The 144179-nt window shown below is 40.0% G+C and overlaps 2 protein-coding genes across 3 annotated transcripts; both read left to right on the forward strand.

The window, feature by feature from the left end:
- Window positions 1-12070: 12070 nt before the first annotated feature.
- On the forward strand, window positions 12071-53765 carry CD96 (CD96 molecule). 2 transcript variants are annotated; one of them, XM_060767131.2, is made up of 12 exons: window positions 12071-12447; window positions 16806-17216; window positions 21456-21565; window positions 25401-25626; window positions 32303-32349; window positions 35079-35169; window positions 36684-36866; window positions 37573-37647; window positions 45269-45358; window positions 45607-45696; window positions 50776-50899; window positions 52679-53765. In XM_060767131.2, exons 1-12 carry the CDS (start codon window positions 12375-12377, stop codon window positions 52776-52778), a joined length of 1620 nt encoding a protein of 539 aa, XP_060623114.2. In that variant the 5' UTR covers window positions 12071-12374; the 3' UTR covers window positions 52779-53765. The 2 variants fall into 2 exon arrangements, with proteins under 2 accessions (XP_060623114.2, XP_067322748.1); XM_067466647.1 differs by having other exon boundaries at window positions 12072-12447; window positions 25404-25626.
- An 18129-nt stretch (window positions 53766-71894) lies between these two features.
- PLCXD2 (phosphatidylinositol specific phospholipase C X domain containing 2) lies at window positions 71895-116740 on the forward strand. The gene is made up of 4 exons (XM_060770645.2): window positions 71895-72434; window positions 100960-101420; window positions 105443-105684; window positions 108389-116740. Exons 1-4 carry the CDS (start codon window positions 72347-72349, stop codon window positions 108537-108539), a joined length of 942 nt encoding a protein of 313 aa, XP_060626628.2. The 5' UTR covers window positions 71895-72346; the 3' UTR covers window positions 108540-116740.
- The last annotated feature ends 27439 nt before the right edge of the window (window positions 116741-144179 follow it).

Below are 144179 nucleotides of genomic sequence, written 5' to 3' on the forward strand. Positions count from 1 at the left end.
AAATCATGTGATAGGCAAGTTGATGATGCAGAGCTCTGGGCAACATATTTGTCCCACTGTTCCATGATTTGCCCTGCTGCCCTATGGATTCCCCCACTGTCCCCTGCATCAAAGACCTCCATGTGATAAGGTCCTTAGTTACATCCCATTGGATTACTGTAATGTGTTCTACACAGGGCTGCCTTTGAAAAGTGTTCAGAAACTTCATCTGGTCGAAAAGGAGCCACAGTGGTACAATGTGTTAAATCCTTGTGCCAGCTGAACTGCTGACCTGAAGGCAGTGGTTCAAATCTGTAAGCTCCAGTTTCCCATGCGGGGACATGAGAGAAGCCTCCCAAAGGATGGTAACACATCTGGGCATCCCCGGGCAATGTCTCTGCAAACAGCCAATTCTCTCATACCAGAAGCAACTTGCAGTTTCTCAAGTTGCTTCTGACATGATAAAAAATATGGTCAAAAGAGCTCCAGCCAGACTGTTAATCAGGGATGACTACAAGGAATGCACAACCCCTTGTTGAAACAGCTACATTGGCTGTCAGTCTGTTTCTGGGCACAATTCGAAGTGATGTATAGGGTTTTATAGCTCATAATCATAGAATCATAGAATCATTCAGTTGGAAGAGACCTTGTGGGCCATCCAATCTAACTCCCTGCCAAGAAGCAGGAAAATCACATTCAAAGCACCCCCGACAGATGGATATCCTGCCTCTGTGTAAAAGCCTCCAAAGAAGGAGCCTCCACCACACTCTGGGGCAGAGAGTTCCACTGCTGAACAGCTCTCCCAGTCAGGAACCTCCTTTCCTGTAGCCTGAAGGCATTGTTTCGTGTCCTAGTCTCCAGGGCAGCAGAAAACAAGCTTGCTTCGTCCTCCCTATGACTTCCCCTGACATATTTATACATGGCCATTATGTCTCCTCTCAGCACTTGAATTGTGCCCAGAAAAAGAGTGATAGTCATGGATGGATATGATTAAGAAAGAAGAAAGGTCAAAGAATTGGCTGTTATTACTGTCATCCTAAAGTAATGTAATATATTTAGATTATGGACAGAAATGTGACTACGAGGATGAAGGCATTGCTTTCCAATTGGAATCCTGTCTCCCACCATGAAATTTTCCTCCAGTCTCCACATTCAAGGTAACTTAAAACTTCAGTAAAGCATTTAGAAATACATTTGTTGCCTTCAATGAAAGTGGGAAGACAAAGCTACCAAGGGAATGTAAATGCAGCCAATAAAAGGGTTCTAAGAGTGAATAGATCCCACTCTCCCTCCTCTCTCTGTAAGGTAAAGACATTTCAGGAGTTAAGAAAAAAATTCTTTTTGGGGGCCAGAACTCTTATTGCAAGGCAATGGTTTCATCCCCCCCCCCCTCCATAGCTACATCCCTGATTATGAAATAAGTAGCTATCAAATATTAATATTACAGAAAGCCAAAATAGGGCAAAGTCAGAATATCTGGTATTTTAACATCAAGGACCTCTTTAGGGGTGGAGGATGGGAGTTAGTTTATTATTTCATGACATTCCTGCTTCAAAGCCTCCCTGCCTCTCTCCCTCCTTTGGGGCACTGTACCTTCCCTTTAAGCCATGTTTAGAGGACATCCGTCTGCAAGGGAATCATTTCTTGCCTCTAGCAGGAAGAGCTCTCTCGCCAAGTTCTCAGAAAAAGGTTCTCTTTGTGAATAATTGAAAGTCTCCCCAGAGTTCAAGATTTCCTTTTTACTGTGGGACCGCCTGCACTCCTGTGTTCTTCTGAGATACAGTTTAACTGTAATTGTGAAAGAAGAACTGGTTTGCAACGGGGAGGGGGGGGGCTACCCCCTGAGCAGAAGGCATAATGGAATGCTGGACTGGTGTGTCTTGCCTAGAAAGAAAGTAATTTTTTATCATTCAGCAGACTTCTTGGAAAGTAAATGCATCAATAGAAGATAATTGGAAGAGCCCCCTTGCCATTATTCCAAATGTGGGCAAAGTTAATGTGTACCAGGAGATTTGTTTTCCTTATTGATATGTTTGAGACTCCAGACAAGATTTGACCGCCACCTACTGGCAATTCAGTATAGTTGACTGGAGATGCTGTGAATTCCAAAGATGTGATCAATTTAAGTACATATGTGTGCAAATGTATATAATATAACAGAATCCTCCCCAGTATCTGATTATATTACATTTTCCTCTGTGCTTAAAGCGATGTATTAAGTTGGGAGTGGGGGAGGGGGGGCGGACAGACTATAAAATGAACTTTACTGTTCACAAATAAGTGATGTCTCTGAGAGGACTAATGTGAAAACAAACATTATCCTATATTTTAATAAAGATAAATCCTTGAAAGGTTTTTATGTGCTCATTTCAAGCATAGATAGATAATGATAAGCACAGATGGATAACAGCAAGAGAAACATGTGGGATTTGGAATCCGAATACTAATTTTGTTGTTGCTGTTTATTTATTCATTCAGTCGCTCCTGACTCTTCGTGACCTCATGAACCAGCCCACTCCGGAGCTCCCTGTCGGCCATCACCACCCACAGCTCCTTCAAGGTCAAGGGAGCCCCCGGTGGTGCAGTGAGTTAAAGCACTGCGCTGCTGAGCTTGTTGACCGAAATGCCGCAGGTTCGAATCCAGGGAGCGGCGTGAGCTCTTGCTATCAGCCCCAGCTTCTGTTAACCTAGCAGTTCAAAAACATGCAAATGTGAGTAGATCAATAGGTAATGCTCTGGCAGGAAGGTAACGGCGCTCCATGCAGTCATATCGGTCACATGACCACGGAGGCGTCTACGGATAACACTGGCTCTTCGGCTTAGAAATGGAGATGAGCACCACACCCCAGAGTCGGACACGACTGGACTTCATGTCAGGGGGAAACCAAACCTCAAGGTCAAGCCGCCAGCCCCTTCAGAGTCAAGTCATTCACTTCAAAGATACCATCCATCCATCTTGCCCTTGGTCGGCCCCTCTTCCTTTTTCCTTCCATTTTCCCCAGCATCATTGTCTTCTCCAAGCTTTCCTGTCTTCTCATTATTTGGCCAAAGTGCTTTATCTTTGCCTCTAATATCCTTCCCTCCAGTGAGCAGCCAGGCTTTATTTCCTGGAGTATGGACTGGTTTCATCTTCTTGCGGTCCAAGGCACTCTCAGTATTTTCCTCCAGCACCACAGGTCAAAAGCATCTTATCTTCCTTAGCTCAGCCTTCCTTCTGGTCCAGCTCTCACATCCATAGGTTACTATGGGCTATACCATTGTTTTAACTATGCGGATCTTCATTGCCAGTGTGATGTCTCTAGAATACTAATTTATGTCTGGTGAAATCTTAAGCCTACTAAAATGATGGTGCTACGTACATAGATTGAATCAAGTACTACTTTTTATCAATTTATAGCCTATGTATTGTTTCATTCATGCATTTCTTTGACATTATATTTTCTGTTTTGAAAAGTTATTGGTGCAATCAACCAGAATAGTGTTATTTCTTCTTGCAATGGTTATATCCAAACAGCCAAGGTCTAAATGTGTCCATTTCACAGCAGCCAAGAAAATTCAGTTGCATGTGGAAGGTCACTCTTGGTTCAATGAATTTGAGAAAATGGACTTCTTCTGCCCACAAACTATAGCAACATTTAGTTCCCTATCAGAACATGGAAACTTTTTTCTGACTTTTTAAAAAATCAAAAGATTGCCTAGGACAGTTCTGAACAGGCAGCATGTGTATATATATATATATATATATATATATATATATATATCACTCAGAAAGGAGTTACACTAAAACGTCCCAGAATATCCCAGGCTGGATGACATGTGTATTTTAAATTGGTTTGCCAAGTTAATTCCAGGGCCAGAGCTCCTGTTGCTTTAACATTTAGCAGAGCCTTGATCAGGAAGATTTAACACAGCGTTCACTTAGGAAAGGTGGCGGTAGGACCAGAGAAGCATCCTGCTCTGTTTCTGAAACTGGATGCACAAAAATGACATCATTTCCTGGAGCATTTTTTTCATCTCCAAAACATCATGGGGGATGCTGGCTGTTGTGTGTCCGGCTACAGGAAAACAGCTGGGTTCATCACTTCCACTGATCCTTTCCTTCCAGTAGCCTGTAAGAGCCATGATAGAGTATCTACATCAAAAGGTGGAGTTTAGAAGGCATGTCTTCCTGATTGATAATAGACTAAATATTTAGACAACCAGAGCCCTGACCTTTATTCAGTCTAAAAGACAGCTCAAAACACATGCACACAATGCAAAGATACACCACAGCGTCTCTAAAGGCATTATATCTTACATGAGAGATAACCCTACCCTTTGAGAATATTGCAAGGAACCATTTGGGGATATAGAGACTTTGTTGTTGTGTGCCTTGAAGGCATTTCTGAGTTATGATGATCCTAAAGAAAATTATTGGACTGAAATTGTCTGACTCGCTCAACATCACAAAGTAAGTTTTCATTGCTTGCAGGGAATCAAACCCTGGTCTTCAGAGTCACAGTCTATCACTCATAGATACTATCTACTAGTAGGGCCACTACTGGCAAGCAAAGCATATTCTGCATTGGAGGGGAAAACATATTACTTGACCCCACCCTGCTATTTTATTTCAGCCCAACTGTAAGCAATGTCTAAACTTCTGCTTCTAAGCTTGAGCAGAATAAATTAAGTTACACAGCTGAGTAGGAATCTCTTTTCTCATTGTTCCTGACTTATGTGATCCTGGACGTATGACAGGTATATGCAAACATGGTCTACTGAAAGCCAACATAGAAGAAAAATGGTTGTTAGCATACTTCTCTGAGGATAGGACCTCCTGACCTAGGAACTGCAGAGTGACCCTCCAGTGTACATGGCATATATCATGTTGTGCTTGTGCTGTCGAGTCCAATTGTGATGAATAGTTATAGGATCAATAAAAGTGCCGCTGTGCAATTTTTCTAGTGTCACAAAGGTAGTAATATGTGCTGACCTCTTGTTCTTTTTTCTTCTTCTTCTTTCAGTTAAACAGAGAGGAAAGGAGAAGGAAAGAGAGGAACAAGTTGAAAACAAAACAGCAGCCCTATAAAATTATGTCCAAATGGACAGGCGGAAAAGATGTTGTTGGAATTATTCACATCACAGCGTTTTTTCTTCTAGGCTTTCCTCCATTTCTTTCTGTTTAATCAGGCTTTGAAAACTCTTATTTTTTGGATGGCAGTTTCCAGACTCCACCCAGCCAGCATACCCACTGCCATATTGTCTGGGGATTTTGTTCCCTACCCCCCACCCCACCAGAAATAATGTCTCAAACTGTGTTTATTTTATGCTCATGGATTCAAATTCAGATTGAAAGACAGAATGAAGCAAAACATAGCAAAATATTTTTTTCATATTATTATTTTACTGACACAAAAGCACAGTATGTCACAGCAAACAAGATATATATGCTGGATTTCGTATCACAAAATCACAAATCGAACACTTCCCAAGCATCTAGGACTGTGTGATGTATTTTCAAATGAGGTGGCCTTTTGCAGTTGACAGATCATGATTTTGTCAATGTTTATTGTTTCCAAATGATGGCTGAAATCTTTTGGCATGGCACCCAGTGTGCTGATTACCACTGGGACCACCTGTACTGGTTTATGCCAGATCCTTTGCAGTTGTTGTTGTTGTTGTTGTTGTTATTATTATTATTACTATTCTTATTCACAATTATTATTAATTGACATTTGTATCATTGTAGAATGATACAAATGTCAATTACAATTCCACAACATTAAAAAGAACAAACAGATTATGATATTCCACTTACAATTTGACACGTTCTATTTCCTTAACCTTAGTGGTAATATGGACGACGAAACTGGATCACGATTTTAGTCATGAGATGCATTGGGTTGTTATTGTTGTGTCAATATTGTGTATTATGCTTTTATGGTTTTAAATTGTATATTGTTGACTGTTGTACCTTTGTTGTAAACCGCGTTGAGTCGCCTGTTAGGCTGAGAAACTGCGGTATACAAGTAAAGTAAATAAAATAAAATAAATAAATTAGTAATACCACCCTTATCTCCAACTTGTGTCCAACAGTTTTTTTTTCAAGCTGTGGTTTGATCTAGTAGACAACTTACCAAAGAAAAGATGAATTAAATGGAGGCCACAGACCACATCTGGCCCTTTGGGTCCCTGAACATCCACAAGTTTCCATCCTGCAAAGTCCTGAACCTTTTTTTTTTTAAAAAAAAAAAATATATACAAATTTTCAGAGGGTTGTTCACTTGAAAGTCAAGCAATTCAACCCTAAACTAGTAGCAAATGTGGTAGTGTACTTCCTCCACCCTTGCAAACCTGTAAAAGCAAGGGGAAAAGTGGAGGTGAATATCTGTTGCTGCCCACCCCATCTTAAAGGTGATCTTAGTGGCACTGTTTGCATTAGATCCAGGATAACAGGAATGTTCAGTTCCCTTTGTCCAAGGCATGAACAGTAAGAAAGAAAAGAGTTCAGATGGGGGAGGCATATTTATGAGGATGTGAACAAATCCCACAAAGAGATTATTTTCAGAATCTGGAGAGCTGCCCCTGAGTATGTTAAGTGTCTTTGGTCAACATCATGACATATTTTATGCAGGTGACCACCTCATAAAGATGGTTCATTAAAATGATCTCTTTACTTATCTTTGATGCTGAAACCTCAAGGGTTTTTGTGTTGCAGGTGCTCAATTTTATTCCAGAGTTTAAAAGAGCTATCCACAGTGCTGAACTATATATCCCAATAGTTTCACTGCATGTGTCATTAAACAAATTGCTGTCTTAAATTCATCATTCTGCCCAAAATTGAACATGTTTTCCCTTCATAGCCTATAAGACAAGGTAAAGGTTTCTCCTGACATTAAGTCTAGTCATGTCCCACTCTGGGGGGCGCTGCTCATCTCCATTTCTAAGCCAAAGAGCTGGCATTGTCCATAGACACCTCCAAGGTCATGGGGCCAGCATGACTGCATGGAATGCCATTACCTTCCCAGTTTATTTTATTTATCATGTCAGGCGCAACCAGACATTTGTATTACATTTTTAACAAAACAAACAAACAGACAAAACACAAAGTTTGCAAGCTTGGTTGTTGATTAAATGTCCTTTGACCAGTATCTGACCACTTGGAGTGCCTCTGGTGTTGCCGCAAGGAGGTCCTCCATTATGCATGTAGCAGGGCTCAGGTTGCATTGCAGCAGGTGATCAGTGGTTTGCTCTTCTCCACACTCGCATGTCATGGATTCCACTTTGTAGCCCCATTTCTTAAGATTGGCTCTGCATCTCGTGGTGCCAGAGTGCAGTCTGTTCAGCGCCTTCCAAGTCGCCCAGTTTTTTTTTTTTGTGCCCAGGGGGGAGACTCTCATTTGGTATCAGCCATTGATTGAGGTTCTGGGTTTGAGCCTGCCACTTTTGGACTCTCGCTTGCTGGGGTGTTCCAGTGAGTGTCTCTGTAGATCTTAGAAAACTATTTCTTGATTTAAGTCGTTGACATGCTGGCTGATATCCAAACAGGGGATGAGCTGGAGATGTCACTGCCTTGGTCCTTTCACTATTGGTTGCTACTTCCCAGCAGATGTCAGGCGGTGCAATACCGGCTAGACAGTGTAGTTTCTCCAATGGTGTAGGGCTCACCTTCACCTTCCCAGTGAAGTGGTACCTATTGATCTACTCATATTTTCATGTTTCCAAACTGCTGGGTTGGCCCTGCTCTTGATCCCACACCTCCTTCACAGGTGTGACTGATGAGGACGAGAGGCAGGGCCTTCTCAGTGGTGACCCCTCATCTATAATAATAATAAAACTTTATTTATATCCCACTCTATCTTCCTAGAGGGACTCAGGGCAAATTCCAACCATAAAAGGCAAACATTCAATGCCCGAATACAACAACAATTCAATCATAGTAATGAAATTTAGTAACCTAACATATAAACACAAATTATGACTTAACAACTAAAATGAAATTAAAAACAAACACAGCCTGTTATATCAGATATAAGACAAAACATCGAACATCGAACAGAAGCAACAATTTCCCAATTCCTTGGGGGAAAATAGTCTATAGTCTCAGGACTTCATGTCTGCCATGGCAACCATGGGGCTGTCCCAACAGGTATCTGGCCCCACCCACAGTGCTGGACGCACATTGGACTTGGTTTTCTGCCAGGGATGGGAGGAAGGTGGCGGTGTTGAGGAGTTGTCCATCTCTCCGTTGCCATGGACCGACCACCACCTGGTCAGCTTTAGACTCACTGCACCCCCTAACCTCTGCAGAGGTGGAGGACCCCTTTAGTTGGTCCGCCCCAGGAGGCTTATGGATCCGGATGGATTCCTGACAGCTCTTGGGGAATTTCCCGCCACCTCGGTTGGTGATCCTGTTGATGCACTGGTCGCTCTCTGGAATGGGGAGATGGCTAGGGCAATAGACACGATCGCTCCAGAATGTCCCCTCTCAAGTAGCCGAGCTAAACCAGCTCCTTGGTTTACTGAGGAGCTGGCAGCGTTGAAGCGAAAGAAGAGGGAACTAGAGAGCCTGTGGCGTTCGGATCCGAGCGAGCCAAATCGAACACGGTTTGTGTCCTTTTTAAGGGCATATGCTGCGGCAATAAAAGCCGCAAAGAAGACTTTCTTTGCGGCCACTATTGCATCTGCAAAGAACCGTCCGGCTGAACTGTTCTGAGTTGTCAGAGTCCTTTTAAAACCCACCATGCAGGATGGGTGCCCTGATGACTCGGCAGCTCGCTGTGAAGCCTTTGCTCAGTTCTTTGCAGACAAAGTCGCTTTGATCCGCTCTGGTCTGGATACCATATTAACGGCAGTCTCTGAGGATGTAACACGAGCATCTGCTTGTCCGGTTTTGATGGATTCATTTCAATTGGTGCAACCCGAGGATGTGGACAAGGTGCTTGGAGGAATGAGAGCTACCACATGCAACCTAGACCCCTGCCCATCCTGGCTTCTGAAGGAGGCCAGAGGGGGATTGGCGGAGTGGGTGAAGGTGGTGGTTAATGCCTCCCTTCGGGAAGGCAAAATTCCAGCCAGCTTAAAGCAAGCTATAATAAAACTGCTGTTGAAAAAACCATCACTGGACCCCACTCAATTCGTCAACTATCAGCCTGTTTCCAATCTCCCCTTTTTGGGCAAAGTCCTGGAACGTGTGGTGGCCTCACAACTCCAGGCATTCTTGGTAGACACGGATTATCTGGATCCGGCACAGTCTGGCTTTAGGCCGGGGCATGGTACCGAGACAGCCTTGGTCGCCTTAGTGGATGATCTGCACCGGGAGCTCGACAGGGGGAGTGTGTCCCTGTTGGTGCTGCTGGACCTCTCAGCGGCCTTCAATACCGTCAACCACGGTATCCTTCTGGGACGCCTCGCGGGAATGGGTCTTGGAGGTACTGTTTTACAGTGGCTCCGCTCATTCCTTGAGGGTCGGTCTCAGAAGGTGTTACTGGGAGACTCCTGTTCAACCCCACAACCTTTGTCTTGTGGGGTTCCTCAGGGTTCAATATTGTCTCCCATGTTATATTAACATCTACATGAAGCCGCTGGGGGAGATCATCTGGAGTTTCGGAGTGCGATGTCATCTGTACGCGGATGATGTCTTACTCTGTCACTCCTTTCCACCTGCTACTAAGGAGGCTGTCGAGGTCCTGAACCGGTGCTTGGCCGCTGTGGCTGTCTGGATGAGGGCGAACAAATTGAAATTGAATCCAGACAAGACAGGGGTACTCCTGGTTAGTCGTAAGGCGGAACAGGGTATAGGGTTACAGCCTGTGTTGGATGGGGTCGCACTCCCCCTGAAGACGCAGGTTCGCAGTTTGGGTGTGATCCTGGACTCATCGCTGAGCCTGGAACCCCAGGTTTCGGTGGTGACCAGGGAAGCATTCGCACAGTTAAAACTCGTGCGCCAACTGCGCCCGTACCTTGGGAAGTCTGACTTGGCCACGGTAGTCCACGCTCTGGTTACATCCCATTTAGACTACTGCAACGCTCTCTACGTGGGATTGCCTTTGAAGACGGCTCGGAAGCTCAAATTAATCCAACGTTCGGCAGCCATGATACTAACAGGAGCGGAGCGCAGGGAACATACAACTCCTCTGCTGCACCAGCTCCACTGGCTGCCGATTTGCTACCGGGCTCAATTCAAAGTGCTGGCGTTGGCCTTTAAAACCCTAAACGGTTCTGGCCCAACCTACCTATCCGAACGTATCTCGGCCTATCAGCCCACCAGGACCCTAAGATCTTCTGGGGAGGCCCTGCTCTCGATCCCGCCTGCTTCACAGGTGCGGCTGGTGGGGACGAGAGACAGGGCCTTTTCTGTGGTGGCCCCTCAGCTATGGAACGCCCTTCCCATGGAGGTAAGATCAGCCCCCTCGCTGATGGTGTTCCGAAGAAGATTAAAAACCTGGATGTTCGAACAGGCATTTGGTTAATCGGTGCAATGAATGTGATGATTACAGGAATGGTAATATGGACGACGAAACTGGATCACGATTTTAGTCATGAGATGCATTGGGTTGTTATTGTTGTGTCAATATTGTGTATTATGCTTTTATGGTTTTAAATTGTATATTGTTGACTGTTGTACCTTTGTTGTAAACCGCGTTGAGTCGCCTGTTAGGCTGAGAAACTGCGGTATACAAGTAAAGTAAATAAATAAATAAATAAATATGGAACGCCCTCCCCAATGAAATTAGATCAGTGTCCTCCCTCTTGGCCTTCAGAAAAAAACCAAAAACATGGCTGTAGAACCAACCATTTGGGATGTAAGCAGAACAAGAAACAAACATGCATTATGTGCAATTGTTATTTGATACTGGAATGGCCTGAACCATGCTTTTGGATCATGTGATTTTAATGTTTATATAAATATGATTTTAATCCCTTGTTTTAATGTTTTAGTGTAGTTACATTTTATGATTTAATTTATAGTTTTATGTTACTGTTATTTTATGTTAGGTTTTTATGTTTTGTAAGGCATTGAATTTTGCCATGAATATGTTGGAAACTTTGAGTCTTCCCAGGGGTGAGAAAAACAGTTTATAAATTAAGAAAGTAAATTAATAAATAAATATTGAATAGAAACTGGTACCCATAAACACCTCTTACAGCAAAGGTGGGGAAAATGTGGCCCCTAACTCCTCAAATTCCTATGTTCCCCCAAGTTCCCATGACCCTCAACAGCCTTCATGTTTTTAGGGACAATGAGGACAAGACTTCTGACATGATTGCCTTCACTACCTCTTGTGCTAGTGGTTTCTCTAGGTAAACTATGCAGTATTAATGCTAGTATCCTTTTCGTGAATGTGGTGTGGGGAATAGCTGATGATGTGAGGAAATGTCTTTAAAATCATCAAGTGGGCTCGTGGCTCAAAAAAACAACATTTCAATTTGGTTCCCAACTGTTCAGTCTCTGAGCCACAGCATTGTGTCCCTAGTGTTACATGCAGCTGTCTGAATCTGAAAGTAGAAAAAGGGGAAGGGGAACAAATTTGCTGTAATGCTGTCTTCACTCGTGCTTATTTTGCTAATTAATGTATGTTTTCCCAGAAAGAGTGTTCTATCATCACTTGTCATGTAGTGCTGTAAAAAGCTTAATTTAGTGATAGAAATTTAGTGATAGAGGCTTAATTTAGTGATAGAGGCTGAGCGAAGGAAGATCGATGCTTTTGAGCTGTGGTGTTGGAGGAAAGTGCTGAGAGTCCCTTGGACTGCGAGAAGATCCAACCAGTCCATCCTCCAGGAAATAAAGCCCGGCTGCTCATTGGAGGGAAAGATACTAGAGACAAAGTTGAAGTACTTTGGCCACATCATGAGGAGACAGGAAAGCCTAGAGAAGACAATTATGCTGGGGAAAGTGGAAGGCAAAAGGAAGAGGGGCCGACCAAGGGCAAGATGGATGGATGGCATCCTTGAAGTGACTGGACTGACCTTGAGGGAGCTGGGGGTGGTAACGGCCGACAGGGAGCTCTGGCGTAGGCTGGTCCATGAGGTCACGAAGAGTCGGAGACGACTGAACGAATGAACAACAACAGTGATAGAAATGGAGGCAAGATGTATCTGCAATTTTTTCCCCATTAGGAAGTCATTTTCTTGTTGTATGCAGTACTTCCTTCATACCTCCGGGCTAAGACAACTTGCCTATGGTTTGGTTTTTTAAAATCGTCTTCAGACAGTGGTTTCCTGTAAATATACATTTCCTTTCAGCCATACGAAAAAGAAAGTATAAAAAGTTACCGCTCACTGTGCAAAGAATAGAATTCATTTGTTGCAGAGGACGGAGTATTTGGAGCTAAACTGAAGAAGAAAAAATGCACCTCTAATGTGTAGTTTTTATGGTCATCACCTAAATCCTTTCTTAGCAGCTCCACCTGAAGATGAAGATGAGATGGCCATTTCGGGCATGTTATTTCTTCCTAAACCACTTCATATTAATGCATGTCATCAGTGGTAAGTATTTTCTTCTGACAAGGATGTAGCGTTTGTCTTGTTAAATTTGTTGTATGCCTGAGTTGAATGTTAAGCCTGAATAAGTATTGCCATGATTGATTTTTTCAGCCTTTGAATAACAGAGTTGTATATTTGAGAGTTTCCTCTAGCCATTACTGGCAGGGCCATTCCCAACCTTTTTGTTGTCAAGCACGATAGGACAAAAGCAGATCCACACATATCCATATTCTACAAATGGAAATCATTGGAGATGGCACATGCATTGTATGCCACCACTTTTGATAGGACATCACCTCATCTAGTAGCTTTACTTGAGGGCTAGCTTGTTTCAGAGAAGGGCTGATAGCTTGGAATGTATTGTGTTGCTTTCTAGGAGATCGGATTCTCCAAAAAGCTTCTCCTGCTGCCCTCTTCATGCCATTAAATGGGTATATATTTGCTTATTGCATTCCTGCATGGGAGCCCCCGGTGGCGCACTGGGTTAGGTTGTGCTGACAGGACTGCTGACCGAAAGGTCAGAAGTTCAAATCTGGTGAGCTCCCATCTATCAGCTCCAGCTTCTCATGCAAAGACATGGGAAACATCTCTCACAGGATGGTAAAACATCTTGGTGTCCCAGATGGCCAATTCTCTCACACCAAAAGCAACTTGCAGTTTCTTAAGTTGCTCATGACATGAAAAAAAAAATCCTGTATGTACTTTCAAAAGTCTTATCCTTGCTAAATGAGTGTGCAAATGAGTTTGTGCATTTTTTAAAAGGCTTTTAGCCACTTTAGCCACGGGCTTTGTTTTTTTAATTCTTATACAAAATACAGTGATCTGTGCAAAAAGTAGAGTCATTTTTTTCATGTTTGGGCAAAAAAACCCATCATGTTTCCATGAGCAAAAAAACCCCCCCAACGTTTTGGCAAATACATATATGTGTATCAAATCTGTAAAAAAAATGGCAATCAATCATTTTCTTAACAAAGTGTGTTTAGACATCTTTTCTAGTAGAGGATGGAAAATGTAAAAGTCTCATGTACCAGCAATCATTTACATCCTGCTTGAGCTGACTGCCTCAGTCTGTCTAATGGTGGGGTTCTTCCTAATACAGAAAATATTGAACTACATGGGTCTCTGGTCTAATCTAGGTAGCACTTCCTGTGTTCCTTAGTAATGAAGAAAACAGGTTTGTTTCCAAAGGTAGGTTTCTAAGAGCCAATAATACATATGTATTATTAATAACAAAATGTACAGGTATAACTTAGTTAACAATGTACATGTGTCCTGGGACATTAGTTCATTAACAGAACATTGGTACCAGAGGAAGAAATAACACAGAAAGAATAGGAATAGTCCACCCCAAAAGTGCATTTCAATATTTTTCAGCAAATATTTTATTTAAAGCCTAAATCAGGCACATGTAAAATGAAACAACCAAGCCACATAAGACTTGCAGAAGCAAGTAAATAATAATAATAATAATAATAATAATAATAATAATAATAATAATAATAATAGCGGATCACAAGTACACATACATGGCAAACATTCAATGCTGTTTGTATAGACAGGACACAGACAGACAGCACAGAAGGAGGTGTTGTTTCGATGCCATGGACGGTTGGGCTCGAGTCCACAAGGGGTGCTGGCCATCAGGACTTCCTCATTCCTGCATTTTCTGATCTTCTTTTTCTTTATGGCATTGTAAAACCCTCTCTCGCTTTTAGCTGTACTTAATTTCTCTAATTACAGCTAAAGCTCTTTTTGAACTGCTTAGGTAAGCAGTGAGCAGGGCTGACAGTCGGCCGCTCATGCCGACTCGGGGATTTGAACTTGCAACCTTTCGGTTGATAGATCTTACAGTTGCTGATGATTTTTACCAGCTGTGCTAAACCTCCTGAGACGACCTAAAAATGCAATCAGGAATTATTTTATTTTATTTTATTTTTCCAGTCTCTACTTTTCTTCTGATTTTCATTGTGGTGGACAGACCTACACAGACCTGCTTTTAGATAGTGTCACAGAGTTATATACTGTCCTCTTTTCTGGGTCTGTTCATACTTGCCTTGAATGTTATAGGAAGGCATACACACAGCTATAATAGAATCATCTAGCATAGAATCCCATTCTTTCTCATCTCAAGCTTTATTGAATTGTTCAGTGCTGACCTACTGATGCAACACAGCTCCAAAATGTTTGTATTTATTCTCTATCCTCCCAGCGCTAATGTGGCTTTAAAAAAAAACCCAAATGAAATGGAGTGGGAAAAGGAGGAACTAGGTAGATGTAAGAAGCCTTTGTGAAAAGGAAAGTCTTTCTCAAATAACTGTACTATGCCTTTATACTTGAAAAGAAAACTGCCAAAAGACTTGCTATTTTGCAAATGTAGACTTTGCCCTTGTGCGTACATAATACAGCTGCTGACAAAAAGCACGTGACTTGTCAAGCTTTGATAATGAATCGTCTTGGTCTTTTGCTGCATTCTTGCATTTCAATGAGGCTAGTGCAGGAGAACATTCTGGTGGGAAGCACCCAATGTCAATGTAAGCAAAATGGTTGTAATGTTAGAGTAGTTCGATCCGTCAATTCTCCCCTAAATACATGTGTGCTGATGCAGTAAATCTTACGAGAGGACTTGACCCAACCAGATAAAGCCAGCTGCTGGGCCTCGATGTAGGAGAATAAGCCTAAGTACAGACCAAACAGATAAACTTTAGTCAGACATGCCTAACAACTTTGGCCTGATGACAGACCACTCCCGACAGCTTGAAAGATACAGACACTCAAGAGTTGCAACACATCTTGAAATAAAAGGGCTATTAATAATAGTTAAGTATTAAAATATTTATTCCCAGTTCTCTGTTGCTGTTGCACTTTGATCTTCATGCATGCTTTTAAGAATAGTTTTCAGGAAGAATTTCCTGTGCAGGGTTTCATCAGACGTGGAGCAGCTTCCTGAATGCAAGATGCTCAACTAAGTGTCTCTCTTTCTTCAGATCCCTGGACTGTTTAGAATGTTCTTTCTTCCTTAATAGAGAAATATGTACTTTGGCTCCTAATTTTAAATTTTCTATAAGGGTCTACTCACTTTTTTGAGACAGTAATAAATTTGTGGATCTAAATCCTCACATTCATGAATTAGTGAATTAATTCATGAATTAGTAATTTTTCACCTCAGCCACCATTTATCCACAAAAATGTTAGCAAATGTTAGCAAATGTCTTTATGGCGTGAAGGGGCAACTTTGCATTTTTAGTCCTGTCTGGGTTCAAAGTATGCCTATTTATGTCACATTTGCCAAGAGGTTCACTCAAAATGGACAGAGACCAAGCAAGGGAAGGTAGAATGCTAACAATAAGATAAAATGGCCCTAATGTTTCATTAATTTAATATTGCTAAAGCACTTCTGAATAATAATTAAATAGGGCTGAATAGAAATGGGTGAAAGGCTGTTTCAGAAACACTACCTGAGTTTAGGGACCCCATCACAATAATGTTTTTCAGTGTCCTAGGATGCTTTCAGGATGCTGGGAGGATGGAGCCGGACGGAGCCCATCACATGATGCAGGGCTACTTCCAATGGGGCTCCATCCTCCCATCATCCTGAAAGCATCCTAGAATACTGCCCAGAGAATACAGGAGGCTTCCTGTGTTCTCATTGATGAGAATGGGGACAGCGCAGAGATAAGTCGGATGGCAGCCTTTCCCCCCATGAAATGGGGAAAACACCAATGTGGGTGATGTAGACTTACCCCCCTTTTCCAGCCCTTTTTTCTGCCCTCAAAATCTGTTCCAGGGAGAAGGTAGGTTTCCAAGGAATACAATTAGCTGTAGTGAAGAATGGTGGGGAAGAAAGTTCTGTTGAACCAGCAGATATTTGCTTTTTTGATATTGGATTAAGCCCCATTTCACGGGTGAAAATCCAGACAAGCATGGCTGAGCATCATTACAGTGTAGTCCAGTGTAGGTAAAGATGTTAATGAGGAAGAACACACAAGTCAGAAGAGGCTGCCATAGTCTGAGCCTATTGGGAAGGGCAAGACCATGCCAGTTCTTCTCTCTGAGTTAAATGAAAGGAACCTACACTTGCTTTTGCACTTTTAACTCTATTCATGTTAATTGAAATAAGCTGAGGACAAAGCGAGAAGTGAGAGGAAGAGAGATAAAGTGAAACATTTTAAATTAGCTGAAAAAATGGAACAACAGAGGATGAATTAAGACTGTCCCTGCCAAATCAAAGCAGTTGGAGGGTATACTATATCTCAAATTCCTATTTATCTTTTACAATATAAATGATCAAGATAAAAAAGTAGAGCAACCATTAGAATATGTATGAATAATAACATATGTTGTGTTTTTTTGTTGGCATGTAGCTCAGTCTGAAATTATTATTAAGAATGAGGAATATGTCTATGCCTTGCCTGGTGATGATGTGACTCTAACATGCAGCATCCTGAAAGGAAAAGGAATCCATGTTACGCAAACACAGTGGTCAAAGATTGATGCTGCTTCTCAAAGAAGTATTGGTGTACATCATCCTCGCTATGGGACTGTATACAATGAAAGAGGTTACAACTATTCCCTAAACTTCATAAAGGCCTTCCAATCTTGTCAGACAGACTTCAGCCACAGTTTTTCTTCAGAAAATCATATGGAATGCGATCAGTGGATTCTGCAGATGAGGAATGTGAGTCTTGAACGGTTTGGCTTGTATGAGTGTAGCTTTGCTACATATCCAGCAGGAACAACCAGCTCAGAAATCAATCTTGTTGTTATGAAGAGCGGTAAGTAACAGTGCATCCCTTATTAGCAGTACGCTTACTTTCTCAGGATTGCTGCAGAGATGAACACATATTTATTTATTGTGTGCTACTAGGTGACTGGCTTCCTGTTGCAATTGAGGTTTTTTAAATGCTAAATGATGTGCTTCAGTTCATATATTGTAAGAATTGAAAAATGTTTCCTATACTCTGCAGGAATAACTGGGATAGTAAGTAGAGCAGGACTGGGCAACTGTGTGGTTTCAAAGCTAATTTTCATCCCTCAGCCTTCTAACAGCTTGCAACAGCACATCCAGATAGACTGGAATCAATGTCTTCATATTTGCTGAATTACACATCACAAAAGTTTGGAAGGTGATTCTGATAGGGAGGAAATATATACCATCAGATTTGTATATAGCTTTGGGTGATATGGTACAGGTTGGTGGCAAAAACACTTCTCCCCATTATCCTGGTCTTATGCGGGGCTTCAAGGAGTCAGAAAAGAAAGAAAGAAAGAAAGAAAGAAAGAAGAAGAAGATGAAGATGAAGAGGAGGGGGGGACTTTATTTTTCCACCCCGCCTCCATCTTCCCGCGGGGACTTGGGGTGGCTTACATGGGGCCAAGCCCAAAATAACATACAATCAAAACAGAACAATAAAATATTTAAACAGCATAAAACAGCATGAGGATTAAAAGCAAACATCATAAGCAACAACAGAATTTATTTTTGGGGAGAAGGGGGCCAATATGCAAGACAGGTTAAAGAATAAGGTGGTCAATAAATTGCATAGTACCGAATAGAATAGTAGCATAGGAATGGTGACATAGAAATAGAGCAATTTAACAGGATCAATTCAACTTAGCTTAAGAATATAGTAATAAATATAGGAATTTAGATTAAGGTCATGATTCAGGTCATGATTCGAATAATCTGTCACAGGACTTGTCAATCGAATCCACAATGAAACATTCACGTCTTTAATTCCTTATGGAATATGGATAGGGAGGGTGCTAGCCTAATCTCCCTGGGGTGGGAGTTCCAGAGATGAGGGGCCACCACCGAGAATGCCCTCTCCCTCATCCCCACCAACCACTCCTGAGACAGGGGTGGGAGCGGGAGAAGGGCATCCCCGGAAGATCTTAAAGACCATGGGGGCTCGTAGAGGAGGATACAGTCATGAAGATAGGCCATTTAGGAGGATTTGGAGGCTGCAATTAAAAAGGGAAATGGGTAGTGGCACCGTTATAAAGCAAGATTTGTGTGTATGTGTGTGGGAGGGAGTGGACGGAAGTTGCTACTTTGTGAAATGAGTGGGACTCTTAAATACAGCAGAGCTATAGTATCTTTCCTATGAGGTTCTTCTGATAGTACAGGTTGAGAGAGATTGACTCCTATAGCCCCTAACTGCATGAGAAAGTATCAGAGGAGCAAAACCGGGTGCCAGTTGGACAATGTTCACCCACCATTTGATTTGAACACTGGTTGAGACTGTATGTCATGGTTTGCCCCAACCATCTACTCCAAGCAAGGCTTATGTTGAGAGTACCTGGATTCCAACCCTATTTCACTTTCCCCACTGTACCCTATATAAATGTAACATGAAAGTGTCCACATCAGTTCCATAATGTAATAGCTTGTGATCCACTTATGTTCGCCGCACATATTAATTTTATTTTATAATTCATCTTTCTCCCAACAATGGTTCTCAAGGCAGTTAACAATATATTGTAGGTCCCTAGTATCCACTGGGGTTTGGGGGATTCCAGTACCTCAAAATCTGTGGATGCTCAAGAGTTTATACTGCTCTTAAGTATAAAGAGCTGTATAAAGTATAAAAAGCAATTGAACGATTTATAAAGAAAACATTAAACATTAAAATTCATCAAAAGATCATGTACCAACTCTTCAAAAGTACTTAAAACCCCACTCTAGTCAGTTTTTAAAGTTTCACAACATAAAAATCCATTGATTTGTTGACAGAAGAACAGGGATAGGGTCATCCTGTCACCCCAAGACTCTGAATAATGTGCATCATTCAGGTATATACATGACCTGCATAAAATGACAGATTATGCTTTCTATGCAACAGCTATGGACAAACATGAAACTAACAGTTTAGAATTTCCATATATCTGTCTTCTAGAAACACCTTGATAAGTTAAAACAAACCAAGGAGTAGGAGGGTGGTGATTATGAAGTGGGCAGAGATGCTACTGGAAATTTTGGGTTGTTGAGGTTATGATCTTTATGTTTCTGCTAAGTTTATCTCTTTCAAGGTTTCTTCACATCTTTCTGGAGTATGATTATCCATGTGCTAACACTATCACTGCCATTGAAACTAGACAGAAGTCAGACAATTATTGTTCACAAGCCATTAACTTTATTCATCTGCTCTGTCTTGCTTTTCACTGAAATCCCTGCTAGAGTACATTACACACTCACCTTTTCAACAAGCTGGGACAGAACATGCTCAGAAAGTGAGTTCAAGGATTAACAATATTAGATATTAAGAAAACATGACTCCACATCAAAGCGAAACAAGGCCATTTGGAGGGAATGGATCCACCCCAATTCACTGGGGATTGTTAACTGGCAGACGTGGAGGACTACAAGTGGAGGGAATGAACATTACTGTAGAACTGAATGAAAGGGAAAAATGACAAAATAACATGGTTGATGCAACGTAGTGAGAATGCAGAGACCAACCCAAAGTTGTAATGCTTCACCAATTTCTTCCTGACCTTAATGTAAGACATCTGGTTTCCTATATAAGTGCTGATTCTCTAGCAACTGCTGTCTTGGTTTGGGAGGTCATGGTAAGGTCATCGTTGATTCTCCAGATGTTTCTCCCTCAACTTCTGTGATGGAAATGTGGTCATTGTGGTCACTAGATAGACAAATGACCTTTTATCCTGCATTATATCAATCGGGGTACATCTACACTGTAGAATGAATGCAGTTTGACACTAATTAAACTACCATGATTCAATACTATAAAATCCTGGGGGCATTCTTTGACAAAGAAGCTACAGACCTTGTAAAACTACAGTGCCTAGCATTCCAAAACATGGCAGTTAATATGGTGTTAAACTGCACTTATTCTATAATGTAAATGTGTCCCAGACTGGGTGAACCTTTTACAAACCAATATTAGTTTAAAACACAAAGCAAATGCTTCTAATCCTTTCCTTGCCACCTTCTCCAAGGTGGAGAGAAATAGATATATATGCTTGTTTGTTCCTTCGCAATCTTATAGTCGTTTGATCCTAGTAGTATATGCTGTACCAGTCCCAAAGAGGCTGTGTTAACTCTGATTCTTGGATATCTAACCAAAGTCTTGACAACCTTGTTAGACAGCTGCCAGCATTGCTCCGGTTCATAGAGGGGCATGGGGAATCCAGCGCCTCACACCCTACATTGCCAGGCTCCAGCAGAAGGGGGGGAGCGTGAGCATATGTGGTATGTGTAGCTTCCCCCATGCATTCTATAGCAACAAGAGCTCTCCTGTGTTGCCTTAGCAGCAGCGTGTGCTGGCTCCGCCCTCTTTCATCCACGGAGGTGGTGTATCATCATGTGAGGGAAGCCAGATGGCTCCATGGGTAACCAGGGCTAAAACTGGTGCATGCCACTGATTTTAGCCCTTTGTGATGAGGTGAAAAGTAATTTGCTTTGAACTGTAGTTATTGTTTTGTTGTTTTTTGTATTCTACACACTCAAATAATATAAAGGACAGGCTGCTTTCATTCTGAAATAGTTTAGTGTACTCCAGTAGTCAATATACACAGTGGGTCTGTTCTACCTATGATTTATACAAACCATGGATTGTTGTACTTCATGTTCATAAATCGTGATAGCATAAATGTTAAGCTTGCGTAATTATATTATATGGAGTACAATCTTTTGCAATTTTTTTTGTATCTGTAGTGGGTCCCAGAACCAAAGTCTCGTGGATATGGCAGACCCACTGTATTTGCAATGTGATCTCATATGCCTCCTATTTTTCCTGAATGTAATTTGTACAGTTTGCTTTTCTCACATCATATAAGGAAGAAGTCTTTGGTGTAAACCAGAGGTACCTATATCAGAAATATACTCCCTTCTATTTTTTTTAGAAGTATAATGAAATCACTAAATATAAAATACTGGCAGAAATCAGTCAGCACAGTCTACATCAGCAGAACAGGAAGAATAATTTAACTTTAAATGTACTACATATCATGAGTTTACCCTTAATTTTATTTCTTTATATACATGTAAGATGACAAGAACTTTGTGGTAGAAACACTGCTAAACCAGACACTGGAAATCCCATGCTTGAAAGACATGCCTTCTGAAAACATGACAAATGCTTCTTTGAACTGGTTTCTGGTAAGTAACACTTTTTTAGATACTGGTAGGAGCAAGAAATGTTTTATATTTTGACAAATGTAAACATGAACTGTGTGATCTAAGAGTCAAAGCATAAGCTTCCAAAAGAGAATGACTGTTTTCTGGTTCAAATTGCTGTCATGCCTTGGAGTGATGAAATTACAATATTTTATCACTACTGAATATGTCACATTGATATAAGAATCCTAAGTACTTGCATAAACACATGTAATTCATCTTGGGGGGGGGGGGGGATCCCACTGCTGTAGTGGAATTGTTGCTACTTTACTTGCCCTGAAGTCAATCGTGACTTATGGAAACCCTGTCTTTGCAAGATATATTAAAAAGAATTTGGCCATCACCTTTCTCTGAATATAACCTACAGCACCTTGTATTCCCTGATTACAACTCTCAAAACACCCCAGTGCATATGGCCAATCTGAAAACTACAGTGCTTCCTCCCACTGCACATCCTATGCTCTGGATTAAATATACATATTTATATCTCATAATCACACTTTTTACATATAACCTACCTCTCCTTCCTTCCTTGTGATCCATTAACATAATTCCCAACTGTCTCTACCACAGAATGATCCCATGACTGTAATGTTAATACAACTGTTGCTTCTTTTCTTGTTCAACTATTAGTTTTCTCAGATTTCCACCTTATCTCCCATTATTTATGGGCCACCAACCTGTTTTAACAGCAACCACAAGAGGTTATTTTACTTTGATTCAGATACATGCATCAATCTATGTTATGTAACTTTCATACACCTAACTATGTAACATAGATGCTAAGAAAACCTGTTAGTGAATTGCAAAGATATGTAAGATATGTCAAGATCAATGTGATGTGTATCAGGACCAATGTGGTATGGATATGGACATAATGGATTAAAATTTAATTCCCATCTACATTGATTCCACTTTACAAAGATATAAATCCTCCACAGGAATCTGGCCTGTATCCCTATCATTCTATTGTTTTTTTTTAAATAAAATAATCCTAATAGGGTATTACATCTCATCACTAATTTAGTTCATCCATGTCCTTTTCCTTGTGTAATGTGACTCATTAAGATGGTAATGATAAAATAAGTAATTTGGAAACCACTCTGAGAGCCTTTGTGGCTGAAGAGAGGAGTAGAAATACTCTCAAATAATTTAGTTTTGTTTTTATATAATTTTTCTCATTACCTATGTAATAGAGAAGTAGAATAAATATTATGTAATAAATTGTAAAAAAAATTCAGCTGTGGTTGAGTTCCTACATTGCATTTGTAACTACATAAATGTGATTACAAAAGAACTTCAGGAGTGTGGCTAAAAAGTGAAGTTCTCTTCTACTTAAGTCTGGTGTGACATACAAAGCAAATCACAGAGAAAAGGTGGTTTTGGGGGCTCCATAACTGGCAGTGCATTTCTTTTAGGTATTTAGGGAGCGAGGATTATCCACATAAGCCAATATTTGTCTTAGTGATCTATTAATCCATAAGGGGTAGCAATAATAGACAGTGGCTTGACATCAGCCATCATAGCCTCTCTGCAAAATTTGGCCTAGCTTTCATGCTGGATAGACTTCAAGAAAAGCATCATTTCATTGGAACAATAAATCAACTTAAAAGAGCAAAGATTGGGAACCTCCTCAATTTAAAGGAAACCTTTTTATTTTCGAAATTAACTCTGTTGAAATCTGATCGGAAGTTTTAAGAGAAAGTTTTTAAATTGGCTAAAATTTACCTCCCCTGCCTTTTTTGGATTTAGGAAATGAGGCTGTTTTTGTTTGGTTGTTGGAGAAGGGTAAGATTGAACCGTGATTTATTAATAATTGGATAACATTGCTTGGCAATCCCAAGGCTAATCTAAAGATGAAGATGAAAGTTCACAACTATAAAGATTGCAAATCAACAAGAATTAAAATGAGACAGAGAAAGAAAATACATTTCAAGAAGAGATAGGCCCTTTTCAACAAGTGAATAAATTATGATCTTTGCTGGGGGAAAGTAAAATTGTATCACCATCTCTCATTATTTTACTGTTACTTTGCTGCTTATGTAAAACACTGAAAGATTTTGAAACTCCAGATTTGGGCATATCTACACTGATCACTTCAGTTGGATTGAAGCTTAATGAGTTATCTGAAATCAAGAGATAGCCTGAATTTTGGCCCACAATGCAGGGTATCCCCTGACTTTTGGTGCCATCTGAATAGATGGGCCAGTTCCAGAACAGAACCAAATGCAAACGTTCCCACTGCTATCCCAATTTTCCTGGTTGTTGGCAACCTGAAGACACATGCCCTCATACCCTCATGCCTTCTGTGTTGTGGTAGTCTCTGACTGTGATATGGGCCCACCTATTGAGCATCACCTGTAGTGATGTCAACTAGGGTGATGGGGCACTCTCCATCTTCACCCCATTGTCCTGTCTGATGTTACTTGAAGCAATAGCTGACAAATAAATCCTGCCATGACATGGAGACCAATGCAACACAAAGACCAGAAGGGGGTGGTAAGGGTGCCATCTAGCAGTATCAAACTCTTTTCAGGACCACTGGTGATCAGGACACCACCACAACACTCTATCACACTCCATTTATATGGCAATCTAAACTGAAAAAAGAAGGCACATGATGATAACTATCAGGCAGTTTTCGAGAAGTTTTTCCTTCTCCCACCACTGCACTGTTATGTCTTTCACTTACCATTTTTTTAAAATGCTATCTCCTTTGGAGTTAGTTATCTTGCTGGCTTTTTTCAAAGCTTAGAAACATTGATGCTGCTACTACTACAACTCCCATAAATCCCCAGCTAGTTGTGACATGCAAAACAGAAACATTTCAAAATTAATTATTTTCTTTTAAAAAAAGGAACATGGAAAGTGTAGAAAAGGTTAACTTTTTCAAAGCATTTTCCAAACTGGCTTTTTAAAAAATCCTACTTTTTCCATGACTTTTAAAAAAATCAGCAAGTGTGTAGGTTGCTGCAGGGAATGTATGAAGTATGAGAAAACAAATATTCAAAAAGATAGCAGTTATATAGCAAATACACAGAGGTTCATTTATAATTAATGAATGTCTTATGCTTTGTTGCAAATATTGAAATTCATACTTCAACAACTCTTCTTGAGGACTTTCAGGTGAAAACAAACATTTCTAAGTATAATGGGAACAGAACGCAGAAAGTTCATTTTAGAAAGTACTCAATTAAAATAATAGTTCCAGAAACTCAAAGTAATTGTTGTGTGCCTTCAAGTTATTTCTAACTTACAGCAACACTAAGGTGACCTTATAATTGGGTTTTCTTGGGCTGAGAATATGTAACTTCCCCAAGAACATTATGATTACAGTGATTTAAAAAAGGCTTACATTTTCCCATTTTCTAAAGTTATGTAAGCCTTTATGATGTGCTACAAAACACTCTTGCTTCCCACCTGTCTTACTGCCGTGTAATGTGAAAGCTAAGTGGACTGTTCATTAACTCCGAAGAAACTAGAAAGTTCCAGCTTGTTATCACACTGCCATTTTCAGAGCTGAAGAATGACTACCTGTCCTTCTGTGAATGCTTGGGAAGTTGAATAGCCATGGTTCATCTGAACAAGTTCGGGCAACCTGTTGTCCTCCAGATCTTTTAGCCTACACCCCTTGTCATCACTCCAAAAGAGTGGTCAGGGCTGCATGTGATAGTCTCCCAGAATTTTTGGAGTATTTGGTGAATAATCCTTAGTAGTATTGTCTTCTATAGTGTTGATTCCAAAAGAAAGAGAGGATGAGGAGAATTCTAGAGATTGTTAGATGGGAATTAATCACTGAAAAAACTCTTATTTCAAGCAGAAAGAGAACAAGAATGAAGAGTTACTTATAAGTAAACAGTCTTATTATGGTCATGAATACATAACCAGATCTACATCATTCAAGGAGAGAATCAAGATGAATCCAGAAAACACATTAATAATCTCACCAGTGTCGGTCCTTGATGATGGCATGAAATTCATCTGTTCTGTTGTCTACCGGCCTGGAAGAATGATTAGGAGCACTACAGATGTAAAAGTATTTGGTAAGCATGAGAAATAATTCTTCTAGTAGTAAGGAATATAGTTTGTATTGTTATCCAAGAACTTAAATGTTTCAAGAAGACATAACTGGAACTAGAGAAAATTACAGTTTTAATCCCCATTAACCTTGAAGAGTTATCTGAATTGGCTCTTCCTTCCTTTTACACCCATAAGCAATAACAGAGGCTCATTCCAACTGCAGGATGAGGGGAGGGCACAGAACTGAGGACTAGAACTCTGCCTACTTGAGGTACAGTATGTCCTTCTGCTGCTCAAGACATTCCCCAATATTGCCTTCAAAGAAGGCAATGCTTGTCAACAGGAAAAGGTAGCATCAAGCCAGTATCTGTACAGTACCAGTACCGAGTGTAGCATTATACTACAAATACATGGAACACTTCAGAAGGGAATTCTATTACACGTCAAGAATCACAGTTGTTCAGGATTGTACATCATGAACAGCAAGTGAGTAATGGAAACCTTTTCTGCCTTTGGCACCAGAACCTGGAATCAGAACCGTAGGACTATATCTCTCTAGGAGTTGTGTAAACATTAACTTCTCCAGTGTCTGCTTGGTATGTTATTGTAGCTCTACCCTTTTTTAATACAATATTTAAGTGTTCAGAAATGTAATCAAATTAAATGAATTCTTTTCTGAAAAGATATGATTCACTGTCCACTTGGACATATGATGTCTTTGAGGGCAACACAAAAATTCCAACTCTATGTTTGATGTCTCACCGATTTCTGTGGATTAGGTAAGAACATCTGCAACTGTAAATTTGCTCATGATGTAGAATTCTGTACAAATGGTATTTCTGATTGTGGAAGGATGTATAGTAGAATTTCACTTTGGAGATGTCCATGTTCCACATATGCATGCCACAAGGAGCCACATGTCAGGTTCTCTCACTGCTTGATTTGTGCCTGAAGATGCCTCCACATTGATAATGTATGAAGTGGGCTTTCTGAGTGTTGTGTATTTTCCAAATATTTCAGTTTTTGTTAATTATCAAAGAATTGGGTTAAATCATCCCTGTAGTCCATTCTAACTGTATGGCTCTATTATTCATTTAAAAGAAAAGAAAAGAAACATACACGGCCCATTAAACCAGATATGCCTAACTACAAAAGAAAAATGGGAGATAATATGTATGCTGCAGTTCAAAAACCAATAAAATATTTCAAATTTACAGGCTTATACAAAACTTGTATTCAAATCAAATGATGCTAAAGTGTTTATAAAGCTGCAAACAATTAAGACTGAAAAGCTATTTTTCTAGTGTCTCATCAAGAGCAGAGGTTTTAAAACATGTTTTCTAACATGTGGCTAACCAACAGTCTCACACATCACATTGAAATGTAAAAGTTATGAGTAATTCAAGTTGCCTGATATGTTATGATCTCATCATCTTTGTAGTGACTAAGTATAGAGGAAAAACAACCAGGTTTTTACAAAGTCTGGGTCTGCATACAGCTGTGTTCAGACTGATATTCATCTATAGCAGGCCTGCACAACTTGGCAATAATAAGGGGCTGAAATTAAATAGGCTAAACCTCTTGGGGCCTTAGATAGATTTTTAGCATTTCACTTTTCAAATAAAGGTATAATTAATTATTAATTAGGATTGTTGTTGTTACTGTTGTTGTGTGCCTTCAAGTTGTTTCTGATCTAGGGCGACCCTAAAGCAACCCTATCATAGAGTTTCTTGGCACTATTCTAAGTTATATATTTTGTGGGGTCTTTAGTGCTTTTCTCTATGGTTTTTGTGCTGTTTTTTCATCCCCCAAAGTTGCATTTGGAAGCAAATTGGGGAGGGACGGGTTTGTGTCCACAGAATAAACTCCTGCAGATGGAAGGAAGCCCTGTGTGCCAGGAGCATGGAGCTGAGGGTGGCAGTGGCACTCTGTTTTTGCTGCTTCATCCCTCTGCGAGCTGCACTAGGTCTTTGTGCGGGCCACATATGTGGGCCACTTGTTTATTATAGCTTTATATTGTTATTTTAGTTTCTTTCTACATTCCTTAGAGAATTGAATATTCTACAGAAGCTAATGAATGTAACAAATAAATAAATGAGCATAATGCTTTAGGTAACTCTACTCCAGCTATGCTGTCAAAACAGATCCATATTGTGAAAACAATTTTATAAAATACAAATGCAGATATTCTGCATTTTAAAAACACAAGCAGATCTTCTTCTGAATGCACTCTTATTTTGTTTAATTTAAACAAGAGCAGAGTCATTTTAAAAGGTAATTTTATCCCTTTTGCAATGTGTTAATTATATGTTATATTGTTTTAACCCTCTGGGTTTTTTTTAAAAAATCTACTGTAATTTAATTGTTTTTTAACCTTTGTAAACTTATTTTTAAACGCTGCATGTGTTTTTTAAATGCTTGTGTGCTGCTTTGCATCCTGTATAGCAGGCATTTTGCATGGTGTGCAAATCTTCATTTTTAAATTGTAGGTCATATCTAATTTGTAGATTTCGTATATACAAACAGATATTAAGGAACCGGGGGGGGGGGGGGGGTGTCCACACAAAATCTTAAGAATCAAAACTTACCAAATACTTTTTTATTTGAATTCTGTAATGCTCGAAAGTGAGGCAAAGGCTGCATTCTTTAAATTAAGAGGAGACAGGCTGCCTCTCAGCATGAGAAGAGGAAAACAGCAGGGTGGGATGAACTGAGTGAGCTGGGAAAGAGACAGAGAGAGCACAGCATTCTGGGAAATGTATTTTGGGGAGGCAATGAGCCATGTGTCAGAGAATTTTAAAAAACCTACAGAATTCTACTCTGCATAAGAAAACCCCAATTAGGATAGGGGAGCAACAGTCAGAGTTCCAGTAAATTGTTGAATCTGCAAAGAGGAGGACTGACTGATACCTCAATACTAAATTGAAATTACTAAATTGAAGTTCTATTGGCTAATATGCAAAACATTCAATAGGATAGTGCTGTGGCTTTTTCTTTTTAAAAGTTTTTGTCAATTTTTTAAAAAAATCTCAAAAGTCAGTAGATGTATGAATATTTCTGAAATTTGGGGGGAGTTATCCCCTGTTATCTTGCATCATTGTATAGAAGATTCAAAGAGATATATGTTGTAGTTTTTTTAAAAAAATGTTGTTTGTAAAAACTTTGAAATTTTCTCAAAAAATTATGGATGAGTAAAACATTCTGAAACTTGAAAGTCAAACAGTGGTAAATGTGTTCTGTAATTGTAGCAAGTCATGCCAATATCTCCAACAATGAGGGAGAAGGGCCCCCTGAAGTTTCCCCATTGGCACAATTTCTTAACAAGAAATAACAAAAAAAATAGTGAACTTGTAGTTCACTACTTTTGGAAATTTCAAATTTTGGAATGAAAATGATTTTCCCCGACCCCCTAATTTTGTAATGAATATTGGAACCATTTTTTATTGATCACACAGGCATATTATATATAAAAATTACTTATGATTACAAGTCTACATATACAAATGGGAGTAGATTTAAGTAATATATAATAATACATAACTTACCTGAATTGAAACAAGCCTTGTACTTCCTGAAATGTAAAACTATTTTTAGTTAAATAGGCATGCCCACTCTCATCTTTCCATATCTACTCTAGAGAAAGAAAACCCCCTCATCAATCTAATTTTACACAAAACAGTCTTCCCTTTGAGTAAAAGCACTGCATGTTTAGTTTGATGGGCCACATATGATCAAAAGTTGCTTCTTTATATGGTCAGTGCTGTCCTTGACAAAATCCTCTGAGTGAATTCTATCAAAAATATAAAATCAAAGTCTGATTTCCTTAATGTAGTAAACAGAAATATAATTTAGGATTGTGATCATGAAGAACCAACTTGCTTTCCCTAGCAAATACATGTAACTGTAATAGAATCCATTACATTAAAATACCTACAAATACAACATTTTAATTAACCACCCCCCCCCCCCTTACACACACATGTAATGACAAGAAATCCATATCGAAAGAAGTGAGGTGGGGAGGAACTGGGCCAAAACTGAAAGCATGGTATCTCATTAAATAGTTTGATTAATTCTAGATATAACAGCCTTTGATATGATTCAGAATAAAATGTGCCTGTGTATGTGCTTTCTAGTCAGTAGTTGACATAAGGTGACCTTAATAATTTAATAGGGTTTTTTAAAAGTAAGGAATACTCAGAGGTGTCTTTGCTAGTTCTTTCCTCTGAAATGTAATCTGCAGCACCTGATATTTATTGCCAGTCTCCCATTCAAGCTTCCAACATCAGACAGAATCTAGTGTCTTTAGGGTATTTAGGTTAAAACTCTGCATTTTTTAAAGACAAGCTATGCCAAATCCACTATGCCAGAGGCTTCATATAGCCTCTTCATGTTGAATGAATGTAATTGGGAGCCCCTTTTCCTGGAGCTAAGATATTCTTGACACTGACAGGGGACTTTCATGTCAACGGGGCAGTGTATCCACTCTGCGTTTTACCCTGAACTTCAAAGGAGCTATCAGAGATGCTCAACATATTATGGACATAAGGGAATACAACCAAAACCTATGGCAGCATCACCACCCAACTGAACCTGAAATCCCCTAGTTGCTGCTGGTAGTATGTCATGATTATTACTACAATAAACCTGGAAATCAGTCTTTAGGAATGGAGTTTATTGGGGCAGGAAATAAAGTATGCCTTAAGTCATGAGAAATAGTTGTAATGACGTTAAATCAATGAACGCCAAGCAGAACATCCTCATGACAGCATTTCCTGGTTTCAGGATACAGTAATTTATTTACAAACTTACTTACCAAACCCAGAATGCGTGAAGATGTCTGAGGAATAGATTTTGGGGAGGGGAAGATCGCTCTCACTCACTATTGTCGTCTTTGTCTTTCTCTAACTAGAAGTAGTGTTTGAAGGGATAAAATAGCAAAGAATACCAATTACCAGTGTTCTTGACAGACTGTCAGAGTGACAGCAGTGAAATCTGTCATGTCCTAATTGTTTAAATAGACATTTTTACTGGACGAAGTAGTTTCAGGAATAAAATCAGGACAGTGATTGAAATGAAAACATGGTCTGCCTCTTCAAGTCTTAGAAAATAGTGTTCTCTCACTCTTGGCTTTGCTTTAATAGCACAAGAATCCTGAATATATTTGGTATATTTCAAGATCCTGCGAAGGCTTGGATTACCTCTGCATGTATTGGGGCTTCTTCCCATTCTTTTGTATGACAGGGACATTGGATTATGGTATCCAGATTCTTTTAATAGCCTCTGTATCCTCCGTGGCTGTTTTGGAATTTTCTGTGTTAAATTAGCATCTGGGCTTGAGACAAGGCATTCTAAGGATGTCTTCATCAACTGCATGCTCTGTCTGTGCTTGAATACAGGAAAAAAGTCACTGCAAATAGAAAAAAAATAAGGCTTCTAAGTGCCCTGTGAATTGTCCCTTAGGATTTGGTGGGAAGGAGAGGGGTAAATATTATTTTACACATTGCACAGGAGCAGAGCCTAGCCTCATAATCTCTTTCAGTATGATAACTGGAAGCCACAACAGAGCTAAGAAATGTTACCATTTTTGGACTGTGACTATCAACATGTTCCAGCCAACCTAGTAGAAAAGTAATTTTGCCAAATGCAGAATTATATCACATAGAACTACAAAACATGTTTCCGATTTACCAGTAAAGTAGGAAAGAGGGGATTTTGAAAAAAAAAACTATTGAAAGAAATAGTAACAGCGTTGTTTTAAAATGATGGACGTCATCTCACCACTATTGTTGGGTGGTTAATATATATCGTATTTACTCAAGTATAATGCACACTTTTAAAGCTAAACTATGTTTTCAAAATCAGTGTGCAGATTTCGCACATTAGACTCATGTTCGCAAACTACATCTGCTTAACTGCATCCACAGTCAACACTTGTAAGGCAATGTTGATTCTCTGTACTGTATTCTTCAGTTCAATGATAGGAAGGCAGGCCCAGCAGTGTGGGCAGGGGTTTGGGCAGGGGTCAGAAGGGGTGCTTTGGGGGCACCGAAGAGCTCGAGGAACAAAGAATGCCTCATCTGGACTCAAGGGAGAGAAGTAGCCAGCTTCAAGGCTGTTCTACAGAGCTAGCATGAGCTTCTGCCTCCTCCCTTCTCTTGCCTTTCCCTCATCCCTGGTAAAAGCATCACAAGACAGAGAAAGGAGAAGGGAGTGGAAGAGAGGAAAGCTGTGTTCTCCTTGGAACAATGCATTCCAAACTCTCTAAAGCGATAGTGCTTTGGAGGTGCAAGTGCATCGTTCTGGACTTGGGTTGATGATGGGCAAAGGGGAGCTATGGGGATGAGTAGACAGCAGAAGTGGAGTCCCTTTGTGGTTCTTGGGGTACCAAGAAGCACAAAGGTTAGATGGTTAGTGCCTCTGCCTCTGAATCCCATTAGCTGGCTGGCTGGGAAGGTGAGATATACCTTCAGAGCACCCAACAGGCGCATTACATTCACCAGCAAATCATTTTCCTCCCTGCCCCAAGGCTTTTGAAAATTGAGGTGCACATTAAAATTAATGCTACCCTATACTTGAGTAAATACGTTAATTAATTTGCAGCTGCTGTATAAAGCAATCCAATGCTTCCTGCAGCTGCAAGAAATTATAATGCTGATTCTAATTACTTAAAATGTATCTTTTTTCTTTCTGCTCAAGTTAAACCAGAAATCTCTATTATTCTCAACGAAAACTTCAGAGGAAAGGTAAGTCAATTTGCACCTATGACTGCATGAATCTGCATAAAACAGGATGGGTAGAGAGTAGATTGGGATCTAGTGGTAGATCTCTATGTGATTTTGTTGGACCAACAGAGTTTTGCCTAATGATACCAATAACTATTTAGTGAACAAGGACATTCAGATTGTTGAAATTATGTATACTTGGATGAAATTGAAAACATTTTGCCTGATAGAATGATGAGCTCACATCTGATAGTGAAAGGAAATCCTCTTGTCCAAGGGTGCCCATGTATTTAACCTGGAGGTAAACAACTTTCTTAGCCAGAGTACTTCATCATCCATTTGAAAAAAAGCATAGGCAATAAAAAGGTAAAAGTTTCCCCTTGACATTAAGTCTAGTCATGTTTGACTCTAGCGGTGGTGCTCATCTCCATTTCTAAGAGGAGGAGCTGCTTTGTTCTTGGCTGGCAAAGTTATATGGCTGGCATGACTGCATGGAGCACCGTTACCTTCCCGCTGAAGTGGTACCTATTGATCTACTCACATTTACATGTTATAGAACTGCTAGATTGGCAGAAGCTGAGGCTAACATATGGAGCTCACCCCGCTCTCCAGATTTGAACTGCTGACCTTTTGTTCAGCAAGTTCAGCAGCTTAGCGGTTTAACCAGGGGTGCCACCATGTAAGGGGTGGCTGATACTAAATCACAAAAATTAAAAACTTTTAGAACAAAGAAAGCAGTGGCTGATACTAAATCACAAAAATTAAAAACTTTTAGAACAAAGAAAGCAGTGGCTGATACTAAATCACAAAAATTAAAAACTTTTAGAACAAGCTACCAAAGGAAAATAGTTGTTCTGTTCCATGAGATACTTGGGCCATACCCATTTGCTGTCATCTTTAGTTAATCCTCTCTTCGTTTATTTGAGCAAAATTTGATCAGTGCATATGATTGAAGCATTATCCTTTTATCTGTATTAAAAATATGCTCTCATCTTTTAAATGTCTGCTTTGGTAGCTTGAGGATGAGTTATTTGCCTCACACATATTGTTATTCCCTCTCATCAATTCTTTCATTCAGTTTTCCACCCAAAGAGAAAAGTGAAATAAATAATTTATGATTAACAGGGAGACTCAATTAACATTGCTCTCAACTACAAAAATGGCTGGAAATGATCATTCCATATCTATACTTTGCACCTCTGACCACATTAAGTTTTAAAACCTCTTTTAGGAAATATTCCATAGGTATAAATGACATGTCTGTTAAGGCAACATCTTTCTTCTTAGCCCATCTCTGTTGAGACTCTTTAGCATTTGCTCTATTTACATTAAATATAGGGTTACTGTGAGCAAATGTGTTCACATCTTAAACTCTGTTTACAGGGGAATAAACCACATCTCTCACCTCCCAGCCCTTAGATTAGCCACTTGTCTGATAGAGGCACAGTGTTGATCACTGTTGTCTGATAGAGGCACAGTGGCTTCATTACATGTGTGAAACTTTTGAAAATCCTCTTGGTGGTTAAAGAGGTTTTTTTTCAGGGCAAGAATGGAAAATACCCATCATGAATATGAGATTGCACTGTTACCCAGAGGACCTTTTTCATCCACCACCCCTGGACTGTGGAATATTTATTTGTTTGTTTATGCATAAATGTATAAACTGGTAAAAATAGAAGGAGCACAAGTGGTTGAATAACTTTTGACCAAAAACAGTCAACAGCAACCACATTGTCTGTAGCCTCAAAACATTCTTCCTCAGTACAAGAGGCAGGACATTGTGGACAAGCATACAGACGCAGAGTTGTCTGTTCTGCTCCACAGTCTCACAAGGTGGAGGATTCTTTTAAGTGGGTCCATTTTGCCAGATTGTCTTTTGATCTGCCCACTTCACAGTCTGTTCAGGGACTTCCAAGTCACCCATTCTTGGTTTGTCCCTGGAGGCAGACCCCCGTAGGGGCCCATCCAATTGGGATTTCTTGTTTAGCTGCCCAGAGGGATACTCTTGCTGTTGCTGGGGGAATGCTAAGAGGACTGGTGGTTCTCATGAAGCTTTTCTTGATTTGAGTCTACTGGGAGGAGACTGATAGCCATACAGTGGATGGCTTTCATAGTGTTCAGCCTTATTTCTCAAACAGCCTGCAATAACTCCCCATTGGGGGGTGGGGGAGTCAAAGCCAGCTAGCTTGTAGAGTCTATCAACAGGTGTAGGTTTGAGACATCCTGTGATTATTCTGCATGTTTCAGTCAATGCCATGTCTATCTGCTTTGCATGGAATGACCTGATGGAAGAGATCCAGCAGCTAAATGAGCTGCCAAAATTAAAGACACAATTAAATACCTTTCTCTTTCAGCAGGACCACCCAGTCAATTTTAAATTATTAATTTTAAATTTATATTCTATTAGTATTGTGTCTTAATCTTTGTACTATGCATTTTCATATATGTATTTTATGGTAATGTGTTTTATCAGGGTTTTTTTTAAAACTGTGTTCTATCCTGCTGTGAGGAGAGACGGGTAACAAATAATAATAATAATAATAATAATAATAATAATAATAATAATAATCACTGTATTCTCTAAAGTGCAGTACCTGTGCATTCTAATTCTCAACGGCTGACTAATATATTGTTTTTAATGTAATGCAGCTTAGCCCCAATATTTGTACCCAAAATAAGTCTCATTTGGGTAAGGGTTGCAGCTTCAGATTTCAGCTAGCAAAATTGAAATAATATTTATTTTTTAATAGGCTAATTTTACCTGTATGGTAAGGAAGGCATTTCCCAAGCCAAACCTGCACTGGTATATAGGTGGAGAGATCCTTAAGGACAAATCTGAAGGTAAGGCAAATACTGGCCAAAAGGATGTATTGAATATATTATTATAATTATTATTCACTTTATTTCTATCCCACCTTTCTTCCTGTAGGGACTCAAGGTGGCTAACAATAATATGACACAACCCAATAAAATTTTAAAACAAGGAAATTACAAAACTTAAAAAATAATCAAATATTTGTGGCATGGATACAAAAAGTTGAAATATACACTTTTTAAATGCCTGGCTTTAACAATAGAGTGTTATACTATATAGGGGTGAGTGTTGGAATATAACAATATGTGTATAATAAGGATTTTTTTTTAAAAAAAAATGTGAATCATAATGGGAAAAACATAATGGGAATCATACAGTTATGCTCCATGGGATAAATACTACTTTAGCACCAACTACAATTAATTTGACTTGCTAGCATGTTGCATTCACTTTATGCATCTGTTCTGCTTGGTGTTATCTCCATGTTCTAGAACAATGGTTTCCAACTTTCTTTGACCAGGGACCATTTTGACCAGGGATCACTTTGACCAGGGATCACTTGATAAACAGCGATCACTTGAACAGGGGCAATTTTGACCAGGGACCACTCTCCAACATTAGTACCAAAAGGGTTATGAATCAGTTTTTGGTCAACCTTAGATTTGTTTTGGTTATTTGGGGTGCTGATTCAGAAAATTGCATTGGATAAACCACATCAGCTCTAGTTTCTGGTACAGAATATATGCCATCCAGTAGTCCCCATCTGCTCGCACGCCAAAAACCATATTTAATAATCTAGAGCTGATGTGGTCTATCCAATGCAATTTTCTGAATAGCACCCCAAATAACACCAGGAACAGGCCTAAAAATGAAGAAACCAAGGCGCCCCTTCTTCTAGGTGCCAAATGGAAGGACTCCACTCTGGTGGGGGGGGGGGGGAGAAGCAGCAGCAGTCAGGAGGCTTGTTGTCACACCTTATAATGCCTCAGCACTATAAAAGGATTTTGCAAGACCAGTTGCTATCATTGCAATGGTGTAGTAATGGTGAGGCCCGGACCATATTTTAGTTCTTGGGGATCACTGGTGGCCCAGGGACCACAGGTTGGGAACCATTATTATAGAGAGTTGTGATAAATAACATTGTGGGGGGAGCTCTAAATGTTGGAAACCACAACTCCAGTTGTAGGGGATGTTCAGAAATAGGAGTTGCAGTCCAACATTTGAAGAAGCACAGGTCTCCCCAGGTGACTAACCTGAAACAATATATCCATATTCAAATCAGTCTCCATTCCGTTACATTTGACATTCTCTGCCATTCCCCATTGTCTTGTCTCATTTGAATGACAAGCTTGCAGGCAGGTTTTGTGTTGGTTTAATGGCAATTATTGTACAGCATCCGATCTCTTAAAGCACTTATTAGATAATGCATTTTTGATCTTATTAAATTCTGATAGTATGACTTTTTATTTGGCTTTCATTTCAACTGCTTTTTCAAAGTTGTAACAGAATATTCTTTCTGCATTTTTTCCACTACCAAAAGGCATATTCTTGGAAAATGAAGAACCAAAAGCTGCAGGAGGTTTTTTTGAGATGAGATCACTACTGACAATATGGAACACAGCTCAATTACCCATCAATCAGAGTTTCAAATGTACGTCTGTCTACCATTTCCCTGGAAATCAAACACAGAATGTCTCATCTGAAGAAGTTGTACTTTCTTATGGTGAGTTAACATACCAGTTACCTGAAATCCAAAGGCACATACGTTTGGCTTAACTGAACAATTTCATCATCAAAATGGCAGTGTTCAGCAATGTTCTAATATAATCCATTGTCTCCAGGAGTCATACAAGTAGCAGAATATCATCAGATTAAATAAACATGTCTCTGGTGTATTTTATTTTAGTTATTATTAAATATTGAAATTTTAGTTAATATGGTATTTTAATATATATTTCAAGACTGAACACTGAGTAAAGCCCAAAATGGCTTGGTATCTTGATACTTGAAGTTGTTCCTCTCCATTTGTGTGACTTCACCAGGATTGAGGTCTGTGGAGGAGACTCCTCTGTGCATAAAATTGTTTTATGACAATGTATTTTTACCGACAGGAGTAAAATAAAACTAGATAGTTCATCTGGGGCAGCAATTCTTTTTTCCCAGTAGGGTTTTAATCTACAGATTTGGCATTCATACCTTCAACTTCTCAAAATCCATAATTCTGGCCCCAAAACCTGCTCTTTACTTATATATGAGGTCACTTTATACATGATTATATAGTAAATTCAACCAATATGTAATAATCTGTTAGTCATTATACAGCCATGTTACCCAAAAAAGTCTCAGCCTCAAAGTCGGATTTGCTCCTGAACTGGTATACCAAGAACATGTTTGCTCATTTCATTTCAGGTAATTCTTGTTTTTAACAGGGTTGCAGGAGACAACTGTAAAATCTATCAAACCCAGTAGGCAAGTTCCTCTAATTTTAGAGTCTTCTACAAGAAGTAAGTGTTGTTTATTCTTATGAAATATTTTCTATGCTTTTCTGGGGGAAAAACATCAATGGTAAAGCATCAGAAATGCCAACTGTACAATAACAATAACAACAATAAAATAATAACTTTATTCTTATGTCCTGCCACCATCTCCCCAAAGGGATTCAGGACATCTTTCAAATGGCACAAAGTGCCTAAAAACAAACATAAAATTGAACGTAATGTAAAATACAATAAAATAAAATACATGCACATATAAAAACATCAATTCAGACTCAATAATCAAGCTGCAATCCACTAACTGTGATGCTAAATTACTGTAAACATTGGAATAAAATAAGTGCCAGCTGCAGTAATGGAGAGAGGGCATAGGATAAAGTGCAGATGTGTGACTACTACATAGGACAACAAGGGGCTAAATATTTTCAAAGACTTGATTGAAGAGCTATGTCTACTCTAATCTTGCTATTACAGCCTTCGCTACCTTAATACTGCTAGAAACTTTGTAAATGAATTTCATATAATATATACCATCTTGCAGAAGTTTCCACCACCAACCTTTTGACCTTTGTGCATTTTGTTGTGTTACAGGCCAGAGCGGGAATTAATTTAATTAGCATTGCATAGAAATATTCAACACTTAAAGGTGTAAAATATTGTTATTGTGGCACAACAGTTTAAGTACTTCATAGAAACAAATTTGGCAGCAATAGCAGCTGTGAAGTCTCTATCAGGAGTGTGCACCTGGCTCTTGCCATTTTTGAACACTCTTCTTGGCAAAAATGCTCCAGTTTTGGCAGGTTGGAAGAGGGTCATTGGTGAACACCAACTTTCAAGTGTTGCCAATAAATATCAGTTGTCTAAATATTATTGAGCCCTACAAAATTCAGATTATAATTTTTAAACAAATTCAATGTTATTCTAAGTGTGTGTTGTCCTGCTGAAAAGTGGACCTCTGCCCAACTCAGCTTCCTTCCAGTTTAAAGTAGATTTTTTCCTAAATTGTCCTGTACATTTCTCCATCCATCATGCTCTAAATCCTGATGAGGTTTCCAGACTCTGCTAGGAAAAATCGTACTTGCAACATGATGTTGCCATCACCATGATTCACAATAGGGGTGGTGGTCCCACAGAGTAATGAATGCTGATGAGCTAAAAGTTCAGTTTTTAGATCACAGGAACTTTGTTTTCATGTCTCCCAAATTCCTATTGCAAACTCCGAATGGGCTTTGATGTGAGTTTATTTTGTCAATAACTTTCTTTTCACCACATTTCCATAAGACTTAGTTTGTAGAGAATCCACTAGTGCATCTACACATGCAGTTTAACACTACTTTAACTGTCATGTCTGAATACTATGGAAACATGGGAGTTTTGACACAGAAGGCTGAAGACCTTGTAAAACTACAACTTCCATTATTAGATGCCATAGGGCCATCACAATTTAATTGGTGTCAAACTGCCTTAATTCTGCTGTGCAGAATTGTCCAATGTATAGTTTTTGAGAAGACAATAATGCTGGGGGAAATGGAAGGAAAAAAGGAAGGGGGGCTGATCAAGGGCAAGATGGATGGATGGTATCCTTGAAATGACTGGCTTGACTCTGAAGGAGCTGGGGATGGTGACGGCTGACAGGGAGCTCTGGGGTGACCTGGTCTATGAGGTCACAAAGATTGGAAGCGACTGAACGAATAAACAACAATAGTTTCTGCCATATCAGCTATGGATGTCTCCAATTCCTTCATAGTTACCACTGGCAACTTTTAAGCATCCCCTTTCTTATCACTCAAGATTGTATCTAAGGAAAAGACATTGTTGTAACCAAGAGTTGACATCACTGTCACTGTGTGGTCCTGCCACTACATGGTCCTACTGCCCTACATTACATCTACCACCCACTATACTGTCTCTTCCAGAAAAAAAGGAGGAAGGGAAACAAGGAACTGTGACTTGATTTTTCCAGCTCTACCCCACCTCCCTGCACATATGTTTTTCTCCTCATTTCTCCTTCATGACAGGTCATAGATTCAAGGAAAGGTTAACCCTCTTCTATTTGTAGCAATTTTTACAGATCACTAATGTGCATAATATCTCATTTTTCAACATAAAATAAACAGGAAAAAGACATGACTATACTGGTAGTGAGTGATGTGAGTTCATGACGACTAAGTGCTGCAGCCAAAAGGGAATGCAATTTGAGCTGATATTTAAAATATGCCCCAAATCCATCTTTCCTGGGAGTCATTGTACACATGTAAAATTACATTAGAAGCTATAGTGGGGTCAGATGGAGTACAGAGTCAGCTGTTTACTGACCATTTGTCTTGAGGTGGCTCCAATTTCCTTGTAGGACACAGTATATCAGAGTGATAGCATTTAATCTAAATGACAGAGAGGGCGTACTCTTATTTATTTATTTCCTTCTTTAGCTAAGGATCAGTTATTCCTTATATTTTTATGCTGTGTTTAGCTTTATGGAGTGTTCGCATATATTGTTTCAGCAACTTTTCTTTAGCTCTTTCATTAATGCCTATCAAGGAGTGATAAGGGCACCAGGGACCATTCAAAATGATGTATGTATGTATTCTAAATACATAATAAGTCATGAACCTGGACATACACACAATACATTTCAAGTAAGGGCTGGTTCTAGCTCACCTCAATCCAATTTTTTGTTTGTTGGTACAGAAACTACATATGCATACAGAAAAAAGATACCCACAATTCAATAAAGTTCATCAAAAATATATCTGCTTGGTTCAAGGAATCTCTCTCTAATTGAAGTCAATAGGACAGAGAGAAGAAACAAGTTGTGTGGGACTTCAGCTTTCATTATCCTTTCTCCAAGTTGTGTGGGACTTCAGCTTTCATTATCCTTTCTCATCAAGCATGTTGGGTAGGATTGATGGGAATTGCTGTCAAGTGACATCTAAAGGGCCACATGTATCCCCCTCCTGGGACAAAGACAGGCAAAGACTTTTTACAACAAAGACAGGCTCCAAGCATCTTTTTACAGTTATGTTGCTGTTTTATATGTTTATGTATTGTTGTTATGTATGGCACTTGAAGTGCTTTTGTTAGCCGTCCCAAGTTCCTTTGGGAAAATGGTGATGGAGAATAAATAAAGATGATGATAATGGTGGTGGTGATGATGATGATCTCACTAGCTATTGAAAAAACTTTTATTCAGGAATGCTGTAATTGGCCTTCTCTTTCAACAGCCAATATTTTAAATTGTTTTTAATGTCATACTATTTAATTCTGTCTTATTATTTCTAGTGGCTGTAGTTGTGTAGATCTTTTAATCAGATCTTGAGCCTATATCAACTCACTCAGTTTGTTCACACTACAGCACTTGCGAGGCTCTGGATCATAGTCATGGTTCATAAATGTCATCTTGATTGCACAGTGATTTTGATACTCTTTTCTGTCTGACAAATCCCCTCTGCCTGAATGAATAAACAAGTCACTTCCATTTGCCCTTGTCACCTCCCTTGTAAAAGTTTTCCATTCAGCTTTACCCTGTGATAAGTCAAGAGACAGCTGTTAAGTGATTAGCTTCTATAGGAACATCCTTTGTGTGTATAGCAGTGACAGACACTTGGACACTGAGTGCTAATCGTTGTGTGTCTCTTGAAGGGACTCACTGGCATGAACCTCCCTCCAGCCTCACACACTCTTCTCGCTTGCACATGCAAACCATGCTGCTATGCGCCAAGCACACCCTTCCTCCCTTGGAGTCTCAAAAACAGCCCTCCCCTTGGGTGAGAGGCTGGCTAATCATAGTGCAGGAGGGCTTTTGGTGGCAGGATACACCATCTATTTCCACAAAGGAAGAGAAGGACAAGCAGAGAGATCTTCAGCCTTTTCTGCCAAAGGGGTTCCTAAGACCATCAGAAATATATGTTTTCTGATGGTCTTTGGTGACCCCCAGGTTGAGAAACATTGAACTTGAATAAAGAAGGATCAAAGGCTAATGATATAAATGAAGTATTGAAGAGATAATATGGAAAGCTCAAAGAGAGAGGTGAAGGGTGATAAAATAGGAGCAAAAGAAGTTAAAGTGATTTGGAAGCAAAGAGGGTTACTACTTCCCTCTCATCTTGGGTGTAGCTACTGTTCTGGCTTGGAAAGAGAAAAAATTCAGTGAAATGTTTCTCATGTGTACTTTCTCTCTGGGATTTAAATTGCCCAACATCCCCATACTTTTCTTCACTTTTCAAGTTGTAGCTTTTGTAAAGTCCGATCTAAAACCTGCACATTAGTTTTGTCTCTCTGCAAAGCATTGTTCTTTTCTTTTAAGAAAGATCTTAGAAATACTTTTATCCTTTCCACAGAACCCTAGCATTCTACTAAAGACTTAGGAAATAAGACCCTGGTCAAGTTCTCCAGTTTCTCTCCAGTGCTACAAAGTAATATATACATGCTTTTAGATTGCTTTGATCTGGTTTTGTGATAGGATCTCATTAGTTCCCAAAACCCATGAAAGAGAGTGGTTGAGAAGTACCAGAAAGATGAGAAAATATTCCTTTGCTTATGCTCTCAGAGGAGGAGGATGGAGAAGTTAACAATTGAATTAAGTAACTGATAGTGATCTTCCTAGAGTTTCATGAAAGTTGTCAAGTACTGAAGTTCGAGATATGAGAGAAGAGCAGTTGTAAGGGCACAGGATTACAAAGTAGTGATAAACGTGTCTCGTGTAAGGATGAAATGCTTCTAAAGTTTTGAAAAATTGTTGTACTAGCTACAGGGAAATGAGGGTTATCCCATTGTAGGTTGTATTATTTGGACCATGATTGCTACTTTCACTGGTACCATTGCTCCCAGGAACTATTTCAGTGGCAATTGCAACAAGTAAAACACAAAGCCTTTTTTGTCAATTTGGTAACCTTTCGGGACATGTGAGATCATAACAGCATATTCTAGCAGTTTGCATGTCCCTTGGCTGCTGCAAACTCTCCAGACTGTCCATTTTCTGGCCAAATCAAGGATGAATTGCCACCCAAAATAGCAATAAATCTTTTTTGAAAGGTTTCAGCTCCCAACCTCACAAACAGAATGAAATAAATTAAAAATTGCCTCTTTTCCAAAACAGGAGTTGACTTATACCATTTCTAGATTTTCAAAGATTGAGAAGCATTTTGATATCCCTATGACCTTTGGAGGGTCTTGGGACCCTTCACAGTTGACCACTTCATCCTCATAGGGTCTGTTCAATTCTTCCGTGACTTATGAGGATTTTGAGTCTGAAAGCTGAACTCCCTTTTCATAGCACTGTAGAAAGAGGCTTCACCTATTGTTTTAAACTTTAAAGACAACAGCAGTGAAATACAATCAAGGTTTGGATGCAGTTGATCCAATTTTCCCCTGATTTTTTCCCCAATACTATCTAGAATTAAACTGGATGACAAGTTGCTCCCAGGAACTATTTCAGTGGCAAGTGCACAGGGACACACAACATCTCCATCCATGGAGACTGAATAGGGCTATCAGTGCTAGATCTTTGTTTTCCACGTTTCAGTGCTCAGACTGAGATAATTTTATTTGTATTGCTGCCTGGAAAGGTCCTCAGTCATTATTCTTGGAAGAATCTAACCAGTGACCTAAGGGTTAATGTCTGCTATTCGCAATTACAGTTCTTTTAACACAATCATTTCCCATGTCTAACATGTTTAACTGGTTGCTGCTGTTTCAGGTACCGGATGCTTGCTTGACTTACAAGCTGTGAAAGGCTATTCCCTTGACAAGTCATTCTGTCTCTAATGGTTCACACACATCACACACACAATTAGGATCAAACCAATGCATATTGATTGCTCATTCCCAAACAGTTTCTGACACATGTTTCTGTCCATTAGAAGTGTTGGATGAAGCACAAAGTGGTGGCTCTGTTTTCTGACAAAAATACTGCCTTTCTCCTCTTTCTGCCAAGCAGCGGAAAAGAGATTACATTTCCACATATCTTCCCCCCTGAGATTCAAACTCTGAGAGTGTTCATCCTTTTAATGCAGGAGAAAGGCATACACATTCTCCCACAAATATTACAGAAGTCTGAAAAGAAGGTATACAAATATCATAGACTGTTTAAGCTTAACACAAACATTTACCTCATGCAGAAAGCTAAAGTAATGAAGGGGTATGAATATAACATATACTCAATACATACATTCTTTACACGTAAGAAAAGCAGCTGGTAAATAGTAAATAGTGAACCTTTGCTGGCTGTTGTACACTAATGTGGATGTTTCATTTAGATTTATGTTATTATAGAATTTTATCTGACTACATGTAGTTTAATTTATTGATGTCAGGTTTAATTTACTGATGTTAGATTTTAATTTGATGTTAGGTTTTAATGTTACTTTCATATGTGGGGTTTTTCTGGGATTTTATGTTACTATTGTGTTGGAATCTGCCCTGAGTCCCCTCGGGAAGATAGGGTTGAATACAAATAAAGTTTCATTATTATTTATTATAGTATGATGTCAGAATAAATGGATTCAACTCCTGTTGTATCTTACTTTGTTATTATTGTTATTGCTATTAATCTTTATTCATAGCTCACCCTTTCTCCAAAACTGGGACCCATTGCAACTCATAAATAAAAATGAGCAATGTCCCCAAGCCCTTACCAGGGGCTGCAGGGGGGCATTTCCAACCCATCCTATTTTAGCTCCTTCTGGGCAAATTTAAGCAAAGAAGAAGCCATTTCTTTAACATCATGAAGTGACCAGAAGCCATTTTCAGTTTGTGTTTTTTCAAGTTGCCTGTCAGCTTTTTGCAACCTTATGAATTTCATGAGGTTTTATTAGACAAGGAAAACTCAGAGGTGTTTTTGCTAATTCCATCCAAGTACTAACTAGAGCTTAACTTCCAAGATCAGATCTAGTGTCTTCCTGTTTGCTTCTGCTTTTTTTAAAAAATGTATCTTCTGGACCAAAAGTGACCCACAGGGGAAAATGTGTAGGGAATATTTGGATGCTAAAAAATGAATATTTTTCACTTTCCTGGAGCAACAAAAGCAATCATTGGGGCCTCATACTACTCATGGGATGCACTTTGATCACCCATGAGCTAGATTTTTTTATTGTGTCAGAAGTGACTTGAGAACATACTGCAAGTTGCTCTTGGTGTGAGAGAGTTGGCCATCTACAGGGGTGTTGCCCAGGGAACAGCTGGATGTGTTATCATCCTTCTGGGAGGCTTCTCCCATGCTAAAGCTGACAGATGGAAGCTCACCCCATCTTGCAGATTCGAACCAGCAACCTTCAGGTCAGCAACCCAACTTTCAGGTCAGCAGTCCAGCCGGCACGAGGGTTTAACCCATTGTGCCACTGAGGCTCTATAAGCTAGATAATAATAATCTCTTACAAATTATTCTAAAAATAAACACACACGTCACTAACATATGTCATTAAAAGTTCATAGAAATACATGTCACTAGAATATATCACTAAAGGTTTTTTTAAAGTGTGATTTGCATGTTTTATTCTTAGATTTGTTGGGCATTTGTCTTGGTGGTTATACTCATAGAAAATAGTTTTAATGTGGTGGAACCCATCACATTAAAACTTCAGAAAATTGTCACTGTAACATAATGCAGCATTTTTTTTCTTTCCAATTTTTCCAGGAATGCTATCAACTGAAGAAATGACTGAAAAAAGTATACTAACTATTCCTGATTCTTTACTCACTGCAAAGAATTGGTTGAACAGTACTGGTGAGCCACTGCTGCCTTAAACCGATTTTTTTAATAAAAAAAAAACCCCCTAAAATTCAGTAAAATGCAGTTATTTTAAATATGCTTTTGTTTTGGCAATTATTGCTTAGTGGACTTTTTACAATGAATATATACAGTGAAAATGTAACTAATTAGATAAATAAGATCTGGATCAACACAGCGAACATTTCAGAATACTAAAATCAAGTCATGGCAATGAGTTACATGCTTTTTCTTTTTATTTCTAGGAAATCTACCCACTAAAAAAGTGGCTGAACAAACCACAATTAGTAGCTCTGATAATTCACCCACTTTAAAAGGCCTCTTCGATAGCAATGGTAAGTACTATAATTGTGAATTTAATTGCCATAAATTGAAAGCTTGTGTTTTAAGACTAAACTCCAATTCCATGAGCTATGATACTGTTTAATATTTTATTCCCAAAGTTGATGTGTACTGAGAAATTGTAAATAATTACATAAATAAATCATAGTGGTAACCATTAATATTTCTGATTGCTAATATTTCATAATACTAATATCAAGCCTGTATATTGAGTGTTCCCCTATGTGTAAAGCTATCTGCCAAAGGTGTGGCTGAATTACATTGGTTAATCCTGATAAGTCATATTATTTAAAGAGGTGTTTTAATATTAGGAGGTCTTTATTTCTTTGAAAGATTTACCTTCATGTAACCATTTCATTTTGACTCTGAGCTATAAATCTTTCCTTGCATTGAAACATTGGTAGTCCTATACTGATCTCTTTAATGCGGAATTTATGGGAGCACTTTTCTCCAACTATTCTCAATGTTTGCAAATTTGAGAGTTTGGTTATGTTAAAATGACCTTCTGACCACATACACCAAATGGATGGAAATAGGAGTGGATTGTGGATGGTGACCCAAATGTGATAGTTTCAATAAACCAGACTCTAACATCTGTATGTTTGGGCCAGGAGGTATATAGGTAGCTATGGAAATGACTTGACTCAGTCAAACTTATATCCTTAGGAACTCAGACAAATTCAGGGATTTTTATTTATTTTTTTTGCGTCAGGAGTGACTTGAGGAACTGCAACTCACTTCTGGTGTGAGAGAATTGACCATCTGCAAGGATGTTGCCCAGAGGATGCCTGGATATCTGATGTTTTTTCCATCTTGTGGGAGGATTCTTTCATGAGACGGGAGCTCACCCCACTCACTGGATTCGAACCTAATAATAATAATAATAATAATAATAATCTTTATTTATATCACCATCTCCTTAAAGGAACTCCCCAAGTTTCGAACAAGATAGGTTTTGTACATTTGTTCTTAAGTTGAATTTGTATGTAAGTTGAAACAGGTACATTTTTAAGTGTAACTCCAGCCAAATGTGTGTGTGTGTGTGTGTGTGTGTGTGTGTGTAAGCTTTGTATAGCGTAGGAAATGGTTATCACCCCTGGGGTGTTTCTTTTGCTGTTTGTGCCCCTGTTCAGAAGATTTCACCACTTTCTGTCCCTGTGATAATTGGATTTATTTTTTAAAAAAAAGCTTGTTGTGGAAACAAGGATTGGTGATAAAACTTCAATGGAGACACCTTTTCCACATGGTAACTCTTTCAAGAGTGAATATCCCTTCCTAGTGGTAGATTTTTCTCACTTTCTGTTATCTCAACCCTGTTCTTAACTATGAGTCATTTGTAAATTGGATGTTTGTAACTCAGGACAGCCTATAAATGCTTGAAAAATGTACAACAAGAAACTGTGATGAGAAAATACCTAGCCTGATGAGAAACTTCATACTTTTGGAAGTACTGTACACAAAACTTCCTTATGGCTCCTTTGCAAAGAAAAAGAGCATTTTGGTGCATAGAAATAAATTTTTCTTTGTAAAAAAATACTGCAGTTGAGGACTTACTCAATGCAAAATTTGAATGTAGTTATTTGTAGAGGAAAGAGTGAACTGTACAGAATTGCAGTACCTTGAATCCTGTACAGAAAGAAAAAAGAGGGATATAAAAATAATATATTAATATAATATAAATATTTCTGTGCAGAATTATTCTTTCCAGATTAAGATTGTTTTAGCAGTCCAAAATCTGGCTTGTGTGTGTGTTTGTGTATGTGTGTGTTAGAGAGAGAGAGAATAATTCAGAATTAAGAATTATTTTGACTCAAATTTAAAAGCTTCTGGTTCCTATATCTTGGTATTTATTTCCCCAAAGAAAATATATCAGTCTTAGCCTCCTGTTTACACCAGGCAGCTAGCTTGTGTATTTCCTTTTGTTCTACTTTTTATAATGACTGGACTATGCTGTAAAAGTTCATTAAACTTGTGACATTGTTGCTGTAGTCATTTTATTTTTGCACTCTGTACTCTGCTGGGCAGAAACCTTACCCTACTGAGGCACAAGCAATGCAAGGCAATATTAGAAGGTAATATAAAAAAAACCCAGAAGAGAACAGAGAGACAGAAGCAAGTGAAAAAGAGGCAGGAAGTAGAACAATTGGGAAAGGGAATTTTGGACAACCAATGTCCCATTGCTTTCTACTAACCTACATATATGCTCTTCATCACTCTGCATAAAGACTGAAGCAACGCAGGATGTGGTTGCCCATACTCTGAACAGGGCTAGTTGGTGGTCATGTGTATCTGTTTTTGGTTGCCTGTTGGGGAGAATGCAAGATGCTGGTTTGGCCTTTAAAGGTGCACATACCGTGAGAAAGTTGCATGCTTAGGGACAGGTTGCTCTCACAATCTGCAGTTCTACAAGAGGAACTGTGCTTTCCCAAACCTGAGCACCTTTTTGTGAAGCAACACAGAAATTGTTCTGCCAATTTTTGGATTTTAAGATGCCATCAATTGTAAGATGCACACTAATATTATTACCACTACTGACAAAAAAAAAATACATAAGAGATACCTGTGATTCTATATAAGGGAAAATGTGTGCCTTGGAATCAAGGAAATACAGTGATTTATATCATCAAAGTAGCTTTTCCTTTGTTAGTGGCTCTAAATCTTTAATGGACCTGAAGTGTTCTGGTGCCTCCTTGCAAGTGCATTTTTTAGCAAAACAATGAAAATACAGACTGATTGCACTGAAATAACAATCAGCTCAAGCAAGAAATAGTCTTGCTATCTTGAAAAGCAAATTTAAAGTAATAAATATAATACTGCAAAACTGAGTAGATGAAAATATCGACATATTTCCATCTTCTCAGTTTTGCAATATTTTACTTGATATATTAAATGTAGATTCTTATTAAATTAATGCAAAAGTGTCTGTAAGATCTCCAGTCACATCCATTCATCTACAGGCAGTCCCCAAGTTACAAGCATCCAACTTACAAATGACTCATAGTTAAGAATGGGGGTGAGGCAACAGGAAGTGAGAGAAATCTACTCTTAGGAAGAGAAATTCACCCCTGAAAGAGTCATCATGGGGAAAAGGGGCCTCCACTGAAGCTTTAGCACCAGTGGGTACAGACAGCAAAACATACACCACAGGAATGTTTACCTTTCCATATGCTATCCAAAACTTTCTCTCTCTCTATCTATCTATCTATCTATCTATCTATCTATCTATCTATCTGTCTATATATATATATATATTCTGGTTGGAGTTACACTTAAAATGTACCTGTTCCAACTTATCCAGCTTATCTATCCGAATGCATCTCTCCCTATGACCCTTCTAGGAAATTAAGATCATCTGAGGAGACACTGCTCTCAATCCTGCCTGCCTCACAGGCACATCTGGTGGGGACGAGAGACAAAGCCTTCTCAGTGATGGCACCTCGGCTGTGGAACTCCCTGCCCAGGGATATTAGATTGGCCCCCTCCCTCCTGACTTTCTGGAAAATATTGAAAAATTGGGTCTTTCAGCAAGCATTTGGAACTTCAGCGTGACCAGATAAACTCAAATTGGAGTATGAACACGTGTGTGTGTGTGTGTATGTGTGTGTGTGTGTGTGTGTGTGTGTGTATATATATATATATATATATATATATAGCTTCAAATTGTTGCCAGTCTATACACCGCCCTGAGTCACCCCTTCGGGCTGAAATGCGTAGGATAAAAGTGGCGTAAATAAATAAATAAAAATTCAAATAAATAACAAACCTATTGAACCTATCTTGTTAATAACTTGGGGATTGCCTGTATTCAAAAGAAAAAGTTGTGATGATATGTTAGAATATACTGTATGACACTCAGTGTGTATTTCAAAGTACAGTATGTATTTCAAAGCCCCTCCATGTGTTCAGTGGTCCAATTGTTTATTTATTTATTTATTTATTTATTTAGTACACTTGTATACCGCTAATATCTCAGCCTAAAGCGGCGACTCATTGCGGTTTACAACATTTAAAAACAACAATAATTCCGATTAAAAATATAAAACACATACATATACAATACACAGTATTGGGCCACCAATACAGACCAATGCATCTCTTAATTAAAATCATAATCCAATTTCGTTGTCTATGATTGCCAGTCCTTGATCAAAAACTTCATCGCATCGGATTAGCCGAATGCTTGCTCAAACATCCATGTTTTCAGTTTTTTCCGAAATGCCATCAGCGAGGTGGCTGATCTTATCTCTATAGGGAGGGCATTCCAAAGCTGCGGGGCCACCACAGAAAAGGCCCTGTCTCTCGTTCCCGCGAGCCGCACCTGTGAAGCAGGCGGGATGGAGAGAAGGGCCTCTCCCGAAGATCTTAGGGTCCTGGTGGGCTGATAGGCCGAGATACGTTCGGATAGATATGTAGGGCCAGAACCGTTTAGGGCTTTAAAGGCCAAAGCCAGCACTTTGAATTGGGCCCGGTAGCTAATCGGTAGCCAGTGGAGCTGGTACAGCAGAGGAGTTGTATGCTCCCTGCGCCCTGCTCCTGTTAATACCATGGCTGCCGCCTGCTGGACTAGTTGGAGCTTCCGGGCCGTCTTCAAAGGCAACCCCACGTAGAGAGCGTTGCAGTAGTCAAGGCGGGATGTAACCAGAGCGTGGACTACCATGGCCAAGTCAGACTTCCCAAGGTACGGTCGCAGTTGGCGCACGAGTCTTAACTGTGCGAATGCTCCCCTGGTCACCGCCGAAACCTGGGGATCCAGGCTCAGCGATGAGTCCAGGATCACACCCAAACTGCGAACCTGTGTCTTCAGGGGGAGTGCGACCCCATCTAACACAGGCTGATTGTCCTGATTGTTTGGAGACTAAGCCCCCAGTGTAGTCTCAAGAGGAGATTGAGTCATTCTGAATCCTCATTCCAAAATCCATGAAACTATTGCACAATTTGTTTGAGACACAGCTCACATGTACACAAGAAGTACTGACAAATTTACCAGACTAGAAAGTAGATGGGATGACAGTTTCAAGCTTGTTAATTGCTTTTGAATGAGATGCCTTTAATTCACTGTGTTTTTCCCCCAGGCACTGCAACAAGTCCAAAACATACACATTTCTCCTGGCCAGCAGTTGTAGCTGCTCTGCTTTTCTTCTGCACATTTTTTATCATTCTGGGAATCAGAAAATGGTGTCAGTATCAAAAGGAAATGTAAGTATATACATATGCTTAGAATATTTTACACTCCAATATAAATTGTTCCATTATGAAGCAATGCCATGAAACAGTGTTGAATTGTAGATCATTTTATTTGGTTGGAATGTATCTGCATTTTTGAAATGGTTGAAGCCGAATTCTATATGTCTTCAGTGGAACACAAGGCATTAAAATAAAAATAATATAGGTCTCCAAAACAAAGGGGAAAACGTATATCCATGAGTAAGAGGTCCACAATTGGGCAATACATTGAATAAATCCATTTTAAATGCCATATAACAATGCAATCATTTAGACTTTCCACAGTATGTGATATTTCAGCAGCCTATCTGTCATCAAAAGAGGGGATGCATGAAAGAAACAGGAAAGTCCAAATACTGTTTCCAAGAAGTCTGTAGTTAAAGTCAGTCTCTTGATGGAGATTGCAGATTAAGTAGAGCTATCAGGACAAACCTCACAGTGTGTGTGTATACACACACACAAATTAGATGACTTGCTTCTGTTTCTGAAACTGGCTGCAACTCAGATTTCTTTGCCTTGGGTATAAAATTAGGATTATCTGTACTAGTTTCCACTAGTTATATCCCAAGAAACATGGAAGATAATATCAATCATACTGGATTAACCGTAGGCTAATTTTCTCAGACATAATCATCATCTCAGATTACTTATTAAATATGGCAACAAGAACAAAGTGATTTTTCTAGCTGGCATTCTCACTGACTTTTACAATCTTTTATGTAGCTACACATAGATTGAGGTGTAATGCATCTCACTCAAGCAGTGCCAGCTCTTGTCAGCTGTAATGCAGTTTGACAGACCACATAAAACAGACTGCATGATAACATGGGCAGAAACCATGTACAATCATTCTAGTTTAGTAATAAAGATGTACCACAATCTCACTTTGAAACTCTTCACACGGGGCATTTTTGCCCCTTTTGCAGCTTTTATTTGCAGCAAGGCCTGCAGTTCACCATCACATGATGCATGGCAGACCCTGCCCACATTTGTGCCAAAGTGGAGGGGAAGCTCCAGAAGGTGCTTTCTCCACCACTACAGAGAGTAAAATGTAGTTTGGGCAGCTACGATGGAGCTACCTACATTTTCTTCCTCTTTTTGCCGTATGATGGCAAAAAGGGCAGTGGGGCAACATGCATTGCCATTCATTGCTGCTCTGCCATCTGATGGGGGAGGGTGCTAACATGCCCTGTCCTGTCCACACAGTGTGATGGAGGAAGGAGGGAGGGCACGTGGGGTCCCATGAGCAGCCCCACGTGCCTTCTCTTTTGTAGCACAGTGGCATGGCCCGATAAGGCCATGTGAAGAGGTCCTTGGGCCATTAATATGTTTTAAAATGTTATCCAGTATAGTATATTATTTTGCATATTCACTTGCATAATTAGGGCAATCACTTGCACTTAGTAAAATGATTTTTTGCACTAGAGGTTGGGTAGGGCATTACACAGGACCTTGTACAACTGCTGGTTCAATATGTTGTGCAATAAAACTGTGCTAACTTCTTGGTTAAATTCAATGACATAATAATTGTGCATAGCTTCTTTCTCCTACTGTTTCAATAAGAAATTTTGAGGAGTTTAGATGGTTTCCCAATGCATTATATAGCCTCATCACATCTCTGACTTATCTATCTTTGAGGCATTTGCCTTTTTAAAATGACTTCCTTTTTAATTTTGTCTACTTTTGTATTGATATTTTACATGATGATTACTTTATATTGCATTTTTAAACGAAATGCTGTTTCCATTTTAGTATGAACAGACCACCATCTTTCAAGCCACCACCACCTCCCATTAAGTATACTGCTATGCCAATAAGTTACGCAACCTGCAATCAACTGGAAAATCTTTAATGGACCTGAAGTGTTCTGGTCTAATAATGAATTCTTTTACTGTATGTCTTTTATAATAGATTGCAAGAGTTCCAAAGCAGTGACCCATATTCCAATTTAGACTGCTTAATCTTGCATTATTGCCGGGAACACAGTTTCCCTAAGTACGCTTACTCAGGACAATTTACCTCCTGCAGTCAACTGATGTAGTGAAGCTAAACATATCTCATATTACAGGTACTCAGCCTGAGTTCTGTGATCAAGAAAGAACTGATGTAATTAGTTTTGTCTATCTAGAAAAGATGTTATTTAAAGTTCCTAGTTACTCTCAAGAATGTATTTTTCTCCATGTTTATTTCCTAACTATTTAAATAAACTAGTTGTGTCCAACTTCTGTGTTTTCAAGGGTTGACCTGTTCTTCCCATTCATGGGCATAATTAGCAACAAAACTGGCACATGCTTCAGATATTTACATTTACTGAGTTAGAGAACCAGCATAGTATAATCGTTTGACTCTGGAAGACCAAGGACTGAATCCCCATTCAGCCATAAAACCTGCTGGAGAAATTGGGCAAGTCAGACTGTCTCCGCCCCAGAAGAAGGCAAAGCAAACATCTTCTAAATAAACCTTGCCAGGAAAACCCCATGATAGGCTCCTCATAATTCAGAAACATCTTGAAGGCACGTAACAAGAGAAATGCCTATGGCTATGGTATTACCTAGAAAGCTTCATGTTTACATAAATGTTATAGGCAAAGAAAAACTACGTATCGTTAAAGGGTGAAATTTTCTCATGACTCAACTACATCTTTATAATTTATTTAAGAAGTGTACTGATGTCATGCCTTGCTTAAAACCTGGTATATGGAGATGACTATAGTGAGGAGCCAAAGGTGGCGGACATCCATCCAGTCGGTGAAAACAAGACCTGGGGATGACTGTAGCTCAGATCACGAACTTCTTATTGCTCAATTTAGAATAAAACTAAAGAGATCAGGGAAAATACACAGATCAGTTAGATACGATCTCACTAACATTCCTAGCGAATATACAGTGGAAGTGAAGAACAGATTTGAAGGACTAGATTTAGTAAACAGAGTCGCAGAAGAACTATGGACAGAAGTCCGAGACATTGTTCAGGAGGCGGCAACAAAGTACGTCCCAAAGAAAAAGAAAACCAAGAAGGCAAAATGGTTGTCTGCTGAGACACTGGAAGTAGCCCAAGAAAGGAGGAAAGCAAAAGGAAACAGTGATAAGGGGAGATATGCCCAGTTAAATGCGCAATTCCAGAGGTTAGTCAGAAGAGATAAGGAACTATTTTTAAATAAGCAATGCATGGAAGTGGAAGAAGACAACAGAATAGGAAGGACAAGAGACCTCTTCCAGAAAATTAGAAGCATTGGAGGTAAATTTCAGGCAAAAATTGGTATGATAAGAAACAAAGATTGCAGGGACCTAACAGAAGCTGAAGAGATCAAGAGAAGGTGGCGAGACTATACAGAAGATCTGTATAGGAAGGATAATAATATCGAGGATAGCTTTGACGGTGTGGTGAATGAATTAGAACCAGACATCCTGAGGAGTGGGGTTGAATGGGCCTTAAGAAGCATTTCTAACAACAAGGCAGCAGGAGACGACGGGATCCCAGCTGAACTGTTTAAAATCTTAAAAGATGATGCTGTCAAGGTGATGCATGCCATATGCCAGCAAATATGGAAAACACAAGAATGGCCATCAGACTGGAAAAAATCAACTTATATCCCCATACCAAAAAAGGGAAATGCGAAAGACTGCTCAAACTTCCGTACAGTGGCCCTTATTTCCCATGCCAGTAAGGTAATGCTCAAGATCCTGCAAGGAAGACTCCAGCAATACATGGAGCGAGAGTTGCCAGATGTTCAAGCTGGGTTTAGAAAAGGCAGAGGAACAAGAGACCAGATTGCCAATATCCGCTGGTTAATGGAGAAAGGCAGGGAGTTTCAGAAAAACATCTACTTCTGCTTCATTGACTATTCTAAAGCTTTTGACTGTGTGGATCATAATAAATTGTGGCAAGTTCTTGGTGGGATGGGCATACCAAGCCACCTTGTCTCTCTCCTGAGAAATCTGTACAAGGACCAAGTAGCAACAGTCAGAACTGACCACGGAACAACAGAATGGTTCAAGATTGGGAAAGGCGTACGGCAAGGCTGCATACTCTCACCCAACCTTTTTAACTTGTATGCAGAACACATCATGCGATGTGCGGGGCTTGATGAATGCAAAGCTGGGGTGAAAATTGCTGGAAGAAACATTAACAACCTCAGATATGCAGATGACACCACTCTGATGGCCGAAAGTGAGGAGGAGCTGAGGAGCCTTCTAATCAAGGTGAAAGAAGAAAGCGCAAAAGCTGGGTTGCAGCTAAACATAAAAAAACCCAAGATTATGGCAACAAGAATGATTGACAATTGGAAAATAGAGGGAGAAAATGTGGAGGCCGTGACAGACTTTGTATTTCTAGGCGCAAAGATTACTGCAGATGCAGACTGTGGCCAGGAAATCAGAAGACACTTACTTCTTGGGAGGAGAGCAATGTCCAGTCTTGATAAAATAGTAAAGAGTAGAGACATCAGACTGGCAACAAAGATCCGCCTAGTCAAAGCCATGGTATTCCCTGTAGTCACCTACGGATGTGAGAGCTGGACCTTAGGGAAGGCTGAGCGAAGGAAGATCGATGCTTTTGAGCTGTGGTGCTGGAGGAAAGTTCTGAGAGTGCCTTGGACTGCGAGAAGATCCAACCAGTCCATCCTCCAGGAAATAAACCCCGGCTGCTCACTGGAGGGAAGGATACTAGAGACAAAATTGAAGTACTTTGGCCACATCATGAGGAGACAGCAAAACCTAGAGAAGACAATTATGCTGGGGAAAGTGGAAGGCAAAAGGAAGAGGGGCCGACCAAGGGCAAGATGGATGGATGGCATCCTTGAAGTGACTGGACTGACCTTGAAGGAGCTGGGGGTGGTGACAGCTGACAGGGAGCTCTGGCGTGGGCTGGTCCATGAGGTCACGAAGAGTCGGAGACGACTGAACGAATGAACAACAGCATAGTGAGGAGGGAGATGTAGACATTACAGGCTGCTACTGGCCATCCCTGAACTGGTGACATTCAACTTCTATCACATTCAGTTGTTGTTGACCTGACCACAAAATTCACATTTTCAATAGGCTGCAGAGGCTTCCTGTAATGAGGAATGTTAAAAATGCTTGTGCTTCTAAATAAATAACATGTGCACAGTATCCTTGTCACCTTCTCTTTGGCGCGCACACACACAGATGCACACACGCACACAGACATTCGTAGAGATGAAGAGAATATTTGAATATTTTCAAAATCATGTTTCTCAAGTAATGAGAAACCCTGAAAGAAGAATCTTAGACCTGTGTCAAGACTTACTCTACGTGAAATTTCACACATTATTTCTTTGTGCAGAAAATTCTGTTTCTAATATCACTGCATAGAAAGATTATGGTCTGCGCATAAAATACTGAATTCATTGCAGGTAATTCTGTCTTCAATGCAACAAATACTATGTACAAATTTTGCACAAAATAAGGTCTAAACTGCAAATTGTCTTCACAATTGTAGCTTTCAAATACTTTTTCAAAGCAAAAAAGAAGTAGCCAAAATTGTTCATTGCTAAGAAGAAAGTTATCAAAATGACTTATCAAGTTTGTGTGCCATTGGGTTTTCAAAATTTAGATGAACTTCATCAAAATGGTGCTGTTTTTTACTGTTTACCTGCTACGATTGATAGCAGGGAGACTGCCACCATGTGGAAGAAAATCTCCTATTTGTCCTGTTTGAGATCACCATTCCCCTGTTTCAAGGAACATTACTTTTTTGTAATGTTCCTTCAAATTATTTTTGACTTATGGCAGTTCTGGGGATGAGAGTGTGAAACACACCCAAGGATAGTTATTGGGTTTTCATTGCTATGTGGGGAACTGAATCCAAGTCTCCAGAGTCAAAATCTCAATTTCAAACCATGATGTCACATTGGCTCTTACTTTTTAAATATCCCAGATGTTAACATGCCACGCCAGCCTCCTCAAGATTGCAAAGATTAAAGCTCCCATTCCTGGCATGGAAGCAATGAAAAATTGGCATTCTGGATTTGCTTTTTTTTTTCAAGGCAGTGTTTGCACCATGATTTGGGAAATATAACAATTGCTTGCAAAACATTTACATTTTATATGGAACTGTTTATGCTTACATTTTAAAAAGAAATCATGGACTTTTTGTATACATTTTCAATGTTTCAAAATATTGTAAATGGACAAAGAAATAAATGTGGTGGTGCAGTAGCCACTGGGAACCAGAAGATGGCTCTGTAGTTTCAAATTTTCTTTTATTTGGAACATGCTTACTATGCAAACTGAATGCAGAACATAAATAGCTGCTATACATGTTAATATGCAATGTATGCTTTTTAAAAATGTATAGATAAATGGCATAATGTAAGCCAAGTAAATAAATCATTTTTAAATGCATCCTTTTTGACAAAAGGTGGACAATATCTGCATGTGAGGTCATATTCACCACCACTAGCCAACCTTCTCAAAGCTTTGTATTTCACTTGGAGGTCAAGGAATTTTATATTGTACCTGAAAAACCCATGCATTTGATAGCAAATAGTACAATTGCCAACTGTTAGAAGTTTTGTGGTTATGTCAGGAGGTAATTGTAGACGCATCTCTCTATGCAAGCTGATATGATCCCAACCTCCAGATACTTGCTCACCACAGGATTAAACTGAGGCACAGTACTATAGACTTAGAGACAGCTGGCATACCTGAAATGACTCTATAATATATCAGACTACACACTGGTGTTATGTTTGTCTGCAAGCAAGTGTTTGTTGCACCTCTTTCTCAACTGGTTGAGTAAATGTTATCAAGCCTGGGATACTGAATCCATTATACAATATGATGTGCTAGCCTATGTGCCACACTCGACTGAAATAATAATAGTTTATTATTATTGATTTTTAAAATATCAATCAATAATTGGGATGTGATTGTAGCAGTTTAGAACAACATGGGATATTTGAAAGATGAGATGTGATAATTTAGTGGCAGAACACATATTTAACTGCATATACTCATGCATAAATTAATGTCATTTATTAGTTTATGACAGGTTTTTGACCAAAATTGTGGATTTTGATATGACCAATGGATAAGTTGAAGGTCCTTTTGTAGAGATGAGAAAGTACCATGCTACTGCCACCATTTTCAAAAAAGCCAGAAATGGTGTCATGGCCTAAACTTTTTATATAAAGGCAGTCCCTTAGTTACAAACATCCAACTTACAAAGGACTCATAGTTAAGAATGGGAGTGAGACAACAGGAAGTGAGAGAAATCTGCCTCTTGGAAGGGAAATTCACCCCTGAAAGACTTTTCATAGAGAAAAGGCATCTCCACTAATCCTTGTTTCCACAATAAGCCAAATTTCTCAAAATCCAATTATCACAGGGACATAAAGTGAGGTGAAATCTTCTGAACAAGGGCACAGACAGCAAAACAAACACTACAGGAGTGTTAACCCTTCCCTATTCTATCCAAAGCATACATGTGTGTGTGTGTGTGTACACATGTAAATATATGGAGTTACACTTCAAAAGTGTATCTGTTCCGACTTCAACATAAAAACAAATTCAACATAAAAACAAGCATACAGAACTTATCTTGTTCATAATTTGAGGAATGTGTTTAGTGTAATGATAGCCTTCTAGCCCTTTTAGAATGTGCAGCAGAACTATTCAGACACAGCAAGGGGAAAAGAGAGGGATAGGAGGTATTCAGGCCTCTCAGTGCTTACAGTCTGATTGCTCAAACTTCCTTTTTAAGTTTTGGAAGTTAGCTATTATGGCTAACATACCTTTGAGTATACCATGTAATTTGTCTAGGTTCCACTGAAAATAGAAGTTTGTCATGATGAACTTAAATATCATTTCTTTTAAAGGGACATTCTGGGACTGGGGACAGAAACTGGTTAGGATTTCACTTCCCTGAATCTCTTAATACAAGTATCAATGCTCAACACAGTCCTGCCTGCAGGGACATTTCAACAGGGCAATCATTTTATAGGTCTTATTTGGTACATGACTGACCTCACATTTTATTACTAATAATTATATCGCAAGGCATATAATAATTATGCATTGAGATATAATAATTATATCTCAATGTGTGATTGAGATATAATAATGAATGTGTGATTATTCAATGATCAGCCACTGAGTTTCATTGCACCTAGCTATCCCACTGATTCTTTTCCAAATTGAGAATTGGTTTCGGTACAAGTTCTTGATTTATACCAGTACTACTTTTTGGTGGTAGTGGAATTGCATGTTCCTGTGAGTCAAATGCTATGCTAACACAGGTTTTGCTGAAGAGCCAGATTATATGGCAAAATGGGGGGGGGGGGGGGTAATTGTTGAAGGATCTCTCGGAGACAACAGCAGTGGTACCATAGCTAATACTTGTTAGTACTATAGAGAGTAGAAAAATGATATAAAGGAAAACAACAACCAATTGTATATGGTTCTTGTAGGCTTGGTTGATCAAAGAAAAATGGTTCAAAACCCATTTTGGATGTAGGGGGCACTGTTGGTTCCATTTTAAAGTCCTTTTTAAAAAAAATCAAAACTTTCCAAAACTTCTGAAATTTCTGAATTGCTTCGTTAATGGCAGACACGCATGCACAGTAGGGGAAAAAAAACCAGCACTGGCACTGGGGAAACTTCAGGGGATTTTCCCTCCCTCATTTTTAGACAATCCTGATGAAACTTGTTACAGTGGTAGAACACATGGACCACAGTTATCTCACCAAATTTCATAACCTTTGAATTATCCAAATTTTTATTAAAAACATTTTTAATAATAAAGAGAATCTGTTCCTGGTTTGAAAGGGTTATTTCCTGTTTCATTGGGTGGTCTTTACTTTGAAAGTAGTTGTTCTACTCCAGAAACTTTGTTTGTGTGGCACAAACTGTGTTAAATTGGTGGAGAACAGAAATCATAGTACAGACCTCATCAAGGGACATCTAGATTGACACCCCCCCCCCCCGTCTTCTGGGCAGAAAGGCACCATCCAAACTCTCCTAACATCCATTTGCTTCCTCTGCTGAGTTGGAGGGGACCCTCCAGACTCATCCATTTATTCTTATTTGCAGATGCAATCAATCATTTTATTTTATCATTACTTACTGACATAAAGGGCTGGCTGGCTGTGGCTGGCTGTGGCTGGCTACCCCAGTGCCTTGTTCATGGTAATCAGGCCAAAGTAAAAAAATGATTGGTTTTTAAGCAGTTTATGTTCTCTTGGCTTTGCAAAACTTGCTTATTGTTTTGCTGCTTTCTTTAGACCCCTTTGTAGATTCAATCAGTTTATTTTATACTTACACGAAGACTGCTACAGACAGCTATAGTATTTTTGGGTCCTTCAACCATTTTGGCTAATGAGCAGTGGAGCAGTGTGGGAAATGTAGGTTAACAGCAGGGCCTTTTGCAATCTCTACCATTGGGGGCCTGGCCATCACAAATTACAACCATGGCTATGCTTAGCCACGCCCACCTCATCCCTACCTTGCATCGCCGGGGAAGGGTAAGCATGAGATTTTAAAACCTTTTAGGCTTTACCAAAGTTGCTTAATAGTTGTGAAAATTAAAATAACCTTGGGAGACATTCAAACATTATGGAATATTTCTGAAAAAAGGTAAGTGGATCAAATTCAGATTCCCCGCTCCTCCTTCCTGCATGGTCCAAAAATGCTTCAGAAGCCCAAATTTGGAAGTTTTCTTCCAACTTTCAGGCCCTTCCAAACAAACCTACCCAACTCTAGGTTCTTGTAATCTCCCTGACTTCCTATCTCTTAATTCTTTTGTTTACATTTATGAAAATACAGTAGACAGAAATCAACATACAGGTGTACATATTAAGAATATGAGTTGTAGTGCATTTGTCTATTCCATGGATTTACTGACAGCTGTACCAGAGCAGGAAGTTGAGTGAAATTGGAGGAAACATAAACAGGCTGAACATAAATAGCATGCCACTAGGAACAACTGATTTTTTTTTATGCCTGCTGGGTGAGATTTCATCTTAATAACAGCTGACATCTTACTACGTTCCTGACATTTTCTGAACTTGCACACTCATCCTGCATGTGCACATGTGCACACAGACAACAGTTTTGTTCCATCTTTCCCTGTGTTCTATTCTTCTTGCTAAGATGTTTTCCCTAAACCAATTTGAATCAAAACAGTGTATTATTACCTGGACCAAGTGTATTCCACGTTAAAATTGCAGGAGAAGCTGTGTTGAACTTTGTGGCAATGGGGATGGAAAGGAATTCTAAAGTCCCTCTTGAAGTGATACCTTTGTTAGGCCAAACAAAAGACAATGTCACATTGGAACTTTTCTTGCCATTGATTTTTCAGCCCAACACATTAAAGAATGGTAGTACGCAGTATTTTCAGTCTTGTGAGTTGCCTCTGAAAGGTAGATGAGTAATGTGTAATAAAATATGAAAAAGTTGGGTTTTTTTACTTCCTTACATCATCTGAAGCAGCTTAGTTTTGTAGGCAAACCATTGACTTTTATCATTTGCCCACAGCATGGTAATGACATAACTCAATCACATTGGATGTAGAGAATTGTGCTATACTATCTTCCCATTCATTGCACATTCCCTTATTTGTCAGGATCACCAATGCATTTCACCTAAGGCAAAGATATATATATATAGGTACACAATCTCACATTATTGCTTAGTCTCAACATTTTGTCATTGGAATATACGTTCCCCCACCTCATGGGAAAGTTTGATTCCACAACCCCCGCTATAATGAGCCCTCCTCCGCAAATAACCTGCTTCTCTTTTATCTCGCCCAAGTTTTTAATTAATTTTTAATTATTTTTTTCTTTTAATCATTACATGTAGCCTGCCCATTGTCATTGTGTTTGTGCTTATTGTAATTTTATATTGTTATGTATTCATATGTTTTATGTAATTATGATGTTGTTGCTTATTGTTCGCATTTTCGGTTGCGTTTTCGGCTTTACTCTGTTGTAATTTGTTGTTTGGGCTTGGCCTCATGTAAGCTGCTCTGAGTCCCCATCGGGGAGATGGTGGCAGGGTATAAATAAAGATTATTATTATTATTATTATTATTATTATTATTATTATTATTCTAAGTGAAAAGTCACATACGGTTACAGCTATAGACATTTCTCCCTCTGGATGTTTCTTTGTCACAGTGAATTTGGACACTGAAATTGAAATCCAATGGTCCCTGGGAAGGTGCTCCGGAACACAGACAATATACAGACCTTCCTCACTGAAGACAAAACAGCTATTACTCTCACTGCACTATTAGTTGTGCTCATTCAGCAATACTGGCAAACTGGCAGTGTTCAGCAATACACTGGAAAAAGGAGAAATTAGAAGAATCTTTGGTTTTCCTTCTTCCACAGTGGCAGAAAAGTTATTCCAATTCTGGAACTGAAGTTGTTTCCAGCTGCATTTCTGTTTCACTAACATGGGCACAGAAAGGCTATGGATATCGTGGCTCTTCCACAATGTGCTCATTTATGAACTCAAGGGGGCTACTAGAAGATTAAAACCATGATAGATTTACACATACAAAAGCATCAGTAGAATATATCTATATAAATAAAAATGTAATGTTCGTTTGTGGGATCAACATAACTCAAAAACCACTGGATCAAAAATCATGAAGTGGATCCACAGAATACAGCACTTTGTGGAAGCATGGTACCTGTTGAAACCCATTATAGTTTGCAGTCCACAAACAGCTCTGTTTCAAATGGATCACATTGGAGAGGACAAAAGAGTACTCTTGTGAAACCATTCTTAAGTAACAGCATAGCATAAATTGCTGCTAAACGCTCCAAGTTTGAAATGGCTTCATAACTTGCCTGTGTAGTGGATATAACAGTCATTCACGCCTCAGTGAAAATAAACCCCTGAGATGTTTTGACAAGTACTTGTACCCTTCAGTATGCAGAGACTGGGCTGTCTTCCAAAGCATAATGCCTACTACTTATTTTAAAATGATCCCCTGTGATCAGGTTACTGAATTAGGAATGTGAGAGATTTTCTGGAAGTGACTATGAAACTATGTAATCCATGTAACGATGACAAAAGTAGTACCTCAAAGATTTGGAGTATTGTGGAAAGCCACTGCATAGTTTTCCAGAATGCAACAAAGCACCATATAAAAGGACTGAATTTTCTGAGTGCTTTGACAAGGTGAATTGAAGCTATGATTTCATTACAATGGCCGGGCAAACTTCACAGGAGGCGCTTAATTAGGAAATTTGCTTCAAGTCACACCACCACTTTTGTATGGATAATTCCGGTCTTTATATTAGCTCCCTTCATCCAATGTTACCAAATTAGAGTGTTTTCTTCAGATTTTTAAAATAGCAGATGAACATAGGTAGTAACTGATGTCTACAATTAAAGTTGTCAAAATGAACTTAAAAGGTTTTGTACTCACCTTGTACTCACCTCTGTTCCTGAAACACAACATCCATGATCATTTGTTTGCAATGAGTTCTTTGGATTTAGAATGTTTTTTTTTAAAAAAAACTTTGCTTTTTATCCCAAGGGTCTACAGAAAATCCAGATTTTTAGTCACATGGCCAACCGTCCAGGCAGCATTGCTTCGCTGTAGATTTAAAGCGAGTTATTAGTGCACATAACAGATTGGTGGGAGGTGAGCATTCCTGGAATGAAGTGGTCCTTTCCTGGGTTGAATTTTACAGTTCTTTTTTAAAGGTCCATGTGTGAGGATACTGTACTTGCATGTCAGCATATCAGTATTAGCACATTTAATTTCATGCATGACGGTGGGTGGGTGGAAAAAATGTGAAGAAATGGAAATGTATTCTGCCCCCAAACAGGAGGATGAGTTTGGCAGGAGAAAATGTGTGGCTGGTTATGCCATTCCCATCATGTCACATGAGCTGTGAGTGGCATTAATAGAGTAACTCTTGGGCCACTGAGGACTGGGGAGATGCAGAGTCAACAGATTTTTTTTCATCCGTATTAAAGGAAATAAGCTTAAAAAAATGGACAGCTACCTATTATCTACAAATATTGGGGATGATAAGGTTAATTACATTTTTATGAGCAGAACCAACTGACAGGGAACTAAAATGAAACTTTCTTTTAACCTATAGTTATGAATATATTCATTTGAATCTAACAAAACAAATAGAACAAACCATTTCACAATCCACATAGCATAAGAAAAGTGGCCCTACTACATGACAGCCTTGTGTTTAGGCCAAAGCATTGTTTGCTTCTGTTCCAACTTTGGATAGTGAGCCGGCTTCATTCCTCTGTTATCTCTCCTGCACTGAAGAGCTGTAAGAGATACAATGTGTTGTGATTTTCTTAAACCTGAGTGAAGTGATTGAGAGAGGGGAGATTACTTTGTTGGCCAAGAAAAAATACTCCTGGGTTTGGATAGATTCCATCATTAAAGCTTTGTGAACTACATGTGAGTTTCCAGCTGGTTCCCAGGGTGCCTGTGTAGAGAGAATTGGATTTATTTGGCCCACTTCCTGAATCAGAGTAAATGGCTCTGTGGAAGCACACAAAGTTCTCCCACATCCGGTTTAGCCAAGCTTTAAGATACTCCAAGTACTAGAGATGTTCCCTTGTTCTCACCTACTCGCCACAACAAATAGTCAACTGGCTGCCCTTCCATACAGCCTTACATCCCAGAATATCAAGACAAAAATCCCACATTATCTGAGGGTGGACTCAGATAACCCAGATCAAAGCAGATATTATGGGATTTTCTGCCTTGATGTTCTGGGATATAGGGCTGTGTAGAAGGGCCCTTGATCTCCCACTCAAAGTCACCCAGCCACATCTGGCCACACAACTTCCTTGGTGAAGGGAACATTTTTCACCGTGTCTTGAACTAATTCTTGGCAGTCTGTTTGTGATGATTGTTCATCAAATGAAAGGAAAAAGGATTAAATGTCTCAACAGGCACATATATGCAACTTTGCATTCCATGACCACATTAGGAGTTGTTCTTCACCTGTTTTATTTTTTAAAGTAAAATAAAACAAGAAAATCAGTTATAACTGGTGCAATGAGTAGCCTGGTCCATAATCACTGCTGAGCATATTCTGTGTAGAACAAATTGGTGTACTAATACAGTCCAAATCCTACAATAAGAAAAACTGCATTATATAACCTAAATAAACTGTGGACATTCACTTGCTTGGATTCTCATACTTTGCATTGCAACCCTACTATGTATTTCCTGTTTGGAGATGAAGAGAGATAAAACTGAAGATAGCTTTTATTGCATGCATCGGTGTAAAAAGGATTCACAAAATACCTTAAGTCTGTATTTGTTTCGAGAGAAATACAACCACAGACACTAAGAACATTTCAAAGGATTTGTCCTGCTCCAATCTGAGCTACTTTCCAGCAAAGGAATGGAAGCATGTTACCAAAGATTTATAAAACAACTAGGGCATCTGAAATGAGTTCATTGAAGATTTTAAAAAGATTTTTAAACAAAAAAAAAAATGGTTCCTTCACCTCTATCTTGTTATTTTTGTTAGGCAAATATTATGTACTACAAAAGCATAATATATTTTTTTCAGAAATTATTATCCAATAATTTTGCATTTTTAAGAAATTAAACATGTTGAAAAAACATATACAAAGAAAATTCAGGAAAATGCACTAGATTTTGTGTCATCATCATCTGTTACAATTGAGCCAATAAAATAAATAATATGGGAAGGGTTGTGCAGAATAGTAACATTTTTTCAGATGCCAACTTTTAATTGAGGATGTTATGATAAAAATTATCTTTTAAAAAAAAATTCAAAAAATCATACATAGTCAATGATTACCAGTGGGGAGGGAAATGAATAAGGCAGAATGGTAACTTTGATAGTACTGTGGACATTTCTTCACTTTGCTGTGGGAACTTGCTGCTAAGTTAAATATGCAAGCAATATAAGCTGGAATTCACAATTGCACTTACAAATGTCGAGTTACATTTCTATGCTCTGCACAGATTGTACCCAGGATTGTACCCAGATGGTGATGCTGGGGCACAGCAGCTCAGAGTCCTAGCCATTGACCTGTGGGATCCCACAAAGTTTGATTCTATTCCGCATGCATTTCAATATCTACATGAAACCTCTGGTTGAAGTCATCCAGAGTTGTGGAGTTCGGTGTCATCTGTATGCAGATGACACACAACTCTATTACTTTTTTCCACCTAAATCCAAGAAAGCTCCCTGGATCCTGGACCAGTGTCTGGCAGCTGTGATGGACTGAATAAGGGCTAACAAGCTGAAGCTAAATCCAGACAAGTCAGAAGTTCTCCTGGTCTGTCGCAAGGCCGATCGGGGTATTGGGTGGCTACCTGTGCTTGATGGGGTTACAGTCCTCCTGAAGAAACATGTCCACAGTCTGGGGGTTCTCCTAGATTCAGTGCTGATGCTTGAAGCTCAGGTGTCGGTGGTAGCTTGAAGGGCCTCCACACAGTTAAAACTTGTGTGCCAGCTGCAACTGTACCTCAAAAAGCCAGACTTGGCCATGGTGGCCCATGCCTTAGACCATCTGGATTACTGCAATGCACTCTATGTGGGGCTTCCTTTGAAGACAGCCCGAAAATTTCAACTGGTGCAAAGATTGGCAGCCAGGCTACTGATAGCTATAGGTAGCATATCATGCCCCTACTAAAACAGCTCCACTGCTTGCCTGTAAGTTTGCGATCCCAATTCAAAGTGCAGGTTATCACCTACAAAGCCCTATACAGCCTATCGACATGACTGCATCCCCTCCTATGAACCTGTGTGGGCTCTAAGATCTGCAGGGGAGGCCACCCTCTCATTCCCACCTCCTTCATAAGCACTGTTGGTGGGGATGAGGGAGAAAGTCTTCTTGGTTGTGGCTTCCTAACTTTGGAATGCCCTCCCCAGGGAAATCAACCAAGCCCCTACAATTCAATCCTTTTACCCTGTCATTTTAATGTTGATATTTTTAGCCTGTTTTGTGGCTGTATTATCACCAGTTATTTTTTATTTGAATTTGAGTTGTATTCTGTTATTTCTGCAAGTTGTTATTTTATATTATTCGGTGCTGCCTATTGTTTTTGACATTTTTTGTTGTATTTTATATGTTTGTGTTGTACTTTGTTGCTTTGTAAGCCACTCCAAGTCCTTTTAGGGAGATGGTGGGGGGATATAAATAAAATTATTATTATTATTATTATTATTATTATTATTATTATTATTATGGCTGTTGTTATGTGTTTTAAGTCGTTTATGACTTTGGTGATTCTAAAGTGAAGCTATAATGGTTTTTTGAGGGGTAACATTTGTTCAGAAGGTTTTTTCCTTTGCTGCCCTCTGAGGTTGAGAAAGTGTGACTTTCCTAAGGTCACCCAGTGAGTTTCCATGTTTGTGTGGAGATTTGAACTCTAGCGGCCCAGAGTCCTAGTCCAACGCTCAAATCACTACAGCATGCTAGTTCTCTATATCCATAACTGACTCATACTAATTATCCTTATGTATTCAATAGTATAGGGAACACTGCACGGAATATGTAGAAATCAATTAGTCTCCTAATCTTGGTTTAACAGGCATCAGCCACTGCAAGCTACAGGGGTCTGTTCTCCTGCCAACTGACAGAGCAGACGTTTCAACCTGTCTCCCATGAGTGATCTTCAGTGTGATGAGGGATTGCAACAGAGATCCTGCTTCTGACTGTCACACTGGGGATATGTGTATGCGCGCGTGCAAATATCAGTCTGCTGTGTCCTGATTGACAAGATAACAGACCTGTGTTGTTCACAGCAGTTGCTGCCCAATGAGTCAGAATGGCAGGAGGCTTGGCCAGGTGATACATAATTAAACAGTGTATGTGAATTCTGGACATCCTTTTTTTAAAATATGGAAAGCGTATTAGAGATTATCTGTAAGTAAAAGACATTAACAGATATAAACAGAAAGGGTCTTATAGTTCCTTAGAATTAACATGTATTACTTTTTGTCACCTAACAATTCTGGTATAGTCATTTGAGTGTTGGGCAAAGGACTCTGCGTGGCTCAAAGATCCAAAATCCCAGCTCAGCCATGAAAATCCCCTGACGGGCATTGGGCAAGTCACACTCTCTCAACCTCAGATGGCAATGTCAAAAATCTTGTCAAGAAAGGGCCAAATATATTTACCGGTACCATTAATTGGATTCAAATGCCTATAACAACAAATTGAATTAATCAGATATTTGTACTTTGGCTACTGGTGACACTTCTGAAAGATAGTCAATTCCTTCTTGACTTTAAAAAATGGCTTCATAATTTTTAGTTTTCACAACTTCCTCCAAAAAGGAAGTTGAAAGAGACTTTTCTTTTTGCCTATATGTCTTTCCATGTTTTAATTCTCTTCTTTTTCTCTCTTTTCATTTCTTTTTTCCTTTCAGTATCTGAAATTTTATTTCTTTTAGGAATAAAAATCATGTTAAAATATATTGTATTTCTTTGATTCTAAGATGCCATTGATTGTAAGATGCAGTACCACCAACAGAAATACACACACACATAAATGGTATTCCTTAGATACTCCATTTTCAAAGAAATTTATAGGGGAGGAAAGATCTAAGCAATAGGATATTGTATTTATACGCTATTGAACTCAAATTTCTATTTTCTTTTGCTTTCCCCCCATTTCTAAAGCAAGTCAAGAAAAGGCCAGATGTTTCATTTTTTCAACAGTTTGACTTTTTGATGTGTGTTCTCTATTGTGGGTGTTTCCTTTGTCTTGGAGTGTTATTATTTCAGAACATCACAGACTGAGAAGGTGTGACTCACTCAAGGTCACCTGACACACCTTGATGTCAGTAAGCAAACGATGGAAAAACAATTTTGTTTTACAGTTTTGTCATATACATCCACATGCTTGTTTGCTTTTGGTAATCTGATTTTGATTGAGTTGGGGGGAAAACCGTTCCACCTTTTCATTTCCCTTTCAGTTTGATTTATCACCATAAAAGAGAGAGAGAGACTCTTCAAGATGCCTAAAAACTTAGGAGATAGAGACAAAAAGAATATGTTTGTTGCTTTTTTGTTGTTGGACACTGGATCTTTGGTATCTGATATGGTTTCAGGATCCCCTGTGGATACCAAAATTTGTGAACACTCAAGTCCTAGAATATCTGTGGTGTAATAAAATAGCGTCCCTTATGTAAAATGACTGAATCAAAGTTTGATTTTTGGAAATTTTCTTTAGAACATTTTCAAGCCATGGAAAATTGTGGGTACAGAATCCATGAAGTCTTATCCCTTATCTGAAATCCTTGGGACCAGAAGTATTTTAGTCTTCTCTAAGCTTTCCTGTCTTCTCATTATGTGGCCAATGTACTTCATCTTTGCCTCTAATATCCTTCTCTCCAATGAGCAGTTGGGCTTTATTTCCTAGACTATGGACTGGTTTGATCTTCTTGTGGTCCAAGGCACTCTCAGAATTTGCCTCCAGCACTACAGTTCAAAAGTGTTTATCTTCCTTTGCTCAACCTTCCTTATGGTCCAGCTCTCACATGCATAGGTTACTACGGGGAATACTTTAACTATGTGGATCTTCGTTGCCCATGTGTTGTCTCTGCTCTTCACTATTTTATCAAGATTGGCCATTGCTCTCCTCCCAAGAAGTAAATGTCTTCTATTTTCCTGGCTGCAGTCTGCGTCTGCAGTAATCTTCGCACCTAAAAATACAATACAAATAATCCAGTGCAAAGAACAATGAGCAAATATGTGCAATGACAACCAGAAAGGTTATGGTGTACGATTTTTGTATCATGTGATGTTAATATTTATATTAAGATATTTTAATCATTTGTTTTAATGTTTAAATGCTATGCATGACTCATGTTTTAATGGTTTAATGGTTTTAATTTATAGTTATATGTTAGTGTTTAATTATTATGATTTTTCTTTTTACATGTACGTTGCCATTGAATTTTTGCCATTGGTATGTTGTAAACTATCTTGAGTCCCCTCAGGGGTGAGAAAGATGGTATATAAATATAGTAAATAGTAAATATTATTATTATTATTATTAGTAGTAGTAGTAGTATCCCACACTATAAAAAGCATATGGGGGAAAATACTTTTTTCTCTATCTCTCTGGGTGCATTTAAACTGTAGGATTCATGCAGCGGGACACCGCTTTAACTGCTATGCCTCAGTGCTATGGAATCATAGACATACAGAAGAGTCTTGCTTATCCAACATAGACGGGCTGGCAGAACGTTGGATAAGCGAAAATGTTGGATAATAAGGAGGGATTAAGGAAAAGGCTATTCAATGTCAAATTATGTCATGATTTTACAAATTAAGCACCAAAGCATCATGTTTTACAATAAATTGACAGAAAAAGCAGTTCAGTACACGGCAATATTATATAGTAATTACTGTATTTACAAATTTAGCACCAAAACCTTGCAATGCATTGAAATAGCTATGGATCCAGGTGGGAGGAAGACTGCACTGGATAATACAGAATGCTGGATGAGAGAAGGCTGGATAAGGGAGACTCTACTATAGTTAGGTGAGGAATTAGCATTGTTGGGCAGAGATGCAAAAGTCCTTGTCATAGAATCACAGAATTATAGAGTTGGAAGAGACCTCGTGGGATACCCAGTCCAACCCCCTGCCAAGATTCAGGAACATCGCATTCAAAGCACCCCTGGCAGATGGTCATCCAGCCTCTGATATAAAGCCTCCAAAGAAGGTGCCTCCACTGGGGCAGAGAGTTCCACCACTGAACAGCTCTCACAGTTAGGGAGTTCTTCCTAATATTCAGGTGGAATCTCCTTTCCTGTAGTTTGAAGCCCAGGGCAGCAGAAAACAAGCCTGCTGCCTATGACCTCCCCTCACATATTTATACATGGCCCTCATTATGCCCTGATCACCATGCTCAATATATCTCATATGCATGGGGGTATTGGGGTAACGATACAAAAGGTTTGCTAGGCTAGACCCTCTTTCACTCAGACTCAGCTCCCCCCCCCCCCCGAATCAAACTCAGCTTCCCCCAAAGCAAAATCCTGGCTACAGGCCTGCTTCAGGCTAAACATGCCCAGCTCTTTAAGCCACTCCTCGTAGGCTTAAAAAATCTGTCAAACAGCATTAATTCTACAGTGTAGAATATCACACAGAGATAGGTAGGTAGGCAGATGAATTTAAAGCCCTAAACAGTTCTGGCCCAGCTGTCCGAACATATCTCCTGTTACTGGCCATCACAAAATTTAAGATCATCTGGAGAGACCCTGCTCTTGATCCCACCGCCATCGCAAATGTGACTGGTGGGGACGAGGGACAGGGCCTTCTCTGCAGTGGATCCCCCTCTGTGGAACTCCCTCCCTAGGGACATCAGATTGGCCACTTCCCTCCTGTCCTTCAGAAGGAAACTTAAGACCTGGCTATGGGACCAAGCGTTTGACCAGTAATAACAGCAAAAGAAGTTTTAAGACAATGAATTGACCCGGGCTGGACCTTGGACTATGATCTTAACAGGCGTATTTTTACACAATTGTTTAATTACTGTCGAAGGCTTTCATGGCTGGAATCACTGGCTTGTTGTAGGTTTTTTGGGGCTATATGGCCATGTTCTAGAGGCATTTTCTCCTGACGTTTTGCCTGCATCTATGGCAAGCATCCTCAGAGGTTGCTTAATTACTGTTTAATTACTGTTTTAATATTTTAATGTATTGCTGATTGTTGATTGTTTTTATGATGTCGGCATCCTGAGTCCCCCCCTTGGGGGTGAGAAGGGCGGGATAAAAATATAGGAAATAAATAGATAAATACTGTAGGTAGGTAGGTAAGTAGATAGATAGATAGAGAATCTCTATCTATCTCTATTAGAGAGGGGGGGGGGGGGAAATACTTTGGAGGCAAGCGAGACAGCTGGCCCTGGTCCAGGCGAGCGGTGCCCTGCGGGAAGCCTGCCAGACTCCTTGGCTGCCCATCCAGCCGCCCTGGCACGAGGGACACGAGGAGGTGCCAGCCAATCAGCGTGCCAAGGCTGCTTCTCCTTGATCCCTCGCGTGTCTGTGCGTGAGTGACTGAGTGAGAAAGAGAGAGAGAGAGAGAGCTTGCCGGGTGCTGAAAGGCAGGAGGAAAGGCGAGGCGCTTCCTGCCTCCTCCTCCTCCTCTTCTTCTTCTTTGGCCAGCCAGGTGCGCTCCCTCCATCCGCGCAGAAGAGCCTCCCGACTTGAGCCGGGGAAGTTGGAGCCGAGAAGAGCTCGGCGGGGAGGGCATCAGAAAGCAAGGCAGAGGGAGAGCGTGGGCACCGAGAGAGGCTGCGGGAGAGGAAGGGTAGGAGGCGCCGCGCTGGCCGGTCTCTTTGGAGCATGATCCCCGCCGGACGGGGCCGCTTGGGCCGGTGCAAGTGGGAGAGCCCTCCCCGGAGGAGACGCGGCTGGGCAGCACTCTGAAGCACAGCGCCGGAAAGCGAAGCCAGGATGGCAGCCGAAGGCAAGCACGCCGACTGGATGGGTTCCCTGCCGCCCAGCCTCAGCGCCCTGCCGCTGGCCAACCTGGCCATCCCAGGTAAGGAGCTGCTGAGCCCTCTCCCCTCCCTCCCTCCCTCCCTCCCTCCCTTCCTTCCTCTGCCATCTTCTCCCATGCCTTCTCTTTCTATTCTGCGGCGTTGAAAGCATCTCCAGGGGGTTGTTCTAATCCAGTGGCTCTCAACTTTCTTCATGCAGTTCCTCATGTTGTGGTGACTCCCAACCATAATACTATGTCGATGCTACTTCCTAACTGTAATTTTGCTACTGTTATAGAAACATAGAATCATAAAGTTGGAAGAGACCTCGTGGGCCATCCAGTCTAACCCCCTGCCAAGAAGCAGGAAAATTGCATTCAAAGCACCCACAAAAGATGGCCATCCAGCCTCTGCTTAAAAGTTTCCAAAGAAGGGGCCTCTACCGCACTTCGGGGCACTTCAGGGCAGAGAGTTCCACTGCTGAACAGCTCTCACAGTCAGGAAGTTCTTCCTCATGTTCAGATGGAATCTCCTTTCTTGTAGTTTAAAGACATTGCTCCGCGTCCTAGTCTCCAGGGCAACAGAAAACAAGCTTGCTTCCTCCTCCCTATGACTTCCCCTCACATATTTATACATGGCCCTCATAATGTCTCCTCTCAGTCTTCTCTTCTTCAGGCTAAATATGCCCAGCTCTTTAAGACGCTCCTCATAGGGCTTGTTCAGACCTTTGATCATTTTAGTCGCCCTCCTCTGGACACATTCCAGCTTGTCAACATTTCTCTTCAATTGTGGTGTTCAGAATTGGACAAAGTATTCCAGGTGTGGTCTAACTAAGGCAGAATAGAGGGGTAGCATGACTTCCCTGGATGTAGACACTATACTCCTATTGATGCAGGCCAAAATAATGAATCATAGGCTTTTAAACAGAGGCTGGATGGGGTGCTTTGAATGCAATTTTCCTGCTTCTTGGCAGGGGGTTGGACTGGATGGCCCACGAGGTCTCTTTCAACTCTATGATTCTATGTTTCTATAACAGTAGCAAAATTACAGTTAGGAAGTAGCATCGACATAGTATTATGGTTGGGGGTCACCACAACATGAGGAACTGCATAAGAAAGTTGAGAACCACTGGATTAGAACAACTCCCTGTGATTCTATGATTCTCGATGTTCAGTGAGAGGCCAAGCTTCTCGTATGCTTAGCCTAATCAATCCAAGTCTTCTCCAGGGCTTCAACTATACCAGGTATGGGCTAATTTGGGCCCTCCAGGTGTTCTGGACGTCAACTCCTAGCATTCCTAATAGCCTCTGGCCCCATCCTTTTTCCCCTCAGCTGCTTAAGTGGCTGAGAGGGAAAAGAAAAGGGCCTGAGGGTATTAGGAATGGTGGGAGTTGAGGACCAAAACACTGGAGGGCCCAAGTTTGCCCATACCTGGTGTAGCTGCACCCCAATGCCATTATCACTAGGTTTCCTGGAGCTCCAAAGGTGAGACTCACCTAGCACCAACAATGTCTTTAGTGGTGGAGCAGAGATTCAAGCTGCAGTTTCTAGAGTCATCCTCCAACAGTGAAACTGTGATGCTACTCAGGCTCTTTAAAGCACTGGAATTATTCCAGTGGTTGGATCATATGCTTAGGTTCCATGAATAATGCAAATAAATCAATTCAAAAGCATTGGGTTTGTTTAAATTATTCTAACAAGATCATTCATCCACTTTCACTGTGTCCTGATTTTCTGGCTTTGTTCACTACCTTGAGAAAATATGTCACACTACCCAGTCAACTCAGTTGTTATTATTATTAGTATCATCACCATGATCATCATTATCATTATTTGTGAAGGTCTTTTTATCTTGATATCATTGGACTAAATCCAGTTTTATTCCCAACTAGAGCAAGTCCATTGAAACAATGGGATGATTGTTTAAGTCAGCACTTAAACCCCACATAGTCAGCATTTCTATCCTTGTTATGTGGTTTTAACTGGTGGCATATGTTGTATTTTAACTTATTGGTCCATTAGAAGAGCCAGGTAAGAAGCAAATAAATGTTATTATTCTTGGATTACTGTGGGTTTTCTGGGCTGTATGGCCATGTTCAGAAGCATTCTGTCCTGACGTTTTGCCTACATCAATGGCAGGCATCCTCGGAGGTTATGAGGTCTGCTGGAAACTAGGAATGTTTTTTTTTCATGTTAGAAGCAGCTTGCGAAACTGCAAGTTTCTTCTGGTGTGAGAGAATTGGCCATCTGCAAGAACGTTGCCCAGAGCATGCCTGGATGTTTTGATATTTTACAATCCTTGTGGGAGGCTTCTCTCATGTTCCCACATGGGGAGCTGGAGCTGACAGAGCTCATCCATGCTCTCACCTGTTGGTCTTCAGTCCTCCCAGCACAAGGGTTTAACCCATTGCATCACTAGTCAAGTGAGGTTTATATATCTGTGAAATGTCCAGGGTGGATGAAAGAACTCTTGTCTGCTTGAGGCAAGTGTGAATGTTGGAAATGACCACCTTGATTACCATTGAATAGCCATTTGCAACATTCACACTTGCCACAAGCAGACAAGAGTTCTTTCTGCCACCCTGGACATTCCACATATATATAAACCTAGTTTCCCACAGACCCTTCAACCTCTGAAGATGCCTACCATAGATGTGGATGAAACACCAGGAGAGAATGCTTCTGGAACATGGCCTTACAGCCCAGAAAACTCACAGCAACCCAGTGATTCCGCCCATGAAAGCTGTCGACAATTCGTTATTATAGTTGTTTCTACTACTGGTGGTGATGACATGTGCCATCACATCAGCCATATCATGGGGTTTTCTTGGCAGGATTTGTTCTGACAAGGTATGTGTTTGCCTTCTTTTGAGGCTGAGAGAGTGGGACTTGCCCAAGGCCATCAATGGCTGAGTGGGGATCCCTGGTCTCCAATGCTCCAACTACTACCCTACACTAGCTTTCACTTTCACCCTAACTGGAAATAATAATTGGACATCGCCTACAGTATTTAATGCTTCACTTGTATTAGGTTCAGACAATTACAAAAGAAAGATAGAGAAAAATATTTGCATTATTGTACTCCACATGCAAAATGAGTTCCTTTTTCTATACGGGGAAATAAAGGCATGAGAACTGTACCTATCTGACTCATGCTGCATGCCTTATGCTGCATATGTTATATGTTATCTGTCAAAGTGTAACCTGGATAAGATTTATTAGCTCTGATAATATTTATAGGTAGTGTTTAGTGCTGTGGCTCATCTCAGCACTCCAGACTGTAGACTAAATGAATTCACCCTGGAGCCTTCAATAAGTAACTTTCTTCCTGCCTCCATCCTCTTTCTCAAGCTCTACCCTGGGTGGAATAATAATACTAATACAACTTGCAGAGTTGCACTGACATCTGTTATAGAGCTTTAAATAATTACTATATGGCCGTTGTGATCTTATTTACTTATTAGTTACATTTATTTCCTGTCTTTCCTCCCTTGGCTTTCTGCAATATGTCAGTATAAGAGAATGGCTGGCCAAAGGTCACCCAGTAAGTTTAATAGTTCAATGAGGACTAAACCTTGATCATACTATTATGAAGTAAAGTATTCATGAGGGAAATCAAACTCTCAGATTATTTTACTAAAGTAGGGCAAATCGTGGCTGCGTGAACACACAGAGAATTGCTGTTATCAATTCTATTTAAAAGCATTAAGATACTTATCCATTGTGTGTGTATGTGGGTCAAAAAGTGTTGCCTCCTGTGTTATAAAGACATTATGAATGAACATATAACAGCAGAAGTTGCTACAAATCATAGCCTGAACTATCCTCTACACAAAACTACCGTTCAACATAGTCACCATCAATTTGGACATATTTGCACTGTTTAACCCTCTGGTTAAAGGCTCTGGTTACATCCCATATAGACTACGTGGGGTTACCTTTGAAGACTGTTTGGAAGCTTCAGATGGTCCAGTGTGCAGCAGCCAGGTTGCTAACAGGAGCAGTGCTCAGGGAGTACACAACTCCTCTGTTGTGCCATCTCCATTGGCTGCCAATTTGCTACTGGGCACAATTCAAAGTGCTGGCTTTAACCTATAAAGCCCTAAATGGTTCCGGCTTACCTGTCCAAACATATCTCTCCCTATGAACCATTTAAGATCTTCTGTGGAGACCCTTCTCTCAATCCCGTCTTCGTCACAGGTGCTCCTGACGGGGATGAAAGACAGGGCCTTCTCAGTGGTGGCTCCTTGGCAATGTTACTCCCTCCCTAGGGATATTAGATTGGCCCCTTCCCTACTGACATTCTGAAAAAAAATAAAAACCTGGCTTTTTGAACAATCCTTTGAAAATGTGGTGTAATGCATATGGAACCCAGGAAAGAATGAACATAGAACGGCTTGACAATGTCTTTGGGAAATGAGCTAATAGGAAGTTACTGGTGTTTTATGCTTTTAATGCTTTTACAGAGTTTTTAAAATGTGTGTTAATTGTTTTTAATTTTGTTTTAATCTTGTTTATGTTAATTGTGGCATCGCATCGTGCCAGTGTAAGCCGCCTTGAGTTGCCCTCAGGCTGAGAAAGGCGGCATAGAAATGCAGTAAATAAATAAATAAATAAATAAATAAATAAATAAATAACCCAGGCATCAAAACTATATTGGAAAAAATCAGGGTTTTGCTATGTAACCCATGATTTAAAGCTGTTTGAATGTCACTCAGGCAATTGAATCTGAAACCACGTAAGTTGTCTTTCAGAGGTCTAAACAGGTAAAAGTCAGAAGGGGCCAAATCATAAACATTCTTCAAGAGACTATGGATTTCCCTAGGTGCACAACTTTCCTTTGCCAGAAATTCAATGACAACTCTTTCTTTTAGCTTCAGATTCATGGTTCTAATCAGCCAGTTGGAAAAAGAAAAGATTATATCAGTAGATAAGGTTCCCTCTATCTTATGTATAGATAGACCAATAGCTGAAAAAGAAACAAAAGTTAGAGTGATGGAGGCATTACTTTTTGACCCACCCTCGTGTGTGTGTGTGTGTGTGTGTATCCTTCATTTTATATTGTGCTGCCTCGGGAAAATACTATTGAAAGATGGCTTATGCATTTTGTAAATAAAACATTGCAAACATTTTTGTAACATATTTTATCATGTCTTCTGGCAAGAGGAAATAAAGAATTTGGCCCAGAATGCTAATGCACAGCACAATCTTTCAGTTATTGCCTCCTGAAAACTAAACAAAAGATGTCTAGAAAGGGAGAAGAAGACTAAGATTAATCAGAATGTGGAGAAAACCTGCAGGTCATCTCCTTCGTGCTTACTTGCAAGATTAGAGCTTGGAGAATTTACCTCTTGAGTCTAAAGTTTCCATAATCTTTCAGCCAATATGGCAAAGGTATTCTGGAGGTTGAAGTTTTTTAAAATACAAGTTTCCTAAATTCTTGCAGAAAGTGAGGAACATAAAAAGCTGGTTTAATTTGATTATAACATCATTCTTCCAAAACTGGGGGTTGTTCAAATTTGAAATGATCTCCCCAAAAGCTTCCCTATCATGTTTGTGTTGGTGTGATGTGGGTTGTGTATCTAGAACAGCTTGTTGTGCAGTATTCAAAAAGAGGTCGAGTTCCTTAATGTCCTTAAAGGTCTTCATACGGTCCTCAAGTTGTTGGATACTCTGTTCCATGGAAAAGGAGATTCCACCTGAACATTAGGCAGAACTTCTTAACTGTGAGAGCTGTTCAGAGTGGAACTCTCTACTCTGAAGTGTGGTGGAGACTTCTTCTTTGGAGGCTTTTAAACAGAGACTGAATGGCTGTCTATCGGGGGTGCTTTTAGTGTGAGTTTCCTACTTCTTGGCAAAGGGTTGGACTGGATAGCCAAGAGGTCTTTTCCAAGTCTATGATTCTATGAGTCAAATAAACTAACTGGTGTCTTCCATATGTTGTTCAAATTCCACTTTTATCAGACCCAGCCAGTATAGGGGAGTGATGGAAAATGCAGTCCAACATGGCTAAAGAGGTCTACATGTTCTGCATCAGCTCCTCAGTGTTTCATAATTGGACATTCTAATCCCTACCCGGAGATGCTTTAGAATGAACCTTTTTCGTGTATTCTCTTGAGCTTGGGTCATTTTCAATGTGTATAATTAATAAAAACTGTCACTGACAATTTAATTGTAAGAGAGACTCATAATAATTAAAATGTACATGTTGAAAAGCAGATAAATTGGTTCCAACTAACGTTTTTCTCTGATTGTTCCTTTGTGTATTGTGAGACAAGTTGAAACCCACCTTTACTGCCTGTTTAGCTAGATCAGCTAGTGCGTACCTTGAGCCCCTATAACAGAAGCTACCTGTGCTGTCTTGAGAGAGCATAAGTTATCCCAGACAAAATGCTGTTAATTAACCATGAGAATATAACCTACCAATGCTGGCTTTTGTGCATGTAATCTTAAACTTGTACGTGGATCGTGTGTCTGCCGGTTTTGTGGATCTGGTCCCTTTATAAGTCCCATGCCAATTTCCCAGTCAGGGTTGGAGATAGTAAAAATGCAGTCGTGAGGCTTTGTGTGAAGGATTTGATACACTCACATACTAGGTTATATCAGAAAGACTCTAAGTCTCAGCACCAGTATCAAAGTCCATGCTTTACCCTAAAGCCTTTTCCTGTGATTCCTGCTACCAATCTGAAACCCCCCAAAAGAGTATGTATCTCATTTGGGCACATGTGGATGCTGTCCTATTAATTCCCCTGTCCAATCCCTTTAAAAGTGTGCCTTACCACTCCTTAAAATATGTAGAAAAGTTGTTGAGAATACTGTAAATGAGCCTGGCTTAGTCAGATAAAATGTTCAGAAACTTTTATGGCTTTTGGGTGTAAGCTGATCACTAGCTGAGGTCAGTCAACATTCTCCACCACAACCCACACCGATAATGCACTATAACAAATATAGGTTCCCTGTTGAGGAGAGGTGACCTTTTCTAATAAGCCTCCATGGTTGGTTTCCACCAGAGACTGGATACCAGACAAGATGAGTCATTGCTCTGCAGCAATGCTAATGCCTGGTCATCATCCAGAACTGGCAAATCCTCAGTGAGGCACGAGTTGGCATTCGGCTGGTCAGGTTTATCACTTGCAGTTCACATAACAAGCAGAGAATGTGGCTCTTCAACAGAACGATTGATCAGGCTTTGGCCCTTCAAGATATTTATATATCCATGCAGTGTCCCATTGGGTCACAAGTGCTTCAGGAATTTATTTCTTATAATCTTCCTCACTCCCAAACATAATGTATTTTGATATCAGAGGGGAGTATATTCCTATCAAAAATAATCTGCCATCAATATTTCTCAAAAACAGGGAAAGTGTGCTCTGGAACTAAAGATCAAATCATGCTTTTCCAAGTATAGATATTGTTAGTGTGTTTCCCAAGGTAGCTTCGCATCAGAATTTGGGCTAAATTGAATACTTGAGTGAAATCAATGGAGCTTAAGTTAGTTGTGAACAACGATTCCCATTGATCACAACTGGTCTTGTCAGGGTAGGGTTAACATTGGATTCAACTCATTAGCAGCAAAACTAGTATTTATAGTGTTCCAAAGATTGATTTTTTAAAAAATTACAATTTAAAGGGGTTTTCATTTCCTTGTTATTCCAGCAATTAAGAGAAAACCACATTGTTTTGCCTGGGCAGAAATGAGTGACATGTGGCCAGCAGGCTGTATATGGTTTCACATTATCAAAGGGAAATCCTCTTTTTATGTATAGGAATTTTAAAATGGTGTAAGTGTCCCTGCACATGTGATGAACTTGTTCTTTATGGAGAGAAGTTTTAGCTCAATGAATGAATGAGTAAATGAATGAAAGAAAGAGATGAAAGGGAAATAAATGAAGGAGATATACATTAGGGATGTGCATTTAGGGTAAATTCTTACCCATTTCATGTCCCAGATTTCGGCGGGGGCTCCAATCTGTTTTTAGAGAGCCTCCTGAATCTGAGAGGGCAGATATCTGTTTTCCCTCTCTGGTGCCAAAAGCTCAATTTTCTATTGGCCCATTATGGGGTGGGGGGAGGCTTACCATCCAGGCTCCCCCTTTGTGTTGTGCACTTTAAGGAGGCTTCTTCTAATCTCACACACAACTCTAATATACATGGTGCAGATTGGGACCCTCCAGACTCCCATTGGATCGAGTGTACCCTCCAATTTCCTTCCGTTATGTTTTGAGGAGTCCGTGTATGCCATTGTGGGGAAATGGAAAGGAGAGAAAGAAGGAGACTGGAATATAAATGCCTGATATACCCCAGCAGATGTAGTACTTTATTTAACTACTATATATACTCATGAATATGGTCAACATCATGTATATGTTGAGGTTAGATTTGGAAAGCATTTTTTATAACCCATGGATAAGCCTCTATCTGCCATTTTTCTGTCTAGACCCTCCCCAAAAATCTTAGACAGGCCCCCACGTTGGCAGTCTTTAGAAAGAACTTGAAGACCTGGCTGTTCCGATGTGCCTTTCCAGAATAGGAAAACTCCAACAACAAGTCCCAGAAGCACTTTATTAGAAATTAAGATTGCTGGCACACTGCACTTACCCTATAATCCTTACATATCACCTGTCACATCAGCACTTTTAATCTGTACCCATTACTCTGGCCCGGCCCAGTTTTATTGTGTCCTGGTGTATTGTTTATTGCTTGTTGTTTAATATTGCTTTAACTGTTTTTAATTTGCTTTAGGGTGTGTATTGTTATGTTGTGTTTTGAGGCCTTGGCCTTTGTAAGCCGCATTGAGTCCTTCGCGAAATGCTAGCGGGGTACAAATAAAGATAATAATAATAATAATAATAGTAGTAGTAGTAGTAGTAGTAGTAGTAATAGACATTTAAAAAGGCCAGAAGCAGCCAGGATGGACTAAACTCTTGCTTTTCACCACTCTATCCAGTCAAGGGGATTGTTCCTTTATTGATAAGTGTTGCAGTACAGTATTCACATTGTCCTGTGGACCTAGGTTTTTTGGACTGATTTATTTGATTGTGTTGTTCGCCAACAACAAGTAATGATCAAAATTGAAACATTTTTTAAAGCACAGAAAAGATATTTGCATGGATCACAGTGGTGACATTTTTCAGAGTTGTCTCTTGGATTGCTCAGCATAGCTGAAAGTAGGTGTGGCTTTTAAAAGGATTATTAACGCCTACATTGTGCTTAAGCACGTGCACTAATGTTCCTAATGAGTAATGTTCTGATAGTTTCCACTGGTTATGTCCATCATTACAGTTGTTTGTCTTAATACAAGTTGACATGGAATCTAAATAGTCCGTACTGAGGGCATCACGTGAATGAAACTCACAGGAAACTGACAGGCATCTGATGGAATTATTGGCACAAATCCCAAAAACTGGTTTAAAAGCTGCATTTAAAAAGCACTTAAATCATAACTAGAGAAATCTCAGGCCACAGGGCAAGATTTCACTCTCTTATGGTATGAATCAGATTTTTGGGCTATCCAGCATGGTCATGTTCCCTTTACTAACTTTTGTAAATTTTCCCTGCCATTCCAAAAGGTTGTAGTATTTGCTTTAAACTAAAATATGCTGGTTTTTGTGGTCCCAGTCTTCTGCCTTTCACCAATTAAATTTGGCCCCCAGGATGATGGAAGTTTTCCACCCTTGACTTAAACATACAACCAATATCAGTGACCTAAAGAGAGTATTTTAGAAGAATATATGGATTGCAGTCAAAATATTGTTTATCACTGTCAGAATTGTATTTTCTTTTCCACCTGTGTACTGGAAACTGATAGTATCCAACAATTTTCCTTCTCTCTACTAAGCATAAAATTTCATTACGTTTGTGATCCCATTTGTGATCCTAGTATTATGGAACATGACATGTTTATTTTATGTCACAGACCATGAATGACAGCATGTGTACTAAAACATTATTTGTTTCATAATAAGCATATTGCAGTTTATTATGTCCGCAATGAAAAATGAAGACATGACAAACCTTACATAACCAACTGTGGTTTAATTGCTTAGTACCTTCTGTTGAATGTTGAACTGAATCATGGCACATGTGAAATAGGTGTATCATGTTTTGAAATGATAGGCAAGTACTTTTTCTTTGCCAGTAAATCAAGACACTATTTTGTTTAATTTTTGCATTGATATAAATAAAATTTACAGTTGTCTCTCTACATTTGAAGTTTAAGCATTTGTAAATTTAATTATTTGTGAATTACTGTTTTTGATGCCTGTGCTGTCCATTATATGTGACTGAAAAAACATGTTCACTCTACGCATTTCTAGGTCCTCCACTACAATTCTATAGACAACTGCCATCAGAGGTTAACCATAGAATTATACTGGAGAACCTAGAAATGCCTAAATAAGTGTTTTACACAAATTTTATTTTTATTCACAGTTTTTTTTATTCACAGTTTTCCACTTTTATGGGGTTCCTGTGCTCCTAACCCCTGAAATTATGGGAAAGGGACTGCACATATTTTCTCATAACTGACAAAAAAGGTGTATGTCTCAATATACTAATGCACTGAATTGCATTGTATTGAATTTTGGCATAAATCTTTGTTTAGTGCAAAGCTCCCACACATTGAATTTATTGTTATTTTCTTATTTATTTATATAATATGCTGCCTTTTCTCCAATTATTGGACAGACTGTTGCTTACAAAAATTAAAGCAAATACAGATAAAAGCACACATCAGATTTTAAAAATAGCAAAAATTAAAATATTTTAAGAGATAGTTACCCTTTCTATCAGACAGATTCCATGATGGAGCTATGGTGGTTAAAATGGTACCAAACTGCTATATCTCTGCAGTGTAGATAAAATCTAGGTAGCCTTTAAGAGCAAAAGTCTTTCTAAGACAATTCACAAGGTTAAAACTGATACAATTAAATAAAATCTACCCTATAACAAAGCAGCAAGCCTAAATCAAGCTAATGAACACCAAAAATAACAGCTTTCTGAACAGACCAAAGTGAAATATAAAACACATTGTAGTAATATAGCATTTCCAGAGAAATGTCACAGGAAAAAAATAAGTCTTTAGCTTGCATAGTTGGACTCTGTTTAACCTGTTCTATATAGCAAGACGAGGAAGGTGTGGGCAAAATGTACTCCTCCCCTCCTAATTTTTTGTGGTCACCAAAGACCTTCTTGTAAGGAATATAATTCTTTATTAAGTTTCTTCCTGAAGGTAGCAACAATTATGCAATTTTCTTCCTGGTATGACAACATCTTTGAAAACCACACAGTTTTTGAAGTCTATCCACAGTGGAAAGCAAATAGCAAAACGGGTTTGTCACACAAATTACTATTTTTCTGATATGTAGTTACTTCATTATTCCATTGCTGTATAGCTAGAATACTGTAGTTGAAACACAGTTTGCTTGGCTTCTGGTCTGTGGCTTGCTAATAACATTTTTAAACTGTTTTTCCGGAATTAGAACTAACTCCAGAGGAATGATGAGCTGTTGGCTGCTTCCTTTAATCTCCACGGCATCTGTTGAACACTCTCTCCTGCGCTCTTCCCCTCCTCCCTCCATAGTAGTTTCACTGGACTTTGACACACTTCTTTCTAAGGGGATAGGCTCGGTTGTTTCTCTTAACAGCTACACTGCTCCTGTTCTAGTCCCTCCCTAAGCACTTAGCCAAAGCATGATTAAGCCTCTCCTTGAATCTTAGCTCCCAAAGAAGAAGACTAGCAGATGGTCACTTGGAGATTTGTGCAGACGTATTGCCTCATTTGTCTGCTGCAGCATCTTATGTGTAACAGTCCCCCCCCCCAGGTTTTTTTGTTTTTTAATGTACAGTGATGCTGAAAATTAGTTACCAAGAATTTTCTAATTACATTGGGCCCTTAGTATCAGTGACTGGTTTTACTCTCTCTCTCTCTCTCTCTCTCTCTCTCTCTCTCACACACACACACACACACACACAGAGAGAGAGAGAGAGAGAGAGAGACCAATTTATGTGCATGCTCAAGTCTCTATTAAAAATGGAGTACAGCAGCATCAGAGGCCTTGGTTGGCATTCATTAGGCTCTCACTCTTTGGGGAGCATGCCAGATGCCCACTTTTGCCTTTAAGGTTCAAAGCAGAAGCAAATGCTTTGTGGGCTCCCCAGGACCAGGGGAGACTGAGGAACGTGTTGCATTTGGCAGCCAGGTCTTGCCATTGTCTCTGCTATTACCCTATACTATTTTAATTGACACTTTAAAGCATTGCCTATTTTAAAGTCTTTCTGCAAACCCTTTTATTCGCTCTACAAAGAGAGTCTATTTGCGAGGCTCACAAATAGACTCTGAATATGAGGAAAAACGTATAAGCCCCTATTAAAAATGGCATAGAGCAGCAACAAAATTCACCAACCAACCACTTCTGCCTTGTAAAGGACGCCTGTTATCTCAAAGACAGAAATGACAAGCAGTCATGCTCTCTGTATAACTGAAGGCTTTTTTGGCTGGTATCACTGGGTTGTTGCAGTTTTTTCGGGCTATATGGCCATGTTCTAGAAGCATTCTCTCCTGATGTTTTGTCCACATCTATGGCAGGCATCCCCAGAGGTGTGAGATCTAGCCCTTAGTTTTTCCAATTTTCCTGTGTCTTGGAACAGTTTCTCCCCCTAGAGATGTTCAGTGTATTGTTAAAGGCTTTCATGGCCAGAATCACTGGTTTGTTGTAGGTTTTTCGGGCTGTATGGCCATGTTCTAGAAGCATTCTCTCCCGATGTTTTGCCTGCATCTATGGCAGGCATTCTCAGAGGCGCGAGGTCTGAATAACTGACCTCACACCTCTGAGGATGCCTTCCATAGATCCAGGTGAAACGTCAGGAGAGAATGCTTCTAGAACATGGCCATACAGCCCGAAAAACCTACAACAACCCACTGTCATGCTCTCCACCACAAATTCAAATGTACAGCATTTAAATCTGGGATAGGTTGAATCCATGAATCATGAATCTGTGGTTATGGTGGGCCCAGTGTACTCTCTAAGGAATTCTGATCTTTCTCAGAGTGATCCTACATGTTCTTTATGCTAATGAGCTAAGTATGGATTCTCCTTCTCAATTCAGATTGGGAAGACTCGGAGCATTTCTACACTGACACTGTAATCCAGCTATGAGAAGATTGTCATTCTTGGAATTGGTTTGATGCCAGGAAAGTAATTACATTTATCACAGGACCTCAAATGCTCTTTAGGTTTCTTTCCCCATTCCTAGAAATATGTGCACCAATGCATCAAGGCATGTTGGGGGCGGGATGGGTGGGTGGGTGAGATAACAGCAGCAGAAGTAATCAATCCCCCCCCGGGGGGGGGGGGTTGCTTAACCCTTTGTTACTCAGCCATGCCCTTGAGGCATTTTTTACCAGGCCTGTTCAGGATTCTTTACTGTGCTTTAGTAGGGGTGGGTGGTCTACAATAGGCTCCACATTTTGTGGAGCTAATTTCACCCTGGATCTTAGATACATTAGCATCTCCTGCAGTGTATTATCGTGGATGAATGTGGACTTTTCTGAGGCTTTAAAATGTGTTGTATACCCTTAGATCATGTTGCAGTGCATTGCTGGTGTGCATTTTGAGGCCACCGTTGCATTGGCATTGAACTGCATTATATGGTCAGAGTAGAAAGGTCCTCAGAATTAGATGACATTGTGCCACCTCTTCTGTCAAACTCTCCCTATGGTGTTTCACTGAACCTATGTTTCTCAACATATCTTCCTGTCTTTGACAGAATGTTGTCTGACACAAAGGCCAAAGGAAATAGAAAAAACAGAAGCAAATTAATGCCTTAAGTGAGCGACATCAAAATTCATGAGCTGAGATTGGACCAGGAATTATATTTTTAGCTTTGTACCTAGGAGAAAAATGTGTAATGGCTACATGACGTTTTTCCTCTGGAACTGTATTTCTTTCTCTGCTCAGAATAACTTGTTATGGGCTTTTAAATAAAATCCTAATAATGTACTACATTATTTTGGAGGTTGGATACTTCAGTGCTTATAAAACTATCTACATTCAGTATGTGCAGTATCTCTCACAAGGACCCAAGTGAAACGTACTCAGTGATACCAGCCTTTGAGCAGATACTTATAATAATGTACAAAGCAGGAGGGATGCACATTTTCTGAAGGTTTCCTCTTTTGCAGAAGATGTGCAAAGTCCAAATATACCTCCTCTTTTGGTTGCACTGAATGGAGATGAAGCTTTTTCCCATCATGTGCCTGTTACATCCTAGTAAATAATGAAGGCATCAACAAGAATAACCTTAACAGTTTTTACCTAATTACTATTGGGATTTCTTCCACCAGAAAGCTTTTTTAACTTTCAGTAAACATAATGAATATGCAAGTAACCTATAATTTTTTTCTATCTTCCAGAATTAAGAGGAGATAGTTCACAAATTTCCTGGGTAAAACATATAAACAAATCCATGAGCAAAGAGAAGAATGATCATGATCATATGATTCTTTTGATAAGGTTTGAGATGGGATGATTGCTTAGTAGTAGATGCATTCAGAAGATATCAGGTGCTATCGGTTTCCAGAAGAATTGAGAAAGCTTCTTGTCTGTAACCCTGAAGGCAGTTGCCATTCAATGTAAACAATACCAGACCAGATTGACTAATAGTCTGACTCAGTGTCAAGCAGTTTCCTATGTTCCTTCCTATGTTCCTGATGCTATGTTCCTTGATGCAATATGTAAAACTGCGATAGCAGTTTTACATATTGTGATGATCATGTCATAAACAAGCTACATATTGTAGAAAGCCTTGGGAATGTGAGATCTTGTGTTTCAGCTAGTAAAATTGATCTCACCCTGTTTTGTAATGTGACATTTTTGTCTGTCAAGTATTGGTGATCCCATAGATTTCTTAGGCAAGGGAGCCTCAGAAGTGGTTTTGTTAGTTCCACCCTCTTAAATACAGCCTACAGTATTCATGGCAGTCCCCCATCCAAGTGCTAATCAGAGCTAACCCTGCTTAACTTCCAAAACCAGATGGGATCTGGTGCCTTTAATAACTCTAAAAGTTAGTGATGTAGAACCCTAAAAAACTTAATAAGTAAAAGTTAGTGGTATATTAATAGTTATTTGTGCTTTTAGTTATGGACTGAGAACAGAAAGTTGGCTAATTTACTACATTTTGTCAAACATGTATTTGTTTGTTGTCCTTTATTGTTATCGAGGTCTCATCATTTTCTCCTAAAAGGACATACATACAGCCATAATGATAGAAGTAGGAACAACTATTGCTGCATTTTTCATCTCTTTCTTGTGTCTGTGTTTTTTTAAGTTTTCCTTATTGGTCAGTGCCATCTGGACTTGCCCATTCTCCTATAAGAAATTTGGGTTTACTGGGAGAACAACTGAGACTGAAATTGCTGAATTTAATCCTGATGAGGATAACCACATAAATGATAAATGTACATTGATTAGACAGCCATGAAGTATTCGAAGCAGATGTTCATAGCTAATTTTTAATTTCTTTTCATTAAGGTGTGGCAAAATTACTTGTCAGACCTTGATTACCGTGAAGTGAAAGGGGAGGACATGTTAAATGTTATTGTTAAAATAAAACTGTTCCTTAGAATGAAACCTTAAGTGTTATATTCAAGTTCACAAAGAGATCAGGAATTGCTTTTGAAGTCTTCTGCAGCACTTTCTGTTCTATATTTTTCCTTCATAATTAAGCAAAGGGCCATGCATCCTAGTGGAAACTTGAGATATGTCATGCCAATTTATGTCGGTTTATGCCAGGGGGTCGATTTTAAAAGGTTCAGTTCACCCACATGTTGCAATGCACTCAAGTTACATAAAGATGAAAGGATTAGATAAAAACTGGCTGTAAAATGCTTAATGTGGTTAAAGTTCCAGACTGACCTTTGTTCCCCTGCAAAATATTTATTTATTTGTTTGTTTGTTTGTTCAAAGCATTTATATGCCACCCTTCTCAGGGCAGAGCACAGCATAAATATGGCAAAAATTCAATGCCAGGACAAGAATTCATTAAGAATTCCTTACATGCATACATAAACATTAAAAACATTTATCTCAATATTAAAATACACTGTTTTAAACCATCTTGCTCAAAATACATTTCTATAGGTTAAAACCTTGACCCAACTGCCAGCGATGAAGCAAAATGCACAATAATGCACAAACACACAATATTTAGGTGATTGCTACCCTTCTAAAAACTATGTAAAAGGAGATAGGTACAGATAGTATAGTTCTGAATATTTGCAACCCTGGTGAAAGAAAGTAAGAGGGAGGTCCCTAATGTGAAGAAAATGTAATGAGAGGAATCCTGGAGAGACAAGAATCTTCATCATTTGGGACTTTTTTTTATCATGTCAGAAACAACTTGAGAAACTGCAGGTCACTTGTGGTGTGAGAGAATTGGCCATCTGCAGAGACTGCCCAGCAGATGCCCGGATGGTTTACCATCCTGTGGGAGGCTTCTCTCATGTCCCAACCTGAGAAGCTGGAGCTGACAGATGGGAGCTCACCCTGTCTTATGGATTCAAATCGCCAACCTTCAAGTCAGCAGGTCAGCTGTCACAAGGATTTAACCTAGTGTTTCTCAACCTGGGGGTCAAGACCCCTGGGTGGGTCACGAAGGGGGTGACAGAGGGGTTGCAAAGGGCCTCAGAAAACACATATTTCTACATCCTCTCTGGATGTAGGTGAACTATAACTCCAAAACTCAAGGTCAATGCCCACCAAACCCTTCCAATATTTTCTGCTGGTCATGGGAGTTCTGTGTGCCAAGTTTGGTTCAATTCCATCATTGGTGGAGTTCAGAATTCTCTTTGATTGTAGGTGAACTATAAATCCCAGCAACTGAACCCACCAGTATTCAAATGTGGCGTATCAGGTATTTGTGCCAAATTTGGACCAACAAATGAAAATACATACTGCATATCAGATATTTACATTATGATTCATAACAGTAGCAGAATTACAGTTATAAAGTAACAGTGAAAATAATTTCATGGTTAGGGGTCACCACAACATGAGGAACTGTATTAAGGGGTCGCAGCATTAGAAAGGTTGAAAACCACTGGTTTAACCCATTGCGCCACCACGACTCTTATTGTTTTGTGGGAAAAGTACATGTGAGTTTGTTGTTGTTCAGTCGTTCAGTCGTCTCCGACTCTTCGTGACCTCATGGACCAGCCCACGCCAGAGCTCCCTGTCAGCCGTCACCAACCCCAGCTCCTTCAAGGTCAGTCCAGTCACTTCAAGGATGCCATCCATCCATCTTGCCCTTGGTCAGCCCCTCTTCCTTTTGCCTTCCACTTTCCCCAGCATAATTGTCTTCTCTAGGCTTTGCTGGCTCCTCATGATGTGGCCAAAGTACACATGTGAGTTAATCTCTATTTTATTAATCTTTTGGACACAAATTGTTTTCTTTCGAGAAAGCAGGTTGCCCAGAAAAATAACATATCTGCCCAGAAAAGGCTGTTTTCTAAACACACACAAAAGCATCTCTGGATTTTTGACAAAATAAATCCTGAGTTGTGATTTGTCTGCAAATTGCACACTTCTCAAGAACGATGCAGAATCAGTCCCTTATTGGAAGATTTTCATGCACCAGGATTCTTCTCATCAAGGGTTCCCATTAGTAGCAAAAACCCTTTTTGAGGTGGATACAAATATTTACAAATGTTATTTCCATTAATATTTTTACGTAATGGGGTGGCAAATGGTTAACTTAGACACATAAATGATATTTTTGAAGATTTAGACCCCTAAAATAGAAACAGTTTAATAATATCATGAAACCTACAGAGGCCAACTGAGAACAGCTTCTGAAACGATTCCCTGAATTAGAACAGACAGTTAAGCTGGCCATCTGGTTTCTTAGAGATCATGACTTTGGAAAATGCAGGGCACCAAGTTATAGACCCCTTTCCTGCACATCCTGGTTTATTTCATCTTCGCAACTGCACCATTCAAATCCAAATGATATAACCCTTGCAACACAGACATTTTACTTAAAACTGGATGCTTTTGGGAAGGCAAATACAGCTATGCTCTTCTTTATGTTAAATGTGCCAAAATGGCATGAAAAGAAAATCTTAATAATCTGAAACCTGTTTTGTTTTATTATTGTAATGAAGAAAACATAAACATGTGAAACAAAATAAAAAGGTGCTTAAGGGGTTAAAAGCAAATTACAGTTTGGGAATCAGAAGGAAAGGGGGCATTAACAAGGGAACATAAAGCAAAGAGAGTTTTAAGTCTGAGCGATTTTCAATGTCTTTTAGAGCCGCCGCAAAGTAGCATCTTGCGAGAGCAAACTGTGCCAGCACATCCGATGACGTCGAAGACTCCGCCTCTTTCTCCGCGCCAGCGTGGTTTTTCCTTTGCTAGGGCAGCGATGCAAGCGTACTCTCGCTGTTGGCAGAATTCAACAGCGAGAGTACACTCGCATCGCTGCCCTAGCAAAGGAAAAACCATGCTGGTGCGGAGAAAGAGGCGGAGAGAGAGGCGGAGTCTTCGACGTCATCGGACGTGCTGGCACAGTTTGCTCTCACAAGATGCTAGTTTGCGGCGACTCTTAGGGAAAGTTACATCTACCAGAAAATCTGTGGCCACTCCAGAGCAGAAATTGCTACTGCCATACCTGCTATGTTGTTGCATGAATGTCCACATTGTCCAGCTGGATCATTACCCCAACTTCCATATTAGTGTCACAACTCACAGGCAGAGACAGAGCTCCATGTGGGCTCCTGGCATTGCAGGTGCCCCATTTTCACATCAAAAAAATGCAACCAGGAAGGAGCCGGGGGGGGGGGGGGGGGCTCTCACAATGGCCAGGAGCTTGCATAAAACTGTAGCCAGCTAGGAATGATGACAGTGGTGACATGGGCATGACCCATCCCTTTTTTCTCTGCACTGGTGAATGCAGGGAGAGAACAATTGTGGCAGTGTCCCACAATAGCAAACTTGTCTGAATAGAACTAAATCCAGCTGTTCACACTGCCCCAAAGCCAGAACATCCTTTGACAGTGCCTGAAGTTGGGGAAAGCTGTTTACCCCAGGATAACTCACAATACTCACTGGAATTCCTGGAATGTCATGACGACAACCAGGAGTCAATTCAGGGGAAGTCCAACATTTCATGCATATGTTTATTCACTCTTAGTATTGGCAATGCTAGAATTTTTGAAGTTCATTTGGGACAGGCAGAATTCTTATTGGGAAGAGCAGTGATCTCATTCTCCCCACCCTTCCTCCCATAACAACATCTATAAAAAGAAGAATGTGCAAACTCTCAGCCTTTATGTATCTTTTATGCATCCTGGGTGTAGTTTTTAATGTGCTGACTTATGGTGACCCTATGAATTTCATGACATGTTCTTAGGCAAGAAATCCTCAGATTTGCCAGTGGCTTCCTCTGAAATGTAGTTTACAGCACCTGATCTTAACCAGCAGTTCCCCATCTAAGGACTAACCAGAGATTAAACATCTTCAAATCTTATTTAACGTGAATTAGAGATAGCATGCTGAAAAAACAAGTCAGCAACTGTTTGTTACTTGCTCAGCATGTCCTGGGTGTGCCTGGCAATCAGGATGAGCATGTTTTCCCTCCTGTGGCCACTGTGCATTGAAGTGACAAAGAGAACAAGGCCTAAAATAGCAGAACGCTTGAACACTCAAATGATTTGAGGTATGTTGGCACGAGTGGGGCAGAAAGCTCCCTTAGGTGGTACAGCAACTTGCAACTTACAGTTGACATGACGAGAAAGAGTTGAGCGGCTTCTGGTTTACCATTTTGCTACCGGGGGGGGGGGGGGGGCTTCAGGCAATAATCTATGCTGAATACTACTAAATTCTCCCATTAGAAATTCTTCTTCTGAACTCTGTGATCTCCCATTAGGTTGTCGTCTATATTCACAGGTGTATTCTGTATTGTGTACTTCATTTGCATAATAAATTGCTTTGGTTTGTTAATGTGATCCTGTTTTCATAGAGTGGTTGAAGACAGGATGAGGTGGTCCTATCTTGCCACATCCCACTCTTCTCCCCCTCCCCTGCATTTTTCATCCTGTCATGATTTCATAATGTCTTGTGATCATGGAATAGTAGCACCATATAATCCCCAGCTGGAGCACCACATTACTGGTATATTGCTCCAAAGGCTCTATGATCAGTTACTGAAATGTAGATTCCAGTAAACACAATGACTTCAAAACTCCACCTTCCCCATTTTTTACACACTCTTCAGGGTTTGTTACAGTATGATACCTGTATCTGTGGAGAATATGTTGGTATCTTAAACCATGGATAATAAAAATTAATATATTTTTATTATATATTCATTTTTATTATACGAGCCAAAAGTATACCATAATGGGGGACCTAGAGAGGCCCACAAACACTTCATAGTACAATTTTTGCTGTGTGGTTAAGCGAAATTGCAGATATCAAATCAGTGGTTAAGAGGTTTATTTTGTATTTGTCATGATGGTTTGTCCTTCATTTATTTAGAGTTGTGTAGGGCCATTAGTGAACCAAATAATTGTTCTTATAGAAAAAGAAAGAACATCATGTGTGTTTGCTTTGTGAGGCACTGCATGATGCACTTTGTTACACTCATTGGCTTGACAGTTAAAGAGGCTGAAATTATAACCTAACGTGGTCTTCAGGGGCATCTGCTACCCTGATGGGAACAGTTCCTTTCAGCAAGTAAACGTGAAGTCATCTCACTAATATGTTGTGATCAAGGAAAGGTATGTCCACAACATGGTATTGTGCATAGAGTATTCCTGTCATTTCAGTAATGCTACAAGTTGGATGAGAGACCAAGGAGAGGGAGGACTTTTGCAAATAGGTTTATTCTCATGCTGCTATGATGGAAAACAGTGTACATTGGCATCTCAGTTAAACATTTAAAAGACAAAGCAATTGTAGTTGGGTTATATTTTCGTTTTTCCACAAAAAGAACAAAGTCTTGGTGGCACCAGGAATGGGTACTGCTTTGTTCATATGATTTCATGAATCATGCAAGCTCAGCTTAAGGAATAAATACCTATGTGAATTGGCTATCATAAGCATAATATTTATCCCATCAGAATTTGCTCATTTTTAATTATAGCTGCCAAAGATGTTTTTAAATGCACCATATCCAACTGTGTATGATGTAGGATTTGTCCTTAAAATATCCCCCCCCCCTCCAAACCACACCCAAATCCTATTAATAGCCTTTCTGGTCTCGTTATATTTTATAGAACACTTTGAAATTAGCATGCTTGTCAAGATAGTTTAATTTTGTCGTTCATTTAGCTTAGTTTGTGGGCATAATGTTTATTGCATCTAAATTCTCCAGTGAGCAGTTAAGTTAGCCAGTATTTGAAAGCTGTTTTGAAAATGTTAATCTGCCCTGTTAATAATATGAATTCTTAAGTCCCTCGGCATTTTGTTAGATACATTTCCAACTAGGTCAGCTTTACCTCCATGCAACATGCACAACTGTCCGTGAGGAAAAAATCACAGAACTATAGTTTTGTTATGTGGGTTGCATTTTATGACATTTTTAAGTGCACTGCACTCTTTCAGAACAAAGGGCTGTGTCTCCAGGCAGTTTTTTAAAATTTATTTTTAGGACCTGTTTTCTGAAAATGCAATGTGATCTTCAGAAATCACTGCCTGTTAAGTGGGATAGTGCTCACAGACCCCAAGGACTTAAATAACCTTTATGCTAAGGACATGGCCAGCGCTTGAAAAAATTACTTGTCTCAACTGCGACTCTCAAAATTCATCAGCTCAGATGAACATTTGGCTTGGAAGGCTAGAAAATCATCCAAATTCTTTTCCAAAAATCAAAAGAAAAGATTGTTGTAAACCATGAATGTTAACACATAGAGCCTGTGCAATATTATCTGCCTCTTTGATTTGGGAAATCTCCAGTATTCTGTGCTATACAGGTCTTATTTACAGAATATTAACTGTACTCCAATATCGAATGCACATGTATATCATAGGCTCAGGTGAAACTCCTACACAGTTTTAGAAAAGCAACATGAATAATTGGCAAATGTGCTATACTTACTTGCCCTTGCCTTTTAAATTTGCTGTACTGGGAACCATGTTGAATGTGGAGGAAATTGCAAAAACAGCTAGTTGGCCATACGGTTAGAGGCACATGGCCCCCATGAAAGTGAAAAATGACAAATAAAAAATAGGTTTTTTTTAATTGAGAGAACATCTCTGTATTAATTTTTGTTCTTCCAGAACAATTCTATAATTCCTACATCTGGAAGCTGAGCAATAGATTCATATTGGAGGACTATGAGTATAATGTGTTGTCGAAGGCTTTCATGGCTGGAATTACCGGGTTGCTGTGAGTTTTCTGGGCTGTATGGCCATGTTCCAGAAGCATTCCAAAAACCTCAGGAGAGAATGTTCCTGGAACATGGCCATACAACCCATAAAATTCACAGCAACCCATTACTCTAGAAATCTATAGCTCTTCCAAAATGACTGGAAGAATTTGATATAAGAGTCACACTAGAGGACCTAGAGGTTCCTAGAGAGAATCTAATCAAATCCATGAATAATGAGCTCCACAAAGGTCAAAACTGCAAATAGAGAGAGACAACTTTAGACTTGAACAAGTGACTGTGTGCCAACAAAGGAAACTAGAGATATGGCCAGGTTGTTCCCCTGGTGCATGAAAAAACACAGAGTTGATTCAGGTGAACACAGCCTTGAACCAAATCAACAACCATCATGGCTTGCTCTAAAGTCTATTCCTTATTCATGCCTTTTGCCAACTTGACTATATTCTGATATTGCTTAGCCATATGAGTACCTGTGAAATGTGGTAGGGTATGATATACTCAGCCCTCCATATCTATGGATTTTATATCCATGGATTTCATCACCCATGGTTTGAAAATTCATCCCCTTCACCAGCACCAAAAAAATTACAAAAGGTAAACCTAGATTTTATCATTTTATATAAGGGACACTGGTTTGCTGTACTACTGTCTATTATGGAACTTAAGCATCCATGAATTTTGGTAACCATGGGGGGTGGAGGTTTATCCTGGAACCAAACTATAGGAAATACCACCTGTATTCCACAAGAGGGGAAATCACACACACATACACACACACTGTTGCTTCTCTATCTAACTCAAGTGTGTGCTACTATTAGAAGTTGTATCCCTCCACCATTATCCTCATCTTTTTTAAGGTTTGCTTCAAATGACCCAATGGCCTATAATATGCCCATACTATAGACAGTAGAGCTGAGGTACTCTATATGGCTCAAATATGACATTGTGAAGCCATAATATTATTATTACCCCTTCTACTATTCCATTGTTGCTGCCACCCTCTTCTTTTTCCCATTTCCTCCTTTCATCGTTCTCCTCTCAGCTTTACTTATACTCAACATTTTCTCCAAGGAAAGTTACCCACCTTAGCATAACTCAACTATCTTAACAGTACAATTCATCCTAATATTGTACAGAATTTGAGTGGGTTTTAAACCCATCATTACATTAAGCTATTGCTGGACATTTTGGATTTTAATTCAAGTAATTCAAATAATCTCAGTTAAAACATATACACACCCTGTGTGTCCCTATTGAGTGAGTTGTTTGGACCTCAGTGACTCTTGTCCTCTCATTCTCAGACTAGATAACATTTATTTCCTCAGCCACATATCACATGCCAAGGACCCCTGGTTCTCGTGCCCTTAAGGCAACTGTAATTTGTGAGGCATTCAGGAGATGACGAGATAAGATAACCTCGGGGTTATTAGGTGATCTTCTTAAGAGCCTCTGTTATTCTGTTCTCTCCAGGTCACAGAGAGGAAAAAAGATTTCTTCAAACCATGCCTTGACATTGAAAATCCTGTCCCTGCTCTGTGAAAACAAAATGCAGCTTGTAATTTGGGTCACAGACACATAGGAGGAAACAGGAATTTGTATACAAGTCTCATCCTGTGCAAATAAGAAATGTTATATCAATGCTTTGCATAGGAAGTACTCATGTTCTTTTCTTGGCAAAAAATTAGAAAACTTCTACTTGAGTCCCAGGGCCCTTCCACACAGCCCTATATCCCAGAATGTCAAGGCAGGAAATCCCACATTATCTGAGTGTGGACTCAACCCACTTCAAAGCAGATATTGTGGGATTTTCTGCCTTGATATTCTGGGATATAGGGCTGTGTGGAAGGGCCTTCAAAGAATCACTGGTCAGGAATAACATTGATTTATCATTGAACCCATAAGTGTAAGACTATGTCTTCAGCCTGATTGGCTTTAAAGATATATCTCTTTATCTAAACTGATTTCAGGTTGGAGTGATACATTTTTTAAGAATATAGTCTCATCCACACTGTGTGCTTTCAATTCATTGCCTACTTTTTGATATGTAATTATGCATATGAAAATATTTTATTATTAATGCACAACATAATATACAGGTTGAGAATCCCTTATCTGAAATACTTGGGACTGGAAGTATTTTAGATTTTGATTTCTTTCAGATTTTGCAATATGTATATACTATTTATATATACGTATCTTAGAGATGGTCCCAGTTCTAAACACACATTCATCTGTGGGCCCTTCCACACTGCTCCCCTTATCCCAGGATCTGATCCCAGATTATCTGTTTATCTCAGGTTATCTGGCATTGGGGACTCTTATATTCCAGTGTAAAGGAGATAATCTGAGATGAGATTATAGGGATAAAGGGCAGTATGGAAGGGTCCTGTGTTTCATACTCATCTTATTCACACAGCCTGGAGGTAGTTTTATGTGATATTTGTAAAACTCTTGTGTATGGAACAAAGTTTAAGATTTGGAGGCTTTTCTGATTTCAGAATTCAGAATAAGGGATGCTCAAGCTGCATTTCATTGTAATAATGATTATTTTTAGATAAAGGTGGAAAATCCCTTTTCTTGGATTTCAGTTATTGTACAATGTTATTGTAAAGTACTGTGTAGTATTAAAAGCTAACATTACAGAATGCTTTGAGAATTACACCAGGACTCTGAAGACCAGGGTTTGGATCCCCACTCTGCCACGAAACCACTTTGAACAAATCACACACTCTTCTGAACACGCCTTGCTAAGAAAACCTTGTGATAGGGCCACCATAGATTGGAAACACAATCTTTGACCGATTTGAAGGAATCAGTTGGCTCTAAAACTCTTTCACTTAAAAAAACATTCAGCTTCTTTTTAGTGCAACAAATTAGATAGATTACAGATAGGAAAAGCAATATAAGCATAAGGGATTAGCCTCACTTCACACTGGAGGTGCTTAGAGTCATGGTACAAACCTGGAAATCTTGGTACTTAACCCTGAGCTCTGACTGATACTAATACAGGTTCATTCTATTAGCAATGTGAAGTCCTTGAGAAGGATAAATGGGGACATTGCTTTGTGTATGGATAACACTTCATTGATTTCAGGTACATATGAGGTTGAATCCAGTGGTATATTGATACATTCTGTAAAGTAGGAGCTCACCATATGAAATCCTCAGGTGACTTGATAGCACAAACATACTCACTCATCATCTTCTCCTTGGCACCTGGGTGACACACAGGTGACTACTCTAGTTAAGAACCCCATCATAAAAGAAATTCAAAACAAACCGCTAAGATGACTTAACAATTAAATTTGGGGCAGTTAAGTGTAGATATCATCCAATGCATTATCAGGTTTTGAATGCACATTCAGGAATGGAAATCCACTGCTTGACCTTGGGCAGATCATGCTGTGTCCCCTTTCACATAGCTGTATAAAATCCACGTTGAACTGGATTATATGGCAGTGTGGACTCAGATAACCCAGTTCAAAGCAGATATTTTGGATTATCTGCCTTGACATTCTGAGTTATATGGTTGTGTGGAAGGGCTCTGTCTCAGAGGAAATTCAATGACACATCTCTAATAATGTTATCATAAGTCAGAAATGACTGGAAGACATATATCAGTAAACACTGTTTAATTTAATGTTCATTTCTGACTACACAACCTAAACTTGTAAAACACTGAACTTTGCTAAAGCAAATTAGCAAGTACAGGTGTGTTTAATTAGAACCACAAGCAATCTTGAAAAGAAGTAATACTATTTATTTAGTTGTTGTAATTAGGACCACTGGCAAAGAAAAATATATATTGGAATTGGGTGTACTATAAAAAAATCAAAGCTCTTGACAGTTGACGTATCCTCTAACTTCATCAATATCAGTGACCTTTGGTATTTCAGGTGTTTTGGATTTCACTCCTAGAAGTCCCATCAGTTGTCAGGGATTATAAAACTCTGAATCCAGAACATCTGTAGGTCAGATTTTTGAGAATTATTTGTCTATAAAATCATTACTCTTAATATGCATTAGGGTGCAAAATATGCAGGACTTACCACACAATTACATGCCACTGCAGAAGATAGAAAGACTTTTGCGGTGGTAGCCCACTTTTTGACTTTAACATCTTTTGAACTTCAGCCCCCAGAAAGCGATTTAGCATGGCCAGTGGAAATAATTTTGAGAGCTGAAGTCCAAAATTGGAAAATCAAAATGAACCACTGTTTTAGACTTTTGTTTGTTTTCTTGGGAGCTCAGTTTATACCAGGAGTCCCCAAACTAAGGTTTGCGGGCCAGATGCAGTCCTACAAGGTTATTTACTTGTCCTTCACTCTATACTTTAGACTTTGCCCTAAGTCTGAAACAACTTGAAGGCAATCAACAACGGCAATCTTGATTAATTTGACTAGCCAGATAATCGTCATTTGCTTGCTTCTGACTAGCTCATCAGCCAAAACCAGGCTACACTTCACACTGAAATACTGGTGCATTTATGTTAGTTGATTATTTGAACTCTTTCTTTTCATCAAGTTTTATGCCATCTCACTCAATCAACTTCTAAGCAGATATTGTGGATTATCTGCCTTGATATTCTGGGTTATATAGATGTGGAGGAGTCCACTGTCATTTACATTCAGTCTTGCACAGCCAAAAAAAGAACCCCTTCTTTATTTACCCCTTTTGGGTTTATGCCAAAACAGTTCATTCCTGTAAAATATTTTAATCTCCTTCTAGCTGTTTAGTTAGGGTCAAGTGTATGAAGACCTTGGTATGGGATGAAACAAATAAAGCTAAATAGCAATATTTTACAAATCCATCTAGTTAAAAAAATGTACCAAACAAAAGTTATAGAAACATGATCCTTTATGAGGCCGATTATTGCTAGCATCCTCGGAATATGGTGCATTCATGTTTTATTTGTACAGAGTATGGAGATCCAGGTGAATTCAATATCCCTAACAAGGTAATCCATTTAAGAACTTAATCTCATTTGCAGTTCAAACTGTGCATAGCAGGAAACAAGTATTTTTAAGAGTATGCACGTGAGCACACGAGATGTCTACCAACCACACACAGATACAAATGCTTGCTTATTCTATTGTGTTATAAGTACATCATATCCATCATAAAGATAAGAAAGCATATAGCTGGTATGAACATTTTTTGATGTTAGTAAAAACATTCATGCAGTTAGATTTGGTTATCACTTCTGGCTCCTCTTCCCCGATTCATATTCAGCATGATTATTTTTCATCTGATGTTGTAGCCACACAGGTAACCGTGTGGAATAGCTTGGTTTGCAATTAAAATAAGCAGAGCAAAGAGACATTCTGGTAACTTAGTAAAGATAAATATAGAGCCTCGCTTAGATAAAGGTAAAAGTTTTTCCCTGATGTTAAGTCCAGTCATGTCTGACTCTAGGGGTTGGTGTTTATCTCCATTTCTAAGCTGAAGAGCTGGCATTGTCCATAGACACCTCCAAGGTTGTGTGGCTGGCATGACTGCATGGAGTGCCATTACCTTCCTGCCGAAGCGGTACCTATTGATCTACTCACATATTGATCTACTCACATTTGCATCTTTTTGAACTGCTAGGTTGGCAAAAGCTGGGGCTAACAGCTGGAGCTCATGCCACTCCCCGGATCCAAGCCACTGACCTTTTGGTCAGCAGGTTCAGGAGCTCAGCGGTTTAACGCACTGTGCCACCAGGGACTCTGGTGGTAACTTAAAATGATATTATTATAAGCCCATCTTATGCCATTGTAAATCACCTTTTCAGGTCATTGTGGAGGTTGGAATTCTCCTTCTTTGTCCAATGACCAACTCTCCCAAACTTACATGTTCACTTCTGCATTCTCTCCTCTGCCCTCAACCAACATAGCCAATTATAGTGGAAAACGGGTAGAAAGATGGCCCTAGGAGATGGCAAGCTCAATATGTATCTAGCTGTAAATGCTGAATGTTTCTGTTCCATCACCTCATCTCCAAAGGATGACAATAGTTGTGTTGGGATGTGTGCTGAAACAAAAGTCAGGTTTTGAAGGCATAACATACAGAATAAGTTGTCCTGCCAGAAATATATGTTCCATCTCTTATTGCAGGATCTGTGCCCAGATCTCCATAATCTGCAGCAACAAAAAAGAGCACCTAACATATGCAGGGCATTTAAAACTAACAGAATTATCTACCATCTATCTCCTTTGTAGGGTCACACGACTCCTTCAGCTACTGGGTTGATGAGAAATCTCCTGTGGGACCTGATCAAGCTACAGCAATCAAACGGATAGCCAAAATTTCTTTGGTGAAGAAGATAATGAAGAAGTGGTCAGTGACACAAAACTTGACGTTCAAGGAGCAGCTTGAGGGTGGAATCCGCTACTTTGACCTTCGTGTATCTTCCAAACCGGGTGAAGCAGGGCAGGAAATATACTTCATACATGGGTTGTTTGGAATCAAAGTATGGGATGGGTTGATGGAGATCAACACCTTTCTAACACATCATCCCAAGGAAATTATTTTCTTGGATTTCAACCATTTCTATGCTATGGATAAGAACCATCATGAGTACCTGATCAGCAGGATTGAAGAAGTGTTTGGATCAAAACTTTGCACGAAGGAATGTGTAGACGATGTGACCTTGGAAAGACTTTGGGAAAAACAAAAACAGGTAAAGAACAAACCTCATTTAATTATATTGGAGCCTTAGAGTAAGTGTCAGGAAAGCATAGATTTCCAATACATGTGATCTGATTGCTGTAGATGCAACTGTTGTTAGTGAGAGATAAAAAGGAGGAAAGGTGTTTTAGAAATTAGGATCTGTCATTGCTCATTTGAATAAAATCCCTGTGTCTTTTAATGTCTACAAACCATGTTAAATGGAATTGAAAATATGTTTTTTCCCACCACCACCTGTCTTCAATGAGATATAGACATTCTCATTAATTTAGGAAAGGCACCTTTTTGTAGCTGACATCAAATAATTTCCACACATCATAACAAATACAGATGTGCAACCACTTTTTATAGATATGATCATTAATCCCATCTTGCATTAATGAACTCACTGTCAGTGCTCACAGTCATCATTCAGGGTACGGTCCATGCCGGGAAACTCAAATACGGAAAATTCTTATGGGAAATGGCTAGCATCAGGGTTGGAACTTTAATAGTGACAACACTGCTGTAAAGACACCATGCAACAATACCAAAGAATGCCATGTATACCACACGCTAGTTACATACCATACATAGCTGTTTGTGAACCGCTGTGAGTCGCCCTCGGGCTTGAGATACAGTGGTATATAAGCATAGTAAATAAATAAATAAATAAATAAATAAATAAATACCAACCTTACCTCTGAGCAAAAAGATTCATCCTTCCTACATCACGCGCATGCGGAGTGACGCAAAGAACTGAGTCTCATATTAGCTTGCGGTCTAAAGTAAGTGTTGTTGCAATGTTTTTGAAACAAGAACAACAGAGTTGGATAAAGACTGAATGTGCCAGAGATTGTACAGCACAACAGTGTCATCAAGGTCTTCAAGAGGCTTGTGGGGAATCTGTATTGCCTTACAGAGCAGTGGCAAGGTGGGTAAAAGCCTTCAACGAAGGATGCCAAAATGTGGCAGACATGCATCAGCCAGGTTGTCATGGTGTCAACAAAGTGGAAGTGATTGCTGTTGCTGCACTCATGAACAGTGATCAATGCCATACGATTCACGAGCTGGCCTGAAAAACAGGATTTGCACACACGACTGTGCTCCACATTCTGAAGGAATGCCTGGGCATAAGAAAAATTGCTTCACAATGCGGTCCACATCATTTGATGGAAATGCAGAAATGGCTATGATACAATGCTGCTTGTACCCACTTAGAGAGCTATGAGTGCGAAGGAGAGGCTTTCTTACTCCATATCATTACACTGGATGAGACTTGGGCCAGATCGTACCAGCCAGAACTGAAATGCCAATCGAATGAATGGCATCATTACGGGTCACCACAAAGTTCAAAATTTCATCAGAACCCCAGCAATGTGAAAGTTATGGTGATTCTCATGTATGACTGTAATGGTGCACCATCCACCATACTCCCCAGACTTAAGCCCTTGTGACTTTGACTACACACTTCCAACAATTGTTAGTTCTTCTAGCACAATTCTGTTGATCACAACATCATGCTAGAAGATCCAAATGAGTGCTTGGTTTTTCAACAAAATTCAGTGGTTGACCATTGAATCACATCAGAGGACCTAGAGATGCTTAGAGAAATGAGCTCTCAGGTAAATACTGGAGTCTATATTCATTTTTTTTCTGACTTTTCCAGGGATCTTTCACCCCTAACCCATGTAACAGATAGGGTCTAACTGTACAAGTAAAGCTAAGAGAGAGGGTTGCTGTCTGTTTCATAGCAGCAACCAACTGCACAATCTTATTTGCTGTGTCTTAGGAAGCTTTGCTAGGGAAATGCAGCTGAACTGAGCTGAGCTAACTGGTTATGGATGGAACAAAAACAATTTAAGAGACAGAGGTGCTAAATAGCAATTTTTAAAGCTCTTCTTCTGGTCTATTATAAGTCATTAATTGTGGCATGTTAATATAATTGGGATTTATTTCTAATATTGTCTGTCTCTAATGCTAATATACATTATACATTTAATTATATCAGTGTATAATTGTGATTTATTCTTAATTTAATTATGCTCTTGATTAATGCACTTATTCATTTCAATAAATTATAATAAGTGAATCAGTTTGCTTTTAATTTAATATTAGACCACACTGAAACCTTCTCTGGCACAAAACAAAGACATTTTGAGTTCCTGTTTGGTATGGAAGATGGATGCTTTATGCCTTATCCAGTTTCTATACACTTTCTTTTCCTCCTAGTTTATTTTGGTCCTAAATTAAAATCCATGTGATTAGTGCCCATCAGACACCTGGCTTTGGCTTGCTCTTCCCATCTTAATCATGTCCTATTCACTCTATGGAAACCTGGAGACCTGGTCACCTGTACCAGCCACCTCCCTTCTAGAAGCTCAAGGTGACTATTTATCAGCAACATCTTCAAACACGTGGATTGTCCTTTCTTCTTTGTTGTATTTTTCCTTCTCTTTTCTCTGAGTAATAGAACAGGCAGACACCACCCCCTGGTGACCACATTTGAATAGTGATGTTCTCAGTCTGCAATCTAAAAATGCACAACAGATATTTTAAGACTTAGCTGGAGAAAAGTTACCTTTTTGACTACAACGCCTAGAGTCCCTCAGCTAGGATTTTAGGAATTGTTCATTTTCCCCAAACTGTAATTACCACCCCACCCCACCCCACCCCAACATCCATGGTACACAACTGTATAAATTCCAAATTATCTGCTTTGAACTTGATTATATGGCAGTGTAGACTGATATAATCCAGTTTAGCAGTAAAGTGGATTATTTGCCTTGATATTTTGGATTATATAGCAGTGTAGAAGGGCCCACAGATTGAAAATCCCTAACCTGGAATTCTGAAGTACTCCAAAAGCCAAAATTGTTTGTGTGGTTGGCTCAGATTATGACCCCTTCCTTTCTGAGGGTTCAGTGTAGACAAACGTTGTTTCATGCACACACACAAAATTGTTTAAAAAGTATTGTATGCAATGATCTTCAAGCTATGTGTATAAGGTGTATATGAAACATACACAATTTTCTTGTTTAGACTTGGGTGCCATTTTCAAGAAAACTTGTTATTTATGTATATGCAGATATAGGCATTCCAAAATAAATAATAATAATAATAATAATAATAATCAAAATTCAAAAACACTTCTGGTTCCAAACACTATGGCTAAGACATACTCAATGTGTACCTTGTATCTGATGGAGTCTGCAAACCTTAACCCAAATAAAACATGTTAAACTTTAAGATGGCCCAAAACTCTCCCTTTGTTGTTATTTTTACTCCCAGGGGTTTTTTTTTCCCATGTCAGGAGCGACTCGAGATACTGCAAGTCACTTCTGATGTGAGAGAGTTGGCCATCTGCAAGGACATTGCCCAGGGGATGCCCGGATATTTTACCATCCCAAGGTGTATTAACATAAATCTTTCATTTTTCAGCCACTTTGCCTTGATAATATCTTCCCTGTGTAACTCCCTGCGTTTTCTTGCTTTTTCTTCCATTTTCACATTTTCTCCTTTTAAAAAAGAAGTTACAGAAGCAAAGTCAGAATTGTCTTTTAATGGGTGCCATTAAAGCTGTATGTCTTGCTCTGGAGGATGCAATGAACTAAAAATGTAGTGAGATAAATGAGAAAAGCCTTGTTTGTGCCTAATCAGTCCAATTATATATAATTTAGCTGAATCCTCATCCTTGCTTTGTGGCATTGTGATAGTCTTGTAGTCAGAAGCAAGCAAATGATGATTATCTGGCTAAAGATATCTTTCACAAGGTAATGAGGAAAAGGCAGGATAGGAGTGTTTCACTCTTCACTAATAAATACAAGACAAACGTGTAAGTATCGGTATCTCTGCATAAGTATCATCACTGTCCTTCTAATAGTAGTGCAAGCCTTCCCTTGCCCAGAATACAGAAAACAAATTATTGAAAGTCGTTAAAATGCAGTTCAAATGTAAGCAGAACAATATTTTAGTTTGCAAAGAGGTTTCTGATATATTCTCTCCCTCTTTTTTCCTCTGTCTTACAATGTTCAGGTTCTTATTTTCTACCATCATCCTTTTTGTGGAGAATATCCCTTCCTATGGCCAGGGAATAAAATGCCAGCACCATGGGCAAACACTACCAATGTACATAAACTGCTACAGTTCTTAGAGACTACTCTTGGGGAGCGAGAAAAATGTGGAACTTTTCATGTTTCCCAAGCAATCCTCACGCCAAGAGTGAAAACTATTGCTCGGCATCTCATTCGTGGCCTGAAAAATACACTTGTTCACAGGTAAGTTAAAACTTCATTGTTTTCCTGGGCTTGAGGGAGAGAGAGAGAGAGAATGCTACATGGCACGTTGCTGCCATCTACCGACCAAAATAAGATTAAGTGACTTTTTTTTTCTCCCACGATATGTACAGTCAACATTCTACATCCATGGATTCAACCATCCATATCTTTCACTCTTTCATCAATCCTAAAAAGCAAGCTATGATTTTGCTCTTTTATATAAAGGACACAATTTTATTTTGCCTTTAAATAAAATGGGATTTGAGCACCCACATTTGTAACCGAACCCAGCACATATCAAGAACCCACTGGTGGCCCTGGCTACCATCATTCAGTAATAATCATTGCTCAATTAACCATTCAAAAATTGACCAATATTTTAAAAATAATTCATACACCAATTATGTTCCTAAAGATTTGTATGACTGTAGCATTAAACTACAGATATTAGAACTTCAAAGGAAGCTTCATTTTAACTGAAAAATCATACATAAGTTTAGAGTGGGGTAGGCAGGAGGGAAACTATCAAGAATTTCTGACTCCAAATGATTTAACAATCATTCTGCTAAAGAATATTATTGAACTGAAGACATCTTGGAGGAAACTTGAAGTAGATGTTTGTGGGGAATGAATGTGAGCTCCATTCAATTCTGGCACTCAGACACATGGGCTCAGCATTCTATAATTCTGGCATTATGATTTTCACACCAGGGTCCAGCTATTGATTCATAAAATCCCCCCTCCCTTTTTTAAAGAAGTGGACTTTGAAAGAATGAATTCCTCACCTTTAGAATGCTTAAAAATGGCAACTGTGCCACTATTAAATAAAGATAAAAGGTAAAGGTTTCCCCTGACATTGTCTAGTCGTGTTCCACTCTGGAGGGTGGTGCTCATCTCCATTTCTAAGCTGAAGAACCAGTTCTATCCATAGACACCTCCAAGGTCATGTGGCCAGCATAACTGCATGGAGCACCGTTGCCTTCCCACAGAAGTGGTGTCTATTGATCTATTCACACTTGCATGTTTTCAAACTGCTAGGTTGGTAGAAGCTGGGGCTAACAATGGGAGCTCACTCTGCTCCCTGGATTCAAACTGCCGACCTATCGGTCAGCAAGTTCAGAAGCTTAGCAGTTTAACCTGCTGTGCCACCAGGGGGCCCTTATTAAATAAAACACATCTTTTATTATCACAAATTTTCTCTGCAATTTCCCAAAGTAAATTTGCTCTACAATATTAAAACAGTAGATGGTGCTAAACCACTTTGCTCTTTCATAACAGAAAATGCATTAGAAGCAATCATTCTTGTCTGAAAATGGATCATGGTGGTTTCATAACTGGTTAGATTACCTTGGAATTGTCTCAGAAGCATATATATTGGTATTCATTCTCTCTGTGATCACATATTTGTCATGGACACACCATGAAAAACATATAAGGCAGGTTGCAAAACATTTACCTGTCTACTTCCCATACTTTCATATGTTATTACTCCAATATCTCAATTTTTGTAATTGGATGTGACTGTCCTCCTTGATTTCTTAGCTGTGAGCAGAATCTTGTGCAGAATGGAGTTGCAGACACCTGGCTACAACTCTAACTTCCCAAAATGGCTGCTCTTTATCAACACAGCTGGTTAGAGCCAAGGGAAATCTTCTGTTTACCAAACATTCCCTTCCATGTATGGAAATGGCTTGGATCCAGAGGAAGCCTTCATGAATAAAAGTGGGAGACAAAGGGGTTTTTTTTTTACTTTCCCCGTCTCCCCTGAGGTTGTTTATGGCATCACCTGTGCTGCAACAAACATGGGAGGGAGGACGAAGGGTAAGGCAAGCCCCAAGAACACTTGAGTTGGTAACAAAGGACTCAGACTCCAAACTGATTTGTGCTTAATTGATTAAAACCTTGCATGTAGCTAATGCAGAATTGAATGCCAACATGCTGGATATGGCTGTGTCTACACTCACTGGAAACACTCCAAAATAGCCCTTGGAGGCATTTGGACATTCACATGACTGGCCAATCTGAGAGCATGACTGGTTTGCTGCTGCAGCCACTCCACCAGCAAGAAGCCCCCTTGCTGGTGATGTTGCCTTTTTGGTCATGCATCTCAGCGCTTGATGTGACCTTACCAGCAATGCAATGAGGTCAGCAAGTCTTTGGTAGAGGACTGCTTGTTGGCAGCAAGGCAGCGGTGGGCTAGTCTGGTGGTGCAGACAAGCAGATTAAGCTGGATATAGACAATTATGCTGGGGAAAGTGGAAGGCAAAAGGAAGAGGGGCCGACCAAGGGCAAGATGGATGGATGGCATCCTTGAAGTGACTGGACTGACCTTGAAGGAGCTGGGGGTGGTGACGGCCGACAGGGAGCTCTGGCGTGGGCTGGTCTATGAGGTCACGAAGAGTCGGAGGCGACTGAACGAATGAACACACGCAACAGCCAGATCCAGGTGTCCTCATTGCTGACACTGCAGGATCTGCTTCCAGCAAGCATTGCTTGAAATCCTATGTTCACTTGACACAGGTTCATGACTGAATGTAATGGATATGTTGCGCACACAACACATGCATCATGTGGACTCCCCACAGCAACTGAGCAGTGGGTCCACATTATTTTAACCATGTAAACACAGCCAATGTTTGAGATGCAGTGTGCCTCATACAGTTGGCAAAGGATTATGTTACATTCTCTTTTCTTTTTCCCTTAGGAATCTCCCTTTCATTCTGAACTGGGTGAAGTCACAGAAACCAGGCATCATGGGCGTTAACATAATTACATCAGATTTTGTGGAGCTGGTGGACTTTGCAACTACTGTAATTTCATTGAATAATCTCCTTTTAGAAGACCATAAATCTTGATTTTTGAAAAGGATTTTTCTCATGGAAATTTTACATTGCCTCCATTTGATGTGGAAATGGTGCCTAGATGTGAGATGTGAGATGACGGCACAAAAGGCACACATCTTGAATTCGCTTGCACAGGTCCAGCCTGTCTTGTGAAGCGTGACTTTCTTTTTGCACTGGGCTGCACATACGGCTGTTCGCCTGCATCTGCTTAGACACACAGGATGTGATGTTGGCCAGCCAACTTGGAGGCTGGACACTTCAGCACATGTAAATCATTAGCAGAGGCCTCTCGGTGGACTTGCTGAGCATGTATTTTCTGCATGTTATGAAAACCAGGACTGCAGCTCCCCGGATAGTTATGTACATTTAAGCACAAATTTACCAGACTACTCAAAAGATTTCCTCTGATGATTATATCAGTCAAGACACATATATTCTATTTCTTCCCTTGTACTGTATTGTACATTAAGCTACCTCAACCAGTTTTTAAAGAAACAGAAACTGTATTGAGCATTATGACTTTTTGTCATATAAAGTTGTTTATGAATTTTACTGCGAGGCATGAATTGTGCTTTTAAGCCTCCTTTGGTTTTTACTTGAGCTCACATTTTAATTTATTGTGAAAATCGGTAAATTAAATCTAACCGAGAAGAAAGGTGGATGTTTTTAAATGCAATGACACATTTTGTATTAGTGTTGTTAAATTTTGGAAAACCACTTCTGAGAAGTGGAGGCTATGTTAGCACTGTATTACATTGGGCCAATTTTGATATAGTGTATTTCTTGGATATCTACAAAAGAATATTATCAGAAAGTGGCAAAATGTTTGTGGATTTTGCAGGAAAAATTAATGGAACGATTTCCAAACTGTGTATGAGAGCACACTTTTGAGTGATCACAGTTTATCATTTCCTATGAAGAAGTTACTATGAATTAGAAATAATCATCGGAATAAAAACAGAAATAATAGTTTTAAAGATTCAAAGTATTAAAAGAGAACAGATTTGAAATATTTAAAACAGTTTAGGACAATTAAAAGCTCTCTCTCTCTCTCTCTCTCTCTCTCTCTCTATATATATATATATATGCAGGCTTAGATCACATCAGCAGTTCTCAAAGGCCCTAATAAAGAGCCACATTTACTTGTCACTTGAATGCAGAGGCTGGATGGCCATTTGTCAGGGGTGATTTGAATGCAATATTCCTGCTTCTTGGCAGGGGGTTGGACTGGATGGCCCATGAGGTCTCTTCCAACTCTTTGATTCTATGATTCTATGATTCTATGATTCTATGAATGACAATAGTGTTGACACCATTCGGCTGCCAAAGAGATACTCCACTTTGGCAGAAAAAATGAAATGCAAAGATACAGAATGGGTGACGCCTGGCTCGAGAGCAGTACGTGTGAAAAAGATCTTGGAGTCCTCGTGGACAACAAGTTAAACATGAGCCAACAATGTGATGTGGCGGCAAAAAAAGCCAATGGGATTTTGGCCTGCATCAATAGGAGCATAGTGTCTAGATCTAAGGAAGTAATGCTACCCCTCTATTCTGCTTTGGTTAGACCACATCTGGAATATTGTGTCCAATTCTGGGCACCACAATTCAAGAGAGATATTGACAAGCTGGAATGTGTCCAGAGGAGGGTGACTAAAATGATCAAGGGTCTGGAGAACAAGCCCTATGAGGAGCGGCTTGGGGAGCTGGGCATGTTTAGCCTGAAGAAGAGAAGGCTGAGAGGAGATATGATAGCCATGTATAAATATGTGAGAGGAAGCCACAGGGAGGAGGGAGCAAGCTTGTTTTCTGCTTCCTTGGAGACTAGGACGCGGAACAATGGCTTCAAACTACAAGAGAGGAGATTCCATCTGAACATTAGGAAGACCTTCCTGACTGTGAGAGCCGTTCAGCAGTGGAACTCTCTGCCCCGGAGTGTGGTGAAGGCTCCTTCTTTGGAAGCTTTTAAACAGAGGCTGGATGGCCATTTGTCAGGGGTGATTTGAATGCAATATTCCTGCTTCTTGGCAGGGGGTTGGACTGGATGGCCCATGAGGTCTCTTCCAACTCTTTGATTCTATGATTCTATGATTCTAAAGAGGACCATATTCCATAACTGGATGGGGGTACAATAGAGAAGGCCCTCTCCAATGTCTCCAGTATATTGCCCTCCATTGGTGGTATACAAAAAGATCCTTCCAATAGATCTCAATTTCAGGCAGATGTTTACAAGGAGATGTGTTCCTTCAAGTCCCAAATAATTTATGGCTTGAGATTAATATTCTCAGCATCCTTGAATGCAGAATGGCTGTGTACTGCTAGCTGATGCAAAAGCTATAGCCTTTTCCTGAGCATGGATAATTCCTTCCATTATACTTTCTGGAAGTAAAGCTTGTGTTTCAGTTCAGAGCAAAGGCTTGATTGACTATCAGAAGTTTGAAAAGCAGTGAGCAAGTATGAAAACGGCATGTGTGCTCATGTGACCTTTCCTACAGAGTCCATATAAATCTTTCATTTCAACACAATATGCACATTCTTCTGTGGATATTTCTTCTGTGGTTCTTTGTTTTACAAAAGTTTGCTTGTTTCGTTGTGTTGTTTAAGAAAGTATAAAACAGGGCATAGCAGCTTGTTCAATGGGCCAAGCTTTGTATGAATAAGGAGGTTGGTCAACATCAACCTCTAATATTTCATTGATATTTTTGCTAGGATAACCAAATGTCTAACATATATATTTCTTTATTTTCTGTTTACATACACATTTGTGCAATATGTGTTGATGTCCCTGTTTTAATTTATCATTTGTAGAGGGGAGCATTTATTGTGCTTTGCTAACTTCTAATTTGGAAGTTTTTCACTTGGCATTCATAACCGTTAGTTGTATCAATTTGCATTGCATGATTTTTATGGAATGTCTGGGAAAGAAGATGATTTGCTGAAACCATTTTCAGTTTCATATGAAGTTTGCCAATAGGTGCAGATGACCTCTCCTCTCCCTATGATACCTATTTTTTGTTATGAGTTTCAGCCAGAAATAGGTTTCAACAGAAAATAAAGGTGGAATTTGGTTTTCTCTTCAAAGAACTGAATTTTGCTGGTTTGTATAGAGCCTGGAATTTGTTATTGTATAAACCTACCTCTAGATGGAATTACTGGGCTTAAATATGCTTTTCATGTGATTCTCTTCTTTCCTATTTCTTCTGTATTTATTTTAGTAAAATGTAACAAGTGAGCATGTTTACTTTTACCAAGCATGCAATGTAGCAAAGAAATGCAATACTAAGGATATTGTCTTGAAACTGAAACATTAGTACAGCAGAATTTGGTTTTATTTATTTTGTGTCAAAAGCATTGCATAAATAAAAAAACTGATAAAATAGATGGAGCACAAGCAGCAAAATAGTTTTAGACCAAAAACGGGCAACAGCAAATGCATTGTCTGTAGCGTTAAACAATTCTTCCTCTGTGCATGAGGCAGGGCACTATGGGCAAGCATATAGATGTGGGGTTGTTTGTTCTGCTCCCGTCACATAAGGCGGAGGATTCTTCTAGGTAGTGCCATTTTGCCAGGTTGTCTTTTGATCTGCCCACTCCACTTCTGAGTCTATTCAGGGATTTCCAAGTTCCCCATTCTTGATTTACCCCTGGAAGAAGACCCTCATGGGGGGCATCCAGTTGGAATTGCCTGGTTTTTCCACCCTTGTTGTTGCTGGAGAAACATTAAGTGGCGTGGTGGTTCTCATGAAGCTTTTCCAGCCTGCTGGGATGAGATTCTCGTGAAGCTTTTCCAGTCTATTGATGAGATGAGGTTCTTATGAAGCTTTTCCAGTCTACTGGGATGAGTCTGATAGCCATGCACTGGATGGCTTTAACAGTGTTCAACCTTATTTGGTAAAGAGAAACAAAAGAATAGCATTTTCAGACTCTGAGAAACTAGAATCATAGAGTTGGGAAGGATTGTAACAGCCAACCCACAGCTATGCAGAAATGCACATTTAAAGCTCTCCCAAAAAATGGCCATGCAATCTGCTTCAAAACCTCCTCAGTACCACATCCTCTGAGGTAGTCTATTCCACATAATTGTTTTGCATGTAACTTGAATTCATTGGTTCATAGTCTCTGGTGCTGCAACATCCAAACTTGATCCATCTCCTCCATGGCATTCCTTCAGTTCACTGATCCTAGGGTTCTCTCCATTTATGAGACTTGGGAGAAATGGGTATTGTAGACTCAAGGTGATGAAGAATATCATTAGCACAATCATACATGTTCAACTGGGCTAACCAACTCTTGTGGTCATGTAGCCTCTAACCTACTTGCACAATTCACAGAGTGAATCAGAGCTAAAAAGAATTAGACCTAAGTTAAACCTCTGAGTTGCCAACATTTCATACTGAGACATGTAATTTTTTGATCTGTGGAATTTGTATTTTTACTGAAATATAGCAGTCTGAGGATGGCTCAAACACTTTGACTTAAACCATCTAGAATTCCCTGTAGTTTATGTAAAGATAGCTGCTGAAAGAAGTGTTAATAATGACTTCCAATTCTTATATTCTGTGTAGTTTCAATAGAGTCAAAACAAATAAAAAAAATTAGTCTGCAGGTTCAAAGAGCGGCCTGTAACTAATGTTGGCTAAAAGAAGACAAATGTTAGAGGCTTATTTTACGTATTCCTTCAGCTTATGTCTAATTTATGACACAAAGTAAGGACAAAATATATTTTAAATTAAATTTTAGTTTATGTACTGCCACAGCAAGCAGAAATAAGTGTTAAAAATAGAAGATATATGAGATATTTTAATAATTATATAAATATCTTGCCTGTTTAACATGGCAAGTAAAACTCTGCCAATACTTTATACAATATGGTGCTACCCCTCACTGCAAATGTGCATAATAAATATCTTACATTGTGATTTTTTATAATATCTGCTATTGTCAATAGTAAACATTTCCTTTGTTTCATTCTGAGGTGGTACACAATAACCATATGAAGAAATCGGTTTGGAAAATTGATATAACAGATCTTAGCATATGAGGAACATAATCAGAAATACATAACATGATCCTTTTCATGGCATTCTTCTATTGAGATGTTGCTTGAAAATCTGCATTCAGGATGTCTCAGCTTTCTAGAAGAAGAGGTCTCTTTTTTCATGTCAGAAGCAACTTGAGAAATTGCAAGTCGCTTCTGGTTGTCCAGGGGACACCGGATATTTTACCATCCTGTGGGAAGTTTCTCTCATGTCCCCATGTGGGAAGCTGAAGCTGACAGAGGGGAGCTCACCCAGTCTCATGGATTCGAACTGCCGACTTTAAGGTCAGCAGTTCAGCTGGATTTAACCCATTGCACCACCATGGCTCTGTGTAACAGTGGAATAGCCAACATGAAAGTTGTTTAGTGCCCTTGTCTTCTGAACCTGGTATATTATGAAGTATTTGCTTTTAGTAATTCCAAGGTTAGGAACTGAATATAAGATATATCTTTTCTGAATTACAAAGGACCAGATTTGTTTGGCTACCATAGTTAAATTAGTATCCTTTGGATAACTTTTGCCATCTATTCATTACCATATATCTTGCCTTTGTCTCAGATTGGGACTCAAGGTGGCTTACAGGAAAATTTTCTTTGTAAACAAGTCCAATTCACACTGAAGGAATCCTGATAAATGGTTGATTGTAATTTCACTGCATAGATGCACATCTGTGTAACAAAGCATTGGGGTCAAGGGGCTCTTTTGTGCATTTTGTGGATAAGTGCATTACCTAAACTCTCATATCGAGGGCCATCCAAAGCAATTGTTGTATGTTTATATAAATAAGAGACACTTGCACAATTTGTGGCATATAGCTTTATGGCTTCATGAGGAAGACATTTCACTATCAAAGGTATCGACTCTGCAAATTAAGAAGGCTAATTACACAAAATGTATGAAGCCGTTAAGAACCAAAGGCTGGGATTCTTCTTGTGCAATTTAATATTGGCAGAGAGGAGAGCTTGTGACATAAAAATATTTCAGGGATCTTTGTGTAAATTATTTCGTATTGTTTCATGTATATTTATTTATTTACTATATTTATGTACCGCTCTTCTCAGCCCTTGGGTGACTCAGAGCGGTTATATCATTATATTTAAAATTAGTATAGGGTATTTCAAATACTGTTTTTAAATAAACTGAAAGCACTACTAGTCAATCTACAATACTTTAACAGAGTAAGTCGGGCTTTCTGGCAAAGTTAAGGTCTCCTGCATCACAGATGGTAGTGCTATGATTTTGTCTATATTGATTAGCATAAATAGGCTGATCATTTTAAATGATCAAACTGATGGGTGATCAGGATTTATCAACGGGATTGAGAGGTCTTTTGTCTTTTAGTTCCATTCTTCAACTGTCATGGCTGAGGTGGAAGTGAGAGAGCTGGGAATGTTGGATTTTTGAAATAGATAGGACAGGAGAAATGAATGGATACAAAAGTGAAGAATCTTGGGGTGCCAGAAATTTGATAAGTGCTAGAAGCCATCCTGCCTGCTTCAGAGTACTTCCATTGCTTCTACTGTGCTCTGCAGCAAAGTACTCTGTGAATGTGCGCTTATCAACAGGAAACCAAACCGCAGTGATACTGTCCAGGATAGGTACAGCAATTATGTAATAAGCCTCACCACAGCCCAGCCACTCCATAAGGCTTATTACATAATAGCTGTACTATCCAGAACAGTATTACTGAGGCATTATCAATGTTCTTCAACAGGAAGGGAGGAAATTGACTTCAGTGACTCAGGTGCATTCTGGCATTAGTACAATAATGAAAGGGTGTGTTACTTTTGATTTGTCATCAGCAAAAGCACCCCATAGATTCTTATTTGCCTACTACAGAGATAATCATGTTTTACCTGAAGTATCTGTTTATGTAACTGTGAAGGGATGTGAAATTCATCTGTTTCTGGTATTTGATAGAAGCACAGGATCTAACATTACCAAACAATTTATTTCCTCATAATGAGTCTTACCTTTTTCTTAGGTGTACAGTCAGTCCTCCATATTCACTGGGTTTAGGGACACAGGACCCCTATAAAACTGGGGAAACTGTGCATATCTTTAGCATGACTCTGTAGTCAATTGGAAGACACAGATATTCCTAGAAGTGCTCTCTCTAGAAATATCTGATGGAAGTTCAACATAGAGTTGCACTGGAGGCTCTAGGGATTCCTAGAAAGAACATTTCAATGAAATCCATAAGAACCAAGCTGCAAATGTGGAAGGCTCACTGCATATGTAGAACACAACTAATCACAACTAATGTAGAAAAACATTTCTTTGTTATCAGGTTAAGGTCAGAAAGAAAAATAAGAGAAATGTTTTGTATTTCACAATTTGCTTATTTTTCTTATGATCCAGGAGCACTGTACAGTTAATATTGCTGATTTTGTTTGCAATTTACTATTACAAGTAAATTGCAAACAACAGAGACTATTACAATGATCACTATTTGTTGTCTATTTATTTTGCTTTATACTAAATACAGTACATTGTCTCAGATGTTTTATTTTGCATGCCTAATCATTACCACTCCACCCTCATCCTCCCACACTCAAGTATACATTTCATTTTCCTCTTGACTTCAAGTCTTTTGGCAATTATTTGTTTTACTTTAACCTTTTTGAATATTTTAAAACCTGGATAGTTACCTCTCTTTATTTATGCACACAAAATTTAGGGCTAACATCTGTATTTTGGTTTTTCTCAGAGCTTTGTTTCTAATCTTGATGTTTCTAACTTTAGATGGGAGTGCACAACCTCAATGAATAAAATAAAAATATTCTAGTAACTGTTTTGATATTCAAAAAGTTGTGCAATGATTTGTTTTAGAACATTTCCAAGTTTGTTTTTCTTTTTTGTTTGTAACCCCTTGCAGAAAATTGTATAAACTCTTCTTTCAGTGAGTCTTCTTTAGTTTCTGTTCTAGGACAAATAAAAGCAGTTGATTTCAAAAGAAAAAGAAGTCCGTTTAATAAAATGCAAAGGTCTGTTTTGCTGAAAAGTTTCACAGCACGAGTATGCAACCGGATGCTGTCGCTTTTGTCTACAATGTGCAAAACTCAGCCTTTCTGCTTTTGAATCTGTGAAATTACTAAATGTCTGAATTCTTACAGATTTTTATCACTGTTTCGAATCCCTCTAATGTCCTTTAATAAAAGCAAGTAAATTAAACATGCAGAGAATATTGGTTCTTTGTTGCAGCTGGGGCAAGGGGCTTCAATTGATAAGGGATTTAAAAGGGATTTGCTTGATCTCCTTATGTTCCTTGCAGACCATTAACTATTATAATAAAGATAGGCTTTAAGACTCAAAGTATATAGTCATAATTGATTGATTCAGATGGGGATCCCACAAAATCAGGACATGGGGACAGATTCCCTTTCCATTCCTTTTTTGTAGGGAGGCAATTTAATAATAAAATAATAATAAACTTTGGGTTGTTGTAGGTTTTTCGAGCTATATTGCCATGTTTTAGAAGCATTCTCTCCTGATTTTCGTCTGCATATGTGGCAAGGATCCTCAGAGGTTGTGATGCTTGCCACAGATGCAGGTGAAATGTCAGGAGAGAATGCTTCTAGAACATGGCCATATAGCCTGAAAAACCTACAATAGCCCAGTGATTCCGGCCATGAAAGCCGTCAACAATACAATAATAAACTTTATTTATATCTCACCACCATTTCCATGAAGGGACTCAAGGCAGCTTACAAGGCACTCCAGGGTGCACATACAACATACAACAGGTAAAAATGCTACAAAAGTATAAAACAAGTCACATAAAATTATAACAATCCCCGTCAACACATATAGCATAAAATCAAAATAATACAATTTTAAAACAACAGTAGATAAAACTAACTCGCGTCAATTCACAAGGCACCGAGTGTTAGCTTCATATGGGCCCATTCAGCCTACTCAAGCTCAAGCCTGTTTGAACATCCATGTTTTCAGGCTGGAATGGAAGGATTGGAGGATTAAATGAATATGCCACATGATATCATATACAGAACTCCATATCAGAAAGATACAAAAGCTCAGAAAGACAAGTGCAAAAGATGGAGTTCTGACACCTAAAACATTTTAAGGCTTTTAAAATCATGTGCTGACAACAACCATACATTCTCCCCAAAAGCACAGTAATAGGACAGGCCATTGTAAAATATAACCCAGAGTTAGAAGGTGAATCTGTTCAGTCACTCAGCTCTACTCCATATTTCCTAACTCTACCATGGATATTTCCCACAGAAAATATATTGGGCACAGCTTTGGCTGAGTCCACATTGGCTTGAAGATGGAATCCTCTTCACCACAAGAAGCAAGTAAAGCTGTCTAACAGGTCCACTTCTGCTTGAATATTGCACTGTGGCTGAATCCAGTTAATCTTCCTAACAGTTGCAAACTAGCAATAGTTGGTTCTTTTTGACACTGCCAAAAAGCAGATGTCCAGGTTTAGAACTGAATATAGGAATGCTGAAAAACCGTGAACCTGAGTCTTCCAGGGAGGTGTAACTCTTTCCAAATGGGTTTGTTTCCAGTTGTCAGAGTTGTATTTCAGCTGACAAAAAGCACATTTGCCTTGTCTACATTAAGCTTCACTCTATTTGCCTTCAAACTCTCCATTACTAGAATCAGAAAAGATGCCTTTATGTATATGGAAAGTAAATGTAGAGATTTGCTCCCTCCATGTTATTGAAGATAGCAATATAACATGCTTTGTAAATTTTTCTCTGTTACTAAAGCCTGTCTCCTTTGTCCAAGGAAAGTCTTTAAGAAACAAAACAAAAGTTAAGCTTCATTACAACAGCCCAAAAGGCACATTGGTTTGTGCCGCAGCTCATTAATTTACCTTCTGGAAAGTCTTTTGGCAAAGTGCTAAGCCTCCAGGTTGCTGGTTTAATACAGCCACATTCCTGAATGACACATGGCAGAGTACTTGCCTCTTAAGCTGTATGCAGTACAGAGCTCTTAGCTAAGGATGGAAAACGCTCTCTCGCTGTCTTTTGAAGGAAAGCCAACTGGGACCTTGGAGTGTTTGCCAGCTGTTCTTGTTACACATATTTTACCATGAAGGTGGGGAATGCAATTGAAACCTGCAGGCTTAAGTCAATCTAACTGTTAGCTTGGCATTCTAGCTACATTCAAGTAAAAACAAAGTGAATCACCTGGGACAAAAGGTCTCCCTCAAATGGAAACTTACTTGAACAACAAACTAAAATACCTTGTTAGAACGTAATAAAATTTGTTCAGACTTGCAAACTGACATTCAATGTTGAGTGTGAAAGGTCAGACTAATCCATTAGTCAAGGTCCAAGGTACTGTTTATTTGAAAGTAGGGGGAAAGCAAATGAGTGGATTAAAATACCTAGACTGGAAACTAGAATATTGGTTTTGCTTATTGTGCTTTCATGAAAGCAAAGTGTTATTTCAAATTATTAACTATGCGAAGATTCTGAATTGTTGTGAAGAATGTACAAGATTATTTCTAAAGTAGTTATCACAGAGGAAGCAGGTGAAATCTATTCTTTGGATAATCATGTTCATGTCAATATATCTGTATCAATCTATTGTTCTCTATAGCACCTGTGACTTTCTCTGGGATTCCATGACACCTTTGCCAGACTTTCTTTTGTATCAGGAGTTGCAATTTTTCATGTACTGCTCCATAGTAACGAGGAAAGGCAGCCAAAGGCTGAAATCCTATTGGTAACATAGAACAACCTTAGAACCCATGCCTATGTGCATGGATGTCATTTATTGGATGCTGTGGAAGGAGGTGTTCATTTCCCAGTTGTACACCATTCACCACAACCACCCTCAGCAGCTTCCAAATTCTTGGAGAACATTATCACAGTCTTATCCTGTTTTAGAGGAAGGAGAAGTGATCAGGTGGCATCCAGGCTGGCCTACAACTTTTGCAGCTGGGAGAAGAAAGCCAACAATGCCCTCTTGGTTCTCCCATGTGTCATTGAGATCACAGGAGAATGGCCTCAGTTCTCTACCTCTGGCTCTAAATGGCAGGTAGGTGCTACTTGATTACTTCCCTACTCCCAGTAGAGAGCCACCTTTGATGCCTGAACATTTCTTTCTAGTGTTGTTTTGTACCTTTAACTTCAGAGGTAAATTATTATTTTCTATTTCTTATATAAATGACCATGGACCAACCTGCTGATGCCACCAATCTGTTTCTCCTTCCTTCCTGGCTGCAGCAGCTTGCTATGACCCTTCTTGCCCTGTGGCCAATGCCCACGCTAACATAATTATGATAGGAAATGCACCAACAGAACTCTGTCCCTGACTGGTTTGGGAGTTTGATCCTTTCTTGTGTTTTTCTTCACTTTACTTGATTTATTTCCTTACTGATTCATCCCATCAGGGTGGCCAATAACAGTTAATCAGAATTTCTGTTTCAGTATCATTTAGACCAGTGGTTCTAAACCTGTGGGTCCCCAGGTGTTTTTGGCCTATGATTCCCAGAAATCCCAGCCAGTTTACCAGCAGTTTACCAGCATCTGCACACAGTCTAAACTACTGATTTAGACTGTGTGCAGATGCTTGAAATCTACAGGATTTGATGATTAGACAGCATATTTACGTCTCCTCTTGCATTTTTATTCTCTCGGGGTTTTATTCTCCTTTGTTTGAAAACTGGGGGATAAATCAAAAAGATAATAAATATACATTTGTTTCAAAAAGTAATAGGTTGTTGGAAAATCAGAATGAGATGTCCAGTAATATTAATATTAGATCAACTTCCTTTAAAATTCTAAGAACTCATATCCTTCAACATATCACTGATGAAAATTGGGACTGGACCAATGTCATAGGAAAAAGTGTATCTACTAAAATGCTGGTATTTCCTATTGAATTGTAGTGCTATTTCATTTTGTTTTAATACATTTTTGTTATAAAGATTCTGATAGCTATATTTATTTCCAACGGTGTTGAGGTACCAGCCACTGAGGAGATCTGTGCAACCCCACTAAAATGGGATAAAACAGATAGCCCTGTATACAGTGGTCATTCTTTCCCATGGACCTCATTCAGGAAACCATCTGTTTGAAATAGCAACCTTATCAAGCCTCCACTAGGTATTTGTTGTGTATATAATTCAGATTGTTTACTGTATTATATATGTGTGTAATGGTTTGCAGTTTTCCTTAACTCTCTTATTGTGGGAGGGGCTACAGACCATGTGATCAGATCTGGGCTTGTTCAGGACTCAGACTCTATTTTAGAAACGGTATGCTTCAGACTTCAGTAGGAACTGTATGCTTTAGACTCCATTGGACTTTCAGATTAAACAGAGATTCTATTAGACTCTCAGAAAGAGAGATGCTTTGGATTATGGACTGTTGATTATAAGAAAAATGCCCAGTGTTACTTACACAGAGAAACTACTTCAAATCCTGATAACTGGATTGATAAGCAAAGTACCTGTATGTTGAATACATGAAGTTTGTAAGTAAAACAACTATGTTACTTGTAAAGAAGCCTACTTATTTTTGTGTTGTGAAAGGCTTTCATGGCAGGAATCACTGGGTTGCTGTGAGTTTTTCGGGCTGTATGGCCATGTTCCAGAAGCATTTTCTCCTGACATTTAACCTGCATCTATGATAGGCATTCTCAGAGGTTGTGACCTCACAACCTCTGGGGATGCCTACCATAGATGCAGGCAAAACGTCAGGAGAGAATGCTTCTGGAACATGGCCATACTGCCCGAAAAACTTACAGCAACCCACTACTTATTTATGTCTCTTGTGAGCAGAGGCGGCCCTAGGTAATTTTCAATGGTAAGCAAACAGTATTTTGGCGCCCCCCCCCCCCCCCCCAAAACCAATCACTATCTATCTATCTATCTATCTATTAGGCCTGGGTAACAACGCAAAAATTTGTTTCTAAAATCGTTTTGTAATTGGGGGTTTTTTTTGTTTCGATATTTAAAATAATTACAAAATTTTCCAAAAAAAAAGTTCGGTATTTACGAAATTTCGTAAATATTTACAAAACATTTTGTAAAGATGGCGCCATTTTTTTTCAATATTTTTTCAATATTTTTTAAATTTAATTATTAATTTAGTAGAATAGGGAGGAGAAATTAAAATTATTATTAAGGAGGGAAGGCAGGCACTCACTCTGGCGGGCCCTCTAATCAAGGTGGTCAGTTGAAACATTCACACCTCGCTCCAGCAGACAAGAGTCCTTTGTCCCACCCTGGTTATTATTCCACATAAATATATAAACCCTTTTTCCTACTTCCAACAGACCTCACTAGTACAGGATGCTTGCCATAGATGCAGGCAAAACGTCAGGAGAGAATGCCTCGCTCGCCCCTCTCGCTCGCCGCTCGCTCGCCCCTCTCACTCGCCATAGATGCAGGCGAAAAGTCAGGAGAAAATGCCTCTAGGCCATGGCCATATGGCCTGAAAAAACCTACAACAACCCAATCAGGGACATCTGTAATCACCTCTCAACAAAAGATTGCTCCAGGCACTGCCAGGCCATCAAATGCTAATCAAGGTGGTCAGTTGAAACATTCACACCTCGCTCCAGCAGACAAGAGTCCTTTGTCCCACCCTGGTTATTATTCCACATAAATATATAAACCCTTTTTCCTACTTCCAACAGACCTCACTAGTACAGGATGCTTGCCATAGATGCAGGCAAAACGTCAGGAGAGAATGCCTCGCTCGCCCCTCTCGCTCGCCGCTCGCTCGCCCCTCTCGCTCGCCGCTCGCTCGCCCCTGTCACTCGCCATAGATGCAGGCGAAAAGTCAGGAGAAAATGCCTCTAGGCCATGGCCATATGGCCTGAAAAAACCTACAACAACCCAATCAGGGACATCTGTAATCACCTCTCAACAAAAGATTGCTCCAGGCACTGCCAGGCCATCAAATGCTAATCAAGGTGGTCAGTTGAAACATTCACACCTCGCTCCAGCAGACAAGAGTCCTTTGTCCCACCCTGGTCATTATTCCACATAAATATAAACCCTTATAAATATAGACTTCACTACCTCTGAGGATGCTGCTTGCCATAGATGCAGGCAAAACGTCAGGAGAGAATGCCTCGCTCGCCCCTCTCGCTCGCCATAGATGCAGGCGAAAAGTCAGGAGAAAATGCCTCTAGGCCATGGCCATATGGCCTGAAAAAACCTACAACAACCCAATCAGGGACATCTAATCACCTCTCAACAAAAGATTGCTCCAGGCACTGCCAGGCCATCAAATGCTAATCAAGGTGGTCAGTTGAAACATTCACACCTCGCTCCAGCAGACAAGAGTCCTTTGTCCCACCCTGGTCATTATTCCACATAAATATAAACCCTTATAAATATAGACTTCACTACCTCTGAGGATGCTGCTTGCCATAGATGCAGGCAAAACGTCAGGAGAGAATGCCTCGCTCGCCCCTCTCGCTCGCCATAGATGCAGGCGAAAAGTCAGGAGAAAATGCCTCTAGGCCATGGCCATATGGCCTGAAAAAACCTACAACAACCCAATCAGGGACATCTAATCACCTCTCAACAAAAGATTGCTCCAGGCACTGCCAGGCCATCAAATGCTAATCAAGGTGGTCAGTTGAAACATTCACACCTCGCTCCAGCAGACAAGAGTCCTTTGTCCCACCCTGGTCATTATTCCACATAAATATAAATCCTTATAAATTTAGACTTCACTACCTCTGAGGATGCTGCTTGCCATAGATGCAGGCAAAACGTCAGGAGAGAATGCCTCGCTCGCCCCTCGCCCAAAATCTGGCTACCAGTACCCTCTAAAATAACCCTCTAAAATCAGAACAATAAATAAAGAGCAACACTAAAAAGGGGGGGGGGAATTCCTGACATGAAGCAATCAGGGCCAGTTAACCGCTCCCAACAAAGGATTCCTGGGCAGCAACTAGCTCGGCTTCGAAGCTGCAAGGCCATTAAATACTCATCAAGATGACCAATTGCAACATTCACACTTACCTCAAGCAGACATGAGTTCTTTTTCCCACCCTGGACATTCCACAGATATACAAACCCCACTTGCCTAGTTACAAACAGACCTCACAGCCTCTTGAGGATGCCTGCCATAGATGTGGGTGAAACATCAGGTGAGAATGCTTCACCAAGCACCAAAGAGCATTCTGAACTCCACCAATAATAGAACTGAACCAAACTTGGCATACAGGACTTTCATGACTAACAGAAAATACTGGAGAGGGGGTTGGGAAAAATAGACCCTGACATTTGGGAATTGCAGTTTACCAAGCACCAAAGAACATTCTGAGCTCCACCAACAATAGAATTGAACCAAGCTTGGCATATAGGACTTCCATTATTACCAAATACTAGAGGGGTTTGGGGGAGGCATGTACAGAAGATGACATTTGCAGTACCTTTTGACCAGGCCTCCTTGCTGCCCTGAGAGGGGTCCAGGCTCAGCTGCAGCAGGGAAGGAAAGGGAAAGCGAAAGAAAGAGCCTGGCTGGCTGGCTGGCTGGCTGCCTCCCTCCCTCCTGGCAGCACGTGGAGGGAGGGAGGGAGGACTTCCCTCTCGCCTAGTGGGCGGGGCCTGCGCTTCTCCATTAGAAGAAGGCTGTGGAGGGCGCATGGGGCCTGCAGGAGGAGGCGTGGCCTAAGGACAGAACAGCGCCCCCTGGCAAAAAAAGTATTCCGCCACCGCTTACTTCGAGTAATGGACGGGCCGCCCCTGCTTGTGAGCATGATTTAAAGGCAAAAATATTTTAAGGGAGAGTAGATTGGGGGGGGGGGGGGGCAACTAAAAGAAAACTTCTGAAACTCTGCTATATATATGTATTTTTTGTGTATTGGCAATTCTTTGTTCCCTACAGAACTAAGTTTATCAGTCTAACAGCTGAGAAACCTGATTGTCTTGCATGAATGCCATTTTCCCAAAAGGTTATGACTCTAACAGGTCATGCTTTTATCAAGAGGTTATGGCATGATTTTTCAAAAGGATATGACTTCTAACAAGGTCATATCTTTCCAAAGATCATAAAATCTCCAAAAGTTTATGGAGCTTTCCATTTTCCAAAACCCTCCCATTGAATTGGGCCACATATTCATATTTTTGGATTTATTGTCTTGAGTTTTAGAAATGTATTGCAAAATAGGTCTGTATAACTATTAGGTATGATTAACACAAAATGGAAATTCTATCACTTATCCTGTTGAAAAGCACAGACAACAAACAAGCTCAGAAACATATTATGATACATACCTTAATCAGAATGGAAATTCCCAAGGAAAAAAGTGGATGATAAAGTATACTGTCAGATACAAATCCTGTACACACACCTATGCTACCTCATTCTGGGTTTATCTTTCCTAGAATGACTCAGGCAGTGGGCAGAAGCCAAAAAACAAAGAATCTATTTTATGCAATGTCGATCTGAGTCATATATCAGCATATCTTGAATATATTAGTTTCTCAAGCTCAAAAAGCAGGTAATTTTTATTTTATTTTTTGCAGCCCTGCTAACTGAAATATAGACAGTCGGGTGGGCAACTGTAGCACATATGGGAAATAATTTTCCCATCCCAGAACACTCTGTAAACCATTTCTCCTAAACTTTAAATGGTCAAAGGTTTACTTCTGGCTTTGATGTTTTGCAAGGTGCTTGTAAGCTTCCAGGACAGGCAATTTGTTCTCCCTGTCTGTGGTCTGGATGGGCCAAAGGTAACAAAACAGACCAATGGCCATACTTTTCCCTCCCCTAATATGCAGCCAGTGGCTATCATTTAGAGCAGTGGTTCTCGACCTTTGGGTCCCCGGATGCTTTGGCCTTCAACTCCCAGAAATCCTAACAGCTGGTAAACTGGCTGGGATTTCTGGGAGTTGTAGGCCAGAACACCTGGGGACCCACAGGTTGAGAACCACTGATTTAGAGTAAAACAACAAAAGGTATTAAAAGTGATATTACATTTAACACACATTTTTAAAATTGTGAATCACATCAGCTGGCGAGCTTGATAATTGCAGGCATCAGAGCAAATAGAGGGAATAAATTTAACCCACCATCTCCCTTCGTTTTCTGAACCTTGAGTGTATATATTGAGGGGGGAAAACTTTCTGTTTCTAGTGCTAAGAAAGAGCTACATTTTCTGAATGAAGATCCTCTGAAGATGCCAACCACAGATGCAGGTGAAACATCAGGAGAAAATGCTGCTAGAACATGGTCATATAGCCCAGAAACCACTCAACACTCCTATTGTATGCCCATCCCAATCATATAAGATTTTAAAAACCTATACTATAGGTCTTCAATCTTCTCTTCCAAATAGTGTTGAGCCGAACCAAACTACAAATCCCAGGATTCTATAGCATTGAGCCATGGCAATTAAAGTGGCGTCAAACTGCATTAATTCTACAGTGTAGTTGTGTATTCAGAGGTTAAATTTCTAAACTTGCAAGTCAGGCAGTACTGTGTAGCTTACATATTCTACATTCTTTTCCTTATTAGCTTTGCTAGCCTTGAGAAAGAAGGATCTCTGTTGCACTTGTTTGTGTTTTCTTTAAAGTTTAAAATGTACAAAGTTCCTTTCTTTGACAAGAGCTTCTTTGTCTAAAATCTTACAACATGGCAACAATTTAGCTCAAGCTCTGGGGTGTTTGCTGATTATGGCACAAGTGAGATGGTAAGCCGAAACAGCTGGGAATATATGTGGGAGATTTCAGAATCAGAAGGAGCATGAACATTGACATTCCATAGGTGTACATGCTGCTGCTTTCTACATTTTCTGGTGCCAGCTAGAAAGACTAAGATTCTTGTTTCTTTTGCTGGAAAGTGACAAGAAGATAAGCTTCAAATCATAACCCTGCTTTATTGGAATAGTTTCATTTTAGTCTCCTATCAAGCACTGGATAAGAATGTTACAGGGCTCAAGTATACAATAACACCATGGATTTCTAATAGGGAAAGGTACTGACATCCCTGTCAGCTATTTCTGAGTTTATAGTATAGGAAGAGATAATAAAGTTACTTTTAAATGGAAATTATTATTGATTACAGTTACATGGCCCTCAAATGGTTACTGTCTATAGCAGTACTCTTTATTATTATTTTTCATTTTTTAAAGTCTAATTGTTACTTTTAGTTACTTTTAAATTGTAATAAAGTGCTATACATTGCTGATCTGTGCCACAAAATATATATAAACAGTGAGGTCACACCACTAGGATTATCCAACAGGGCCCCTGCTCTAACTTTCTTGGCTCTCCTTCTGCCAGATCTTACAATGCAGCTACCACTTGATGTCATGTTAGAATCCTGGGAGGTGTAGTTTTACAAGATCTGTAGCTTTCTCTGCCAAAGAATGGTGTTGACTCAACAGGCTACAGCTCCTTTTATTTTAATCATATCAGAAGCGACTAGAGAAACTGCAAGTTGCTTCTGGTGTGACAGAATTGACTGTCTGCAGAGACCTTGCCCAAGGGATGCCCAGATGTATTACCATCCTGCGGGAGGCTTCTCTCATGTCCCCGCATGGGAAGCTGGAGCTGACAGGTGAATGTTCACCCTGTCTCGTGGATTCGAATTGCCGATCTTGAGGTCAGCAGTTCTGCCAGCACAAGGATTTAACCCATTGCACCACCACAGCTCCTACAGCTCCTTTGATTCCACAGCATTGAGTCATGAAAGTTAAAGTGATATCAAACCACTCCTGGGGCCCTTCCAGACAGGTCCTATGTTCCAGGATCTGATCCCAGGTTTCTGCTTTAAACTAGATGTTAGTCTGCACTTTCAGATTATCTGGGATAAACAGAAAACCTGGTATTACATCCTGGGATATAGGGCCTGTCTGGAACGGCCCCTAGTCAGTACTCCTAGTCAGCAGAGCTGTTGTATTCAGACAATGTTCTGTGGACAGATCTCTAAGTTTAGAAGAAAGTTCTGACAGAAGTGCATTTCTAATCTTCTATAACCAAACATATCTATGATCTAACTGTAACTGCTACAGTTAGACCAAAAAAGAGCAAAGTTGTTGTTGTTGTTGTTGTTGTTGTTATTGTTATTGTTGTTGTTATTATTATTATTATGTTTACTTATATCTCGCCTTTTCTCTCCATACGGAGACTCAAAGCAGCTCACAATTAAAAGCATTACAATACAACTTAAAATATACGAATATACAAATTTTAAAACAGTATTAAATATGATGAATATTAAAAAATAATGCAGGTTAATACCATAAAAGCACACAGAACCACAGCACCCCCCCCCCCACCAGATCTCAAACACCTACATATTCAAAAGCCTGCCTGAATAAAAAGGTTTTAGCCTGCTGCCGGAAGGGCAACAGGGAGGGGGCCATTCTGGCTTCCCTGGACAGGGAGTTTCAGAGTTGAAAGGACAGCCACTGAGAAGGAAGGCCTGCTCTCTCATTCCCACCAACTGAGTTTGAGATGGAGGTAGAACCGAGAGAAGGGTCTCTCCTGAAGATCTCAGGGCCCAGGCAGGTTCGTACAAGAGGATGCGGTCATCCACATAGTTATTCCTCATTAAGTTACCATTTTAATATATTTTAGGGTAAATTGGGCAAGATTTGTAATAGATACTTATTGCTCTGGTTGCCTTATCAATTATAGTATCATAGGGTTGGAAGAGACCACAAGACCCATCCAGTGCAATCCCCTGCCATGCAGGAGGGTTTTCAGAAAAAGCAGAATACCTGAAATCTTATCATCTTGAGATAAAGTCATTTGGTGAAATTCGGTAACCCTCTGGATATGAGAAGGCCAGTGTGGAAGTACAATTGTGGCTTGTTGAATGCAGGCACCACCCTCTTTCCTCTGCTGAACTCGTATTGAAACAATTTTTCTAGTGCCTTGAGCAACAAAAAGAAACCATCAGAAACACAAATGACTGACAGTACATGTCAGTTGAGAAATAGGGACAAGGAGGAGGCATTGTTTGACCTCCAGGCAGAGCTTGGTGGAATTACTTTTGGGCTATAATTCCCATGTAAGGAGAATTCTGGGAGTTGTCCAAAAAGTAATATTGCCAAGCTTGACTTCATCTGAAAAGCTTACACCCACTCCTCTTTCTTTTTACATTTCTATGCACATTTTAAATAATATACATCAACCTCCCAAAGCAGCAGAACATCATATGGGACACAGACTTACTGCACAAAGACTCAGAATATTCTTTATCTTTGAATCTAAATGAAGGCTTATGTCATCAGTAAATAGTGTCTCTGAATTCTGTTTTGGATTAACAAAGGAAAGAGGTGGTTTATTAAACTGTTCTGCCTGGAGGGCACAATTAAGTCGCTGCACTCAAGCTGTTCCAGTTTTTAAATAGCACCTAGAAAATGGTGACTGTAAAAGGATGAATATTAAACTCTGAAAAACATTTAGACTTAGGTGAATTTCAAAGTGAAAGGAAACTCTAGTTTCCTTAGCTTCAGTAGTTTCCGTTTAATACTGACTTTCTGGACTTTCCCAAACATTTGATGTAGATCTTTTTGCTTTACACAAGACATATTTCTCCTATGCTAATATAGGACTTTATCGCACAAAGAAGGTAACTGGCATTGAAACATGAATCATAGAATCATAGAATCAAAGAGTTGGAAGAGACCTCATGGGCCATCCAGTCCAACCCCCTGCCAAGAAGCAGGAATATTGCATTCAAATCACCCCTGACAGATGGCCATCCAGCCTCTGCTTAAAAGCTTCCAAAGAAGGAGCCTCCACCACACTCCGGGGCAGAGAGTTCCACTGCTGAACGGCTCTCACAGTCAGGAAGTTCTTCCTCATGTTCAGATGGAATCTCCTCTCTTGTAGTTTGAAGCCATTGTTCCGCGTCCTAGTCTCCAAGGAAGCAGAAAACAAGCTTGCTCCCTCCTCCCTGTGGCTTCCTCTCACATATTTATACATGGCTATCATATCTCCTCTCAGCCTTCTCTTCTTCAGGCTAAACATGCCCAGTTCCCTAAGCCGCTCCTCATAGGGCTTGTTCTCCAGACCCTTGATCATTTTAGTCGCCCTCCTCTGGACATATTCCAGCTTGTCAATATCTCTCTTGAATTGTGGTGCCCAGAATTGGACACAGTATTCCAGATGTGGTCTAACCAAAGCAGAATAGAGGGGTAGCATTACTTCCTTAGATCTAGACACTATGCTCCTATTGATGCAGGCCAAAATCCCATTGGCTTTTTTTGCTGCCACATCACATTGCTGGCTCATGCTTAACTTGTTGTCCACGAGGATTTGCCCCTAAGGATCCTACCACTTCGACCGCATCGATCAGGTCCTCCACAATTGTTAGGATGAGATCAAGAGTAGCCAATCCCCTTGTTGCCTCTTCTACCTTCTGGACCATGAAATTGTCTGCAAGGCAAGCGAGGAATTTGTTGGACCTTGTACTCTTGGCCGAGATTGTTTTCCAGCAAATATCGGGATAGTTGAAATCGCCCATGACTACTGCATCTCTTTTCTGTGCCTGTTTGGTCAACTGTTGGCAGAAGACTTCATCAAGATCTTCCTCCTGGCTTGGGGGTCTGTAGTAGACGCCTACAACGACATCTTTTTGAGTCCCAGTTCCCTTGATTCTTATCCAGATGATTTCAAGCTGGTTTCCCAGATTGCTGTCTTGAATTTCTTCTGCAGCATAAGAGTTTTTGACATATAAGGCTACCCCGCCTCCTCTCCCCTTTGTTCGGTTTCTGTGAAAGAGGTTATACCCCTCGATATCTACATTCCAGCGATAGGAGTCATCCCACCAGGTTTCAGTGATGGTTATGATATCATATTTGTGGTGTAGTGCTAGAAGTTGGAGTTCGTCTTTTTTATTTCCCATGCTCTGTGCATTAGTGTAAAGACATGTGAGCCCCTGGGATCTTCCCTTGAGCTGTTTAATTGGGATTATTGTGCTTTTGGTACTTGGTCCTTGTTGTGTTTGTGCAGCTCTCCGTTTAGCCTTCTGGCGATTCCCAGACATTATGGGTAAAGTAGTGTTCGCAAGGCTGTTGTCCCCCTCCCCCGGTGAGGGAAAACAAACTTTGTGTCCCATTGCCTAAACTCATGCTTTTCTGGGGCAGGTGTCCAGATGCCCTGCTGGACTATCCACTAGGGCATTGGGACACAAAACAACCCCCCCCCCCCTCAGAAAAGTCTTTAAAAAGGAAAATAACTTACCCGGCCACCATTCCCCCTTCTCTGGAGCTCTCCTGCCACATAGAAATTATGTTCCAGGAGAAAGGCGGGTGGGCAGGAGTGAATTTCCTCTCTCCTTCTCCCAGTGCACCATTTCTATGTGCCAGGAGAGGGCTGGCAGCATGGTAGTGGCAGCCAGGTAAGTTATTTTCCTTTTAAAAGGCTTTTCTGGGGGTTTGGGGAGGGCATTAGAGCCTTGTCAGATATTCCGGGAGCCCAGAAAACACAAGAAGGCTGTGTGGACTGCTCCCTCAGAAATCCCAGGACTTCTGAGGGGGTAGTTGACACTGCCCTCAGTTGGAAAGACCCAGGTCTTTCAAGAAGACCTAGTTCTTTCCAGCTGCCAAATTACTTCAAAACAAAGCAGGGCTTTCCTGCTTTGCCCCGAAATCATTCATTTTTATGTGGGGTGTCATTTGGACACCCCATGTTAAAATCCAGGAGGGCGTACATTTTCTACCCTGTTTGGATGCACCTCAGTTGCAAGAGACCACACCACATTAAAGTCACCTACTTGATGTGACGTGGCTGTTCCGCTTTTGCACTGGCATTTGAGCACTGAAGTGCCATCAATGATGAGATTCTCCTCCTATACTACTCTTCCCCCATGTTGAAGGCAGTAATTTTTGAATATTTTTATTATTAATTTTTAAAATACATGGAAGTGCAATTTTATTTTTAAAAGAGCAGCAGACATTTTAGCTGGACAGGGTTATAAGGTTATGTGAATTGGCACAACTGTGAAAATGCTGAGGTCTGTATTGTAAACCATATTTGGACCAGGGACATTAACCTTGAGTTACTACTACAAAAAAAGGTTAATACAGAACTATCCAATAAAAATCACCTTTCCCTGGCTAAAGCTACAGAGTGGTTACAACCCCCGGAGCAGAAGCCAGACTCAGCCAGACCTTCCTTAGGTCACCACAATGACACACAGACATCTCTTTCATAACTCCAAAATCCTCTTCAGACAATGGAGCTATGAAGATTTGTCCTTTTATCCCTTTTTCATTCTTTCTTGCTCTTCTTGCATTTCCTGATTGTTTAAAAGTCACAAACCGCTCTTTGTTTTTTTGGAGGCAGGCTGCACAGAAGGATACAATCAGAAGCAGACAGCGTCCACAGCTATATAACAAAAAGCTCCTTTCAAGCTAAAAATAGTTCCTCCAAGGCCCTGGGGAGATTTTAGACCAGGTTTGCAGTTTTTAGTATTTTTGTTTAACTTTATATGGGCATGTAAAATAAAATCCAGAAGACTTTGGGAATTTGGCTATAAAGTGATTGAGTGTTGGGATGAAAGTTGAGCCCTTTTATGATGTAGATACATGACTAAATATGGCTTGTATTAATAACAAATGAATCAGTTTGTTGGCAGAGCTAAGCAAAATTTCCCTGATGTATCCTAAGTTAAGAGAGAAAGAAATAGTATGAGCAACGTGTGCAAAAGAAAGCTGTTCTATACCAGACTAGCCCCCCCCCCCCCATCTTTTTTTAATGACTATAACTAAAATAGAGAAATAAGAAAAAACATATGAACTTCTGTCAGACATAATTTTTAAAATATGAATTTGAGTGTATTATTCTATTTCACAGAGTACTGAATGCAAAAATATGAATTAAATAAACAAAACATTAACTGACAAGATACTTTTTTTTTTGGCATTCAGTAGAAAAGGCTTTCAATGGACCAAGAAAGAATCCATTAAGGAAATTGAAGACGGTTGGAAGAGAATGTCAACACATAATAAGGAATGTAAATAAAAGATTGAAGCTGTAATTCAGAAATAATTCCATGGTTACATAGACGTAAGCCCTTACTTACATATTAAGTAATTTGAATGAAGCTCACCCCCAGGAAAGTATAAAGGGGGTTTTCAGCCATGCAAAGTCATCTCCATGCATATGTTCAGTGTGGCTTTCTTGTTATGTGCCTTCAAGTCATTCCTTGCTTACGGCAATCTAAGGCAAAGCTATCATAGGGTTCTCTTGGCAAGACCTGTGCAGAGGGCAGGGTGTCTCTTTTGTGTGTTGTTATCTGGTCCTATCTATTGGACCAATTGAGCTTTCAAGACATTTCTGCAAGTAGCAAAATATATACTTTTATATTATGCCATCTGCAGATGTTGTATATTGACAGCCCTTTCTAGTCGGTGTAGATTTTTTATCCAATTTACAGATGCCAAACTGGAGTGGGGGGAGAAGGATTTTAAATGCTCACTTTAAGAATTTCCTTCCAATGTTGTTGTCATTAAAAATATACTTAAAATAATTATCTGGACAAAACAGGCTTTAAAACAACTTCAGTTTTTGAAAAATAAGGAGTGGAAATGGCCTCTGGGGAATGCTAAGAATATGCTTGAAAGATTTATGGTGCCAGTTAAAATGTTTATTTCATTAAAAATGTACTATAAGTTAAGGACGTTGGTATCTGACAGACCACTGTAGTGGATTCGGTTATTGGCATCAGATTTGCACTATTCATTTTCACCAGGGAAATTGAAGATATATAAGCTTCTAAGGTATTATTTAGAAAATAAATTGCCTATTTGCACAATGTGACCATAAGGGTTATAGTCTAACAAACAAAATTGTTATAGTTATGTTAAGTCTTTTTTCTTCAAGAGATTTGTACAATTAGCTATTGTCTGATATTTGCATTGACCTGTATTTCCCCATTTACTGGTATAGCCAATAATGCTGGAAGTACAAGGTTACATGAACACAAGGACCAAGCTTAGAGATTATTATTATTATTATTATTATTATTATTATTATTAGATATAGAATCATAGAATCATAGAATCAAAGAGTTGGAAGAGACCTCATGGGCCATCCAGTCCAACCCCCTGCCAAGAAGCAGGAATATTGCATTCAAATCACCCCTGACAAATGGCCATCCAGCCTCTGTTTAAAAGCTTCCAAAGAAGGAGCCTCCACCACACTCCGGGGCAGAGAGTTCCACTGCTGAACGGCTCTCACAGTCAGGAAGTTCTTCCTAATGTTCAGATGGAGCAGTTCCAGAATCTATAAAGCAACATGGTCATGCTGGTTGGAAGTATCTCCCCACAAGTAATCTTTTCATAGCTTTTGGGAAGGAACTTGAAGAATTTCTTTGCGAATTTTGTTTTAATTTTTTATAATGCAGTAAGAGCACCCAACAAAAGGAGCTGCAGTGGCACAACAGGTTAAACCCTTGTGCCAGTTGAACTGCTGACCTGAAGGTTGGTGGTTTGAATCCATGAGACAGGGTGAGCTCCCATCTGTCAGTCTTAGCTTCCCAAGTGGGGACATGAGAGAAGACTCCCACAGGATGGTAATACATTTGTGTGTCCCCTAGGCAATGTCTCTGTGGACAACCAATTCTCTCACACCAAATGCGATTTGAAGTTATCTCAAGTCACTTCTGACCTAACAAAAGGAGGCAAATTTCCTATCAGAACTCCACCAAAACAAATGCTGAAAGCATCTTGCTGCTGTGATTGTCTTTTCTAAGATACAAAATTTTCAAAGAACCAGCATAGTTCCAGATTCTCTGCACAAGGTGACTGTGAGGAATGGAAATGCTTTAAAATGTGACCACTTCCTATGCAGTGCTCGATTTAGGACAAATGAAGCTCTCTGATAGTGATGTGATAACATCTCTTCTTTGGACTCTGAAGGAGGCAGGCCCGATAGGCCTACTCTGCCTGCTTTGTGGCTCACTCCCATAGACTAGCTACTCTATCATAAGGTCTGGAATTTCTCTAAAACAGAATGCCTTCAAATTTAGAATTGCACTACATAAACAAAAAAAATCATTAAAATTGGCAGGAATATCCCCCCCCCCCCCCAAATGGGGCCCTGTGCACACCAAAGCACAATGGTAAATCCAGCATGGGTTTTATGGGTGTTTTTTAAAGCTACTTCAGCAGATGTGGGTGAGTTGTGTAGTCTTCCAAAAATGGTTGGGCTGCAATTCCCATCAGACAGTGATGAGGGATGTGGGAATTATAGTCAAGTCATATCTAAAGGGATACCCTTGTCCATCCCTAGGTATCTAGAATAGAAGGAAGGGGAACAGAGAAGTGTAAAGGTCCCTTACTTTTTGCAGCCAGGATTGCAGGGCCTAGAGTGAGTCTGCCAGCTAGTTTGCAGCTTAGGTGGGCCTGGCAAAGCAGCAGTAGCCATTTTAGATCAGGGAAGGCACCAGCTTAGAGAGAGTTTAGAGAGGGGGCGTCTTAGTCTTAGGCCTGAGTCAGCAGAGATTGACCAGGATTGGTTTAGAAAAGGAGGCGGAGTTTAGAGAGGCTTGGAGGGAAAAAGAGCCTTTTCAGTCAGAAAGGGGGAGTTGAAGATTAGAGTTCGAAGAGAAAGGATGCTTTAGAAGATTGTGGTTTTTAAGAGTTAGGAGAGGGCAAAGTTTGCCAGTGGTTTGCCAGCAAGTCAGCTGAAGCAAACTGACAGCTATTAGAGATATAGCTGGGTTGTAGCTAGATAGGACTAGGTTATTATTTATTTATTTATTTATTACTTGCACTTATTAACCGCCGCTCTCAGCCCTAGGGCGACTCGTGGCGGTGTACAAAAACATAGAAAAGACAGTTTACAATAAATCGAGACAGCAAACAACATTCTACTACTACATAACATCTACTTATACTAAAAATCCGCTTCGTCTTATCATGGGGTCAATCAATCTCATAGTCGTAGTCCATTCCAGTCGTCATTTCCAATAACATAGCACTCAGTTGAAGGCCATCTCGAAAAGCCATGTTTTCAGGCCCTTACGAAAGGCCATAAGGGAGGGCGCCTGTCTAACTTCAGCAGGGAGGGAGTTCCACAGCCGGGGGGCCACCACCGAGAAGGCCCGCTCTCTCGTCCCCGCCAGACGTGCCTGTGAGGCAGGCGGGACCGAGAGAAGGGCCTCCCCAGATGATCTCAAGGTCCTCGTGGGCTCGTAGGCCGAGATGCGGTCTGCAAGGTATTTTGGGCCGGAACCATTTAAAGCTTTGTAGGATAACACCAGCACCTTAAATTGGGCCCGGTAGCAAATCGGCAGCCAGTGGAGCTGGGACAGCAAGGGCGTTGTATGCTCCCTGCGCCCTGCTCCTGTTAACAACATGGCTGCCGCGCGCTGGACTAGCTGAAGCTTCCGGGCCGTCTTCAAGGGCAGCCCCACGTAGAGAGCGTTGCAGTAGTCGATGCGGGATGTGACCAAAGCGTGTACCACCGTGGCCAAGTCAGACTTCCCAAGGTACGGGCGCAGCTGGCGCACGAGCCTAAGCTGTGCAAATGCTCCCCTGGTCACCGCTGAAACCTGGGGATCCAGGCTCAGCGACGAATCCAGGGTCACACCCAAGCTGCGAACCTGCGCCTTCAAGGGGAGTGCGACCCCGTCCAGCACAGGCTGTAACCCTATACCCTGCTCGGCCTTGCGACTGACCAGGAGTACCTCTGTCTTGTCTGGATTTAATTTCAGTTTGTTCGCCCTCATCCAGACCATTACAGCGGCCAGGCACCGGTTCAGGACTTCGACAGCCTCCTTAGTAGCAGGTGGGAAGGAGTGACAGAGTTGGACGTCATCTGCGTACAGATGACACCGCACCCCGAAACTCCGGATGATCTCACCCAGCGGCTTCATGTAGATGTTAAACAGCATGGGGGACAGGATAGAGCTCTGAGGAACCCCACAGGTCAAAGGCTGTGGTGTTGAACAGGAGTCCCCCAATAACACCTTCTGGGTACGGCCCTCCAGAAATGACCGGAGCCACTGCAAAGCAGTGCCCCCAAGACCCATCTCTGCAAGGCGCCCCAGAAGAATACCGTGGTCGACGGTATCGAAGGCCGCTGAGAGGTCCAGGAGCACCAACAGGGACACACTCCCCCTGTCTAGCTCCCGGCGCAGATCATCCACTAAGGCGACCAAGACCGTCTCGGTACCATGTCCCGGTCTGAAACCAGACTGTGCCGAATCCAGATAATCCGTGTCTCTCAAGAATACCTGGAGTTGTGAGGCCACCACGCTTTCCATGACTTTGCCCAAGAAGGGAAGATTGGAAACAGGCCGAAAGTTGTCGAATTTGGTGGGGTCCAATGATGGTTTCTTCAACAGCGGTTTTATAATAGCCTGTTTTAGGCTCGCTGGAATCTTGCCTTCCCGAAGGGAGGCATTAACCACCACCGTTACCCACTCGGCCAATCCCCCTCTGGCCTCCTTCAGAAGCCAGGATGGGCAGGGGTCTAGAATGGACGTGGTGGGCCTCATTCCTCCAAGTATCTTGTCCACATCCTCGGGCTTCACAAACTGAAAAGAATCCATCAAAATAGGACAAGCAGGTGCTTGTGTCACATCCACGGAGACTGCATTTAATGTGGTGTCCAGCCCAGAGCGGATCAAAGCGACTTTGTCTGCAAAGAACCGAGCAAATGCTTCACAGCGCGTGGCCGAATTGTCAGGGCTCCCACCTGAGGTTGGGGGAGTTAAGAGGCCTCTGACAATCCGAAACAACTCCGCCGGACGGTTTTTTGCAGACGCAATAGTAGCCGCAAAGAAAGTTTTCTTTGCGGCTTTTATTGCCGCGGCATATGCCCTTAGAAAGGACACAAACCGTGCTCGATTTGGCTCGCTTGGGTCCGAGCGCCACACGCTCTCTAGTTCCCTCTTCCTTCGCTTCATTGCTGCCAGCTCCTCAGTAAACCAAGGAGCTGGTTTAGCTCGGTTACTTGAGAGGGGACGTTCCGGAGAGATCCTGTCAATTGCCCTGGTCATCTCCCCATTCCAGAGAGCGACTAAGGCCTCGACATGGTCACCTACCGAGGTGGCGGGAAAATCCCCAAGAGCCGTCAGGAATCCATTCGGATCCATAAGCCTCCTGGGGCGGACCATCTTAATAGGTCCTCCACCTTTGCGGAGGTTAGGGGGCGCAGTGAGCCTAAATCTGATCAGGAAGTGGTCGGTCCATGGCAACGGAGAGATAGACAACTCCTCCACACCGCCACCCTGCTCCCATCCCTGGCAGAAAACCAAGTCCAATGTGTGTCCAGCGCAGTGGGTGGGGCCAGTTATTCGTTGGGACAGCCCCATGGTTGCCATGGCGGACATGAAATCCTGAGCCGCTCCTGTGAGGGTCGCCTCGGCATGGATGTTGAAGTCCCCCAGCACAAGAAGCCATTGGGACTCCACCGCCAGGCTCGAGACCACCCCCGCTAGCTCAGGTAGGGAGACTGTAGTGCAGCGAGGTGGACGGTACACTAACAGAATCCCTATTCTGTCCCGGTCACCCACCCTCAGGTGGACGCATTCAAAATTTGTGGTCTGCGGGATGGGACTCCTGGTCAGATGGATGGAATCTCTATAGACCACTGCGACCCCACCTCCCCGTCCTCCGGCTCTTGGTTGGTGTTGCACGGAGAAACCTGGAGGACAAAGCTGGGAGAGGTTTACGCCCCCAGCTTCATCCAACCAGGTCTCCGTGATGCACGCCAGATCTGCCCACTCCTCCAGGATTAGATCCTGGATCCAGGTCATTTTTCTGTTGACAGATCTGGCGTTCAACAACACCACCTTCAAACCGGAGGGTCCGCTCACCTGGTTACACCAATTTACCTTAGGAGACCGGTTGGGGGTTGTTAATATGGATAAGCGGTCCGAATTAGGCCAAATTTGAGGTCTCCTTTTCCCGCATCTCCTCCTTCCCACCACGACCTCTATGGGGGCCCCTCGGCTAGTGGAACACCTCCCCCCCTCCATGCCGCAATCCAGAGCCAAGAAATTGCTTTCCGCTTTGCTCGTTGTTAGATTTTTTGGTTCTTGCCAACATCCTCTCTCCCCCTCCTCCCCCTTCCCCACCCCATTTTCATTCGCAGGCTCCAACCCACCTCCTCTCCTGCCCCCTAGGTTAGTGTATCTGAGCTACAGAAGTAATCCTGACAGAGATTCAGTTCCTGTTAAGTTTGCTTGTTAGTAAAGAGAAGAAACTTTTTTTATTGTAACAAAGATAGAACATTATTGTAACCGCTACGCATTCAAGACAAAAGCAAATACTTTCTGTAACAGCCAAGATATTGAACTGCACTTACTTTCCTGTTTTCAATCAATAAACTTTCATTGATTATTTAAATTTAAAAGCCTGACTCAAGTGTGCCTCTGTGCCTGAAGTTTCCCAAATATTCTTAACTGTTTTTAAAGAAGAAATAATAGAACACAGTGCTTGGTGGTCTCATTACAGCTTTAGTATGTGGTAGCTAGGGAGTTCTTTTACATTTTTGGTGGCAGCGAAAAAAACTTGAAGTATACCCCTCAGACATCCTTATTAGTTCCAGGGATGTGGGATTGATTATAGTATATCCCCATCTTTATAATTGGTGTACAGCGGGGTGGGATCAGATATTGATTGGATCCCCGAAGGCATATCCTTTATAAGAAGCATCAAGAAACTTTTTGTTGTTAGCCCAGAATTATTTCTCCTCAGATCCTCACCATCATTTTTACACACAGAGGTGATCTACAACATGAATCTGTAGAGGCAAAACCTCCTTAATTCCCATTGTGCTTTTCACTTGAATTCTATAATGTACTTACTATAGGTCACTATATGACAATAGTAATAAGTTCAGAGTTTGATGTTCCACTCTGTTGGACTGTCCAGATACTTATGTTATAAAGATGTTATAAAGAGAGAAAGTAGATTCCTTTCAGAACCATATTACATGAGTTTCAAACATGGATAAAGAATGAATAGCTCTTCCAATGTCACTAGTTCCCATGGTTCCTGACTACTGGTTCTGCCAGCTTGAACTAATGAGAGTTACAGTTCAATAGTATCTGAAGAGCCACCAAGCCCCAACCTGGCTAAAGCCATGGTACCTATTCTGGCATTTGTCAGAACTGTGGACATGAACTGGGCAGTACCTTTGACATTCTTAGTGTCTGGAGATATTTAGCCAGACTTCCTCACCCTTGTCCACACCCGGAGATGCTATGAGACAATGCCTGGACAATTTCATATCTGGAATGTTTAAGCATACCACCCATCCAACTCCCACTCTGAGCTCATTTAGAAAAAAACACTTGTAGACCAAAGGGCCAATTCCCTGCCTCTGATAAGCATGCAAGCTAATTGTTTCTGGCTAAAATATTTATGGGATGGAATGTACTTTCATTCCAACATCTGATCTACAGTTTTTTTTAAAAAAAGGCATGCTGGGAGCATTGTTGGGTGAAGGAATCATATTGCCTGGCTGTGCGTACCCTGGAGAGTATTGCTGGGAGCAGTTTCATTGCTCTTTTAGAATAACATTCAAGTGGCTTTAAAATATTTATTAATAGAATACTGGAGCTGGTGTGGAAAGGCCTTCTGACATGAATGCCCTTATTCATCCCTATGCAATGTCCTGCAGAGCCGAGGCTCAGCACTTTTAAACCACAATACTCATTTGAGGGCATCCAATGGGAAGAATCTTGTGGTCTTTTGTTTCCTTGCCAGAGGAGTGACAGATTCATCACTGTTCCCTGAAAGTCATCAATGGCATTTTGATGTTAGCCTGGGGATGATAGCAGCATGCAAGGAGCTGATCTTGTCTGCTACTGCTGCCAAGACAGTAGCAGTGCAAACAATATGGGGGTGGCAGGAAGAATTAAAATGAAAGAAGCAGGACTGTCACAGGCTTGTTACTTTTATGAACCCGATATTACATTGTAGTCACGCAATCACCAATAGCATGAGCACCCACATTATTAAAGATCTTTCCATTTGCACAATTGTGTTGATTCACTGACCATTGTACTGCAGTTGTACTTTTGCATATCCTTGTAATCCCATCCTCCTGAAATTCTGCTGCTTCATAATTTTTATATTAATATTTAAAGGAATTTTGCGATATCAATTATGGTACATTTTTTGAAAGCCAGCTACTACTATTTTGACAAAATAATTACCAGCTCAGGGACAGCCCCCACATGTCACTTTAGTGCTGCAATGATGCCCTAGAAGTTTTTTTTCTCTCGTTTCAGGAGCGACTTGAGAAACTGCAAGTCACTTCTGGTGTGAGAGAATTGGCTGTCTGCAGGGACATTGCCTAGGGGACGCCTGGATGTTTTACCATCCAGTGGGAGGCTTGTTATCGGAGGTGATACACAATAACCAACTGAAGAAATAGGTTTGGAAAATTGATATATCAGAAATATATAATATGATTCTTTTCATGGCATCCTTATGTTGAGATGTTGCTTGAAAATCTTTATTCATGATGTGTCAGCTTTCTAGAGGAAGAGGTCTCTTTTTTCATGTCAGAGCAACTTAAGAAACTCCAAGATAATTGGCTGTCTGCAGGGACATTGCTCAGGGGATGCCAGGATGCTTTTCCATCCTATGGGAGGCTTCTCTGATGTCCCTGCATGGGAAGCTGGAGCTGACAGATGGGAGCTCACCCCAATCCCCAGATTTGAACTGCCAACCTTTAGTCAGCATTCCTCCTTTCACAAGGGTTTAACCCATTGCACCACTGGGGGCTTCGCTCTAGAAGTGAAACATATACATTTAACAAGGTAGATGACAGGATTGTTGCTGGATTACAGCTATTGATAGGGTTTGCCTATTAATAATGAGGGACAGATTAATTGTGGGGAAAGGCAAAGCAGCAATGGGATACACCTAGAATTGTGGCAGTTTGTTCCCTCATGCAATAAAGTCCTAGGTCAGTGGGGTATTAAACTCAGTCCAGCTTTTAGCGAAAAGATTAAAGGAGTTATCCTTAGGTGTTGAACTGTACCCCAACATACAGTCAGTATATTGAGTATTTCCCTTAAAGTTCAGACCAGAAGTTTAAGAAACTTATCATTTCCACTGACATGAAAGCCATCCACCTACATTGACAGAAACCAAATAATAATTTGAGCGTGCATACATATGCAGATGTATACAGACACATAACAGTACGAAAGAACCAGTGGCCAATTATTTCTGTCACCATTTCATTTTGGGAGTTGTCATGCTTCTAAGAGTGCTTTTTATTTCAAACTAAGTCACCACAGGAATATTACTACTTATTTGGCTGTTAAACTGCATTCTGAAACTGCATTATATTACAATGTAGATGTGGCCTGAACATTTGAGATCTTCAGTGGAGGTTGTGTTGTGTGTTCCAACAAATTCCAAGGACAAATTGCCAGTGCCTTGTCTGTAGCAGCTTCTGACTGAATGACTCTTGCCAAAGGAAGTTAGACTGGCTCCATCGGTTTTGAGCTTCCAGCAGGCAGTCAAAACAATGGCCATTGGGGTTTGATATTTCAGTTACTTTAAGAACTATTTTAGATTGTTTTTTAAATTTTCTTTAGGGGCATTTTAAAAATGTTTCTGTCTGTATTGTTTTATTTTTATTTTTTAATCTGAAGCCTGGTGGAGCTTCACCTTGAAGCCTGGTTTAGCTGGAAATCAAAGTTCACACTTCAGAGGGGGACACAGGAATGCTCTGTCTGTTCAGTCAAACAGGATCTCTGGTGATTCTTCTTCCTCTGTTCATAGAATCATATTGTTAGAAGAGACCACAAGAGCCAACCAAACGGATTTGACACTCAAACAGATTTGACTCATTTTGTAACAAGAAAACTGCAGGGCCCATTCAACACAGGAGAATGAAATAAGTATCAGTGTGATGTGGTTGGAGAGGTGGACGATGACACCGGAGACCTGGGTCTGATTCCTCTTTCAGCATGGAAATCCACTGTGATGTGTCCTCCTTAGAGTCACCATAAGTCAGAAAAAACTTGAAGGCATACAAGAATAACAACAACAACAACAACAACAACAATAACAATAACAGCAACAACAGCAACACACTCTGTAAGCAGTAATGAATTCAAACCATTTTCTACTGGGTGAAAAATTACAAAAATTAAATGTCTGCCCATAGGTGGCTTTTTCAACGCATCTAGCACCAGAGCTTCTTGAGGATCAATCATGACTGCCAAACTCACTGGTCTTACAATGCTACGGTTTTGTTGACTTTGGCTTCCCACACCACACTGAGTTTCAGATTTAGGGAGCAGTCATCCAAAAAAGCAACATTTCTAAACTCTGAGTAGATTAGGCTACAGGAATTAGTTCAAAGGACCTTCCAAAGCCAAGAGAAATGTTTGGGAGTCGATTAAACTTCTAGGGCCTGAGAAAGAGCATATTTCAGAGGAGCACAAGTATTTGCCTTCTCTGTACAGTCTTGTTTTACATACAAAATGCTTGATTTCGAGCCAATCTTCTGGCACCTAACCCACTTCTGCTTTTCACCTGCCTCTACTTTCTTTTAGCCACCCAGAACAATACAAAGTTAAAGGCATATTCCTCCGGGGAAAGTTTGACTATAAACCACAATATGAATATGAATGGAAACATTTCTTAAGCTAGAAATCTTCCACTGACATTGAAATGCCAGTTATTTTTTCATTGCCATTTACCTCTTTGCAAGTGAGACGATAAAATGGAAAAAAGAAAAAGAAGCAAAGGCAGAATGGTCAAATGAAAGTGAGTAGAAGAAAATATAGCTTTACTAGTTTGAAGCTTCTTACATATATTGCACAATGGGTAAAACACCATCAAAGGGGAAATATGCTATTAACTACGCAAAAGCTAAAACATCGAAGAAGATGCAAGTAAAACCCATAAAAATGCATGATCTTTAATTGCAGGTATGAGTCATTTGGTAATCAGAATGTTCTAGAGATTTAAAAGTCAAACATCGCTTCTTACTTTATTTTGCATATATTTCTCTTCTCCTAGGCTCTGGTTCAGGAAAAACATTCCATGTAGGGTTCCTTTCCTGTTCCTCTATCACTGCCGCCCATTTGAAGTACATGCGTACATACAGCAAATTGTTTTCAAATTCCCATGATACAACATTGCTTTCAATATAACACACCCCAACATGAGGGAATTACTTTCTGGGAAAGCATATCAAAAGATGCAGTGTATGATCCCAAGTCCTTCTGTCGTGGCCAATCCGACAGTAAGGTAGATTGCCGCAGTGCATTCCAACAAGCCACTTCCCCCCCCCCCCCCGCCCCCACTCCTCAATTCATTCTTCTTCCTATTACGTTTTCCCTTTTTTCCCCTTTTCCAACAGTCAGCCATCACTGAGCTGAAATTTTTAGGATACTTCTTAGGTTTGGGCTCAGAATTCTGTATTACTAAAAAAAAATGTCTTTTGAAGCAAGATCAAACTAATAGATCTCAAAGCTCTAGCTTAAAAAAACACAATTCTAAAATGCAAAGTAGATTCTGCCAGGCTGAAGTTTGCCCAGTATGGAAGGCTTGTTGCCATGCTGGCTGCCAGATTCTGGGACCTACAGCTGCATGAGCTTTTCTGCCCACTCAGAAAAGTTGTTCACACATAGCTGTGCCTTTTGGGAAATGTTTCTCAGGAACTTCTCTGTGGCTTTTGTAGCACGTGGTTTCACAGTCCAGCAGTTGCACT

The sequence above is a fragment of the Anolis sagrei genome, chromosome 3 (assembly GCF_037176765.1).
Source record: "Anolis sagrei isolate rAnoSag1 chromosome 3, rAnoSag1.mat, whole genome shotgun sequence".
In the NCBI taxonomy this organism is placed as follows: Eukaryota; Metazoa; Chordata; class Lepidosauria; order Squamata; family Dactyloidae; genus Anolis; species Anolis sagrei.

Coding starts and splice junctions, on each gene's coding strand:
- PLCXD2 (XM_060770645.2), top strand. CDS start 72,347: ATGGCAGCCGAAGGCAAGCACGCCGACTGGATGGGTTCCCTGCCGCCC. Junction 101,421..105,442: donor TTTGGGAAAAACAAAAACAG/GTAAAGAACAAA, acceptor TACAATGTTCAG/GTTCTTATTTTCTACCATCA. Junction 105,685..108,388: donor AAAAATACACTTGTTCACAG/GTAAGTTAAAAC, acceptor TTTTTCCCTTAG/GAATCTCCCTTTCATTCTGA.
- CD96 (XM_060767131.2), top strand. CDS start 12,375: ATGAAGATGAGATGGCCATTTCGGGCATGTTATTTCTTCCTAAACCAC. Junction 12,448..16,805: donor ATTAATGCATGTCATCAGTG/GTAAGTATTTTC, acceptor GTTGGCATGTAG/CTCAGTCTGAAATTATTATT. Junction 37,648..45,268: donor TTTAGAGTCTTCTACAAGAA/GTAAGTGTTGTT, acceptor CAATTTTTCCAG/GAATGCTATCAACTGAAGAA.